This window comes from Myodes glareolus, chromosome 4 (genome assembly GCF_982192425.1).
Source record: "Myodes glareolus chromosome 4, mMyoGla1.1, whole genome shotgun sequence".
Taxonomy (NCBI): Eukaryota; Metazoa; Chordata; class Mammalia; order Rodentia; family Cricetidae; genus Myodes; species Myodes glareolus.
Window position 1 is genome coordinate 55,442,851 of NC_142029.1, and position 144,179 is coordinate 55,587,029.

Sequence of the window (144,179 nt, forward strand, 5' to 3'; positions counted from 1 at the left end):
ACTAAAGGTCCCAGTGGACGATTTAAATTTAAAGTATCTGGGAGGATGTCAGCCAGATCTATGCAAATACTGTACCATTTTGCTTTCAATTAGCATTGATAATTGTACAAAATAACGGGTTTCATGGTGACATCTCCATACATGTATATGATGTACTTGAACACATATATCTCCCTTCCCCTTGCTCTGTCATGTCCTCCCACTGGGCTCCTCCTTTTTCCTAAATAGCCTCTCTTCTATTTCCATTCTGTGTGTGAGGGAAAACACAAAGTGTCTGTCTTTCTGAGCCTAGCCTGTTTTGCTTAACAGGATGACATCCATTTTTGTCAAATAAAGAGGGCAATTAGCTGCTTCACATATGTGTTGCTTGGGTTTTTTGTCATCTTGCTACAAGCTAGAGTCATCTGGGAAGAAGGCGCCCAGTTGTGAAAACGCCTCCATCATGTTGACCTGTAGACACACCTGTGGGATGTAGTCTTGATTAATGTTGGCCTGTAGACGTAGTCTTGGTTAATGTTGGCCTGTAGACGTAGTCTTGATTAATGTTGGCCTGTAGACGTAGTCTTGATTAATGATAGATGTGGGAGTGCCTTTCCACCGCTGTGTAGGTGGCCCTGGGTTGTATAAGAAGGCAGGTGGAGAGGACCATGAGAGCAAGAGCAAGCCAGGTAGCTGTGTTCTTCCGTAGTCTGGGCCTTCACTTCTCCTGACAAAGGATTAGAAGCTGTGAACTGGAATAAACCTGTTCCTCCCCAAGTCACATTTGATTGTGGTGTTCTCTCACAGCAATAGGAAGCAGACTGGCTGCAAACAGACTCCTTCCCTCCACGCCCACTCCAGCCGCTGGCCCCTTAGTGTCCCTTTACACGGTAGGAACACCTAAAGCTTTTGTCTTCTGCTCTAGAAATAGTTAACGGTCTGTGCTTTGAATGTCCTGTACTTTGAACAGGAGCAGCCGGCACAGGTGACATGCTGGTTATGAACATAGTCTTCCCCGCAGAGGCGAGTAGAGATCCCCAGCGGAGGATATGCAGCATGTGTCGTGGGGGCAGAGGAAGTCCTGAGAGAATGTGGCTAGCTGACATGAGTATGGCCATGTCAAGGATCCCAGTGCCTCAGACCCATGGGAACTGGCCAAGCTCAGAGGGCTGGGAAAGCCTCCTGCTGGTCTGAATATTGGCAGTGTGAGCAGAAATGATGAACGGAGCTTTCTCTTCTTGGATGACTGCAATCTGAGATTCCTCCAGAGACCCCCTACTGAGATTAGTTAAGCCCGCCTCCCTCCTACTCCACCATAAACCATAAACCTGCCTCCTCAATTCAGGTGCATACAATAAACCTGCCTCTTTGACTCAGGTGTATAAAAAAAATGAGCTCAGAGTCGGGGCTGCAGTTGGTGCCCTGCATCAGAGCAAGCACAGCGTGCCCAGTCCCAGCATTCCTGTGCCTTGTGTCTGTAGTTCAACCCCTGAAGCTGTGCAGACCGCCAAAATGTATTAGTGTCATTAAGTGTGTGCTGCTTGGAGGGCTGGGAATGTCCCTTACTGAGAGAGCAAGTGTTCAGCACGCTTTAGACCCTCCTAAATGTGTGTGTGTGTGTGTGTGTGTGTGTGTGTGTGTGTGTGTATTATGTGGGTATGCATATGAATACAGGTGACTGTGGAGGTCAGGGGTATTAGATGTGCCAAGAGCTTGACTTATAGGCAGATTACCAAGCTTGAGTTAGAGCCTGATTTTTAATCCCCAACACACACACACACACACACACACAGAGAGAGAGAGAGAGAGAGAGAGAGAGAGAGAGAGAGAGAGAGAGAGAAATAAAACGACACTGGTAGATTTAAGGAGGGGATGGAATAATTGGTTACTTTTCCTGAAGGTATTTTTTTTCCAACCCCTGTCAATCCCTGGCTTGAAGATGAGGACAAAAATCAAGACCTTTGTGTATCTAGCTATACTTTTGAGTACCATGTACTGAGCAGTGTGTTGAGATCTTAATAAAAGCTGGTCTTGCCTTCCAAGAAAAAAGATTCAAAAATCAGACAGTGTGTGAAGAGCAATATCCCAAGCAGGTGGGGTTCACCCATGTTCACTGTTGCATTTTTAGTATTTAGACTAGTCATCTATTGAATGCAATACCAGAGTTAGGCATGATGTCAGGGTTGGGAAGGGCTCCCAATAGAGGAACTAAGGAGGAGGTTTGAAGGATGTCCATGTCAGGCTGCAAGACCTCTGAAGAAGTTGGGGTTGAATATAGGAGACTGAGCAGGAGTGGGTCATGGAAGAAACAAGGAAACGGGGGGGGGGGCTGAGGAGAGCTGGGGAACAGGGCTGGATGAGGAGGTGACAATAGCAACAGATTTAGTGTGTTGGGCTAAGCATCCTAGGTTCATTCCAGGGGTGATCAGGAGTCTGAAGGGTGTCACTACAGGGGACCTTGTTTTGGGGACAGGAGTTCAGTTATGGGGCTTAGGCCAACTCTGTGGGAGAAATGTGATCCCCAGTAACTAAGGTGCAGAAATTGGAGGGGAGGCTCAGATCCGGGAGACACTGAGATACAGAACCTGCATTCTTTGGTAGCGATTTTATAAGATGATTTTGAAGAGTCCAAGGTGAGTCCCTGATTAAGTAGATGGGTGATGGCATCTTTCATTAGAGTAGAAACTTTTTGTAGAACAGAGATTTTTAAAACTCTATTGGGTGGGCTGGAGCGGAATGTCTATGCTGAGCATACATGAAGCCCTAGGTTGGATCTCCAAAGCTCCCCACAAAAGATGATGAGTTCAGCAAGGGTGGCAGTGGGGTTGGGCCCAGCACTGTTCCAGACTTGATTTCCATGTGGGGTCTCCCAGGAGAGATGTCTTTCATCAGGTGGGTGTGTTTATAGATCAGGCAGGTTCTGCAGGTGACAGCGCAACTGTTACATGCAAGGGTATGAATACAGACTTCGATGATGGATTTGTACAGAGTAGTCAAAGAAGGAGCTGAGAAGGTTACCTGGGAGAGAAGGTGTCCTGTTTGGGCTGGGGCGTATGAATGCATGGATATATCAATGAATAAATGAATGAATTAATGAGATGATAGGGTGGAGAATTCTCATATAACCAATATATAGTTTTCCCTACCAGATAAATTCCCTTAATTCCTTTTATTAGGTGAGAAATTTGGTTTACAAGTCAATGCCAATACGTTATTTCTAGACTTAAGTCTGAACTTCATTCTGTGTCCTTAATTTTAAGTCAACCATAGTTTTCAATTCTACAAAAGCATTGTAGTGGTGATGGATACTTAGCGGTCACTCTTCTTCAGGCTCCTCTGGCCTTGTTTAATTTCTCTGCTCTCCTTGTTTTTGATGACCTAGATGAGTGGCTCTCAACCTGTGGGTCAAGACCCCTTTCCTTTGGTCCCCAGGATTCACAATGGTAACTCACAATGATCTGTGACTTCAATTCCAAGGGATCCAACCCTTCTTCTGGCCTCTGTCAGCATCAGGCATGCACATGGTACATAGACATACATGCAGGCAAAACACTCAGAAACGTAAAATTATTATTATTAGTAGTAGTAGTTTATTTTTTATTTTTTGAGACAGAGATTCTCTGTGTAGTTTTCAAGCCTGTCCTGGAACTCACTCTGTAGACCAGGCTGGCCTCGAACTCAGAGAGATCTGCCTGTCTCCACCTCCCGAGTGCTGGGATTAAAGGCATACGGCACTACTGCCCGAATAAAATTACTTTTTTAATATTTAAATGTAGCTCAATGTGCACACCTCTAAAGCACAGTATGGCTAGATCCTGAGAGGCAGGTCAGTTAACTTCACTACTGATCTGGAGTTCCTCTTGAAGCAAGCCTAGACAGATGTCTAGGCTCCCACTTGGTAGAAACTCATGCCTGTCTGTCTCGTGCTTAACCACACAGTCAGGAGGAAGTGGCCTCCACCTCCCCCAAGAGGAAAGTATCAGAGGAAGTATTTGAGAAGTAATGGTGGAGAGATCTTTTCATTATCCAACACAAAGTCCTACCTGTTCCCCAAAGTACATTCCTTCCCACCAACCCAACGTCCTTGTAACACTTTGTCCTTGTGACTCAGTGCGCCCAAACATCACAAGGCTACAGACAGGAGCCAGGCAGAGTTCCACACTACGACAGTGGGCAAAAGGATTACTCATTTGAAAAACCGGAACTCCAACAAGAGCAACTGTCGTGGGAATCATGAAACATAGTACTTGTATTGTTTTGTAATAAAATTTTATAATTTAATAAAAAAAAGTCATTGCGCCCTGATAAGATAAGAACCTGTCCCCCTAACTTCAGTTTCCTTCAGTGGCTGTGTCTCCCCCACCCCCTCTTCCCACAATCCCCTGCCTCTTCACAGATAAACTGTTTTTCTCCCTCACTCTTTTCTCCTTATTGGCTGGACTTTGAAGTCCAGCTCCATGTAAACATTAACTTGCCTCTTAAAACTACAAAGAGCTGTAGCCTGAGCACATAACTTACATTTCCCATGAGCTCGAAGGAGTCTGGCTTCTCTCCCAGGACGTCCCAACTTCAGAGAATTTATTTGGAAACAGTCTTCACTTACTTGTTATTGAAGTGCTTTGCAAAAAAAAAAAATAGTAATAATTACTAGAGATGATTTCTGGTAGTGTCAATCACCATTTCCTCTTAAAGGTAGCTTAGTTCAAAGATTGTTGACTTAAAGAGGAAGAAAACTAAATTAAGAAAGAGAGAGAGAAAAAGGGCAGGGGGAAAGCTGGCCAAAGTGTGAAATTCATGTGTGAACCAGACTAAACACGAGACCCTTAGTTGCCCTTCAACTTCTGGAATAATCCATGCTATCTAAGGTGGCACATGTATCCCTTCCACTGGCCCTGAGCCATCCACTACCCATGTCACCAACAATCATGTGCTTTTTGGTTTTTTTCTTTGTACAGTGTGTTTATCAGGAGTCTGAATTTCCTTGGCAAACTTCAGTTCACCCCGGCACATGCCTGCTTCATCACTGTAATCGGCGGAGAACTGATATCAAAGGGGAACTGTTGGGTTTTTTTTTTCCCCTGTATTTTCTACAGAGATGTTTTTAGACTTTGCCATATCTTGATTGCCCCGGCCCATGAGGTAGTTTGAAATTACCGTGAATTTTCTTAATGTAACTTTAGTACATATTACTATCTGGGATTCTGAGGAAGCAATCTTAGTCTTGAGATTTTAATTGTAACTGTGATACTTTCTTTTTCTTTTTTCTTTTTCTTTTCATTGAGACAGGATTTCTCTGTAGACCAGGCTGGCCTCCAACTCACAGAGATCCATCTGCCTCTGCCTCCCAAGTGCTTAAAGAGATTAAAGGTGTGCACCACGACCATCCACCATGGTAAATTTTCATCACTTCTTTCTGTATTCGCTGTCCATGTTATTCAAAGTTGACTTGCTGGACCTGAATTGTGTATTTGCTTGATTGCAAATATATGAAAGACCTAATACTAAAAAGTAAAAAACACAACAAATTTCCTTTATTCCCCCACTCCCTCCCGCACTGGGTTATATTTCCTTAATACATGATTGAATACACAGAGCATTTGCCAAATTACTGTGTGGTTAATTTCTCTCCAGAGCAGGAAACTCAGTGGATTTCCTCAGCACACCACTGCTGATTAGCTGGCCTTTCCTGAATGCCAAATGGAACGGTTGCAGTCAATGCCATCACCTCCACCATCAGTTCCCACTTATCCCCAAAATACCTGTCTGCTAACCCGAAACCAAATCTTGGTTATCTGATTTCCTTTTGAGAATTGGTATAGACATGGAGCAGACAGCCCTTAAAGTTGGGAAGTTTTGACTGTGTCTTGACATATGATCACATGTGTTTATACATATGCACTAAAAGAGTATGTTTTTGTTGTCGGTCTGCTATTACTTTTATCTTTTATTGTTTTGCAAAGTGTTATTAGAATTAATTACTTTGGGTATTAGTGATAACACACCTGACTGGTTTTGAAACAAGATGGCCATCAACATGTTTTCCTAAACAACGTTAGCATTTTTTCTTTTTGCATCCATCCTTCAATCCTTTCTTTTTTCTCTCCCAAGCATTTATTGAGCACCAGTATGTCAGATAAGTAACACTCCAGACACTGATGAATCGGTGATAAACAAACTCTTGGACTCTATGAAGCTAAGTATATTGATTTAAAGTCTTTCCTTCTCACCTGTTCTAAAACTCATTTAGAGAAAGGACACTATTGGAATTTCTGGAAAAGAAAGTCAGCCCGGACATCTTTTACTGAGCTAGAGGGATGTCACCAACTTCCGCTGTTGTAATACATCTTCAGGGACTCTGGCTATGCCACATTCTTCTTTTCTCCAAGAACTGGATCTGGGGAAGTTACTCTTTCTCCTTGGTATCTATAACCTCAGTTAGGAGCGTTTGGATGGGCATCAATCAGATGAGACCCAGGGAAGCCAGAGAAACTTTCCAGTCCCCAGCTCCAGCAGGAACCACAAATGCACAGGAAATTGGGGAAATCAGACAAAGGCAAACCATTACATGACATATGGACAGCAGGGAAACAGTTAAGAATGAACTCGGATTAATTTAAGGTTATAAGAGCGAATGGCGCAATGGTTTAGTTAATAAGAAGTTGAGCAAGAGAAACAAATGACAAAGTGCTTTCAGGGCTACCAGGGGGCAGGTGGCTAGACAAAGAAACCTGTCATGAAGATAAATAAATCCCTGTGTAAATCAGGGATGCACATAGTATGATGGAGGGATTTGTTTGTATGTCATCTACCCATATGTACACTAGAACGCATACATTTGCTGATCCATTTACCAAATAACTTGCTGAATACTACTGCTCCAGGTGATAGCACTGGGAAAACTGAAGCAAGTGGGAATTGATATAGAGATGACTAATTTGCATTGGTATAAATCTTGCTTTATTGATATAAATTTAAGGTCAATCTTGTTATATGTATATATATATATTTCTGCTCTTTTTTCAAAATATTTATTTATTTATTTATTATGTATACAATATTATGTCTGTGTGTACGCCTGCAGGCCAGAAGAGGAAACCAGACCTCATTACAGATGGTTGCGAGCCACCATGTGGTTGCTGGGAATTGAACTCAGGACCTTTGGAAGAGCAGGCAATGTTCTTAACCACTGAGCCATCTCTCCAGTCCTATTTCTGCTCTTGATTAAGGTATTGTGATTGTGTAGTTCATTTAAAAATGTATAATTAAGAAATATAGGTTAACAGATAGTCATCTATAATAGTCAAGTTTGTAGTCATGTTAGTTGGATTTTCTAGATGTGTATTTCAGATGGATAGGCATTCTTCATAGCTTTCAAAGACTACAGAATACGACATTTAAAATGTTTTAATAACTTAGGACTTTTCATGACAATGAGACACGTCTGTTCCTGACAGCACTAATCTACTTCAAGAGGAAGATGGGCATCAAAGAGACTCCTTATGGAGTTGGGTAGCCATTTTGGCAAGAAACTGCTCTTGCCTGGACTGATGCATAAACTGGACACAAAGAACCCAAAGAGAGAGGACTGCTGAACTTGTCTAAAGGTGAGATGATCCTTCGGGGTTCCTGTTTCATGAAAGAGTCTTTGAGACATTCTGCAGGACATAGAAGAAAATGACTGAACTGTCTTTAAAATTTCCTGCTTCATGGAAAACTCTGCTGGATACTATGTGCCTGTAGGCTGAAGATGGATGCCCCAGTGGTACAGAAGAACTTTGGGTATATGTCCAGGCAGCAAGATTTCTCTGTCATTTCTAGAGTTTTGGAAGTTGCTTACTTCCAGTTGACATAGGTAAATTATATCCTTTTGGAGTCTTTGATGGAGTTGAAGAATGGATAGTTATAGTTTTCTTTTGTTATGATAAAAGATAAAATAGATATAAATATTGTAACTATAATTCTTGCTTGATACCTGCTTTGTTATATGTAATTTTACTATGTTAAAGTTAAAACCCTCCTTTTTGTTTTAACAGAAAAGGGGAAATGGTGTAGGAGGTCATTCTTTCTATGTGTTGCTTTCATTGGTTGAATAAAGAAACTGCCTTGGCCTTTTGATGGGGCAGAATTTAGGTAGGCGAGGAAGACAGAATTGAATTCTGGGAGAAAGAAAGCAGAGTGAGAGAGCTGCCCGCCATGGAACTGCCAGAATCAGACAGGCTGAGTCTTTCCCGGTAAGCCATGACCTTGTAGTGATACACAGATTAAGAGAAATGGGTTAAATTAAGATGTAAGAATTAGCCAATAAGAGGTTAGAACTACTAGGCCAGGCAGTGTTTAAATGAATACAGTTTCTGTGTGATCATTTCAGGCTAAACTAGCCAGGTGGCCTGAACGAAAAGCAGGTCTTCTTTCTCTCAACAACTGGTGCCCGCTCATCCTGTTACAGGGAATGCATGCCTTTATGTAGCTTAAAACTCATCAGCATGCTGGAAGCGTGTTGAAAAGTTAACATAGTCCCGAATTGTATTCCACCTGAGAAGGCAGGGTTGAACCTCAGATCTGATGGCTTTGACCAGCTTCAATGAACTATCAAAGCTGAGTATAATGAGCTGTCACCCATTCCTTCATCTTTTTCCTGATCTGTAAGTGTCCACATTTTAGTTTCATGACAGCATGTTACCCTTGACTGTCTGCACTTGCCTGTGAGCTTCTTTCGTTGTTTGGTTTTGTTTGTTTGTTTTCATTTGAGTTTTTTTTTGTTTTGTTTTTTTGTTTTGTTTTGTTTTGTTTTGTGAGACAGGGTTTCTCTGTAGCTTTGAAGCCTGTCCTGGAACTAGCTCTTGTAGACAAGGCTGGCCTCGAATTCACAGAGATCCACTTCTCTCTGCCTCCTGAGTGCTGGGGTTAAAGGCGTGTTCCACCACTCCCCAGCTGAATGAACTTCTTGAATTGCTGATTTTCTCACTGTTTGAACCTCTGTGAATCCAGTTCATAGCCACAGATTTCTCAACTCAACATTTACTCAATGTTCACTGCCTGATACCCATAAATCCATAAGACCCTCACACTGAAATCCCTAACCTCACACCGGGGAACTGGGCTCACCTGCTAGGCTGTGGTAGCCTATTTAGAGCTTCTAGAGAGTAGTCAATGGACAAAGTGAGCAAATCCAAATCTGAGATGGGTTAAACACCTAGAGATCATGTCAAGGAACAGTATAGTCCAGAAGTGTAAGCAGGAAACCTGCTCTTTAAAAAAATTATTTTTATTGATTTTTATTGAGCTCTACATTTTTCTCTGCTCCCCTCCCTGCCTCGCCCTTCCTCCCTTCAGCCCTCCCACAAGGTCTCCACGCTCCCAATTTACTCAGGAGATCTTATCTTTTTTCTACTTCTCATATAGATTAGATCTATGTAAGTCTCTCTTAGTGTCCTCGTTATTCTCTAAATTCTCTGGGATTATGGTTTGTAGGCTGGTTTTCTTTGCTTTATGTTTAAAAAACCACCTATGAGTGAGTCCATGTAATAACTGTCTTTCTGGGTCTGAGTTACCTCACTCAAAATAATGTTTTCTAGCTCCATTCATTTTCCTGCAAAAATCAAGATGTCAGTTTTTTTCCTGCTGTGTAGTACTCCATTGTGTAATGTACCACATTTTCCTTATATATTCTTTGGTTGAGGGGTATTTAGGTTGTTTTCAGATTCTGGCTATGACAAACAATGCTGCTATGAACATAATTGAGCACATGTCCTTGTGGCACGATTGAGCATCCTTTGGATATATACCCAAAAGTGGCATTACTGGGTCTTGAGGAAGGTTGTTTCTTAATTTTCTGAGAAATTGCCACACTGACATCCAAAGGGACTGTACCAATTTGCACTCCCACCAGCAATGCAGAAGTGTTCCCTTTACCCCACAACCTCTCCAGCATAAGTTGTCATCAGTGTTTTTGATCTTTGCCATTCTTACAGGCATAAGATGGAATCTCAGAGTCGTTTTGATTTGCATTTCTCTGATGACTAAGGATATTGAACATTTCCTTAAGTGTCTTTCAGCCATTTTAGATTCTGCTGTTGAGAGTTCTCTGTTTAGGTCTGTACTCCATTTTTTTTTATTGGATTATGTGTCCTTTTGATGATCAATTTCTTGAGTTCTTTGTATATTTTGGAGATCAGACCTCTGTCTGATGTGGGGTTAGTGAAGATCTTAGGGAACCTGTTCCTTCTGAAAGACTCAGTGAGCAAGGCAGTGGCGCATGCCTTTAATTCCAACACTCTGGAGTCAGAGACAGACAGATCTCTGAGTTCTGGTCTACAGAGTGAGTTTCGAGACAGTGGGGCTACACAGAGAAACCCTGTCTCAACAAACAAACAAACAAACATCAGACTCAGAGAGAAACCAGGCTGGATTTTGGTTTAGAGAGAGTTTTCTGATGAGAGTAAGGGACTCTTTGTAAATAAAAATGGAGAAAAGATCATTTAATTCAGATAAATAGGAATAAAATAGATAACTACTCAGAATAGCTAAGAGGAAGGTTTATTATTATGTATTAGTTAGCTTTCTGTTGCTATGACAAATACTTAAAGGAAATCATTTAGAGAAGGAACGAGTGGCATTGGCTTTTGATCTCAGAGGGTCCAGTCTGTGGCCACTGGACTCCAGTGTTTCTGGGCCTGTCTGGAAGCATCCCATCACAGTAGGGAACACACGTAGAGTAGAGCTACTCCCCCCATGGTAGTCGGGAAGCAGAAGGAGAAAGAGAAGTGGTCAGAATCTTAATACATGCTTAAGGGCATGCCCCTGATAACCAGCTTCTTCCAGTTAGACCTCCGCCTCCTAAAAGCTTCAATAGCTCTGAGACCCAGCCTTCAACACATGAGCCTCTGGGGTACATTTCAAATCCAAACTATAACATCTCCAGTGTTGTGCAGAAGAAATGAAGGACTGGTCTTCTGGCCTGTTTGGGAAGAATGTCCCATGGATTAGACATCTGGTATGATTTCCTTTGCTCCCAGATTTTTGTTTGCCTTTGATCACACACTGTGACCTAGATAGTATTGACGAGAAACTGATAAATGAGACACAAGCCATTTCCTTTTGAGTCTCACAATTACAAGCTTATGAATAACAAATCAAAACACCAGGGAATCCTTGGGACCTCAGAGCAGGGTAAAACCCAGTGTTTTCCAGGAAACTAAGGGAAAACACTACTGATGAAAACAAATACGGAGAACAAGAGTCTTTCCCAGTAGGGAGTGAGTGGGTGAGAGGGCTCTTGGCTCTTCTTAGTGGAAAAAGCCTCAGGCTAGTCTGCCATGAATGTTTCAATCTTGTTGGCAAATATCACTCTCATTGTTAACCAGGGAATTCCCTCCAGCTAGGATTACAGGTGTGGGTCACTGTGCTTGGTTTTGTGTTGGCATTTGTTTGTTTGTTTTTTTTTAAAAGAAGTAGAGAGCCCAGTGGGCACTGGCTTTCTCTGTGGTTCATGTAGTTTCATGGAGTTAGAGAATACCCAGAGAGCAAGATTCTGCAGGGAGGGTTGTTATAGGATGAATAGCTCAGTTCCAAAATTTGTCTGATGGAGCCTCTCATTCTTCCTGAGAAGAAGTACCTGTGCTTGGAACAGAGCCTTCACAGAGATGGTCAACCTAAAATGATACTATTAAGGTAGGTCCTAACACAGTAGGACAGCAGGGCTGGTCTTTTTTATGTATTTATATCCCTATTGTATGAGGACTGAATCCAGGGCTTCAGACATGCTGGGCAAGCTCTCTACTACGGATCTTTATCCCTAGTCCTATTTCCTATTTTCACTTTATCTTTTGTGATCAAGTCTCACTAAGTTGTATATCTGTCTCAAATACTTCAAAATGGTGTCTTTTTTGTTGTTGTTGTTGTTTGTTTGTTTGTTTTGGACAGGGTCTCGCTATGCAGCTACAACTGGCTGGAACTCACCATGTAGACCAGACTGAAACTCACCAAGATCCACCTGCTCTGCATCCCAAGTTCTAGGATCAAAGGTGTGCACCATCATGCCTGGCTAGTTTTGTTTACCAGTGTTCCCTTTCTATTATCTTTAGTTTTATTTTGTTTTATTAGTTGATGTATATGTGTGCGTTTCCTGCATGTATGTCTGCACCACGCTCATGCCTGGTGCTCAAAGAGGCCAGAAGAGGGTTGGATCCCCTGTGACTGGAATTACAATTTTCTGTTGTCACACGGGTCCTGAGAATCAAATCTGGGTCCTCTGCAAGAGCTCTTAACTGCTGAGCCATCTCCCCCAGACTTTCTTTATTTCTTTTTTAATCACACAGACTTCTTAAACTTTCTCCTTGTGACTGATTTTTACCCAATCCCAAGCATATAGGTTTATGAAGCAGTTATATGATCAAACATTTACTGCCATTATAAATTGTTTAAAACAATTATTTGCTTTTTGTATAGTCTTACCATTTATTAAGGACAAAAGCAAGTCTGCATACTAGCAAGACAGATGTACCCATTTGTTTTTACACAAAGCGACAAATCTTGTCTGCACCTCTGATACCGCAGGGCTGGAACATACCTACTCTTTTCCAGGGCTGGGGGGAGGGGCTTATTCTGGTCTTATCACAGTCAAGGCTGAGAATGTAAGTTTCATAAATGCACAGTACAAAATAGCAGAACACGCTTATGGCAAAGTGCACATATCGTGTGTTCAAAACCAAAGCTGGAGTAGTCGCCCAAGCCACAGAGGCAAGCCTGCCAGAAATATGTGGGGTTCCTTATACATTTGATTTTGCATGAACCTTTTGTTGCTATGCCTTCAGAAATCTTCAGCTGTTGCCAAAAGACTCACAATTTAGTTACAAGATATATGGGGTCATGACTCATAGTTTAAGCTGGGATTTAAGGGGTTGGAGATTTAGCTCAATGGGTCCTTAGCTCTGGAAGCTAGGATTTAGATTCTTGTATGATTCCCTAAATGAGTTTAGATTCAGAGTGTGGCTGATGGCAGAATTGCTGAACTGGCTACTCAATGCTTGATGAGAGGTTTAGATGAAGGTCTGACAGATGAGGAGACAGATCGCAGGGGCTGTCTTGCTTGACTCTAAGAGGAAGATGTATTAAGCCGTATATGTAGAACAAGGTGACTTGTTTCTAATGAAGAGAATGTGGTAGAAATTATAGAGAATGATCATAATGAGATCTTTCTTCCTTTCTCTTTGATCACACGATTTGGATAAAACTAGGTTTTTCCCCAAAGCCTGAGTTGAGGCCCCTATGTTAATACCTAAGGTCTTGTGTCAACAGCCATGTAGGCAAAAGTTAGAATCACCTAGGTATTTCCAAAGCCTGGACACACAGAAATTGTCAGATAAAATTATTTGCTGTTTTAAGTCACTGTTTGGGAAAATTAGTTACACAGGAAAAGGTATCGAGGTGCAGATCTTCTAATGGTGCCCATTTTGTTACACAATATTTTTCAAACACCATTTTCCAATCTTTGTTTATGAATACTTCCCACTTTTATATACGTAGACTGTTAAAGGAACATGTCCTTAAGGTTCAAAACTGAGTAAAATAAATACAGCTCATTAAGGAGATTTTTAAGGGAAGTCAGCTTTCTGTATCTCTGTAAGTTCAAAAGAACAACTTCAGACAGAGTTCGGTGCCACTGCCATAATCCATTCATGCCAAGATGCCAACAGTCAAGTTTATCCCCCATTTAAAATGGAAATGCCAATATAATATATGTAACTAAAATTCCTTCTTGGAAAGATGTAAACAAGGTCTGTCCTTCCTCCCAAGGTCCCAGTGACAAACCGAGATAGGATTCTGTCAAAGTCCACTCTGGGGAACCAACGGTTCATAGGCTTTTCAGAGCATGAGTGAGGGGTTCCCCACAGGGGTGTCAGTTTTCCTCCGGTAGAGACCACACCGGGGAAGATCTTGCCCGTCAGGAATGAGGGATTCCCTGAAGCTGCATAGATGGAGCCTCCCCCTTGGTCTTCCCAGGCCACATCCTTTTGTCACTTCTAGAGGCCATGTGTGATCAAGGCAGAGTTGCAGATAACAAGTTGGTAGGAAGCAACTGGATATTCAGGAGAGGGTCATGTGACCATCCCCAAAACCCCCATGAAGGAATGTAAACAATTAACAAGCCCAGTAGGGATAATTCTTTGGTATGGGGGGCCCAACTGAACTTAGCTCAGAAGACAGTCACACACCAAAAACTAGTTTGTTTGTTTGTTTGTTTTTCAATGCAAGCAACATTATTACTGTGAAAATGGTTTTCCCCCTCTTTTTTGTGGGTGGGGATTTGAAACAGGGTTTCATGTGCCCTAGGCTGACATTGAATTTAATATGAAGTTGGGGTTGACCTTGAAAGTTCTGTCCTCCTGCCCTTGAAGCCCACATGCTGGGATTACATCCTGTTCAGAAAAATAGTTTTGACAATGTAGATCCCCTAAAAGGGTCTAAGAGACCTCCACAAGGTTCAAGGAATAGAGCAACATGGGGAAAATGTCAGTATGTTATAGAATTGGTTTACAGAAAATTAGAACGCAAAAGGTACAAATTAGGAGAGACCAGTTGTGGACTCTTAATGACTTTCAAAGATTGTTAGGAGACATTTTCAGTCTACTACTGGCTGTTAGGATAATATATGATCTAATAATTTATTTAAACAAAACTTTAGATGGTGACAAAGACTAATAGTCCCAGAGAATTAACAGCTGAAGTGAAAAGGAATTGATGATTGTCACGGAGAAATTACAGGAGGCACATGTGGATAGGGTGAATCCAAATCTTAACTGCATTCTAGTCATATTGCCTTCTAGAATTTCTCCCACAGAAATTTTAATGCAGAGGGATGATGTTATCTTAGAATGAATCTTTTTTACCACATAAACCAAGTAAAAAATTAAAAACTTATGTGGAAAAAGTCTCTGAATTAATTATAAAAGGTAAACCAATTAGCAGGTATAGACCCAGCAGAGATTATAGTGCCTTTTACTACTGATGAAATAAAAAAAGTTATAGGAAGACAATGAACCATGGCAAAGAGCTTGTGCTAATATTTTGGGAAAAATTAAAACAATTATCCCCAAAGTGAATAGACTTAACCTTATAAAGAGAACTTCTTGGATTCTTGCCTAAATTGTATGTGATGCACCAATAATTGGAGCCCAGACATTTTATACTGATGCAAATAAATCAGGGAAGGCAGGTTATAAATCAGAAGAATTAAGTAAGGTGGAACAAAGCCATTATAATTCTGTCCAAAAGGCAGAATTATATGCTATTCCTATGGTACCAAGGAATTTTTAAAAGTCCCAATACAGTTACTGATTTGTAATATGCAGAAAGAGTTGTCTTGCATATTGAAACCGCTGAATTTATACCAGATGATACAAAATTGACTTCGTTATTCATTCAGGTACAAGACATAATCAAAAATAGGCTTTGTCCTATATACATAACACACATCCGATCCCATATGGGTCTGCCAGGTCCTCTAGCACAAGATAATGCAGAAATCGATCAGTTATTGATTGGAAGTGTGTTGCAAGTCTCAAAATTTCATGAAAAACATCGTGTCAATAGTAAAAGTTTAAAGAGTTTCCTATTACATGGAAACAAGCTACGGAGATTCTAAAGAGATGTCCTACTTGCTCTTCCTATAACCAACCATTGCCTTCAGGGAGCAATCCAAACGGTATTCAAAGGAATGAGATCTGACAGATGGATGTGTTCCACTTTATGGAATTTGGAAAATTAAAATATATACACCACACCATAGACACATATTCAGGTTTTCAATGGGCAACTGCCTTAAGCTCAGAAAAGGCTGACTCAGTAATCATGCATTTATTAGAAGTTATGGCCATCAAGGGTATTCTTGCACAAATAAAGTCAATGGTCCAGCATATGTATCTAAGAAAATGAAATGGTTTTTTGCTTATTATAATATAAAACATATTACAGGTACACCAAAAAATCCTACAGGTCAGGCAATTATAAAAAGGTCAAATCAAACTATAAAGGATATACTAAACAAACATAAAGGGATGGAAAATACCCCCAGAAATAGATTGTATAATGCTTTATTAACCTTTAATTTTCTTAATGCTATGAGAAAGGAACAATGGCAGCAGAGAGACATTGGATAACAGAAAAAAAAACTTCTAAATTAAATCAACCAGTGTATCTCAAGAATGTGTTGACCTCACAATGGAAACCAGGAGATGTGCTATGTTGGGGAAAGGGTTTCACTCTTGTTTCCACAGAAGAAAAAAAAACTATAGATACCATCATAATTAATATTTGCTTTAAAAAAAGAAAAACCTCTTGAGAAGGAAAAATGACAGCTCATCCACAACAGTGACAACCATACAGGTAGTAAGGAAACCATATAGGGTTGGGGCAGGGTTCTGCTCTTGTCTTTACAGGAAAACACACATCTTCAAAAATTCAAGAGACCTAGATGTTTGGATGCTGACAGAAGGAAAAATAACTATACAATAAGGATCATCAAAAAAAGGAATAAGAGGACAGGTGATCAAAATATATGCATATACATACACACATACACATATACACACATATGAATATATAGAGCTGGCTTTGGAGTTGGACAATGACTCTGTCCTTCTCTAAATCCAAGTGTGTTGTTAAAAGAAAAATTCAGAGTTTCTGTCTCATGTCAGGAGCCATCTGGTATGGGACAGAAGGAAGACTTTATAAAAATTTTACTTACTCCATGCCTATTTTATCTATATTGTATTCTTCATTAAATGTATGTCTATATGAATAATGTTTAAGTTTTCCAAAAATGAACAATGGAGTTTCCTTCAGATCCTTTTCCTGCAGTAGTCTTTGAAGTTTCCTGGAAGAAGATGGGGCCCCACAGCAACAACTCCACCTGGTTGAGATGACATCATGATGCTAATAGCGTTACTACAAGACTGATTTTGGGGTACCAATTGCTGAAATGGTGCACCTTCTCATGATATTCTGGACAAAATTCCAAATAAGAACTTTGGGAAAAGTGCTATCAACTGCTCAAAAATCGTTTGAAACTATACTAGACAGTAATCTTGAAACTTAACCAACACCTTACTTTTACAGGATCCCATAAAAAGAACATTGCTTCCACCCCCATGACAGCTGGAAGCAATTCTAGAAGATGACATCCCCTCTCCCAACAAAGTTTGTCCTCAGGGATGGGAACACGTTTAGGGGTTGTTGACTATTACTTGTATAAGGTAGAATGTTGGGGTGGAAACTACGTAGGCTCAAAAAAAAATCTGATGAGATAATATATAATTTAGTGTGAACTTATTCACACTAATAATAATAGTGGGTAGCAGAGTGAATACTTGTGAGCTACTATTTATGGATAATTTACATTGGTATAGTTTTATATATTGATAAAAATTCAAAATATGTTATTTCTGTTTACAATATTTGTACTGTACACCTAAGCAAAGTTATTCTGTCAGATTGTATACATGCATGTTTCCACCTCTGTTTAGGACATTTTGTATATTGACACAATTTTTATGAAATATTTTCATATTGTATTATATATTATTCTTACCTCTGATCAAGATACTTATACATTGTTTACATTTTGAGGTCATTGTCCTCATTTTCTGGACATTTGTTTAAAGATTATTTAATATTCTGACATGAAGTCTTAGTCTTTAAGTTATACAGGTATTAAATATTATAGGTCAGTAGTTGTTCATGTTTTTTATACATATAGTCAGATTAATTAGATATATAGAGATTGTATCTGCCTAGATAGGTAATCTTCAACCACTTCAAGGATCTTTAGAACGTGGCATTTAAATAACTTAGGGTTCTGTTGACATGAGACATGAATGCTCCTGACAGCATCAATCTATTCCCAAGAGAGTGTTGAGCACCAAAGACACTCCACTCAGAGTTTTTTTTTCTTCTTGGCACAATTGGCCTTTGAGCAAGGAACTGCCCATGCCTCAACCACTGACAAAATACATGGTATCCAGACTGGATAAACAGGACACAAGAAAAAGAACTGCCAAACCTTGCCAAGACAGGATAAGATCTTTCTGAAAAATTTCCTGCCTCTGAAAGATGGTCTGTTAGTTATGCTAGGCCTTAGCCAAAGTTGGTTGCTTCAACATTGCAAATGAGACTTTGGGTAATTGCTCAGGTAGCCAATTGTCTCCATTATATACTGCTCACTTTGGAAGCTGCTTGATTTCACTTGCTGCCTACTCAAGTAATATCATCTTCCTTCTCAGGCCTTCAATGGGGTTGAAGATTAGATAGTCATAGTTACCATCCTTTATGGTTTAGCCAAGCCTATTTTCAATGCAAGACTTAGACTCTCTGGAATAAAATGACTATTAAAACATTTATCATATGTTCCTTGCTTAATATTGTTTACGTTGTTGCAATTTTATACTTTATGCCTGTTCCTATTGTATATAATTTTGTATTGGGTTTGGATCGCTCTTATTTAGACAAAAGGGGGAGGTGATGAGGAATCTTTGCCAACCAATTATCTTTAAGAAGTAGGACCAAGTTAGGGTATGGCTTTCTGGGACCTAGAGGAAAACAGCAGTCGGCCTAGGTGCCCTCTCTCTGTGTGGTTCCTTCGCAGGACAGCTGAGCCTGGACTTCTCATTCCTGTTTTGTGAGTTTTCTCCTTATAATAAATAAAAATATAATTGTTTTATCTTTTAGCTAGCCTGGTTATTTCCCGAATTGAGCTAACTTCCACAGAGTCCCACAAACACCCCAGGCTAAACAGCCACAGTTTGTATGAAGAGGACCTAGAGCAGACCCATGCAGGCTCTGTGTTTGTCCCTTTGGACTCTGTGAGTCCCTGTGAGCCCTGCTTAACTGATTCCATAGGCCGTGTGCTCCTGGTCTCCTCAATTCCTCTGGCTCCTACAATTCTTTCTCCCCCTCTTTAGCAGGGTTCTCCGAGCTCAAGTTCTTCCTAAAGTTTGTAAGTCTCTGCAGCTGCTCCCATCAGCTGCTGGAGGAAGCCTCTCTGATTGGGCTAGGCATTGATCTATGAGTATATCAGAATATCATTAGGAATCATTTCATTGACTTTTTTCTCCCTGTCAATCATGTTTATTTCTACTCTAGGTCTCTGAACCACCCAGTTTCCTGTTCCTGGGCATCCCGGCAGTATCTGACATGCTCTCCCTCTCCTTGCTTGGGCTTCAAATTAGACCCGTCTTTGCTTGACCATTCTCACAAGCTCTGAGCAGTCATTGCCCCTGCACATCCAGCAGGCAGGACAGATGTGGGTTGAAGGTTTTGTGGCTAGGCTGGCGTCCCAGTCCTACCACTGGGAGTCTTGCCTGGTTACAGAAGATGGTCGGTTCAGACTCCATATTCTCCGTTACTAGAAGTCCTCTTTCTGAATCACCCTCCTAAGTTCCTGGAAGTTTCCGCTGCAGTTTCCACATCACCCATACCCTAAATGCCTATTCTAGTCATCTCTCCTAGTATTTTCCCCCAAACTCTCGCTCCCCCACCTAACCCCACCTGGCCCAAGTCAACAGGCAAAATCTGTTCTATTTCCCTTCCCAGAGGCTGCCTCATCCAGCTTTGATATGAGGGTTTGTGCCTAGTCTTATTGTATCTTGTTATGCCGAGTACCCTACTCTTCTCTGAAGGGGAACGAAGGAATAGAGGATCTGGGGTTAGGAGAGGTGAGGGTGGGACTGAGAAGAGTGGAGGGAGAGGAGGATTCAGTCCCCGAGTGTTTATTTTATGAGAGAAGAATAAATAAAATGGAAAGGGGGGGCAGTGCGGGGAAGGGGATACACAACCAACTATTCTGGGGGCCCAAATAGGTTGGAGTCTGAGAAAATGACACTGAGTGGAGCGTCTTAGCAGGGAGACCAACGACCTCCAGAATCCAGGTGTTTACCGATATCAGCTGATCGGGCAGGACCTCCGGAAAATTATCCTCTACTTAGAAAACATGGTCAGGAGCCACGGATAATCCCCCACCCCCACTGGAAAACATGGTCAGGAGCCGCGGATAAACCCCCATCCTCCACTGGAAAATGTGGTCAGGAGCCGCGGATAATCAATCCCTCTATCGGCATTGTTCACACTTGTTCCTATAGCCTGCAGTCACGGAGGAAGCTGCAAGAGAACTGTGGAATTCACAGGTGACAGCCTACGGATTCTGCCTGGAGGTTCGAGATTGTCGCATCTTTCAGGAGGGAGCCTGGCTGGATAAGGAGAGCCAAGAACCGTGCACGCATCCACAGGTCTGTTTACTAGAGACGCCTGGAGACCAGTAGGGAATATGGTACCGGCCTGAGCCCTTGGTAGAACCGTGTCAGGCCATCCTAACAAAGCCTGGCTTTCTGTGACTCACAGCCCTCCCCAGAGGCCGACACCCCAAGCACCTCCCCACCCAGAGGAACCTCCCTACTGCACAATTCTACACTCTGCTTTCAACCAAAGGCAGGCCTAGGAGAGGCGGGGTTGGGGCGTGCAAAGCTTTCTGGGAAATTAAGCCCTTGTTAAGAGGCTTCTGGGAGTTGTAGTTCCTATTAGGTTCCTGTACACAGGCATATTTCCGTTTTTTCAGGTTGAGTCTTCTATTGCTCCAGGATAATGGAAAAAGGCATGGGTTCCTGGAGGCATCCAACCTGGTGGATTCATAGCAGAAAATGTACTTATGATATTTGTAATATAATACTACATGTATGTCTTTTAAGGGACATATTATGTGCTACTGTGTACTGTTTGGCTGTATCATGCCTAACTCATGTTCCCACCTATGTATTTTAAAAAATGTCTTCATTTATGACTTTCAAGAAGTCGAATATACAACATAATGGAGAAATGTCCGAAACTTTTTTCTGTTTGTCAGATTTGTTTTCAAATGCAAACACATGTAATTCTTTGTATGACAAAAGTTGGATAAAAGCAATTTGGAGAAAAAAACTTAAAACTTTTTACGGGTTGATAATTTTTAATAGTTATATAATGCTTACATTTATTAGTGACACCTATAACTGTACTGTAGATATGAATTTATATAATTAGAAAATGTCTATGATTGTCACTGAAGCATAATATCAGAATTCTTAACTCAAAACATCTAATTGTATTATCTTTCCTTGTCCTAGGCCAAAAATTTTAAAAAGGAAAATCAGATAATTTAAAGGGTTCTGATGGCATACATACAGTCTTTTACTTTGGACATAACATTTTATAGCAATCTGTGGATTATTTCTTAAAATCTAGGTGAGTTATGGAAGTTTTATACAGTTACAAGTGGCTTTTAAAAATAAATCTTATAGGATTAATATGTAATTAGGTTAGCTATAGTTTAAATGTCATTTATATGATTTCCTATATGCTATATTTATTATGTGCATATGTGGGTGGCTGCATGAATTTATGTGCACTGGGAGCATTGGGAAGCCAGAAGAGGATTCAAACACCTGGGGATGGAGTTGTGAGCCACACCCTGGCCGTGGCCACTCATTTTTGGCTCCAGGATAAACTAACTATCTCTTACTCCCTTGGAAGTGAGAACCATGCTCTGCGGTGACAGTGCAAATGCTTTACCAGGCTGGAGTCACACAAAATTGGTAACGCTGCTCTCCTTGGTGCGTGCGTGCTCCCCTGTGAACCTCATTTCTGGGCAGTGGCATGACTTTGCACTCTATGCAGACCCCCTCTTTATAAAGGGGAAGTAAACACAGATCACACAGCAAGTCCCACTGTTGGGCTGTAGACAGTGGAAATGTCCTGCCAATCAACTTTCTGCAAAATTCTAACTCTAAAATCTTCTCTCGTTGGTTGTGTTTTGTATTTTCCTTGAAATTCTTTATAGCTCTATCTGTTGACTTTCTACTGCCAAAAAAGAAGAGGAAGGAGGAGGAAGGGGAAAAGGAAGAGAAGCAGCAGAACCAAAAACCTCACCACTTTCAATTACAAAATTAGCACATTTAACAGACACCACAGAAGGCTGACCTTAAAGCTGACCTTTAAAGAGAAAGATAAGGAAAAGCTTCCAGCCTACAAAGAGGCAAAAATGGACCTGTGCCCGATACACAAAGAACTGGGAATAGTGCCCAGGTAAACTCAAACTGATCGCTCTTCTCTCTAGACCTCCCAGCTGCTTAAATTTGGCTAGCAAAAGGAACTTTTGACACTGGCTCCCCCTACCTGCCACACCCCCACAAATGGGATCTGACCAATCTGTTTTCAGGAAGAAAAAAAAAAAGCAGTTTCCTGGTGACAGGGACAATCAAAGCCAGGATAATTTATCAGATTATCGTCAGAGAAAATGGTTCTGAGATAATGGGGGGAACTGTCATAGTCAAAATGGAATTATTTAAGCCGATCCTTCCCAAAGTTATGGAATCAATCTCTTTCCTGTTGCAGTTATAAAACACCATGGCCAGAGCAACTTCAGGGAGAGAGAGTTTATTGCAGTTTACGGTTCCAGAGGGACCAGAGTCCATGGCGGCAGAAGGAGGCCTGGTAACGAGAAGCAGGCATTATAGCAGGAGCAGAGAGTTGGGGACTCCCTTCTGGAACCACAAGCAGGAAGCAGAGATCAGTGAACTCAGTGGGAGGAGAATTTTAACTCTCGAAACCCGCCCCTAGTGACACACTTCTTCCAGTAAGACTGTACCTCCTAAACTTCCCCAAACAACTCCAACTGGGAGACACTGGGACATTTCTCATTCAAACCGTCACAGTAAGTAGAGTCAAAACGCAACAGGAGTAAAGATATTCTGAAGAAAGACACGCGCACCCCTCCTGCGGCTGCTGGGTTCCTGACAGGGCGCCGATGTGCTGGGAGAAGGAAAAGGCTGACACCTGCTGTCAGCCAGAGAAAGAGATGCAGGTAGGAATGCAGACTCAGGGTCTATGCTGGTTTGCCGAGACTTCCCTGCAGCGGCTCTCTCCACGGACAAAAACGGACAGCCATCCTGCTGGGACCTTGCAGCCAACACTTCTCACCCAGGAGATGAGTTAACACTCAAGGGCATTGATGCTAGAGGACTGGGGCCACATCCATCCCACTCCCCACCCTCTTCTCTGCCTCCTGCCTGGGAGTCAGAAAGTCTGACTGCAGGCTCTCCTCCGTCTCCAAAGGTGGAAGGAAAGACTCCCTTCTTTGCCAGGTGGGCTCTGATTCTCTTCAGAGACCCCACTGTCTCGTCTGTCTCTAGTGCTAGGGCCTGACTTCTCCTCAGAGCCCCCACCATACTACTGCCCTGTCTGTCCATGGCATTAATAACTTTTCTAACAAACTCCTTAGTTGTCTTAGTTAGGGTTTCTGTTGCTGTGGTGAAACACCGTGACCAAAGCACGTTGGGGAGGAAACGGTTTATTTGCTTTACACTTCCACATTACTGTTGATCACTGAAGGAAATCAGGATGGGAGCTCACACAGGGCAAGAACCTAGAGGCAGGAGCTGATGCGGAGAGCATGGAGGGGTGTGCTTACTAGCTTTCTCAGCTTGCTTTCTTATAGAACCCAGGACCACCAGCCCAGGGATGGCACCACCCACAATAAGCTGGGCCCTCCTGCATTGGTTACTAATTGAGAAAATGCCTTACAGCTGGATCTCATGGAGGGAGCTCCTTAGCTGAGGTTCCTTCCTCTCTGATGACTCTAGCTTGTGGCAAGCTGACACACAAAACCAGCCAGCACACAGTTCATCACTGAAAAAAGTCAGGACAGGAACTCAAACAGCACAGGAACCTGGAGGCAGGAGCTGATGCAGAGGCCATGGAGGTCCGCTGTTTGTTGTCTTACTCACCATGGCTTGTTTAGAACCCAGGACCACCAGCCTAGGGATAATACCACCCACAATGGACTGGGCCCTCCCCCATCAATTGCTAATTAAGAAAACTCCCTATAGCTGGATCTTATGGAGGCATTTTCTGAATTGAGGCTCTCTTTAGATGGGTATACTTTGTATCAAGTTCACATATAATTAACCGGTACATTAATCCCAAGAAATCCATGCCCACCTCATCCAAACCTAATACTTAACTTCTAGAAGTTTCTACTAATGCTGATGTTGGGGTTCATCACCCCAACATGGCTTTAGTAAAGCACCCCGAAATGGCTTTAGTGTTCTTGAACAGGGAACTGAACAGAGACACACGATTGCAGCAGCAGAGGTTTATTAAAATACACTTCCAAAACTGGGTGGTGGTGGTGCATGTCTTTAATTCCAGCATTTGGGAGGCAGAGGCAGGCGGATCTCTGTGAGTTCGAGACCAGCGTGGTCTACAGAGCTAGTTCCCGGACAGCCAATGTTGTCTAACAGAGAAACCCTGTCTTGAAAAACCAAAACAAACAAAACAAAAAACAAAAACCAAACCACTTCCAAGGGAGGAGGCAGACCTGGCCAGAGAAAGAAGGGTTCAGTAGTTCACCAACTCTCTGCTACACAAAGAATTGTGATTCTTACGTCACAAAGCATGGGCTTTGAGGGTTGACTGCACAACACAGGCTTTTCTGCATGCGCTTTTGACGCCATCTAGGGGTGAAGGAACATTTTCATTTTGTCTGTAGATTAAAGAATGAAAAGACAGGGGAGAAAGCTTTGCTGGAAAGCCCTGGTGGAGCCACAATATGATGACAGAGAGGAAATCTGGGTCCCCTCTCCGGGGTCTCAGTCTCATTATTTGAAGAAGTTAGGAATGGACTCAAGCAGATGCCTGAGGGCAGTTTACTGGCGTTTGTAAAGAGAAACCCCAGGGCAGGCCGAATTCTTGCAGCTGCCTAGAGGAACAAAGAGTAGGGAAAAGAAGTCACATTTTTGAGATAAGCCACTGTGGAGGTCAGTCACAGGCAGCCAGGCAGATGGTGCGGAGAAGAGCAATCCAAAGTCCCAGAGAGTTTAAAAGGCTCCGGCCAGCATCTAAAAGAAAAATAGAGAAGAAAAGAAAAAGTGAGACAGGCAGACTGACCTGTTGGTGGATGATAGGGACTGTAGTAGGAGGGGGGAGTCCTGGGAAGCTGAAGTACTGTATTCAGGTGAACCCATCTTCCTAGGGATGGACTCCTAACTGGCTGTTAAGGAATAATCTTTCTGTACAGTGTGAAGATGTATCACTCTAATTGGTTTAATAAAAACTGAACGACCATCAGTTAGGCAGGATTTCCTGGCAGAGAGGATGGACGCTGGGAAGAAGGCAGAGACGCCAGGAGATGCAGAGCAAGTGGGATGGGCACTATGGCGGTGAGGAGGTAATAGCCACGAGGCAGAAAGTAAATTAATAGAAATTAATAAAAAAAATAGTAAATAAGTTATGAGTTAGTTAGAAACAAGTCTCAGCTATCGGCCAAGCTTTCACAATTAATGATAGTTTCTATGTCATTACTGGGAAGTCAACGGTCCTGATGAAGAAGACAAACTACAACCAGGTCCTTAACCTACCTTACTAGGTTAACTAACTAGCTTCCTTCCTTTCGTCCTTCCTTCCTTCCTTCCTTCCTTCCTTCCTTCCTTTCTCTTTTTCTTTTTCATACAGTGTATTTTGATCTTATTCTTTCTCCTCCCCCAAATCCTCCCCTTCCCTACCCACCCAATATCATGTTCTATCTTAAAATACACACACAAAGAGAGAGAGAGAGAGAGAGAGAGAGAGAGAGAGAGAGAGAGAGAGAGAGAGAGAGCACTCTGTGTTGGTCAAGTGCTCCTGAATGAGGCCTGTCTTGGAGTGGTTGACACACCCAGTGCCCAGTGCCACACCATTACAGAAAACTGATGTTTTTCCTCTCGAAGCAGTTATCAACTGCAAATAGCTTCCTGGTTACAGGCGGGACTTTGGGCCCCCTCCCTTTCTCCGTGCTGGGATTTGTCCGGCTGGAACGTGCAGAGGTCTTCTGCAAGCTGCCAAAAATCTCTGTCTCCTTAGAAAACGCTGTTTCCTTAGAGTTGCCCACCACCTCTGGGTCTTATCATCTCTCAGCCTCTTTTTCCATGTAGATTCCTAATCCTTCCTGGAGGAGAAGATGTAATAAAGACATCTCAGTCAAGACCTTTGAGGAACTCTTAAGGGAGAGACAAGAGCATGTCTCCATCTAGGGGTGGTTTCCATCCATTACCGTAACACTGTAATTCTTCCTGCAGCTTCATAATGGCATGTTGTTAATCCCTCTGGGAGAGGATAAGACCACTACGACAATTTTTGAGTCAAATTGAAGAAAGCTTTATTAACTACTAGGCAGGAAGGTGAACACTGGCCAGATCCATCCTGGGGATTCCCAGACAATGGCCGCAAAGTAACGTTAGTCCAGTGCTTATAAATGGAAAACCCACAAGGCTACGTCCCACTTTCATCCAATCAGGGCAAGCATACATCCTGACATACTTCCTGTCTAAGTACCTCCTGCCTCCGTGAGATCAAGCACAACCTGTGCAGTTAGGGCAACCAACCTTTGTGTACAGAAGTGGAAACACCTGGCTTGTTACATTATATGAGCAACAGCCACCAGCATTCCAGGAAGTGATCTGTCCTTGGGCAAGGGGAGCTAACAGATTAGAGGCATTTCTGTTTTATAGATCTCTTTAGCACAGTAATTTAAACTTAAAACATAACTTTAGTCCTCACAATGTCCCACGGATGAGTTTTAGCACGGTAATGATTCATAGGTCACCTTCAAACATTAGAGAGTTTCTGCACCAGGGCCAGCGGCTGGATTTAGTTAACCGCAGTCAGGGAATTTCCGAGCTTTCTTTTTTGCCAGCGGATTTCTCCCCAACTATGGTGGTTCTGGATCCTTTGCACGAAGACTTTCCAGACCACCCTCTGCGCCTTGTTCTCCTGCTTAGATTCCTTCGTGAGCACTGTGGTTGGGGAACTGAAAGATGAGAACCCATCTTCCATAAATGTCTCCACGCTGTGGGGAGGCACAGTCTCTGCCCACGTGGCACCGCAACGCTCTTCACTTTATTTGTTGGTTGTAGAGAAAGATCTGGATCCCGTGTGGCAGACACTGGCTGGAATCCCTGTATTGTGATGAGTTCACTCTGGAACTGCACTCTCCTACAGGGCACAAGAACAGAATTTGCCCTTGAGCATTGGGCAGGTTCCCTCCCCCCTTGTCTAGGGCTCAAGTACAGCTGTCCCATCTTCTAACTTTTGAGTATCAAAATGAGATCCTTCAGGGTATAAAAACATACTGGTGGTTATATACTGACACCGTGGTAAAAACACAACAGTTCCGAGAAGGAATCCAGCGATGGGATAGATTAAAAGAGTGTGAAGTTGTAATCATGGGATATGTATTACACCAACAGGCCAAAAGAACAAATTGCTGGGTGGTGGTGGCACGCTCCTTTAATCCCAGCACTCGGGAGGCACAGGAGGCAGAGGCAGAGGCAGGTGGATCACTGTGCGTTCAAGGCCAGCCTGTCTCAAAAAAACCAAAACCAAAACAAAAATAATGATGTAAACAAAACATAAAGTAAGATTACAACTATGGGTAGATTTATACATCCATAAATCGTCGGCAGCTAAGACATCCTTTTGCCTGGTTTGAAGAGAACTGTTAAATCTCTTAACTGTTTGCAAAGGGAGGTATTCTTGCCTTTAAGATGTTATTCAGACTGTGGAGATTCAGGAGGAACAGGTTTTGTTCTAGAAGAGGGCTCCTTCAGTTCTTTCCATTTGGATGGAGTAGGCCTCTGTCCATTCTGAGAAGGTATCCATAAACATCACAAGATATATCTTTCACTGGGCTCATGTGCCAATGTCCTTTCAGACGTTATTGCCTGTAAATGGCCTGGAGAGCCAGATGGTCCACAGCTGTCTAGAGAAGCTCAGCTGAGGACTCTCCACGTTATGTTTCATTGTTAGACCAAGTCAATTAAACAAAAAAGTAATAGTGAAAAGGCAGAAAAAGGAGTTTTTCAGTACAGTACCCAAGGGAAGAAGAAAAGCCCATGTGATCCCCAGGTCTGTCTTTGGCATCCCAGCATGAGGTTTAGGTTTCAGTGGAGAGCAAGCTGTACCCATAGCTATGCCATCCTGGTCAGGGTGTGGTTCCACCAATAAGCATCATCTGGGTTCCAGTCTTTCCCGTGAGGTGGCCCAACAGGGTGGGAGAGCTGTATGAAGTGACCAGTTCCTCCTTTGGCCAGCGACAGACTTCACCCTTCCCTTCTCTCATTATGAAACTCCCAGGAAAATTCCAATGTCCTGACACCTGTCACTTCAATAGTCTGATAGCCAATGAGAGGGACCCAAGGGATTTCTTCAGACTATCTTCATTCCTGCCAGAACCGTTAGAGATTTCTCTTGACAGCGGGAGCAACAACTTTTCTCGAACCCCACCAAGAGAAGCTCATTGCCAGAGCCTAGGTTTCCACAGCTATGGCAAGTGTTGCCCCTTCAGTTCCACCTCCATGCCTAGGAGGGATTGGCTGGTCTGGGAGAAATGTGTTATCCCTGGGGCTTAAGGTTATTGTGTTTGTAATCACTTCCCCTGAGCTCTTTAGATTGTCTCTATTTTGTCTCTGTCTCATTTGAAACCTCACATGCTAGTTTTCAGCCAATTTGATACAGGCTAGAGAGATTCTGGAAGAGGGAACCTCAATTGAGAAAATACCCTCACCAGACTGTCCTGTGGGCAAGCCCATAGGGCACTTAAAAATTATTATTTATTGAAGATTGATGTGGGAGTGGCCAGTTCACCGTGGATGATGCTAACCCCGGGCTGGTGGTCCTGGGTGCCGTAAGAAAGCAGGCTGAACTAGGCAAGGACATCCTTCCATGGCCTCTGCATCAGCTATTGCCCTCAGGTTCCTGCCCTGCTTGAGTTCCTGTCCTGACTTCCCCCAGTTAGCTGTTAACTGGAATTATAAGCAAAATAAACCCTTTCCTCCCCAAATTGTTTTTGGTCATGATGTTTTATCACAGTCATAGAAACTTTAAGACACCCAAAAGCCAAATTTAAAAGTTAACTTATAGTCTGAGGTCCCACTGTGGCCTAATGAGTATCTAGAGAAATCTTACCTTAGGATAATAACTTTTAATTATAGCAAACAGATATTCTAAGTTTCTTTATCTCTTTTTTACTTGATGATTACTTTCTGTCTCATCTTTAAAAAGCATTTTTTTAGTCGTATTTCAGTCAGGCATGGCAGCACACGCCCTTAATCCCAGCACTCAGGAGGCAGAGGCAGGCAGATCTCTGTGAGTTTGAGGCCAGCCTGGTCTACAGAATGAGTTTCAGAACAGCCAGGGCTATGCAGAGAGACCCTGTCACAAAAAAACAAAACCAACAAGAAAAATATATTTCTTAATAAAACGAGTATGTTCTGATAAAAACACAGGAATTTGTATCTGAAATGCAGAGAAAGCATGTTAACAGTATCTAAGACGTTTCTTTTTCTTCAACCAAAGGCAGGATAAACTGTCTCCACTTCATTTTGTGTTTGTCTCCTTACATGTGTTTTACCTGATTACATGTAAGTTAACATGCTAAAACACAGAGGTAAGCCTGTGTCCCCAGTAATTTGTAAGATGGTAAGCAAGCTAAGCAGGAAACAGTTGTTTGGCTTTAAAATGATGATGATGATGATGATGATAGTTATTATTTTTACCTTTAGTACCAAACTGGCCAAGATAAAATCTTAAAAAACTCATCAAAAGAGGAAGGCACAGCGGACAGACAATAGTTCTACACTCTAACAATAACAATATAGTTGCAAATTGAAAGTCATCCTACTTAACACACACACACACACATACACACCTTAAATTTATAATAGAAATGCCAAGAACGGTCAGTTTAGCATGCAATACATTTTTAAAAATGAAGTTGCTGCAGATTTTGTGGCTCGGTTGTTTTTAGGGAGTTGACAGGGGCAGATCCAGGTTTATCCCTGCTATCTCAAGCACAAAATGACGCCTAAAAAAGTCACATGTGTAGTGATGAGGCAAGCAGGTCTGCTTGCCTCATCATGAGTACACAAGACACAACTACATTAAACCTGGAGCACTCAGTGAGAACAAAGGAGAAAGAAGATGCGAGAGGGGGCCTAGGAGAGCAAAATAAAGGACCAAGTGATGGAGCTTGGTATGTGCTCTAAGGTCAGTGTCTTTCCCCATTTAAACAAGTAACAAGGGAGGGCAATGGAAGTGGCCTTAGTTTTCTAAAGGCCTCTATACCCTGTTGAGACACAGTAGGATCGTGTCCTTTCCTCTGGTAAATGCTCTGATGTTACCATAATTAATTGGTTTCTTAATACTTTTTTTTTTAAAAAAAAAAAAATCCCTGCAACAAGGTTTTCTACCATCATCTGATGTCTGCGGGCCTTTGGTTGGGGTTGTTGAAATCCCAAACACTGGGTTTCTGAATTGGGAGGGTCTCTGCTCTGGGCACCAGTCAGTAGTGTGTGTGTGTGTGTGTGTGTGTGTGTGTGTGTGTGTGTGTGTGTGTGTGTGCGTGCACCAGAGGCATTCCTTTGAAACTCTCCGTCTTATTTTTTGAGGTAGGATGTCTTACTGAATGGAGCTTTCTGTTTGCCTAGGACCCCAGTCCTGGGATTACAGGCATCCACCCCCACATTCAGCTTTTACATGACCGCTGGTGATCTGAACCAACTTTTTAAGCTTACACAGCAAACTCTTTACCCACTGAGCTATTTTCCCAACCGAGCGGATGGGATTTTGAGTCAATAGTTCATCTCACACCTTCTAGCTTCCTTCCAGTCCTGCTGTTTCTCTTCATAGAGTAAGGACCATGTTTGTGTACTTTCATCCCTTGGCCAACCCTCCTAATACCCAGTCTATGTTGAGGACAGGGAATGCTTTAGAGAAATACTAACTTTTTTCTTTAGGATCAAACGACTTTCAGTTCTTGAGGAGGCATTGGCCCTGCATTGGAGAGTCCATGGGAACTACCTAAGGGGGAGAGACGGGAAACAGAGGGTCTCTGGGGTAGGAGGAAGGCATTTCTCAGGCCCATGCGTGACGCCTCACGACCTGAGGGTTGGGGGTGCTACCCCATTCCATCACACCACCATTCATCCCCGGTGAGCCAAGAAGAGCCTATAGGAGGGTTCAGAACACCGGTTTGAGTCCCCAGCTCTTCCATGTTTTATTGCCCCTCCAGCTGGAGTTTGAAACAGCTACTGATGTTGTCTTCCCAGGGACCCTGCCTAGTGATAACCTTCCCAGGACTGAGACACAAGCCCCTGCTTACAGGCATCTGAGGTCATTTGATCCTACTTAGATAGAATGAAGGCTCCCACGAAAGAGCCTTTAGAATGGCCCAGGTATCTAGGTTCAAAGAAGAGACTTACATGAATGGCTCAGATCTTTTTCTAAATTGCCACCTAAGGTAAAATTGCAAATGTGCAGATTTTCCTTCAGGATCTCATATTTAAGAGAGTATGTTCCTACCCAGGAGACACTGCCACAGGAGCATTTGAGACGGAAGAACTGGGCTCTTTCCCACACTTATCCTCCCAGTGTGGTCAGACTATAAAGTCATTTTCCTTTCCCAACTTCTGTTTTTTAATGTTTTGTTTTAAGTGCAGGGAACTAAGCCTCTGCATTTGTGGATGTTAAGTGCATAAATAGATTAAATGGAGGGGATCAGGTAAAGGAAGACGTGGAGAATTGTGGTTTCTGCTAGAGGCACTAGCGTGTCTGCTGAATTCTTGCATCATCAACAACAGAATTAAAGGTCCACAAGAAAGGTCACATGCACAAAGCATGCAGATGCACACACACTCACTCCAAAGCCATCCATGCACAGAGCCACATGAGGCCTACACTTATACTTCACTTGACTGTATTCCCCAAGTTGATGTGTTCGAAACTTAGTCCTTGATACAACAGTGTTGAGAGGAGGGGCATAATTGGAGATGATTAAAGTCACAAGGGTGATGTTCTCATGAATGCATTCATGCCTGGGGTGGGCAGTTAGTGACCTCCGGGGCAGACTTAGTATACAAATGCATTTGGAGGTCCTGTCCATGAAGGTGGTACCACAGCAGTCCAGAGGTTAGAGCGGAGGCGTTGCAGGGTCCGCCCTCGCTGGTGTCAAGGAAGAGTTCATTCAGTGAGATTCAGCAGTGGCCACACAGGCTAGCTCTTGATCAAAGCCCCACATAGCTGAAGGACAGAAAAATAGGCAACAATTCAAAAAAGGAAAGTTCAAACTAAATAGCCTTCGGGTAGAAGCAATGAAACCTGGGAGCCACATCCTAGACAGTGGCTGGACTCATATCACAGCACACACTGGCACCTTACAAAGAGAAGGCTATCTTGACATGGGTTCTGAAGAAAGTCCCCAAGTATTCAAGGACAGAATGAGAAGATAATGCTTTTATCCTCCTGATATGACTTACTTTGAGTTCCAGAAATCACCATCTGTGTCAACAGAGGTGAGAGCAGTGGACCCCGGTGTGCCCACCGACTGATGGCAGGACAGCAGCCTCCTTGCCAGAGCATCATTGTTTGTATCAGCTGCCAGAGCCACGGTGCCATTTACTAGCTTTCTAAAACGCCGCATGGGGAGTGACCTCTGATTGCTCAGCATCCACTCTAGGTTTCCAAAAGTGCAGGACACTAATCTTTGGATTAATCTCCGAGAAAACACACGTAGAATCTCAGTTAAAAAATATCAAAGTCATTTAGAAAATACCCAGTTGGTGAGCTCATTGCAAAGTTTATTCCTGACTTGCTACCAGTATTGGTTCTCTGTATTCCTCGGGCCTGCTTCCCAGCCTTATCCCTCCGGCAAATAAGAGAGAGGCCTTTGCTCCCGGTGAGGGAGTCTCACATATGCACTTTTGCTAATACATTTCCCAGATTTCAAAGAATTGATTGTTTTGCTATGATTCATACCTTAAGATTTATTTCTACTGTTTAGATTTTCAAAACAGAGCTCATTGAGAAACTATACATGTGATGTTATTTCTTTCATTATAGCAATTATTCGTAATTAGAGCAGCATTTAATGCAATTTGCAGTTATTCTCTTTGGAGCCTTGTGTTGATATTGCATGATTTGTTGGGAGATGTGGTGTGTTTTGCTTATCCATGACACAAATAAGCAGGCACAATAAAGGGCTGCTCAGCCATCACACACAGACATATCCCTGCTCTGCCTGAATGTGTAATAAGCAAACATCATACGCACTTTAATTATGATTTCACTGTAAATATATATTATGATTTGATATATATATAAGCATCTGATAATGATACCACATGTTAATTAGTTTTTTTAAAAAACTTTATTTAACTTTATTTCATGTGCATTGGTATAATGATGTCAGATTCTCTTGAACTGGAGCTACAGACAGCTGCAAGCAGCCATGTGGGTGCTGGGAATTGAACCTGGGTCCTCTGGAGGAGCAGTCAGTACTCTTAACCACTGAGCCATCTCTCCAGCCCCTTCTTCTTTTCTTCTTCTTCTTCTTCTTCTTCTTCTTCTTCTTCTTCTTCTTCTTCTTCTTCTTCTTCTTCTTCTTCTTCTTCTTCTTCTTTCGTCCTTCCTTCCTTCCTTCCTTCTTTCTTTTTTTTGATTGAGTTTACACTGTCAGACTTGAATCCAATCAGACAGATAAACAGTAAACAAGGAACATGTCACAATGGTTCCATCAATGCCCTTTCTACAGTGCAGGATGAGGACCCAAGCCACAGTCTCACGCCCCCTCAGGCTAGAGTGTATTTGCACTGTCACCAGGACACTCGGGAGAAGACACTGCCCTCTGCAACACTCATGCCAGAATGTGTAGTCAGAGCTGTCTCATAATAACATTCAAATTACACCAAAACCCTTTAACCGAAAACACATCATAACTTTAATCTTGTCTGCCCTAAGTGCATGAGCATCTATGTTAACTCCAAAGGTTTCGACACTTTGGCTCATTATACATTAATCATCCTTCCATGCCAGTTTCCTAAAACAGCAGTGTGGATTCAGAGGGACACTGATGCTCCAACGGGCAGCACGGACCGCTCAGAGCAACCATTGCACTGGGCCTGAGGATGCGGGCCTGCGTCTCCTGCAGCCCTGGCCTCAGAGATTATGTTCCCAGGAAGTATTTTTCAGGTGCCTGTGATAATGTTGAGAAATACTGGCCTCTGTGTGTTTGGGATTTTTATTCATTTTATCATAACTTATGTTTTGTATTTTTTGTGTTGCAATATGAGTCTATTTGTTTTCTGTGTTCTTTCAAAGTAAGTCACCCCTACTACTGCTTCAGATGTTCCAGAGGGTCCAGCATAGCTCATGCGTCAGCGGGTCCAGGCAACTGATTCCTAAAGAGCCTTCGGTTGGGTGGCTCAGTCCAGGTCCACTGGCATCTTCGTTCTGCAGGTCTGGGGAAGAACATTTAGCTTTTTCTATGTTCCACATAAAAAGCTTCAAGAGGTGCGGTGGTATGGGACAATGGCTTATATTCTGTCAATTATATTTTAAATAAATGCTGATTGGTCAATAGCCAGGCAGGAAGTATAGGCGGGACAACCAGTCAAAAAGTAAAAAATGGTCAATGAGAACAGGAAAATTCTAGGAAGAAAAAAACTCCTGGTTGGCGGTTATGAGCCCACCACAGAAAAAAAAAAAAAAGATATGACTGCCTAGCTAAAAAAGGTACTGAGCCATATGGTTAATATAGATAAGAATAATGGGCTAATATAAGTTGTAAGAGTTAATAAGAAGACTGAGATACTAGGCTAATCAGTTTATAACTAACCTAGACTTCTATGTGATTTCTTTGGGACTTAACGACTGTGGAAACCGGGCAGGACAGAAAACTCAATCAACAGAGAGCAGTTGGTTGCACCCATAATAGTCAGTCACACCACTATTGTCCCAGTGGGCACATCTTATCTGTGGGTTGGTATTGGAATTCATGGAGCTCACAGCTGATACCTTATAGCACAACGAAAGCTAGCCAGCTTTCAACTCCATTCCAGTTTGGTTTCTCGGTACTTCTAAACAGGGCGTATAATGTCTTCAGCAACAGTGTCTTAACATCCAGCTCTTCTGGGGAACCAAGAGCAATGACAAAAGCCTGTGTTTTTTCTTTTTGTTGTTGTGTTTTTGTTTGTTTGCTTTTGTATTTTTGAAACAGGATCTGTGTAGCCCTGGCTGTTCTGAAACTCACTCTACAGACCAGGCTGGAGATTCTCTCTCCTCTGCCTCCCCAAAGGAGTGCTCCACCGGGCCTGGCTAAGCCAGTGTTTTAGTTGTTGTTTGGTTTGTTTGTTTTTGGTTGTCTCTGGGGCCTCTCTAACTAACAAGGTATAAAGAGAGATTCCACACCTAGCACGGGGGGGGGGGGGTTGTTTATCAGCCCTTGGCTTCTAGGAGCAGTGTTATGCAGCTAAGCAAGATGCACCCCTTTGCAGTCTTGTAGGCTTCAATATGGCGTTCTCATGTACCTTTGCTTGTTTACCTCTCCCTCTCTACCCCTGCATCTCCCTGTTTGTCCACTCCCACCCCTGCTTAAACCTCTCTACTCTAAATATTCTCCCCATCCACTTTCTTATTACCTGTGTTTTACCAGGCCCTCCCTGAAGACACCCCTCCCCCTGGTCCCTTTCTGGTTTTCTGGTTCTATGGGTACTCCAAGTTAAACATACAGATCTAAAGATTAGAATCCATGTGACATTTGGCTTTTGTTCTGAGTCTGGGTTACTACAGTTGGTATATTTTCTCTAGTTCCATCCATTTACTACCAAATTTCATAATTTCAATTTTTACAGCTGAATAAAATTCCATTGTGTATATGTACTATATTTTGATTATCTATTTACATGTTAATGGATGCCTAGGTTGATTACACCTTTTAGCTATTGTGAATGGAGCAGCAATAAACTGCTGAGATGATGACAGTATCTTTGTAGTATTATAGAGTCTTTTGTGTGTGTGTGTGTGTGTGTGTGTGTGTGTGTGTGCGTGTGTGTGTATGGATCAAATGGTAGTTCTATTTGTGGTTTTTTGAGAAACTTCCCTACTGATTTCTGCAGGGGTTGCACCAATTTACACCCTCACTAACAGAGCATACCCTGTGAAAATCCCCTTTTCTCACATTCTCCAGTATTTTGTCGTTTCTTTTCTGTGACAGAGTCTGACTGTAGTGAAATAGAATCTCAAAGTAGTTTTGATTTGCATTTACCTGATGTCTAATGGTGATCAACATTTTAAAAAATGTTTACTAGTCATTTGTTTTTCTTCTTTTGAGAACTCACGATGTAGACCAGGCTGGCCTTGAACTCACAGATATTGGCCTGCCTCTACCTCTCAAGTGCTGGGATCAAAGGCGTGTACCACCACCGCCCAGCTATGCTGGTTTTATTATTATGACTCTGTAGTAAAACCTGAGACCAGGTATTGTAATGCCTCCAACATTATTCTTTTTGCTCAGGATTGCTTTGTTTACCTGAAGTCATATGGAGTCTCCATGTGAATTTTAAGGTTACTCATTGTACTTCTGAGAAGTTTGTCACTAGAATTTTAGTTGGGATTGCAATGACTCTCTAAGTTGCTCTCGGCAGGATCACCATTTTCACAACACTAATTCTTGCAGTCTGTGGGCATGTGAGCCTTCCCATCATCAACTGTCTTCTAAAGTTTTCATAGCAGGGGCCCTTCCCCTCCTTGGTTGGGTTTGCTCCTGTTTTGTGTGTTTGTTTTAAAGCTATTATCAATGGGATTGTTTCCTGATTTCTCCTTCAGTGTGTTTGTCATTGGTAAATAGAAAAACTACTGATTCTTTTGTATGTTAATTTTGTATCTTGCTACATTGCTGAAAGCATTTATCAGTTCTAGGGGGTTTTCTGGTAAAATTTTTAGGGTCTCATATACAGAATCATACAAGCTGAAAACAGAGATATTTTGACTTCATTTCTTCACTGTATTCCTGTTAGTCCCTTCTCCTGTCTCATTGCTAAGACTTGGAGCAATATAACGACTAGGAATGGAGGGAGGGGCAGCCTTGCCTTGTTCCTGATTTAAGAGAGTCGCTTTGTGTTTTCTCCATTTAGGATAGTATCAGTCACGGGTTTGCTGTATATTGTGAATTTTAAGGTTACTCATTGTACTTCTGTGAAGTTTGCCTGTCCTGTCCATCCATGTCGCTCTGGGGCTTTTACCACAAAGAGATGTTGGGGCTTGCCAAAGGTCCCTTTCTGCCTCTATTGAGATAACCATGCAGCTTTGGTCTTTAAGCCCATTTATATGAGTTATTACATTTATCAGTTTGCATATGTTGACTCATTCCAGTATCTGTGGAAAAACACAACTTGACCATAGTGATGCACTTTTCCATGTGCTTCTGTATTTGGTTTGCAAGTATTTTGTGGAGAATTTTTGCATCTCTGTTCTTCAGGGATATTGGTTTTCTTTCTTGTGTGTGCCTTCAAAATCATTTTAGTATTAGTGTAGTACTGACCTTAAGAAAGGAAGCTTGATTTCTATTTCTATTTTATAGACAGATTTGAGAAGCATTGTTTGCGGTTCTTGTTTTTTGTTTTGGTTTGGTTTGGTGTTTTTTTTTTTTTCAAGACAGGAATTCTCTGTAGCTTTGGAGCCTGTCTTGGAACTTGCTCTGTAGACCAGGCTGGTCTCGAAGTCACAGAGATCCACCTGCCTCTGCCTCCCGAGTGCTGGGATTAAAGGCATGCACCACCACCACCTGACTGTGGTTCTTGTTTTAAGATCTGGTAGAAGTCTTATGTGAACGCATCTGGACCTGAGGCTTTTGTTGTTGGCAGAGTTCTCACTCCTGTTTTGATCTTGCAGGTCTGTTTAAATCATTGATCTCATCTTGGTTTAACTTTGGTCAGTCAGATGCAGTTAAAAGTTCATCCGTTTGCCACATGGTGATGGTGGGGGCCTTTGATTCCAGTACTCAGGAGGCAGAGGCAGGCGGCTCTCTGTGAGTTTGAGACCAGTCTGGTCTACATAGCGAATTCCAGGACAGCCAGGGTTGTCACACAGAGAAACCTTGTCTCAGAAAACAAAACAAGCAAACAATAAAAAAAGCTCATACATTTCTTTCATGTTTTCCAGCTTGGTAGAATGTAAGCTTTTAAAGTACGCTTTATGATTTCCTAGATTTCTACTATGTCTCTTTGTTCATTTTTAATTAATTTGAATCTTCTCTTTCTTAATTAGTGGTCATTTATTCTGGGAGATAATACAGTCTATGTTATGCATCTAGCCAATGGCAGATATTCAGTAAATGTAAAATCTTGGTATAAGTCTGCCTAAAATTTCCCAGTGCTTAATTGGTATATACAGTCAGGAATCAATATCCATCAGGGATTGGTTGCAAGGCCCTCCATAGCCCAGACTCCACAATGTGGTGATGCTCAAATCTCATAGGAGATGGTGTTACATTTGACTGTCATGTATACACAGCCTTCTCTATACTTAAATCTCTAGATGACTGGATAATACAGCATCAATGATCAGCAGTGGTCACATTAAAGAATAATGACGGAGGGGAGCTATTTATGTTGAGAAGAAATGTGCCCCCCAATGTTTTGTATCCACTGTTGGTGGAACTTGAGTGTGGTGGGCCCTCCTGACATAGAAGGCTGATTACTTAGCTTCCGCAGTAAAACAGTGAACCTCTCCATGATACAGGCATTTGTGATAGATAAATTTTTCCTTTCCTATACGTGACTTCAGTTTTTGGGTCCAGCCGAGCAGAGACTGTGGCACCCAGAACCTGCTTGCCCTCTGCAGACCAGTCCCAGGACTAGCCTCAGAGGGAGGAGGTATGTACGCAGGAAGCTTCTAGAACCTGCTTGCCCTCTGCAGACTAGTCCCGGGACCAGCCTAAGAGAGAGGAGGTATGTACTCAGGAAGCTTCTGGGGCAGTGATGCTGTGGCCGGAGACGATGAAGCAGAAGCTGGGCTGTGATACAATCACAAGGTCTCTGCTGTCCTGTGAGAACTCTGATGTGGGCGTGGCTCCCAGAGTTATTCCCTGGCCATTTCTGACTGGTCAGTGTATGTGGCTGTCCTGGGAAAGAGGTTTGGCTTTGGTCAATGATGTCCTCTTCCAGGGCAAGTCCCTGAAAACCTGATAGACCAGTGTTGCCAGGAGGTGGGGAAAGAAGTCCTAATGTGTGTGTGTGGGGGGTCTGTGTGGCAAAGCACCCCATACAACCTGACTTTGGTGGAGGGAGCTGCGGGGAGGCATTTGCTGTCAGCTCTGTACCCAGCATTCACCCTTCCTTTGTGTGGTGGTTTGAATGAGATGGTTTCCAGAAGCTCATGTGCTTAAATACATGGTCCCCGGCTGATGTAATTGTTTGGAAAGGATTGAGAGGCATGGTCTTATTGAGGAGGTGTGTCTGGGGTGCGGGCTTTGAGCATCAAGAGTCACAGGCCATGCTTACTGTATTCCATGCCCCGTTTGTAGTTTGAGATGTGGTTCTCAACTGTCGTTCTAGCCACCTGCTGCCTGCTCCCTCTACTCCGCCATCGTGGAGTCTTCTCTCTCTGGAACCTTAAGCCTAGAACAAATCCTTCCGTGTATAAGACGCCTTGATCGTTGCGTTTTATTACAGCAACAGAAAAGCGACTGGTGGGCTTAGAAAGTGGCTTTGTTTGGAGCAGCATGGCGATCAATAAAGTCCCTGCCTTCTTGGGGCCCTCAGCATGAGTCCCTGTCCTGGCCATGTGACATCAGTGGGCATCTGGGTTCCTAAGAGCACCCTAGACTCATCCGAAAAGATGGGAGGCTTTATTCGCTCAGGCCACAGTGATCAGGTTTGGGCTGCGTGGAACCTAACCCAGACCCAGACTGTCCAGAGGGGGTCATCAGGTTCCTGCTTAAGAACATGGTCCTTTAAGGAAAGCGGACATGGTTGGCAACCCAGCTAGCTCTGCAACACAATGGATAAGTCACTCAGTTAAACTTTTCTATACTGGGGATGGTCCAATACATTTGTTTTAACCTGTAACTCTAGCGTCGCTGGCTTGATTTAGTTTGTCTTAGGCGTTCTCAGTTGCGGGCACTGAAAAACGTGCCTGTGGAAACTCCTCCATGCCAGCTATAAGGGATATATAAAGTTGGTCAATTTAAAATAATAACTAACCTTTTTTTCTATGCAGATCAAAAGCTTATTAGATGCTGCCCCCTAGTGGCTGAGCATAGTATCGCTGACTGTAAAGAGGTTTTAAGAGAAACCTGGACCAGGAGAGTTGGACTAGTCCCTAACCATCTCAATTTCAATTTGTAACTGTTGTGACCCCATTGTTTTAATTTACTGACATATTTTAACAAATAGGACTTGGGGTAGGACTGCCGCAGAGACCTAGGGAAAGCCCCTTTCCTTGGCATCTCAGCCTTCTCCTGGGTATATTGAGGCCAGTGCTCTCAAAACATGTTGTGCCAACCTGTGATAGACTCAGGACAGACTCGGTTTAGAGAAGCACATCCCCCCCCCACTCCCAGAGAAACAGGGTTTTCCCCAGGATTGCAAAGACTCCTGGAGACTATGTAGGAGGCAGGACTCATTCAGTTGACACACTGGAGGCAGACTTCAAGAGCATCCTCCGCTGAAGGCACTGTAACTCTGAAGGTTCTGTTCCTCTTGGTGACACTTTCCTCACCAAGACCCATCAGTCTCAGCTGACTTAGCCTGAATGATAAAAACCCAGAGGCAGATACTGGGGATCAACCTGAAGATCAGTAAAGCAAAGCAGCCAGTCACTGGCTTTCACCTTCACCTCAGACCGAAAATGGGCGAGATCCTGTCTCCATGAATCCTGAAGACTCCACAGCCCACACACATTGCGTTCCTGTCTCTTCCCCCTTATTTCTCTCTGTGCCCAGCCATATAGCTCCTGTCTCCACCTCCCTAGTGCTGGGATTAAAGGTGCGTAATTCCCAGTGCTGGGATCACCTTTGTGTGTGAGCTCTGATTCTCTTTTAAAAAGATTCAATCTTTTGTAGCCCAGGGTGACCTTGAATTAACAGAGATCCATCTGCCTCTGTCTCCCGAATCCTGGGATTAAAGGTGTGTGCCACCACTGCCTGGCCTGTATGGCTGACTAGTATGGCTGCTTTGCCCCCTGATCTTCAGGCAAGCTTTATTTACTAAAACAAAAATATACCACAATGGCTGGCAGCCGGCTTCAGTGGCCAGGAGGGCCTGATCATACCTATGCACTCAGCAAATTCCTCAGGCAGACTCTTACTGAGCTAGCTCCTGAGTGGGCACTAACACAGGGCGACAGCCCTAATATCCAGTTCACTAGTCCTAAGCAATAGCAATCCAAGCCAGCATCCCACTAGCCACTGTTGCATCCTAACACGCTAGGGCAACCCACACAGCCTAGGATGCTGAACCTGCTCTGGGGGAGTTCCTGAAGATTCAGAGACGCATGTATCCCTACCTTTCCTGCAACAGTTCTTGAGTTCTGGAAAAAGAACTTACCTACATCATCTCCAAGTCTAATTCTGTTGTGCCTACAAAGACCTTCAGATAGGTGGAGCAGTCTGGTAATCTTCTTGGTAGACCATTTTTTATGACTAATTGTTATTGCCAGGCTAACTACTACAGGTCTATACTCAGGAGGCTATGGCAGGAAGACCATAAAATCAGGGCCTGATAGGGGACTAAAGAGAGAGTTCAAGGCTGGTCTGGGCAACTTACTGAGACCCTCCCTTAAAGAGAAACAGGACTGGGGATGTAGCTCAGTGGTAGAGTGCTTGCCTAGCATAGGTCGTGTCCTGAGTTCAATTCCTGGCACTGAAACGAACACACTCTAATAGCCTGTAAGTATTCTGTTCAAAGTGGAGCTCAACAAAGAATGCTTAGCTCACTATGTGTGGTAATGTTCGCTCGCAAACACCAACACTGAGGCAGGAGGATTACAAGTTTGACAGCAGCCTGGCAAATACATTGAGGCTCAACGAGAGAAGGTGGGGAAGAAGGTGGAGGGAAGAGAGGCAGTAGAGGGGGTAGAGAGACAGAGACAGGGAGAAGGGTGACCATACACATAATACAGCCCACAAAGTTGAAGTTGGGTGGGTAGGAAGGTGAGAACAGATCTGGGAGGAGGTGGAAGACGGGCTGCTTAGGATCAAAATGTGTTATATGAAATTCTCAAGTAAGAACATTTTTTCAAAGGCTAAAAAAACGCCTGTGTCATGACACTCTGGAATCTGTAGTCACACAAATGTACACGTGTGCGCACACACACATACACACCACACACAAGAGATAAAATGAATTCTTAAAGAGAACATCTATGTTCTATAAAATTTTATATTCTTTATATAAAATATCCTAGTCTAACCTGTATTCTATAAAAAGCTGTCAGGCTCTGGCTACACACTTGGAGATATCTCCAAGACACGCACTGTTGAAGAAGTTAAAGAAAAACTTCCGAGTTGTTGCTAAAAGAAGCAAGCAATTAAAGGTATTTATATTCTTTAAAATTAATTAGATTTATCAATTTTAGTGTTTTGTCAGTGTGTATGCGCACCGTTTGTGTGCCTGCTGCCCATGGATGTCCCGAGTTCGATCCCCAGAACCAGAACTGTGACCCACCACGTGGGTGCTTGGAATTGAATCTAGGTCTTCTGGAACAGCAGCAAGTGCTCTTAGCCTCTGAACAATCTGCCTGCCCCCTAAAACTGTACCCTTATAAGCAAGTTCTGGGACAATAGAGCTTGTTTCTAGTTTTAAATTATCCATATTTGTGAATTCCTGTAGAAAATTTCAGAGAGATAATTGTCCAGTGGCTCACAGTGGTGTCTCCAGAGGATGTGATATTGTGACATCTGATGCTTGTCCATTTCCCTATAAAATCCTTAGGATTTCAAAATGATTTCTTTTGCAAGCCTCAGGTAACCTCAGGAAGTCCCAAGATGGAGGCTGTCCAGTAGAGAGACCAAGGCATAATCAGGGTGGAGCTTTCAGCCCCATCCCCCAACCTTCAGAGATGGGAAGGGCCAAAAGTCATATTGATCACCAAAGGCCAAAGACATAATCAATTACGTTTATGCAATTAAATCATCATAAAAACCCAAAGGACAGGGTTTGGAGAGCTAGGCAGGAAGTTAACGGAACGTGGCTCAGCAGGACAGTATTGGGAGCTCTGTGGTCTCCCCACACTGCATGCATTTCCTCAACGCTTTCCCTGGTAATAAACTGGTGTTTCCCTGAGGCTCTGTGAGGGCTCAAGCAAATTAAGCCCAAGGGATGGGTGGGTAGACCTAAGTTCACGGCTAGTTGGTCAGAGAGAGGCACAGGGAAATCCTAGCAACTGGAGTACAGTTACGCAGCTGAGTGTTGGGTACTGAGAGGTCTGACATGATAGGTACATAGCTCAGGACAGACCCGGATGGAAGCCAGCTGCAGAATCGGCTGCTCTGACATGCGGTGGGAAAGTCTACACACACCAACTGTCTGAAGTACGTGGAGAGAGTGCCATGGGGGAAACTGAGGCTGAAGCTGTAGCTGAGACTCCTTCCCGATAGGGAAACTTCACTTTGGAGGTTGTTGCTCAGGATTATTTTCCAGAATGTATTCATTTTACTATAAAAATACAAAGCTAAGCACATCCATGGGCAGTTCCAGACCTGTCGTGAGTGATGCTATGAAATCACTTCCAAGAATCCGTGGTCTGGGATGCACTTGTATATATTTAGCCTCATATTTTGTATTAAAATTAATCTGCTGGGGAATGAGGGGTTTCAGAACTCTGTGCTCTGGGTTGCCAATGTCTTAGAAGGTAAAACCTTCTCCTATACATTTTGCTGTCGGCTCTTACCCAAAACACTCTCACCAACACATCCCATGAATTGGTATTTTTAAAATTCCCTCTTTTATTTTTAAACCTTCAGGCTATGTTTAGCAGATCTAAATCCAACAATTTGCGAGTGGGTGAGAGAAACCCGAATAGGCTTTAATAAGACATAGAGGGGGAAATATGAGCTTAGAATTTTCAGCACTATGGGGCTGGAGAGATGGCTCAGAGGTTAAGAGCATTGCCTGCTCTTCCAAAGGTCCTGAGTTCAATTCCCAGCAACCACATGGTGGCTCACAACCATCTGTAATGGGGTCCGGTGCCCTCTTCTGGCCTGCAGGCATACACACAGACAGAATATTGTATACATAATAAATAATAAATAAATATTTAAAATTTTTTTTCAGCACTAAATAAAGCAGTTAAAGTCGAATTAAAAAACACCGTTTCTCCCTTGCAAAGAACTTGAACGACTCAGATACACAACATGAGTTGTACAGGCTAAGAATTCTTCAAAATCTTTATTTCTACAAACAAAACGTGTTCAAATGCAACACCAGACAAGAAGGAAGAGAAAGGGCTGGAATGCTAGATGCTGGAGAATCCCACGTGCACGGGCCAGGTCTTCGAAACAAACTAGCACCATTGTCCTAGAAATCAAGGAGTTAGTTGTAATTGTGCCTGATATAGAAAATATTTTAGAAAGATTATTTAACTATCGAGTAACAAAGCTGTTTTTTTTTCTAGAAACCTCTTTAAAAATCAATTGGAATTCGGCATTCGAAACTGATGAAAATGGTTCAAAAATGGACCCAATTTTCCAGCTTGTCAAAGGGAATGAGTCATTAGTGATTTATTTTTGGAAGGGGGAAAAAGCGCCCCAATTTGGCTTTTGGCCTCCTTCCAACCACTAAGCAGGTGCAGCAAATCGAACATTCCTACAGGGATAAGAACACATCTAAAACTGGTCTCAGAAAATATTCTCCTAGACTATAAAAATACTAAATGGAATACAAAAATTCCAGCATATGGAGCCAACAGACTATAGCGGACAAGATCTGAAACACACTTAAAGCTATGTTGTGCCACAATCATCATGAGCATCAAGTATTGTATCATTTCCTATGAGCCCTCTGACCCAACCTTTATTTCCCCTTGAGTTTGTTACCATGTCAGATAGAGACCCAATTCTGTGTTTCTAGCAGAAGCTACGGAAGGACCTGCTAAACAACTTGGCATTCAGCTGGTTCCCAAAGTGCCGGAAGTGCAACTGTAACGGGCTGGGTTTTGTTTTGTTTTTTTACAGATCAGGGGTCAGCAAACACGGTCTGTGAGCCACAGCTGGCTGCCACCTATTCTGTTTGGCCCGTGGAACACAAACACAGTCACACACACACACCCATTTATGTCTCGTCATGTCACCAGAGCACAGCTGAGAGGTGACGGAGCCCCTGTGCGACCTTTAGGTCTACAGAGTCTGCGATACCAATCTTCTAGTTCCTTCATAAAAAGGCTGTCACCCCACTTGGAACGCATAACTTTGGGAACATTTTCCGCTCAACAAGGTTAAGGTAAGTGTTCAAGAACAAGAAGATTTTGGCAGAGGTTTGCTGGTTCCATGGCAGGCCAAAACATATATAAGCTTGGGTTGGCAGCTTTGAGTACTGAATCTGATGCTAGCGCTCTAGGCCGCACACAGCTATAATGGACCCTTGTTCCTCTGTGAACCGGTAATTTTGTACCATAGGAACATACTGTTATGTGCTTCCTGTTTGTCCGAAACCACAGGCATGATCACCCAACCTAATCCGCATCCATTAGAACTCCAACCATGATTTAGCAACAGACAGAACCAGCAAGAAAACAGAGCTGTGCTAAGTACCTTTTAGGCCCCCTCCCCATGACATGCATCATAATAATTAGTACTACTGCCATCCAGGGCGACAAACATATCCCTTTTGACAAAGCGAACCAAGTTCTCAAGAGGACACATGGGCTTGGGAGAACGCTTGTGGAAATCGTGGCAGAAAGAGGTGTGGAAGGTGACATCAGCCCCATTATAAAGAATCCGGACGGAATGTTCACTGGGCTTTTGACGGTCTTGCCAGAGCTCAAAGATCAGCCTGGCGGCGAACCTTGGGAACCTGGCTTCCAAAAGACCCAAGGCACTGAGGACTGGTGACAAGGTGACATCATGAGCAGAATAGAGGGTGAACAGCTCGTGGGGCCAGCCCGCGGCGGCGCGCTGCATCCGGTTGACCGTCTGATTCAGGATGGGGTGGGCCCCGAGGAGCGAATACCCGAAGTACAGGGGCTTCTCGTGCCGCTCTCGCTCATCCTCTAGCTGGTGCGTCTTCATCACCTTGAAGTGCTCCATGCCAAGGCAGCCACTCCTGCTGCAGGGGAAGCTGACGTTGTGGCAAAAGTGGCAGAGCATGGAGTCAATGGGGTTGGCCGCCCGCAGCTGCTTGGTGGGGATGTCCACGATCTTGGCCATCTCCCCGTAGGTCCGCTCTAGGTCGTTGTTCTTCAGGCGCAGGAGGTACTGCCGGCGCTGTTCCTTCTCTAGATACTGGTTTCTCAGTGGGCAGTAGCAGCTTCCAGAACAGAACAGGGCGCTTGGCTGGTGTTTGAAATAAATTTTCTTCCAGTCAAAATCCGGGAGGAAGCCGTAGAGTAAGGCCAGCCCGCTCTGCAGGGTGCGGCTCTTCCCAGTGGTCTCTAGGTGAAGCTGCTCTGAGGACCAGTTGTTTGGCAGAAGTTTGTGTTTCCTCAGATAGATGTCCCTCAGCAACTGGCCGTTCTGCAGATGCTGCACGACTCCTGCCAACACCAGGGGACACAGAATCCTTCTTACTAAAGTTTAACAAAAGGGCCACGAAGGACAAGCACCCATTTTGGTGTGTTTGAGAGCAGCAGAAGTTAACAGAAGCAGAAATTATGAGAAGGGTTTTCCAGAGGGATGGGGTGTGGATCCCTGCCTTTGTCACAGCCTCCCTACAAACTGACTCTAATTTGCATATACCTGAGGGCAGGTGTAGGCACAGTGCCCAGGGACACAACAGTCCTCAGGCAGGGAAGGCTACAAGGAAATCTGTCTACCAGTCTACTTACTGTTGGGACATTCCCTCCTTGACTCTGTTTCCATTATATTGCCCAACCGAAGGCCCTCTGTCAACCTCTGGGGCATTCTGTCTGGCCTCGCAGGGGCTTTCCAGGCTCAGCCAACTAGCTCATACTCCGCAACTCCAGATATCCAGACGGTATTTAAGGAGCAAAAGGAAAACAGTGCATTTGTCATGCTCCTTTTAAATGAGAAAGAAGGAAGGGCACAAGCACGTGTTCGCAGTCTCCTGCGTTTTGCATAAAGAAGCTTCTGCCAGATCCATGAGAAGCCAGTGGGGACTGCGTCTGGAGAAGGAGGGCAGAGAAGAGAGATGGGCGGGAAGTGGGTAGAAACAAGACTTCCGGTTCCCTTCAACACTGTCTTGGCTTTGGACCACTGGAGGACAGCAAGGAATGAACTTTTTAAAGAAATGAGAAAGCTTTATCTACAAGCAGGGGAGAAAGAAATCAGCAGGCTTGCCCTCAGACCTGCAGAAGGTGAGGGACGCCACCGCAATAATGGGTGAAAACTCTGAGAATATGAACTACACACAGGCAGTGTGACCAGTTACGTCACTTATGTCCAGGTGTCCAAATGGTTTGGAGAGTTCCATCCCCAAATGAGGCAGGCACCCACCTTGACCTGGTGAGCCATCTTGTCTACCTCCCGATATATTCCTACGTAATAAGATGGGATAGGGAAGGGCGGGTTCACTAAGATGCCACTGCATGTGCACAGGAAGAAAGGTTAGCATTAAGGGTCTTGTGTTTTTAAAATCATTTTTCCTAAAATTTATTCTGATTTTTATGCACATATTTGCCTGCATGTATGTATGTGCACCAGTTGTGTGCCCGATGTCCAAGGAAGTCAGAAGAAGGTGTCGGATGCCCTGGAACTGGAGTCATAGATGGTTGCGAGCCTACGTATGGGTGCTGGAAACCAAATCGAACCTGGGTCCTCTGCAAGAGCAGCCAGTGCTCGTAACCACCGAGTCACCCCCCATCTCCTAGTCTGTGTGGTGCTTTCTTCTGATTTGTAGTCTTTTGTAACTTATGCTCATGAGCAGTGATGCTTCTGTAGCCAGAAAGGTTACTCTTCCTTTTCAGCTCGTGTGCACATATGTGCACACATGCACTACAGTGTGCACAGGGAGGTCAGAGGGCAGCAGGAGCTGGTTCTCCTCTCCCACCCCATGGGACCCAGGGATTACCCATGACAGCCATCTAGCCTGTCAAGTTAATTTTAGTTTTAAGAAAGCATATGTTTCATTAGATTCCCTGGGACTTCTGAGTTCCTTGAGGTACCAGTCCATATGAGACAGATCAGAGGACCAACCTAGGAGAGTCCTAGGGCAGTGAGGCAGGAATGTAAGCACTATCGTGCAATGTTAAACACCATCAGATGCTATTAAATCGTTTAGTTCCGTGCTGTGCTTTTGTTGAGTCTTTATTAAGTTTATTCCAAACATTCCTTTAATGTCCTCTGTGACTGACTAAAAACCAGGGGCAGGCTGTCTGATAGGCTCGTCCTCTGCCTGGCAGCCTGGAGCAGGGTACTGCCAGCCACACACACCCTTCCTGGTGACTGGCCCCCATGGTAGTCTGGCTGCTTTGGACCCATCACAGTCACCCCGAGGACACTCGAGCAGCTTCTGGGGACCACTACAAACACAGCTGAGTGCAGTCTGCTCCCGCCTTGGAAGGCAGCCTTTGAGGCTAGGCGAGCTTTGGTAAACTCTAACTAGCCCCGTAGCCATTTTCTCAGGACAGAGCGCTTTTCCTGGTGCAAATAGTCCATCAGTGTGTGTGTGTGTGTGTGTGTGTGTGTGTGTGTGTGTGTGTGTGTGTGTGTGAACATGTTTGCCATATCCCTTTGCTGGCTTTAGCTTGATTTTTCTAGTCAGCTGGAAGGCACCTCCCACACGGCTCCCTGGTGCTGCAGCATAAAGCACCAATCAAAGGTCTCTGACCGGTCTTCCTCTGTCTGTGCTCACTCTTCATCACTGCAGAAGGAGCAGCAGCAGTGGCCAAGGAGGCAGCACAGCCCCCAGGCTGTGGCAACTGCAGTGGGGACACAGTTGAGGAGCCAAGAGCAGGTAAGAGAGGGTGGAGAGTGGAAGAAACAGACTGTAAGAGTCACGGGCTAGAAACTGGGGGCCGAGGTTGCTGGAAAGTTTCAGGGAGCTGCTAGGGCATAAGGGTCTGGGGATTTCAGACACCCTAGGCATGACCGCTGTAACACGGTCACTGTAGGGCGGGAGTCCTAGCACCCCAAGTGGCTGATGAGTTCTAACCCTCGAAGGCATCATTTGCAGCTGCACTGGCTTTGCTGCTGCTGACCACTACAGCTGGAAGCCGAGGACTCCAGTGCCTGCAAAGTGTTGGGACTGCTGGGGATCAAGCCCAGAGCGGTAAGTTCATAGTTTTTCAGGCTTTGGGAGAAAAACATCTGTGTTTGCCATACCAGTTCCTGGGTTCTGCGCACTTAGGGCCCAGGACTACCCATCCGGAAAAAGCTTCCCGCCTACTCACAATGTCTATTTGGTTATGGCCAGGACCCCACACAGCCAACTGGTAACGTGTACGGCCTCTCAGTGTCCCACAGACCTTTACATATCATCCGCTAATGCACAGGAACCGAGGCGCGTGTGTGAGGGACGTGATCAGGTGACCATACATACCTGTCTGTGTGAGCTCTCCCATCTCACAAAGAGGATGGTTAGGGTAAAGAGGCAGGGAATTTAAGGGGCTTTCAAAAGAGGCTCCTGGTCCTTTCAACATGTGACTAACGAAAGCTTCTAGTTTAGGGTGATATGGCTTCCTAAAGGGGCAACACAGAGAAGCAGTGGTTAGAACACTCCAAAGTGGTCACGCGTCAGCACATCCAACCCCGTGTGTGTCACAGCCTCCACCGCCTCCCAGAACAGGTTCTGGGGCTCAGCAATTTTATAGTTTCAGTTTCTGGGCCAGACAGATGACTCTGAAGTTAACTCTCCCAGAGGACATGGGTTCGATTCCCAGCACCCATGTGGCAGTTCACAATCATCTGTAACTCTAGTCCCAGGGCGTCCAATGCCCTCTTCTGGCTCCATAGTGCATAGGCATACATGAAGGCAGAAACCAAACATAAACAACAATAAAGGGAAAACATCTCTTTATAAAGGTTACAATTTCATTCCGACTTGATGGGTACCTATCGACACAACGGAGGTCACTGAGTACCCAACCTCTGCTGAATACAATACTCTGGGATTTGGCATTGCCCTCCGCCGGCATGCCCCATACCCTGTTGCTTCTGGGTCACGTGGAGGCAGCAAGCTGTCCTGATTGTCCTCCTTTCCTACCCTGACACTTGTCCAGTCCTGTAGATTCTCCCACCTACTGTTTCTTCATCTTTCCTCCATCCTCACACAGCCACTCCCCGGGTTCTGACCTTAGACAGCCTGGCCTGCATGGCTGCAGGACCCTTGCTTACTAGCCTTCCTCAGTCTACCCTGCCCTTCTCCCCTTGCTTTCTCCTCTCTCATCGCTCACTGTCTGTTCACACTGCTACCTTCTGGCAAGGGGTGTGCACAGCTGTCCCTGTGCTTTAGGGCCCCTCGCAGAGACCTCCTTCCTTCTGACACCATGTTCTGGGCACACAGAGCGGGCCATCTTCCTTTACCCAGCATACAGCACGCTCCTCTTTTCCCATCTCCACCCTTTTATATGTCTGCATGGGAGATCTGCCAAATCCTTACTGTTCCTGATCTCTGGAAACATGTCTCTTTAGGGAATCATTAACTGAATAAGATAACAATGTCTATCTCTACAACCCTTTACAGACCATTATACATCTTGCATGTAAAATATCTCACTTAATGCTAGGTGGTAATGAATGCTAAGAAAAGCTTGTGAGAGCTGAGATTATCTGCTTCTGTCACAGAGTATATAAGGTAAGGACAAGCACACTGTATTTATTCCATCACTAATACACAATTTTCCTAGATAATGATAGGACCTATGAGTAGCACACTTTTTCTCTGCATCACTAAACAACCTGTGAATGCACACACCTTTTCTCTGAATAGTGAGATGGCCCACAAGTGTGTCCACGAGTTTTCCAACTGAAGCGATGTGGACAGATAGGGCCATTGGCAAGAAAACTGCATGCAAATTCACATGAAAGCAGCAGATAAACGGCTCTAATGGCAAACCCCACTGTCCCAATTAACTTTGGAAATATTTTCAAAACTGATGCCAAATAGATTTACATCTCTCAAAAGTAGAAAGCTGAAAAATTCCATCTTTTAAAAACAATGTTTTAAAATTAGAGTTTGCTAATCTAGACATGCAGTAGAGTCTAATAGCGCCCCTAGGATAGCTGCAGGGAACTATGTCTCATAAAAACAGAGCGCAATTTATTCTGCCTGAGGCTGAGCACATACATAAATGTTTTATAAACTAGGAAATAAAATGTCCAGGCCCACACACACGGCTGTCAACATGAATTCACATCAACAAAGGCTATCCATCAATGCAATTCAAATCTCCTGTTCTGGACCATTATTTCAGGTTGGTGACTTCTGAGGCGCTGAAAACACGTGCTGCCAATTTTAGAAATGAATTTTCACTACTGAATGTGTTTGCTGAGATGTTCCAGGTTCTCGGGGCATCTGTCTAATGATGCTGTGCTATCTAATGGTATTCATTACTACTTTCTTTTCTTTTTTTCCTATATTCGAACATTGGAGATTGAACCCTGAGCCTTGACTATGCTAAGCATGTCACACATGCTCTACCACCAAATCACACCCCAGTCCCTGCATTACAACATTTTGCCACAGATTAGAAATATGAAGATTCATGGAAGAGAAAGATTCACAGGGCGGATAACTAATGACTTATCTTTTCCATGGTAGGAGCACTAGGGAGCTGAGTCTTTAGAATCTGACCTGAATCCCACTGCCCAGGCCTGCACCCCTCATCCCTAGCTTTAACCCCCATATCTTGGAGTATATTGGGTAGATGCTCCATCCCTGTGTCCCAGAGCATTTATGGTAGATGCTCCATCCCTATATTCCGGAACATATCTGGTAGATGCTCCATCCCTGTATCCTGGAGCATATATGGTAGATGTTCCAAAACATGTGGGAATGAATTCAACTGTGACATGTCCCATTCTTAGATGTATTGTGAAAATACTATGTCCATTATCTTCCTTGACCCAGAATATTGAATATTATATCACCACAGCAGTTATTAAAATATGTAGATTTTAATGGGAATATTAAAAACAAAGGTGTGAGGTGAGGCTAGAATTGTATACCAAATTCTATTATTTCTTCTTGGTAACTTGTTTAGAACCCGCTGTTTCAACTGTGATCTGGGTTCTGCAGGCATGGTTACCCGAACCACGACAGCAAGGCTACTACTAGGAAGCACAATTTTAAAAGCTCACCTGGCTGGAAACCAGAAGGGATTCATACCACACCTAAAAACCTAGCAGACTAAAGAATGGCTGACTGCCTATGTCAACAAAACAAGCTTATAAAAAGACAACCCTGATGTACTTTCTTCAGGGTGCGCTTATCTGGGACTTTCTGTGTAACTCGATATGACCACTTGTCTGCTTTCCTCTCACCACAGGTTCAGCTTGAGAACATTCTAGTCTCATCTGATGCCATATGCTAAAGATGCTCAAATAAACCAGCATGTCAATGCCCCTAAGCCCAAACCAGACAACCCCCAGAGTTTGGAGAAAGCGCAGAGGCAATGCTGGAGCTGGACCATAACCTCTCTCCTTGGGTCCTGGGAGCAACAGCACTATCAGCAATGTACCTCCTCTTTCTCAGCCCACCCAACCCCTCCTGCAGCTCACCCCTCCCACATGACCAAGGTCACCCCTCAGTCTCTGAGGCCATTCTCTGTCAATCTCTCAAGTAATAACAAATATCTGTACTAGGTACTTGTGTGGTAAGAGCAATGGACAAGAGTAAGAGAAATGTCTGAATCAGGGAGGGAGCTTCCATTTCAGCCTGGGGAAACAACCGGCCAAGAATAGTAAGTGTGCATGTATAGGAGACAGAGACAGACAGAGAGAATGAATGAGAATAACAGAGGCTACGGCAAAAGAAGGAAGGAGAGGAGACTGCAGTAGGGGGGGCACCCTGTTATTTTAAGTGTTCTAAGTAGGTAATGACTGAGCCAAGGAAATAAGAAATGGCCATAAAGCTGTCTGTGTAAGTATTTCCTGGAGAGAGGAGACCGTTGGGCAACAGTGTGCCTGGAGAGTAAGCTAGAAGTAGCACACCCAAGGGTGACCTGAAGTGATCTGAATGAAAATGGCCCCCATAGACCGACAGGGAATGGCACTATTAAGAGGTGTGGCCCTGTTGGAGGAAGTGTGTCACTGGAGGGCTTTGAGGTTTCAGAAGCTCAAGCCAGACTAACGGTTCTCTTTCTTCCTGCTGCCTGCTGATCCAGATGTAGAACTCTTGGCTCCTCCAGCACCATGTCTGAAACCGCTGAACTATAAGCCAGCCCCAATTAAATGTTTGTCTTTTTAAGAGTTGCTGTGGTCATGGTATCTCTTTCACAGCAATAAAACCCTAACTAAGTCACTACCCTGAGCTGGGTTGAGTTGCTGGCTCAGGCCCAAGTGCGCTACCAAAGTCTTTTCCATTCTAGTTTTTCCTCCATTTCCTTCTCTTCTTTCTCTGCTAAAATGGTCACCTGGGCTGGCTTCCACTTGCTGAGGACCAGGGAGAATCAGACCTGGCATGTAAGTGGCTCCCCAGGGTGGGAGAGCCTGCTGCTGCAAGGCCTCAGATGCTGACTCACCCTGTTACCCCAGGCCAGCCACCCTGGTCCTAGTGTCACTCAAGCAGGCCCAGCTTTGCAAGCTGCAGGCCCTTTGCACCTTCTGGTCCCTCTATCTAGAACATTCTCTCCTCAGGTCCTCACAGGACTAGCTCCTCCACTACATTTACACGACTGCGGGTGTGCTACCCTGTGACCTGGCCCAGGAAAGGAGCATGAATCTAAAATTTGTCATGTGAATGCTTGGAAGAGTTGTTTTTCTTCTTGGATATAGAAAAGCATGTTCATCTTTACGAATGCAAAAAGGGCATTTAAAAACACAGTACTCACATGGCTAATACTGTTTGGTCAAAAGTGAGACCCCAGCCCTTAACACCCCTATTTCCAAAGAGTCTGGAATGTAATATTGAGTTGGAAGCATCACCCCAGCCCCTGGCCTGGAACTTGTCAAGCACTTGGACTTCAATTCCCAGCCTGCCAAGTGCTGACCCCTCCTCAGGGAGGGTCAGGATCACTCCCACAGGGTATTTAGGCTCATGCTGGAAGAAGGAACACATGGTTTTTGGGTTTTGCATGTGCTCTCCTCGGTCTTCCCCCTGCCATGCTCCTGGCCATCAGAGAGCGCGGCATTCATTAAATGTGGGCATTTTTGATTTGATCTAATCTGGTCTGATTGGAGTTCTTTGCTCCGGTGGAGAGGCTCAGTTAGGATATATTCCTAACAAGTACCGTTAATGCTGACTAACTGCAATGCCAGCAGAATTCAAACAGACCTCTCATAGTACAGCACACAGCACTCATGGAGAGTCAGCTTCCACTACAAAGACTATGGGGCACAGCACTGTGCATAGGCACTCTGAGGCAACAGACTTATATGGGCACATCTAGCTCCCACCACTGGACAAGACACTCCCTATGATGGACCAGAGTAATGGGCACCTTCCAGGCCTCGCTGCGAAGTAGGAAACCACAAAATTACTAATTTATGAACCAAAACAGGAGCTGGGAAGGCAGCAGGCACTGCTGGGGGACCAGAGCAGGTTCACACACCGAGTGCCTACTCACTCCTCCTTTAAGTACATGTTTGCCCTGATAAGCCAACTCTTACTGTGTTTAAAGATGGGATTAGTTAAACTATGTTAAGTACAGTAGCGACTCCTTTATCTGGGGGTGGGGGGGAGTTGCTGGAAGCCACAGATAGCCCAAACCCCTGCCTCTGTGGTGCTCTTTCCTGTGTAAACAATACCCACGATAAGACTTCATTTCTAATTCTGGTATGGTGACAGATTACAGGACCAGTGAGAAGACAGCAGGCTCCACAACACACTGCAAACGTGTGAATGGAGTTTTCTATTTGATGTGGCTAATACCAGAAACAACTGAAATGGAGGAAAAGTCAGATGGAGGAAGAGGGCTGCTCCAGTTAAACATCTGCATTGTGCTCTCTCTCACAAAGGGTTTAGGACAGCTCCTGCAAACACAAAATAAACACTGAAGTAAGGAATGAGGTTGATTGGGGGGCAGCTTGTAGGGACTGAACCGGCTCTGGAAATGACACCACCAGAGGGAAAGAGCCAAGGCCTAGGTGGCCTCAAGGCTGCTGTAGGCAATGCTATGTCACCGCAGATGAAGCTTCTGTGTGAACAAGACCATACACTTGCTCCCTCCTTTATTTAGATAGGTAGGATGGATATAAGGAAGGCAAGACTGTCCCTTGTTCCAGGATGGAGTATAGTGAGTGGTCCTCTGAGAGGGGAAGCAATCTGCCCAGCGTCAAACAGGCTGCACAGGATACAATGGCCAAGACTCAAATCTATCAGGAGGAGGATGGTGACAGGAACATAAAACTGGCATAGTCTGGGCTGGCAAGCAGGAAGTACCGCATATACCATAGTAATGACACAACTTAAGTTTTAAGAAGTGGTTAGCATTTTATAAAGCACTCCTGAATAGTAAAGAATTATAGATAAGCAATAAAGACAAACCCAGATGAGTCATAGTGTTGGATAAATGTAGGCTTGGAAGAGAGAAGAAAAAGAGTATAGAGAGTCATAAAATAACATTAATGCTATTTTAAAAAGGGGTAGTCATATTAGATTTTCTAGATGTATAGAGATATATTTCAATTAGATAGGTATTCTTCAAATCTTTCAGAGGCCTTCAGAATACGGCATCTGCTCCTGGCAGCACAAGCTACTTCAAGAGGAAGATGGGCATCAAAGAGTCTCCTTATGGAGTTGGTTAGCTATTTGGGCAAGAAACTGCTCTTGCCTGGACTTCTTGATAAACTGAACATGCAGGACCCACAGAAAATTGACTGCTGAGCTTGTCTAAAGGTGAAACCATTCTTTGGGGTTCCTGCTACATGAAAGAATCTGCTAGACATTCTGTAGGACATAGATATAGGTGGAACTGTCTTTGAAATTTTCTGCTTCATGGAAAAGTCTGCTGGATACTATGGGCCTGTGGGCTGAAGATGGATGTCCCAACAATACAGAAGAACTTTGGGTTACTGTTCAGGTGACAAGATGTCTCTGTCAATTCTAGAGTTTTGGAAGTTTGCTTGCAATGCACTTCCTGTTTACTTAGGTAATATTATATCCTTCTGGAGTCTTTGATAGAGTTGAAGAATTTATAGTTACAGTTTTCCTTGGTTATGATAAAAGATAAAGTAAATATAAATGTTGTAACTGTAATTCTTGCTTAATACCTGTTTTGTTATATGTAATTTTACTATGTTAAAGCTAAAATACCTTTCTTTTTCTTTTAAACAAAAAAGGGGAGGTGATGTGGGATTTTTCTCTGTATACTGTGATTACCATTAATAAATAAAGAAACCTCTTTGGGCCTATATATAGCAGGGCAGAATTTAGCTAGGTGGGGAAAATCAAACTGAATGCTGGAAGAAAGAAGGGTGGAGTCAGGGAGAAGTCATGGAACCCAACAGGAGACAGGAGTGCTGAAACTTTGCTGGTAGGCCATGACACATGGGATGGGGGCTGCTTCCTGGAAGAGGGATGTCTTAGTTAGGGTTTCTATTGCTATGAAGAGACACCATGACCATGGTAACTCTTATAAAGGAAATATTTAATTGAGGTGGCGGCTTACAGTTTCAGAGGTTTAGTCTATTATCATCATGGTGGGACATGGTAGCATGCAGGCAGACATGGTGCTGGAGCTAAGAATCCTATATCTTGGTTGTTAAGCAACAGAAAGCAAACTGAGGTGATGGGTGGTATCTTGAGCATATATGAGACCTCAAAGCGTGTCCCCATAGTGACACACTTCCTCCAACAAGTCCACACCTACTTTAACAAGGCCACACCTCCTAGTAGTGCCACTCCCTTGTGGAGGTCATTTTCTTTCAAACCACCACAAGGGAACCTCTAATGAGGTCTTGAAGACACTGTGCAAGAGGGATGACAGGGAGGGATAACTCCAGTGGGAGGCGACAGCGGGCACAAGCTACGACGGTGTTACAGGAAGCAGGGTGCTGGGGAGACGGGAGTCTTAGTGGAAAGTCTGGACACCAGGCTGGAGTGAGGGCTCAGCCTGGAGGGGGAGAGCCAGTGTCCCCACAGTCCCCTAGCAGGAGACCCTACCTACACACCTTGTTTACTCAATGTAGCAAAGATGACACAGGTACCCAGGCTACCAGCACTGCAGTCTCTGGCATGAGAGAAGAATGAACAAACCCCACGGTCTTTCTACCTAAAATGCTTCACTTACTATTCCCCAAACTTCAGCCCATGAAGAGTTATCTGAAATCCAGATTTGTGTCTTCAAACAACAGCCCTGGCTGCAGACAGGCTCCACCGGGCTGGTCCTGCCTAGGCCGGCTGGCACCCCAGGACCATTCCATCAAAATAACGTCCCCACTGGGCACTTCCCTACGTCTCCTGGTCCCATTCAGTAAGGATAGATGCTACGTACCCCCAGACACACTGGCTACGGCCAAGCCATCGTTTATTGCTAACTGTGCTTCTAATTTCCATACACGCAATTTCCATTCTCTGTTCAATTATTTTTCATCCTGAGGGCTTTCAACTAAGACAGCGCTGTCTCTAATGCTGTGAAAAATTAAATGGCTGAAATACTGCCCTATACGCATCATCTTCACAGCTGTCATGTGAACACTCCTTCCTCCTGTGAATCGTTCAGCTCCTCACCCCAGCCCTGCCTGCTGAGCTTGGCCATTTCCACCTCAGAGGCGGGAAGCTGAGCTCCGAGAGACTAGCGGACTTGCCTGCTGCCTCCACGGAACAGCTCCTCGGTGGGTGACTCCTAACCCAGGGCTCACTGTATCTCATCTTCCTTAAAATGAAGAACAGAACAAGGGAATGGGCCTCAGACTGAACTAGGTTCAGGCCTCAGTGTATTTTTTGGGTTGCCTGAGATGCCCTCTCTGCTCTGGGCCTGTCTCAATTCAGACATTCCCTCCTGCAGGAAGGTGCGCGGCCGAGAAGAGTCAGGAAGCCAGATGAAATGGAAAATGCATACAAAACTTAAGACTTGGCAGATCTGAAAGTTACATGACTCACAGGCCTTGTCCTGAAGTTTTAACAGTAGTGAATACCCACTAAGGGGGAAGAAGGGGTGATGGAGCTGCCTGCACACTGTTCAGGAGGCCACAGGAAACAACTTTTCAAAGTCATCACCCAAGCTGGGGTGGGCTTTTCAGTGAAGCAGCTGCCTTTGACTAACCCATGATCCCCAATAAAATCACTGGCTCACCAAGCTGGATTTGGGCAGATTTTTGCTCTGTCGTCAGTGCCCTATCTGGGTGGAATAGATGTTTGTTTGTATGTACCAAAGGAGTCAGACAGCAGCATGCCATGCAAGACAGTGAATACGTTGAACAGTTCACAGTCACCAAACCATAGTTAACTCCTCCTTCCCATGATGCTCTGCTGTACAGAACCCAGCAGAGGGCATGAAAACGGCTCTTATAAAAAGTGCAATTTACCTGCTAGCCACTAGAGTGCAGTCAATTTCTGGTCGCTTGGTTTTGGGAATGGCATATAGTGGGTACCTGTCTCCATGGCGAATGAACACATGAACCGAGACCAGCTTATAATGATGCGGGGCGTGACCTGTGAGAGACACATCTTCCAGTCACCACACAACAAACAGTGTTTTAGCATGGGTGGCGCATGCCCGGGCTGGGGGACCAGGGAGCTAGTAACCAGGGCAATCCAGAAATAGCAGAGCTGCTACTGAGGGGCCTGAACTGGAGGAAGGGCCACTGTGCTGGGTGGGAGGGTGATGCTAAAGAACCCTAAAGGTGGGACAAAGGGGCGTGAGAGGGTTTGGCATGTCCCAGGATTCCCAAGGTAACTGTGAGATGACCAAAGGTTGGTGAGACATACACATGACGAGCAATGTCTCATGTACACATGACGACCAATGTCTCACACGCAGAGACTGGGGGAGGCCCACAAAAATCCTAGCAACAGACTTCTGCTTTAAATCCTCCAAGGAACACAGCAGAACACCAATACATGCATCCCAGAGCACCCGTTGATACACTGGGCCAATACATGCATCCCAGAGCACCCGTTGATACACTGGGGAAACTGAAACTTGATGGGGACACTATTTCATACTCCTTTACAGCAAGACTCCAGGTCCTGTGGACACGTTAAGTATACTGTAGATTTACACTGAGAGCTGAGTAGCCAAGGGGGCGGCCACCTTCAACGCCCTGTCTGCCTTGCCCACACCTCACCAGGGACCAGCGACTTCCCCCTATACTCAGTAGAGTATGCTAAAACCCAGGAGCCCCTCTTTGGGCACGGGGTAGTGGCTCTGAAGAATCTGAGCCCAAGCTGGCCACTTCTTATGCCAGCATGATGCTGCTTAGAGAACTTGGTCCCCGGGGTGTCTACTTGCGTACTGAGCTCCAGGTCCTACCTTCCATGCTGTGCTCGGCTACACTCGGAATGTTGCAGTAGAGAAGCGCTTCATACACCGGGTCTACGGTGGGCGGCTCTGTCACCGGGTCCGGCATGATCCTCTTCCGACTCTTGCCGCCTCCTCCGTCCTTTGCTGTGGACACCGGGATGAGGTGGACTGCAAGGAGAACGGACAGATGAAGAGGCTGCTGGATCCGCTGCTGCGGCCTGAGGAGGCCCGAATGTCACTGGAAGGAGTCCCTTCTTCAGTCAGGGCAGACCTTAGCGGATTAAGAAGTCAGTCTCCAGAAGTGTACCTGGGACTTCCTGAGTAATGGCACTCCCTTCCGCGCCCCGCCAACAGAGGCGAGAACTTATTCCACACTCTCAAGTTCCCGGACTCAACCCCTCTTCTCAATAAGCTTTTAGCTCCTGTAACTGTATGAAGGAAATCATTGTCTACTGGCGCCTGCTAAGTGCTAAGTGTGTGTGTGTGTGTGTGTGTGTGTGTGAGAGAGAGAGAGAGAGAGAGAGAGAGAGAGAAAGAGAGAGAGAGACACCTGGATGAATAGCATCCGACCACACTCTGCGGTCCCTAGGGCCCTATCTTGGCAATCTGCTCACTAGTCCTCAGGAAGGAGCCTGACCGAGGCACACATGTGCAGTGAATGGACTCGGTCCATGAGTCTGCCTAGGCCGGCTCCCCCACCATGTGTCTGCCTAGGTTGGCTCCCCCACCATGTGTGGCTCATGCAATATGCAATGGTTTGTCTATCTGGCATCCATCGTTCTATCAGTGAGCGCAAGGCCCCACGGGAGGCCGGCCGAGCTGACATATGAACTAGTGAAGGTGGTGACAGGGCACCCATAATCCTTTCCTTGTGGGCTAGGAGCGGCTCGTCACGCTCTTCGAGGGGCAGGCTGGGGCTACCCAGCCATCTGTCTGTCTTTCCACGGATAGCCTGTCTTAGCAGTTCCCAGTCCTTGCATGGTAGAGCAACGGTTTTGCAGTTTCACGGTTTCTAGAGATCCCCGCACAGTGGCAGTCATAGTTCCAGCATTTACTAGTGGAGGACATGCTTGTAAACAGGCGAGCCTGCAAACCTAGCTAACCTCGAAGAGGTTTACCAACCACCACAATAATAATAAAAACCTATTTACTTATTTACTTTTATATATACACATGTACCCACACAATAGCTGAAACAGAGACTAATCACTAGTCTACATCAGCTTACATTCTCCAATTTCTTCTACATAACTATCTAAAAGTTCCCCTTGCCAAATATGTTACAGACAAAGATGAAAGAGAGTGAATACATAAAGAGAAAACATTCGCAACATACATAACAGACAAGTGACTGATATCCCGAGTACAGAGGAACGCTACAGCTAAAGAGCCAGGGAAGGAGACAAACAGAGCCAATCCCAACAGCCAACTTCAGAAGTCCCCAGAATCCTTAACAGTTCCAACACTGAAAGTTCAAAGTCCAAGTATCACCTGGAATTCAAGGCAATCTCTTAGCTGTGAGCTCCTATAAAATAAAAAGTAAGTTACACATTACAATATACAATGGCACAGCACAGCCAAGGTCCACGGGCAGCTAGGGATGGAGCCTGGCTCTAGGGATGGAGCCTGGCTCCGCTGGACCACAGCTGCATCAGGTTCTCAGTACTGACCCTAAGGCAACATTTTCCAAGGCAGCTGCTTTGAGAAGCAGGGAACCCCTCAGGATCTCCTCAGTGGAGGATCTCTCCTTTCAAGATGGAGCCTACAATGGACTTGCCCTCGGGACACCTTCCCTGCAGTCTCAGGGCACAGCAAGAGGTAACTCTTCATGGGTGATAATCCTCTTAGCAATTATAGCTGCTTCTCACCACCTGTCTTGTCTACAGCCTTAAACTCCCTCCCTCCCCTGCCCAACGGCACATTTTCCACCTTTTCTCCACTTGCCGCTTCCCTCACAACAGAGCTGAATAAAAGCAATGTGCGGTAACCACAACACAGCCGGACTGCTGCACCATCTTGAAACTTCCTCTGCCAAACAAGTCACTTTTAAATTCAACTCTACCAGAGTTCTCAGGACAGGAGCAGACGGCAGCCAGATTCTCTGACAGAACAGAACATGAATAGTTTGTGGTGGTTTGAATAAAAATGGCCCCATAGGCTCATAGGGACTGGCACTATTGGGAAGTGTGACCTTGGAGGAGGAAGGGTGTCACTGGGGGAGAGCTTTGAGGTCGCAGATGCTTAAGCCTGGCCAGTGGTCCACTGACACTTCCTGCTGTCTGAGAATCCAGATGTAGAACCCTGCTTCGCCAGCACCACATCTGTTTGCATGCCACTACACTTCCTGCCATAACAATAATAGACTAAACCTCGGAAACTGTAAGCCAGTCTCAATTAAATGCTTTACTTTGTAGGAGTTGCCGAAGTCATGGTGTCTCTTCACAGTAAGAGAACCGGTAACTAAGACAGTCGTTTCCCCCCCACCTCCGCTGCCCCCAATCCCAGCAAAAGACACTCCCTAACTCAGTTTCTCACAGAATCCTTGTTCCCCTCTGAAACCACATGAACCGGCCACCTCTCTCAGCATCCTGAAGCTCTCTCCAGAATCACACATTAAGAACTCTTAAGAGTATTCAAGGACTTTTCTAACCCAAACTCTTCCACAAAGCAGTTCCTAAGGCTATAGAATCAGATTTATCCCCGCAATACCCCACTTCACGGCTATGACATAATATCTCAAAGAAGCAATTTACGGAAGGAATAATTTCTTTTGGCTTACAAAGGAGATACATTCCACCACGGCAGAGAAGGCGCTGTGGCAAGAGCAGCAGGCCGGCGGGTCCACAGTCAGGAAACAGAGAACAACAAAGACTTGAACCCATCACCCTCTCTCCTTTTTATTCAGCCAGGATCCCAGATCCCAGAATTAGGTACCACCTACTCAACCTACTCTAGAAAGTAGCCCCTCACAGACATGTCCAGAGATTTGATCCTATGATGATTTCAAATCCTATCAAGTTGACAAGATTAACCATCACACAGAGTATTCAGGCATTTGTTCCCTGTGCAAGATCCCAGCAACGTATTAGGACATGCACCACGATGCCATGGTGCTTTCATCTGGGGGATGGAAGGAACAAGTGAACAAGTACTTTGTTTTCCTATAAATATCTGTATCAATTTAACATAGATACATTTACAGTAGTCACATATTACATGCATTCTATATGCATAAACACACATTTATTACTAGTTCTTAATATACATAAATATATTTACGGGCTTTACTAAAACAACAATAAAAACTTTTGGAGTTGGCCATTCCCCAGTTCAGGATTTGGCTGTAGCTAGAACCTATGTCTTCCCATGGCTGGGAGATGTTAGAGAGGCCAAGGCACTGTTCGGTTGCCTGGAGCTAATTTACTGTGGGGAGACTGGTAACAAAGCAGATGTCCCACGGTGGCATCTCAATGGTTGGCCCTTCTGACTGTGTAGTACCTTCTGATCTTTGCTTTGTAAGGAAATCTTTTGAAATCCAGCTCCATGATAGCTTGTAGCTCGCTTGCTTTGTGGAGGTCAACTGGGGACCCTGGTGGTTGGATCCAAGTGACCCACACATGACTCAAAGAAGCAGTGGTTTGAAAACCACAGATGACTAGGCCATGATCTAGAAAGATCTTTGCTGCTTCCTCTGGCACTGGGGCTCCGTCTTGTCCATTATTCCACTTGCTGAGATGGCCCTATGCTGTTTGCGACTCTGAATCATCCACAAGGAACTCTCTGAAGAATCCTCCAGACACCCAGTAAGCATGGGGCTCTCATGCATGGGGTGCATGTGTGTGACATCCCCTCAACTCTTTCTTCACCCCATTGGCATGCGTGCTGCTGAGAGCCCACCCCCTAGGATGTCTCATTCATGGTCCTGTTTGCTTATAATTCTGCCCACCCCAATTCCTGTTGCTTGAATCTGCAGGAGCTGGCTCTTCCAGGAAGTCCCCCCTGAGTTTGTAAGGGGTTTCCACATCCCTCTCCCATATGAAGTCTATCTAGCTTCTGCTATTAGGGCTGCTTATACCAGGGGTGCCCCAGTATGCTATTCCACCACCCCCAAAGCCTCTCCCATGTCTATGCACCCTAACGGCAGGCAGAGGACAGCCCTTTCAGAAAAGCTTGCTGAGCTGAGGTCTGCTCTGAGCCACACACTGCATTTTGATTTGTGTGTCCATGAGTCTTCTGGACTCACTGAGCAGCCTAGAGAGGGAAGGCTGGAGACCGGCTTTCCTGGTTCTGAGAGGCTGCTGTGTAGCCGACTGCTGTGGTCAGCAACCTGGCTCAGGACTTACCTCAGACCTCTGAGATACCTGGTCCAATTGATCCATACGGGGTGACACACAGGGGCCCTCTTTAATGAATGCTGGTTGGGGAGGAGGCTTGGAGGGGCAGGTCCTTTTGAGGCTGGAGGATGCTGCCATCCTTGCATTGTGCCACTTGCCACATGAGCTCTTGGGGGCCAGCTCTTCTGTCCTGGGCACAGTGAGTAGAGGGGTGGGCTCAGAGGTTGGGCACACAGAAGCTATCTGGAGCCTGGGATCTGAGGCAGCATTAGTCCCATCAGCCCTTGCCGCGTCTCACCACCCCCTTCCCAGGACAATTAGAAAGGTTGCTGTCCCAAAATCAGGCAGTGGTGGTGCACACCTTTAATCCCAGCACTCAGGAGGCAGAGGCAGGCGGGTCTCTATTAGTTCAAGGCCACTCTGGTCTATAGGACAGCCAGGACGGTTACACAGAAAAACTGTCTCAAAAACAAAACAAAACGAAACCAAAACCCCACTGCTGTCCCAAAGCAGAGGATGAAAAGGAGAGAGGTACAGTGGGGGGTGGCATCTGGACTCAGAGTGGGCAGATAGATGGAAAAGGATCAGGAGCTCTGCTGTGTAGGTGGAAACATCCTTGCGGGTGAGCATGCGCCCTGAGGCTACAGGGTCACTGTAAGGAACACGCGTGACAGAGAACGTGCTGCCTGACTGCTCACGACGTGCACGTTCCCTGCAGTGTGATCAATTAGCCACCTCGCCTCCTCCATCACTATTCATCCTGTCCACACCCCATACTGCTTGAAAAAAGATGCCAACAGGCTCTCAAACAAATGACAGAGAAGATTTCCTTTCAGGCTTCTGCTCCAGTCCCTGTGGTGGTCTGATTAGGAATGGCCCCCACAGGCTCATATATTTGAATGCTTGACCATTAGAGAGTGGCACTACTTAACAGGGATTAGGAGGTGTGGCCTGGTTGGAGTGGGTGTGGCCTGGTTGGAGTAGGTGTGGCCTGGTTGGAGGAAGTGTGTCACTGGAGGTGGGCTTTGGTGTTTCAAATGCTAAAGCCAGGCCCAGGGTCTCTGTCTTCCTGCTGCCTGCCAATCCGGATTCCAGATGTAGAGTTCTCAGCTGCCTCTCCAGCACCGTGTCTACCTGCGTGCCACCATGCTTTGCACCATGCAAATAGTGGACTAAACCTCTGAAGCTGTTAAGCCAGCACCAATTAAATGCTTTTGAGGAGTTGCCGTGGCCATGGTGTCTCTTCACAGCAACAGAAACCCTAACTAAGACAGTCCCCCACTCTCAGAAGCAAACAGCAAACTTCTTAGAAGCAGGATGACAAAATGAACCCCTTCCACATTCTCTCTCTCCACCCAGGCCTCCAGTGGCTGGTGCTGTGACGTGGCTCAACTGGCCCTAATCCTGGGCACAGTACCATCAGCCAGGAAGTGCACCATTGGTGGCAGTGGGGTGGGAGTCAAAGAGATTCCTGAAGGCCACAAGCCCAGCTCTAACTCCTCAGGCTGATGCCTATGCCTCTTATTAGTAAATAAGAAACGGGAGTGAAAAACACTTCTATCTTAAGGGAAGGGGCGGGACTTCCCAGAATGGCACCTTCTGTGCCCCCTGGTCACTGGCTTCACTGGTTTGGGAGCACAGGAAAGGTAGAGTAGAGACCTGCTAGGGAGGAAATGCTGAGATGGTCCATGAGTGGTCACCACCATCTTCAGACAAATGCTAGTTAACAGGAACTTGGCCCAGTTGCCAGAGCTATGAACTTCTTTGAAGCAAAACCTGCATCCGATGATTACATTTTGACTTTTGTTGATGCTATTTCTGGACCCATAGGATGGAAGAAATGGCCCGGAGTCAGAGCTATTAGAACTTCCCAGACAGTCCCTTTGCCAACAGCTCCTGGCTGGCCCTCAGTCATAAATGGCTCAGCAGGTATGCTTCAGCCAAGTGTCTGGGGCCTGCTCACTATTGGGAACATCTCTCTGCCTTGCACAGACTCAAGTCAGGGTCCTTCCTCCAAACTGCCACGCCAGTGTCTTATGGTGTCAGCTCATCTCCCCACATCAAGGTCTTGACCCCGAGAGGAAGACAAAACTCTACTGATCCCTAGCTGCTATGGTTCGCATCTGAAATGTCCCCACAGGCTCACATTTTGAGTATTTGGCTGATGACAATGTTTCAGGAAGGGACCTGACTCTAAGCAGGCCTAACACGACCCCTATCCAGAAAAGACAGGCTGCCCTGAAAGGAAGACAGTGAGGCAGTGGAAGCTGGTGGCTTTCGGGGCCCAGTTCCCTATCATCCCCTTAGCATGTGTGATCTGCCTGCTCTCCCTCCACTGTACAGACAGCTGGCAGACTAATGCTCCCTGCTGGGAACCACAGGTATCCGTCCCAGCGACTGTAAACACAGCAGCATACAGTGTCACTTCGACTTTATGTCTGGGCTCAGCTGCTCCCCAAGCCACTCTGTGACACTACCAACAAAGAATCCATTGAGGCCAAGGTCTGGCTTGCCACCTGCATTTTACCTTCCTACCTCCAGGCCTGCCTTGCCCTTGCTGGGACCTCAACTTGGGCTGGTCACCTCCTCGGGGACCATAGGCAGGTGGGACTCCACTTAAGTATGTCCATGGTTCTTACTGCCGAGAAGCAGTCTGGGGTGGGGAGAGGAAGGGTCCAGAGAGCAAGGAGCCGGATCCAGTCCTGGCTCTGGGCAGATATGGCTACCTTTATTTGTAAAACGATGTTGGCAATACTGACATTAGGATGGTGGTGAGGGACTTGAGGTGATGCGCAAAGAATATGGTAAAGAATCAAGACATGCCATTTCCACATCTGTCCTATGTTCATTCCCACTCCCTGTACGTTCTTTGAAAAAGACTTATTATTTTGTTTATGTCTAAGTGTATGTGATTGCATGAGTTAATGCCCACCCCATGTGCACAGTGCTCGTGGAGGCCAGAAGGTGTCGGATCCCATGAAACTGGGGGTGCCAGGTGATTGTGAGCCACTTGATGCGGGTGAACTTGGGTCCTCAGCAAGAACACTGAGCCTTCTTTCCAGATACCCCTTACCCCCTGCCTTATGATTTTGTAACAGGTGTTCTCTTCAGTGTGGGATCAGGAGGAGACACTGAGTCTGGTGGGCCACACTACCCTGGGAGCACAGTGAGCCAGTCCCCCCACCCCCGTCTCAGCCACCTCAACGACAGCAGCTCTTGTAACTCTTGCAAGCATTCAGTTCATTTGAGTCAGTGCTCCTGTCCTGCTTCTGTAACATGGAGGGAGTCAGCTTGTTCATCCCAGCCGCCCAGCTAGCTTAGCTTAGCATCTGTTCTCTGGCGGGTCCATGGCGTCTCTCTGACTCTGCTTTCTTCCTCCCAGAATTCAGTTCTGTCTTCCCTGTCTACCTAAGTTCTGCCCTGTCAGGCCAAGGCAGTTTCTTTATTCACTAACCAATACAAGCAACACACAGAGGGGACTCCCACACCATGCTTCCACACTGCTCCAGCTCTCTATTGCCTCAAGCACTCTGGAGTTCTCTCTTCCTGCCATCCACCTGCCAAGGAGTAATGATTTGCTCTAACAGTCAGTTACCATAATTCCCTCAGCACTCCTTAATCCTCAAAACTATCTTAAATGTCCACCCTGTCTCTCATGCTGTACTGGAAAAAAAAAGGGGGGGGGGACTGCTGCAACTGCCCCTGGAAACCAGAACCACAAGGAAGAGCTGTAGTTCTGTCATCTGCCTTTGGTCACTTGGGTTCATGCTGGTCTGGGTCTTGTTCTGTAGGAGAGCTGGGGAAGGCTAAACCCCCACATGAAGACTCGGGTGCTCGATTTTATACAGACAAGACTGATCAAACAGTTGAACTCAAGTTCCTTTGGGAGCTTACTGAGCCCCACATACTGCCTTTCATGTTCCCCCCATTTTAATGTTGCCTCATCATGAGCCAACCGATGAAGCAATTCAGTAAGAGTCTCTGCTGAGCTGGCTGCTTGCATGAGCCAGTGAACCATGGCAGAGTACAGCTCACCGGGCTGGGGAGGCAGCAAGTCCTATCAGGCTTGAGGCCATTTATAAGCTATCTGCCTTGACCTCTTCCCCCAGCATTTGCCACAAGAACCTAAGTGTCTCAAATGCTAGAGTGTGAGGGATCCCTCAGTGGACCTAGATTGAGTCCCACTTGAAGCCTTGGGGACAGGTCCAGAAACTACATTCCTGAGGGGAACACAGGCTCCTACCCATTGTGATGTGACCCCAAGTCACAATGGAGGCTAGTAATTACAGAGAGGGCCAGCTGGGCGTGGAAAGAACTATGAAAAGGAACTGGCTCCCTCACTTCTTGTGTCCTGGGTGCCCAAGTCTGAGCACCCAAGGATAACCTGTGGAGCTGGTTGTCTCCTTCCACTGTGCGGGTTCTGGGAATCAAACTCAGGTTGTCTTGGTAACAAGACCTTTATCTACTGAGCCACCCTGCCCGCTGGACTCCTTGCTCTCCGAAGGCGTCCACCTCTAACCCTTGGCCATGGAAACACACAAAGGTCTTCCAAACACCCCCGTTCACATACACTGCTATAGTTCATGCCTTCCTTCATAAAATGCACACCAGACAAAGAGCAGAGGGTGGTCTAGTCCCAGGCTGGGTACAGGCTCCAGGCTGTTCGGTAGCCAAGGGGTTTACTCTCAGCTACCTTTATCCTAGACCTACTATTACTGTGGTCAGTAAGATTACATATGTCATAAAGAACAGGCCTTCAGAGATCGCCATAGAATTGATGCTGCACACACCAATAGCTGTCTCTAAAGAGCACACGAGGCTGAGGGAGCAAGAATCTAACAACCAAGGCTATGTCACGGCTCCTTCCTCAGTTCCTCTGTGCAGAGGCCGCTTGAGGTCACCCAATGTTGTTATTCTCTTTCCCAGCTGACAGGGGATCCAAGGCACTCCAGGGCAGGGGCAGAGTATGGGATCTGGAGACTATAGGAAGAATGCTGGCTTCGCTGAATTAAGGTGCCAACAGAACCTTGCCATACACACACTCTACCTGCTTCATGGAGCTGCTGAAGCTTGGGACTCCTAGTGTGCCCACCTGAGACCTCCAGAAGGCTACCTCCTTTCCTGGCTTCTCAACAGCTCCTGTCTAAGCCCCCCCACCTCCCTCCCCTACCTCCTTTCCTGGCTTCTCAACAGCTCCTGTCTAAGCCCCCCCACCTCCCTCCCCAGGTGGAGCTGTCTTGTCACCATTCTCTCTTCCCAACTCTGCAGGATCTTGTCATTTTTCTTTGAGGGAGGAGCATCCTCCTTTCTTTTCCCAGGGAAAAACATAGCTGTAGCGGAGACTGAGTAGGACGGAGCCAGAGGTCTCAGATGCCAGGGAAAATGACTTTTCAAACAAGAGCTGAAAGTTTATGTGAAACTGGTAAATAATTTTTAAAACCTGGAAACACTGGCTTGGCCAAAGCAAACAAGTTCACAGCCTCTACACAACACGATCAGGTTCCTCCCAGCCCAGACTGCATGATGGTGAACACCAAGCCACAAACAGTGGCTGCAGACTCGGTCTTTCCTAGGCCTTCCAACCAAGATCCACTTTGGGCTGGGCACTGCAACCATGCAGCCCTCATGCGCTTCTAGGCACCCTGTACACCACACTCACCCCACTTCCCTTTCCTGAGCTCTACACTTCTTGTCCTGAGCAATCTTCCTCGCCCCTCCCTGTGTCTGGATATTTCATTTCCCTCAGCTGGTATCTTCCTCTGGAATGGAGTCCTGCAGGAGATCTCTGAATGAACATGTGGATGAACAGAGTATCTAGTGACTACCCCAGCAGACTCCTGGGTTTCAAGGTAGGGTCACTCTGCCCCATTCTACCTCCCAAGTAGTCATAAAGTCCCACGCACACGGTGACACTCCAGGTTTTGCTTCTTGCTTTCAGGGCTAATGCCTGCCTCTGAGCCCTCCCCCTCCCCCCCCCCCCCGTCTTTGACTGCATAAGTCAAACAGCCTCGGAGCTGCATCACCCAGTGTCACCCTCCCACCAGTTCACACTGTACGTGAGACACACCCGGGTGCTGGCTCTTAACACAGATCCTGGGCTCTGCTCCCATCGAAAGTCAGTTTCTGTAGGGAGGGCTGCAGACATTTCTGTTTGCTTGTTTGGGAACGTGTGTTTTAAACACGATTTAAGTGCTGACCGTAGCACTTGGATGTCCACATTCTGGAGAAAACAGAAGTGGGCTCTGCCCTCTCCAATATGCTAATTGCATGGTGGCGTCTCTGCCGCTGGGGCTCCCCTCTGTTCTGCTTCTTCCATCTGCCAGGGACACTCTTCTCTAGTGTCCTCCCCAGACAACTCCTATTCTCCCTCAAGCATGACCTCAGATGTCCCCTGACTCCCCAGACTGGACAGGGTTCCTCTCTTCTATCCTGTCATACCACTCTGCCATACATACATGATCTTAATTCATTGAACACACGCCGGGATTACTATGTGCCAAGCATTGTACCATGTGCTGCAGAGTCCTCACCAATTCTATCCATCACGATCTCCACTTCACTGAGGGGAAACTGAGGCACGGAGACAGCGCGCAGCTTCTCTGAGTGTGGAAAGCTGGTTGGTGGCAGGCCAGGTTTGGTCTGCAGTCAGGTTCCAGCGTCCATGTTCCACCCACTCCACCACACGCCCCACCCCTTGCTTGCCCAGCACTTCGAGTCTCTGCTCCTGATACTCCTCTACTGGTCGGAGGGGCCTGTGGCTCCCGAGGGACTCAACTCCCAGGCCAGTGACAAAGCAGGAGTATTAGCTAAAGAACAAACTGCACATACTCCCAGCACTGGATCAACAAGGAAAGATAAAATTAATAAAACTTTAGAGTTTAAAGATACAAAATGTGATTGGGCCCAATGACTTGCCTGACTCTGTCCTCTTTAGAGAGTGACCTTCAGAGTGTGCCAACTCCTGGGGGGAGAACACACACCTTGACATAACCCTGAATCTTCAGCAGCTCTGCTTCCAGCCCAATGCAAATGGAACTCTGTGTCCATTGGGTCACACAGAACAGGCCAACGCCTCCTGCAGGAAGGAGGCGTCAGACCCTGAAGACAACACTAGCTTTCACCACTGCAGATGAACTCTGCTGTGGCCAACTGAGGTTCCGCCCAAGAGGATGCCTCCCTGAAATGAGTGCCACAAGCACCACATAGATTTACTGTCAGCCAAGGGACTCTGATTAAAAGCAAATCAATGGATGGTAAATCTCAAGCTTTCTTTCACTAAATAGCTGAAGTAATAAGCTCTGCCTACCTTCTGGGATGCTAGTATACCATGAGAGTACACTCCGGCAGGGCTCTGGTTTGCGTACAGACTTACGGTCAGTCAGACTTCTGTGGGCCAAGGGCTTTCCCAAAAGCTCTCAGCTCTCAATCAATCTTGCAAAACCATAATAATCAGCTCCATTTTACAGAAGAAACAGCAGCTGCCATGAGCCAGGGCTTTCCCAAAATTTACAGTCTCGTACCAACTTTGCAAAGGAGCGGTTGGTAACGAAGAGGCTTGCACCAGCCAAGAAGTTTCCACAAGTGTCTATTCTCACGCCAACCTTGCAAAATTATGGTGATTAATTCTCGTATGAAGGAAGGTGCAGAGTAGCCAGCTGCTTAATGAGGAAGCTACCATTCGAATCAAGGCCACAGTTTCAGAGTCTGTGTGTGCCTGTCACACCACCATTTGGGGAAGGAGAAGATTGAGAGTGAGCACAAAACACAGACTGAAGAAATGCTGCAGAGGGGAAATGGGAGATTATAAACGGGCAGAAAAAGCAGAAATGACTCAGATGTCTTCAGATCCTAACAGTCTTTCCATGTTGTAACAAAGGATCCTTGAATTCGAGAAGTTATTTTCTCACTGTACACATTTCAAAACTAAGGGACTGAAATATGTTTATGTATGTATATATATGAAATAATTTCACTAAGGACCTTCAGCGCACACAAGCCATTCGTGTTATCACCGATGGACGTGCTGAGAAGCTATGAACGGTACGGTTCTCTATGCCGTCCGGGTCCTTCCCCTCTCACTCTGTCTCCACAACACTGAGCACAGCAAACACTTCACAGACACATACGACTTGACTTCTCATGTCCTCTGCCTACGGGGAGACATGCTTGTTTAAACAATCCCATGTCTCACTCCTGACCTGCACCAAATTGTTTCCATATCCAAAATATCAACAGGAATATTGATCTACCAGCAAGATATAACAAGATACACAGTAGTTTTAGAAAATGAAACCATACTTTTTACATAAAGCGCACACACACACACACACACACACACACACACACACAACTATATTGTTTCAAACAATAACATTGCCAGCATGGTATTCAAGAAATTTGTCAAAAGGAACAATAAAGAAAAGCATGTATATTTTAGGGTAAGAACAAAGCATGAGTCCATGTTTGTTTAGTGACTCAAAGTTTCTTACACTATAATAATAAGCAATTAATAAGGCAATCAAATAAATGAAGCAACCAAGTGTCGTTTCTATGCAGACAGGCAGGTTCTGAAGCTGCAGATTACCTAGGAGGAGGAGGGCAGCGCAGACGTCCATCTCTCAGGCTTTCTGAACTGCAAGGTACTCCAGAGTGAAGCGCTCGGGTCCAGCCAGGCCAATTTAGTCTGCAAAATTTTCCTTAAAAAAGTGTGGCTGAAAAGCGGCCCTCCTAACACAGACGAACATTCACAAGTGTGGTACAAGCAAGACACACAGGGCCATTCAGTGCCACACAGGCCAGCTCATGCAAGAGATGCCTGAGGAACACAAGGGAGCCACATTTACCTCTCAGAGCCCGCCCAGGGCTCAGGCTAGAACTCCAGGCTGACTGCAGGTCCCTCCTCCTCCACTGAACTGTGGAAAATTTCCAATGAAAAACTACAAACAACGAAACCACTGAAAGCCAGACCCCACTTATTGGAAGGTTTCTATTTTTGCAGGTCATTAGCCATCTGGAGTACTTCTACACATCTCTGGTCACCTTCTCTTGACCACTTCCAATATTGGAAGGATGAAATAAGTATTTTTGGGCCTCTTTACTGTTAGAGCGGCCTGTCACGTGCACAGGGGTGAGCCTATACCACCCTGTGGTAAATCAGGCAAGCCTTAAAGCTTTCTTTCTTCAAACCACCCACTCCTGATGCCAAGTCTCCCACATTCCTCTGCACTCCCCACATCCCACTCACTGAGCCACCTGTTCCTATTTCTGTCACTCAAAGTGAAACAGAAATGCCACCTCCCCACAGAGCTCCCACCCATCAGCGTGAGGTGGGAAAACAGAGAAGCCAGGTGACAGCAAACACAGTTCTCAGCATTGTACCAGCGCCTCCTCAGTTTCCAGCACACAGAGCCCAAAGGAAGAGGAGATGCTTCCAGAATAGTCACAGACTCATTCATTCAATAGACGTTCAAGAGACACCCACTCTGCTCCGGGCATGTGGGTTCCTGAGACATACAGGGGAAGGGCACAGTGAGGCTTCGTGACTAGGGAAAGAGAGCTGACTCGAGGAATCCCAATGTACATCACAAAAGCATCAAACCCATGCAGCAACACCTAGAGGAAAGAAAGCAAGGGCTAAAAGGATGGAAGGAGATGGGGGAAGAGCTGGTCCATGCAGGGTGGCAGGGGTGAGCTCAGGGAAAGGCTGGTTCCTTGGAGAAAGCCAAGCAGAGTGAGGACACAGGAGACAGTAGGCCACTTCTGAAGGGCTGCAATCAATGAGAAACTGAAGCAGGATTTGAGTTCCAGGATAGCCCTTCTCATGGCAAGTGTGGGGTACACAGATTTGGGGTACAGTGTGAGCATAAGGATTCAGTGGAAGACGATGAATCGGGGAGGCTCACAGATGAACTTCACCAGAGAGTCCTTACCTTGCTGCTTGGGACCTCCGTGAGCAGCCTCTGCCACCCAGGGACCAAATTTCATACCAGCAACCTAATTTCCCCACCCTGTCTGAGCTACCCAAGGCCCATCAACGACTGAACATAAAACGGCCACGCAGTCTTCAAGGAACCAAAGGTCAAATTGCCTTTGCCCAGCATGAGAAATCAAGATGAATCCTCTGGACCTTGGGGATGGATGTCAATGAAAATAAGCAGGCAGTTTAGGAACATATATGTAAGTTCAAAGAATGTACGGCGAGGCTGGCTGTGAGTGTGGCGGCACAGGCCTAGGAGGCTAAGGAAGGAGGATCATTAAATTGAGGCTAGTTTGGGCTACAGAGTGAGATCTGGACTCAAAGAAAGAAAAGACGTCAGTTTAGGATTCTTGCTACCAGCCATTCACCATGAGTACCGATAATGAAAAAGCCCCGGGGTTTCCTTGCTGCCTACAAACCCAGGCCCTTAGTCTCCCAGCAAAGTCGTCTACCCTCCTGCAGCCCACAGGTCCCCTCTGTACTCACAGAACTGCAGGCTGAGGCTCAGGAAGGCCAGCAGCCCAGCCAGGGCCAGCAGCACCAAGAAGCGATTACGGTAAAGCATTATTGTCTGTTCTACTTGCTCTTCATGGCTTCACCTCCAACCCGGAACCTGTCCTGTGGAGAAAACAAAAGCAAGGAACAATGTTCAAGGAGAAAGAGAAGTCCGTCCCCTGGTAAGGAGGCCTGGATCCCAACTGGAGAACAACCACTTGCTCTGGAAGTCACTGTCCCCAGAGGAGCCCAAGTGAGAACGCGAGAGTCCGCTAGTATGCCCCTCACCTGCCGTCGACTGGCGAGGAGACTATTTAGAGACAACGGTCCAGAGAAGCACAAAGAACGTTCATGGAGTATGCACAACGCCGCAGACAGCAAACCCTGCACAAGGACCAGCTATCCCATCATCACCTCAAACCTTTCAATCTTCAGCTTTTTGGTGAACCATCTGCCAAGATGACCTTGACATTGCATCAAAATCTGGACATCAGCCACTGCAATGTGTCCCATGATACTGCTTTCTGGGATGCTGACTGCTTCTGTACAAACAGCCCCACCAGTCAGTCAGAGGAATGGCCCACTCCAAGCCACCAAGTCTCTCAGCTATGGCGTGGTCTTCCTGCAGCTCCCCCTCCCCACTCTAATTTCTTCAAACACCAGAACTGTGCAACAGAACTTTTACTTTCTTAGTATTAAGTAAGACCCTTAATTTTCCATCCATGAGGGAAAAAAAAGGGTACTGTAATTTTATTCTATCAGCCTCACATGAGAGTTTTGTTTATTATTTGTATGTGTGTGTGGTGGGAGGGTAATGCATGTACCATACTGCACTTGTGCAGGTCAAAGGTCAACTTTGTGAGTTCAGTTCTTTCCTTCCACATGGATCCTGAGAACTGAACTTGGGCCACCAGGCTTGCCTTTACCTGCTGAGCCATCTCACCGCCATATTGGATTTATTTTCTGGTTCTCACTGGGGTTTTAAGTGAAACTTGGAAAACATATTTTCCTTAGAAAACATTCTTAAGATGATAACAAATATGTCAAGTGGTGGTGACAGTGGTGCACGCCTTTAATTCCGGCACTCAGGAGTCAGAGCAGGCAGATCTCTGTGAGTTCGAGAACAGCCAGAGCTACACAGAGAAACCCTGTCTTGAAAAACAAAAAACAAATAAAAAAGATTATAACAATAAGACTGTAATAGCTGTTACAAGCCCAAGTCTTTACCCACTTCAAATTCAATCTCCCACAGAGCCTGGATAGATGGTCAGGCAGTAGTGCACTTGGTAATGTGAAGAAGGGATGACTGAATCTACCAGTCTGTACTGACGCACTGAAGAGCCGCCAGCTTCTCGCTGGGGCGAGGGAGGTGTGTGGCAAGTGGACTGTTAAATAAACTACTTTATGAAGAAAAGGATCCGCTGGGAGCGAGGCAGGAGCCAGAGCGTGCAGTCCTTGCTCTGGATCCTCTCCCCGCACGTGGTCCTGCACCCCTTGCTGCCAATCCTCTCCCCAAAGTCCTGCACCTCTCCTTTAGGAAGGAACCTGTCGGAATTTTGTTTACCAAGGGGGTTCTTTTTTCTAAAAGACAAATGAAGACACTCCACCTTCTCACAGCAGAGTGGACCACCAGCACTCCTCCTGGGTGGCAACCTCCCCAGTGGCCCCCTGCTGGGCAGCAGTCAACCTTCATGCATTCTTCCAGCTAGGGACTCCTATCTGCTCACAACCATCCATCTCCAGAGGCTTTGATTCAGCCAGCACCGGGCAAGCCGGTGTCACGTGTGTCCCAACCGTGACCTCCTTCACACTCATTTCTGCTGCACAGAAACTGAAGCTGTGAGTGAGAAGTTACTAAGTGGTGGTGTCAGGTTGTGAGGGGAGGTGTCCGCGGCTCTTGTGTTCTCTCTTGTGGGTTGCAGAGTCTCCTTCAACATTACATACTGACTTCAGTCAAAGTCTACTGAGAGCACAGGCCAAACTCACTCTTGGTAGGTCAGAACTTCTACAGCTGCCTTCCTTCTGTGGCCACGGGTCTCAGAGCCCCTTAGTGCCCAGTCTTTCCTGATTGGTTTTATTCTGTCAATAACCTAATAAAATGATTCTGAGGGGGTTTGTTTGGTTTTTTTTTTTTTTTTTGGAAAACAAATATCACCATGTAGCCCAGGCTAACCTCAAACTTACACTCCACTTCCTTTATTCTCCTGGGTAATAGGATGACTCCACTCAAGCCTTGGGGATCCTTTCAATTTAGGGAAGAGAGGCAACTAAAGACTGTGGAATGGGAAGTAAGGTTTAGAGAAAATTTTGGCATCTTTGTACTCTCAAGTGAACTGAGTCTTTTCTTCATGGGTTCCTCCATCTTCTTTGGTGGCTGATGCCATCTCTGTGCATTCTCCTCTATGAGGCCGTCTCCTAGAGCTTCTGCTGGGGAGGCAGCACCGGAGTCTTCCCAAGCTTTACTGTCAGAAGGGTCCTACAGGTCTGGCTGCCTAATGATGCCGACAGCAGCCTGCTGCAGAGAAAGGGCTCGGTGCTGTGGGGTTAGACACGTAACAAGCTTGGTGACTGATGCCAATTACTCAACCTTCCTGAGGCAGTTTCGCCTCTGGAAACTAACTGCCTTAGGGGATTGTGTGGACCGAAATCAAGGCTAAGTACGATCCCTGGGGTGCAGGAGACCTTCTAGAGAACACGGCTGTTGTGGTCCGTGGTCGTCTCACCTGCTCTGCGACTGACTCCTTCCTCTAGGGCAATTCCGTTTAGAGTGGAGTTTCTTGACTCAGTTTTTTGGTTCCTTTTGGATAGGTGAATATGGTCTTCTCGTCAGCTCTGCTTCGAATCTGGTCTTGGGTCTCTCGCTCCGGGCCTGTGCTGGCCCAGGGAAACTGTCCTTGATTCTTGGGCCCAGGTGGTCCCTCTCGCTCCAGCCCCTCCCAGCCTAGACCTGCCTTTTGGTTGCCCTGTGTTCACACACAGGACGCGATGGCTTTTTCCGGATTCTGGGCTCCATCTGGCCCTTCACTAACTTTCTGCCTCTAGTCCCTTGGTGGATTTCCCAGAGGAGGCTAAGAGAACGGCTGCATAGATGGTACAGCTTTCCTTGACACGGACTCTTCCTAAGGAGTTCACCACAGTGTGGCTCAGAGCGGTCTTCAGGTGGGCGGCAGGTAGCGGCAATCACTACCTGCTGAGCTAACCACAGGTTTGCTGCATGAAGCGTTTCTGACAGTAAAGGCTTCCAATTCACACTTTTTCTGTGTCCACAGAGTAATGTAACAAGCTCCTAAAGTGACTCCCAATTTAACCAAGAGATCTGTTTCGGCTAATGGAGAAATAGCAGATGGCTGCATGTAGGGGCCCCAAATGCATGGGGGCTGAACTATGAGAGGACTGAGAGGCTTGTTAGCCAGAGGACGAGAAACCACGCGGATCCAGTGAAAACAGACCCTACTGGGGCTTTCTCCAAACAATCTGTCTGCCAATAACGACACACAAGTGAGGGTACCCTAGACCACCCAGCTCCCCAAGCCCGGACACTTCTCAGCGGAGTTGGTCCAGACCAGAGGAAACTCAGCCAAACCACACACTCACACGCGAGTACCACGACTGCGGCTTTCAGGCAGTAGATGTTGAGAATCTGATACAAAGCAAACCTTAACTGACAGAAAAGAGAAAAAAAAGTCTCGCATCTTTACCAGAAAACACAAACCAGGATCTGCACTCTACAATGCCGTTCCGTCTTGTCCATATTCCTCGACTTGCTCAATGCTTTTGGAGAAAGGGGCGTGTTTAGGCTCAGATGTAAAACAGAGGGTATGCTGTGTTAGCCAGGCTGAGCTCACGGAACCGCCCCGCAGCTTCCAATCTCCGGGCTGCTGTCATTTCTGCCTATCCTGGCTTTTCAGTGGGAACACGTCCTGTTTCTCTTCCATCCCCTCGGTGTCTGTGTCCTACCCGACTCTCTAGCGAGCCTCGATTTCCACCTGTGCTGGGCCACATCCTCAAGCTCCGCACACAGCTCAGCTCAACGGTGTCTAAACCATGAAGCAGACACATGGTGTCACTTGAGCAGAAGACACGGGGATGGAGACCACGCTTTGTTCTTACTTTAAAAACAGTTAAATAATGTTGACAGAAGCCAAAATCTGCAGGGATTTAGACACTGGTTAACAATGAAGCTAAGATGCCAAAGGGTCAATGTGTGCTTGCTGATAGGAAATAGGAAATGGCAGCAGCACAGTCTGCCACTGCAGGCATTCCCTGCTGGGACACTCCTTCAGTGGACAGGAAGACTAATCACGTGGACAGGATGAGGCTCCAGAGGGCATAGATCTAGGCGCCATCCCCAGCTTGGCTGTTCATTTTCTACAAACTCTCAAGACAAGAGACCAACTTTGTTTCTAGGAGTCATGAGAACATGACTTCAGTAAGCCTGGGGATAAGATCATGAGCGAGGAGATGTGGCCCTCTGCAGAAGTCAGAGCGGTTGGTGCACAGCAGAGAAGAGCTACATCTGACTCTTCGGCTCCGGTGCAGTCACACCGACACCGTGCCTACCCAGACCCAGAGACTCCGGGACAGTCACACCGACACCGTGCCTAACCAGACCCAGAGACTCCGGTGCAGTCACACTGACACCGTGCCTACCCAGACCCAGAGACTCCGGGACAGTCACACTGACACTGTGCCTACCTAGACCCAGAGATTCACTCTTTCTCCAGAACTGTCGCTCCTGCTTCATGCTGTGTATCTTCCCCAAATCTTGGCCACTCCTCTATTCACAGGCCCAGGGTAGGCAGCCAAATCTGGCTCCTCTTCCATGGTGAGACTTCGGCTCAACTGCTGTGTCCAGCCTCACCCAAGGATTTCCATCCTGGAACATACACCTCAGCTAGTAAGTTCCCATAGCAGAAATCCAAAGATTACCAGGTATGGTCATGGTCCAGCTCTGTAGTCCAGGATGCAACCTTGATTATCCAGAGTTCTCTTCCCCCTTTGCTATGCCAGCCAAGAGGTTAAGCACTTAGTAAGTCATGCTGTCCTTGGGTTTCCTTCCTGCCATTTTCATGTGTGTGCCTCCACGGGAGCCCTGTGCCTGCTGCTGCGGCTACAGCAGCTCCTCAGACACCCCAGCACACTCACACAGGTCACACATAGGTCCCCTCGCTTTCCATGGAAAAATGCTCTTGGTCCAACATGCATCATAACCAAACCCAACTCCCTAAAATATTCCTGTGGACACAATCATTCCATGTTCCGACTGAATAGAAGATGGCGTTACCTGCTAGAAGGTGTCCACTAGACACAGCTCTAGTCCCTGGTTAGAAACACCTCAAACCCAGAATTATTACATTGGATTTCTGATCACATGAACAGGAAAGTCCCGCTAATTTCCTCTGCCTTAACCATAAATCTGAACAGCATAAGAAAAACACAGAGTTGAAACGGCACAAGATAATGAGCAGATCCCCTTCCATTACAGTAACTACCGCTCCTGAATTAAAGGGAAAGAAACACGGCAAAGGCATCTTTCCAAGCTACTATTCCATCAACAGAGGCTTCCAGAACCGAGCCCTCAACTATTTTTAACCTTGTAAAAACCAAGAAGGCCACATCAGGCAACAGGCTCTGGTTTCCCCTTCAAAACATGCAGAATTTAGGATTTTAAATGTGACCATGGCTACTCGAAAGAAAGTATGCATTCAATTATCTTCCATGTGTGCAGCTAAAAGTACTACCAGCAGGAATAGAAAGATAGAATTAAATCAAGAAAATACTTGGGATAGATCCTATACTCTGAGTTGTTTCCATTATAATCATTTTGACCTAAGTAAAGATTTAAAAAAAAAATCATGTAACTGCAAAGTAAACATGAACCAGGCACAGGCTGAGGCAGCATCTGAGGAGCCCTCTTTCTGAGGTTGCTTCAGAAAGGAGTTTAATTGTAGAATCAAAGCTGCCTGCCTGGGAATAAACCAACCGTGGAGACTGATGAAGATGGATGAATCCTCGAGCCGCCAGGAAAGCCCAGGAGAACAGACTGGAATGCGGTGCTGGAATGGGGTGCCCCGTGCTCAGAGCAGTCAGTCTGGGACCAGGGATCTCCAGCTCTAATCTGTGAGCTGGCTTCCAAAGCAGCAGCCAGCTCGTTCATTCACTCACTCACATACGTACGTATTCCTGCTGTCCACGGGTGCCCCTCTAAAGGAAAAGGACCTCAGGCATAGGACAAAGAACACTTCTAGGGGGTGGAAGGAGGCATCTTGAAACTCAAAGCTGAAATGCACTACAGATTTACAGAGGAAAGGATATGAGACCAGGAACCGCTGTAAAAACAGAGGGTGGGGCCCGAGAGACAGCTCAGCACTGCTGTTCCAAAGGACCTGAGTTCAATTCCCAACACCCACATGGCAGCTCGCAACCATAAGTAACTCCAGTTCCAGGAGATCTAACGCCCTCTTCTGGTCTCTGCAGGCACTGTCTGGATGTAGTGCACATATCAAAACATCCACACAAATGAAAGAAATAAAAATAAATAAATCTCAAAAATAAACAAACAACAACCCCTGTAGTTTGAGGGTGGGTAAGGAGGCTGGCAAAACGCTGCTGAATCTGGTGCTGGACCCTCAAGGACCATCTGACTCTCTGCTCCCATGATGTACAACATTAAAAGTGGAAAAGGAAAGCCAGCTTTTTTTTTTTTTTTTTTATAAAAAAGGAGCTGGAATGCAGGCAAAAGGACAGATGACTCATGAAAAAGTATATAAAGCTAGCTGCTTTTCTAGTTTCGATTCTGCCATAGTTTTTCTTTGTGCTGAGTAAGTACATAAAAAATGTAACTGATAATCAGAGTTTAAAACACTAAGTGAAGTCCAGGACTTTAGGAGAGCCATTCTAATTATACGGAGGTTCACGAGTGCGGGGCTGGGTATGGGTTTGTTCAAGTGCCTACTTTAAAATGGCTATGTGATGTTTTTACTAGTGAGTTCAGCACAATAAAGTGAGCTTACTAATAATCTTAAAAGTAAGCCTACAGTCGAATTAGTCAGGTCATGAGTAGCCAAACATTAGGCTGCAGGAAACCAGAGCCTCCAAGGAAGGAGAGGGAGGGCACAGACTAAGACAGCGGGTCCGCTCCCTGGAACAGGCAATTCTGAGAGCACCCTGGAGAGTGGCCTGGAGTTGGTGCATCTGCAATTGCAATCTACAAAAATATGCCACCAACAGAGCGTTTGCATGCCCAGGCTCGCTGCGTGAGTTGGTCCTTGTTTTCCAGGTTTAGGTCCCATCTCTTGCCACCATGTGTTCTCCTCCAGGAGCAAGCTCAGCGCGCCCCCTGCCCTCTGTGCAGCAGAACCCTCTCACATGCCACCCAGGAGCACCGAGGTGTGACCGCCCTGAATGCCTATGCTCTACCCTAAGCTTTCCCAGACACCTTTCTCATGTTGGGTACCTGGAAAGGTGACGTGTACCGTGCATGACAATACCATGTCCAGATGTGGCAGCTGTTATGGGGCAGTCAGCAGTGGAGGAAAGACACTGATCAATATCGTAGATTAGTCCCCAAGCACGTCCTGGCCACACCGGGCCCAGTGATCTTTACCCCATATTTTAGAACCGCAACAATCTGACAATATCTCAAATTCCACCTCATTTAGTCTCTTCCACACAGCCGGGACTCGGGGTCAGTGTGTAAGTCTGGAGCACCGTTTCAAGTCTTTGCGAGCCATGCTTTTCTTCCTGAGGAAACGGAGCCCTGGGCTGTTAAGAGCATAACAGACAGCACAGCAGAGAGTGGCCGATAAGCGCCAGCCTGTGACTCTCAGATGGACTGGTGCCCAGCAGCTCACTCGAGGGACTTATTCTGCTCCTTCCTTGCCTCTGCTCACTCTTTCCCCATCCCAAGCAAGAGACTGCCTGCTGGGAACAGCAAGGAAAGTCAGACTCTGAAAAGGTTTGGAATGCCACCTGGCTCAAGGTCAGGGCAGAGCAAAACTGGCACAAGGCCCCAGAGCGTTCAAAGAACTTGACCAATGCGGCTCCTCCCATCCTGCTTCACATTCAGAGTGGTACCCAACACTCCGCCCTTGTGTCCTTCCTATACACCACCGCAGGCACACTGTGACTGGTGCCTCTAACTGTACCCCTTACGATCAGACTTCTCTGGGCTTAATGGGACACACAGATAGAATATTTTCCAAACTCCTTTGCAACTAGCTGTAAGCAGGTACTTCATCCACTTCTGGTCAGTGACCTCTGAGTGAGTGGAGTCCGGTAATTCCAAGTCAAAAGGAGGTTGTCCACCCCAGCCCAGCCTGAACCGTCTTCCCCGGGCTCCAAATCCCAGGATGGTGATGAGCCGTTTTCACATGTGGATAAGAAACAGCTTCCTAGTAGAGGAAGAGAACCCTAGGTGACCCCAGGGGCAAAGCTACCCATTTCCTTGATTGCTTATCAGCTCAAATTGTTTCCAAAGTCTCCCTGTCTCTTCCCAACTCCCTCAATTTCACAACCTCTTAAAGCCATCATTATTTTACTTCTGTTAAAGCAGGCAAACAAAAATCCCACCACTGATACTACGAAACACTGAGCCCGTGCAAGGGACTCCTTCTCTGAGGACATAAAGGGAGATGTGATCATGATATAACCGTGGTTGTTGTTTTGTTTTAACCCTGGATTATCTGTGTATCCAAGAAGATGGGTTAGCTGCAGGCAACAGAAAACCCTAGCTAAACCAACAAGACCCACCTACACGGCCACCAACCAGGCACAGCACTAGGACAATAGGTAAAAAAGCACCTACCACTGGGAGCCAAGATCTTCCTAACCTTGTTGCTCTTAGCAACCGTCCGTGTTTGTCCTCTCCCAAGGTTGCCTTCTCTTAGTGTCAGAAGCATCAGAGCCATATCTGGTAGTAGGCAGAGAGGGTAAGACAATCCTGTGTATCTCTCTGTTATCAGAGCAGTTCAGCATCTTCTAGCCCCTCCCCTCCCTAGAAGCGAGTCACATGTCCAAGCCCAAAGCAATGACATAAGAATGGATTATGACAACTGGGTGAGACCAAGCAGGACTCACTTTTTAGCAAAGGTCCAAGCAGGAAGGACAGGGGTATCGACCTGAGCAGAAGGAGAGAGCCAGAGGATTCTGTTAGAACTCACACCTGGAAAAGGTTTGACAGCACACACAATTATCCCAAGCAGTGATTCCAAAGCTCAGTCAGCTGATGACAGCACCCATACTTTTCAGATCTAGCCATCAAAGCACATCCCGTCATAATTACAGGTTTTCAGAACTTCAGTGTGGGCTCGCTCAGGTGTAATTCAGCAGTAACAAAGAGCACAGTGTCTCTTGCAGCCTGCAGCGTCCTACCAAGACCTTTTATTCCAAAATCTGTGTTTCTAAAATATGCAGCATGAATTATTTATCTATCATTTCTTTCCAAGAAGTTTCTAAAGTTGGTGACTTACAGAGTTGGTATTTTTAAAGGCATAAACTATATTAAGATTTTTCCCCCTTTTTATAAGATTTTGTGTGTGTGTGTATCTGCGTGAGTGCATGCCACGCATGTGTGGGTGATTGTGGAGGCCACGAGCATCAGATCCTCTGCAGCTGGAGTAACAGATGGTCGTGAGCGGTCTAATATGGGTGTTAGGAACCATAACTGGGTCTCTGGAAGAACAAGCAGCTCGTGGTATGGGAGAATGGTCTATATTTTGTCAATTATATTTTAAATAAACGCTGATTGGCCAGTAGCTAGGCAGGAAGTATAGGTAGGACAACCAGACAGGAAGTAGAGGCGGGTCAATGAGAACAGGAGAATTCTGAGAAGAGGGAAGTCCATTCTTCTGCAATTATGAGCTCGCCAAAGAAGCAAGATGTGACTGCCTCATTGAAAAAGGTACCAAGCCATGTGGCTAGCATAGACAAGAATAATGGGCTAATATAACTTGTAAGAGTTAATAAGAAGCCTGAGCTAATGAGCCAATCATTAGCTTATAGTTAATGTAGACCTCTGTGTGATTTCTTTGGGACTTAACGATAGCAGGAATCAGGCAGGACAGAAACCTCAGTCAACAGCTGAGCCATGGCTCTAAGCCCAAGATTTTTTTTTTTTCTAAATTTGTCAACTGCAAGGTCCAGTGACTCTCTCTTAAAAATCCACCCACCCATGCCTCCAGCTAAACTATTCAGGTGGCTGATCATTTCTCAAGACTGAAACAAGGAATCCAGCAAGAGAGGGTTTCACTTTTTATGTATGCTTCAGCCATCTTTCTGACGTTCTGGGAGAAGTCTGCTTCACCCAACAGTACCAACTCCTCATTTGCTGAAGTTTTGGAAGCAGTTGCCTCTGGAACCAGCATGCTTGTTTTAGACCTCTCTCTCTCTCTCTCTCTCTCTCTCTCTCTCTCTCTCTCTCTCTCTCTCCCTCCCTCCCTCTCTCTCTCTCTTTTTCCCCTTCAAGACAGGGTTTCTCTGTGGCCTCGAACTCACAGAGATCCACCTGCCTCTGCCTCCAGAGTGCTGGGATTAAAGGCATGTGCCACCACTGCTAGACTTAGCATGCTTGTTTTAGAATGCCAGCCATACCTCAAGAAAAAGGACAACATGCACAAGGCATGGCTAACTCACCAAAGCTGTTTCAAAAATATAACTACTTTTTTATATTTTATATTTTGCAAGTAAACCGTGCCAATTAAAAGTCTCTTAAAAAGTCAAGAGACGCTGAAGAGGGCAGAATGGGCAGGCTGTGGTACACAAAGAAGATCTAAGTGACAAAAAATCACGTTTTCTGAGCAATGAATAAACAAAACAAAACCTTCCCAAATCTTAAGAATCACAGATGTATACACTGAATCAGGCACACAGGAAAGTGGGCTGCCAAGTGAACTAGTGTTTCTTGAAACTTGCATTTTTCAGGGTTTTGTTCTGCTTGGGTGCACAAAACAGAGCATGTAAGCTAGCCACTAGATATATGATGGGATAGAAGGGTAGATTATTGAATCTACTCAGACAGAAAAAAGGGAGGATATGATATGATAAGATAAAAAGGTAGATTATTGAATCTACTTTTAAAAAGTAACTACTAGTTTTAACTATTTTACATTGAATTAGACTTTTGTGTATTACATACAAATTTGGTCTTTCGATACAAATTTGAGAATAAATTTGTTAAAACATACTGTACATATATTTCTACACTTGCTCAAGGTATTGTACCTATACAACTCATTTAGCAATGTAATGCAAACTTCTAGCCCCTGAAAATTATTATTACTAATTGTTTAGGATAATAAATAAATGCAGGTTAGTAACTGGTCACCTATTATAATTAAACTTGTAGTCACATTAGGTACGTTTTCAAAGTCAAACAAAGATATATTTTAGATAGGTCATCTTCAGACAGCAGAATGCCATATTTAAGACATTTTAATAGCATAGGTTCTTCTTTTTAAAAAAAAAATGATAATGAGACATGTCTGCTCCTGGCAGCACCAATCCATTTCAGAGAAGATAATGAGCATCAAAAAAGCTCCATATGGAGCTCACTTTCTTTGTGGCAAAAGCAAACCACTAGGCAAGAAAGTTCCCTTGCCTTGACTGCTGACAATATGCTGTACAAACTGGACAAGCAGGACACAAAAGAGAGTGAACGCCAAACCTTGCCAAGACAAGGTAGGACATCCTTTATAAAATTCCTGCTTTATAGAAAAGTCTGTCGAATATTCTAGGCCTTTAGGCCAAAAACGGATGCCCCAACGTTGCAGAGGAACTTTGGGTGACTGTCCAGGAAGCCACTTGTTTCTGTTATTTCTCACATTTTTTGGAAATCACTTGCTTGCACTTCCTGCTTACTTAGTTAATATTATTTCCTTTTGGGTCTCTGAGGGAGTTGATGACGAGATAGTTATAGTTTTCCTTGCTTACGAGACTCAGAAAAGAAACTCACTAAAGAAGTATAAAGTGTATAAGGTTGAGAGACATCAGAAGATAGTTTTGGGTAGTAATGCAAGTTGTGATAGAAAGTAAAATAGGTATAAAACTTTGGACTCACCAAGATAGGATAGATATGAAGTCTTTTCTTTGAATTTGTCAAATGCAAATGGACTAGACATTGTTGATGTATTTATTGCCTGTAACAGTTATTGTGATTATTGTATATAGTTTTTTATATTAGTTACAGTCTTCTATTTATTTTAGACAAAAGGGGAAATACAGTGATATTTTACTTATGTTTTAATAAATAAAGTTTGCCTGAAAATTAGAGGGCAAAACTAAACCCTAGAGGCCCGGCAGTGGTGGCACACACCAAATTCAATCCCAGAATTTGGGAGACAGAGGTAGATAGATCTCTGTGAGTTCAAGGACCCCCTGGGCTACATAAGGTCAAAGCAGAAACAGATCCAGGTGGCGGTGGCTCACACCTTTAATCCCAGTATTAGGCAGTCACACACCTTTAATCCCAGCACTACAGGGGAATATAAAATGGGAGGAGACAGAGGCTCAGGGCTCAGTCTGCAGTTGCCCAGCCTTGGTAGAGGTGAGACTTCTCTAGCGGTTTGGCTGCTTTGCTTTTCTGCTCTTCAGCTTGAACCCCAATACCTGTCTCTAGGTTTCTATTATTCATGCTACAGGCCACAGTAAGGTTTTTGTCTCATGAGGCCTTTTTCAGGCTGAAAACTGCTCTCAAGAGTTCTGGCCAACTCTCACGTCACTGCCGGACCATCTGTACCCTAATCAGCACATGGACGAGACACCAGGTACTCCATGGATGACCGCTAGCCCTTGTGGGCAGTACACTATGCTTCGGGAAGCTGCAGCCTCATCGCGTGGGCACTGGCAGTGACTGTGGTGGCACAGAATGAGCCTTCTAGTTCATGAATCTGGCCAAGTGTGGAGAGACACTCCTGTTTGCCCTCTGTAGGGACCTCAAAGTCGGCTAGGGAATAAGAAACAAAGACAGGAGATTGAGGACAAGGGAGAAGAGGAAAGGGATAAGGAATATTTGTCCCAGAGGGACAAAGAGCTGCCTCTGGACAGAGGAGACAGACATGGCTCATAAGCAAATGGCAGTTTATGAAGGTAAAAGGGGAAACCCTGTGCTAGGGTGAGTTGGTTAATTTTGATTGGGCATGTTGATTAAGGTGGCAAAAAGGGGGCTTTTGATTGATGGACTTCAATACGTTGATAGCCGGACCCTGGTGGTCAGCTCCAATAGGATGAAGTGGCCAAATAAGAGAATGGAACTTACGGGCTAGCGTTAGGAATGTAATCTAATGGTTTTTTAGCAAGGCAGAGGGAATAGGGGAAGGCAAGGCTTGCCAAAGCCATGCTTGCCATGCTGGGGCTGGCTAGAGTCCCTTTCCCTCTACGTATCACGACTCAAGCATTCCTTGATTCAGAACTCTAAAACAGGTTCTCTTTTCAAATCATTCCTTGTGTCCTTTACATTTCAAACTGTGCTAAAGCACTGTGACCCAAACTCACAAGTGGCAAGTTTGGGAAGGAACGCAAACTGTGGTCTCAGCCCCCAGCCAAGAAAGTAGCAACTAGCACTATGTGCACCCCAGTCCTTCATCCATCAGCATCTCAATCACTTTCTGCTGCTGTGACAAAATCCCAGGACCAAAAGCAACTTAAAGAGGAGAGCATTTACTTCAGCTTCCAATTCCAGAGGGATGGGCTCCATCATGGTGGGAAGAGCACAGAAAGTTGGCAGATTACACTTTGGCTTCACACACAGGAAGCACAGAAAGACTGAGATACAGACAGACAGACAGACAGAACCAGAAATGGGGCAAGGCTCGAAATCCTCAAAGCCCTCCCCAAATGATGTATGTCCTCCAGCAAGACTCCATCTCCTGAGGGGTTCGTAAGCTCTCCAAATAACACCAAAGCTAGGGATCACATGTTCAAATACATGAGCCTATGGGGGGCATTTTTTATTCAAACCATCGCAATCAACCTAGCTTAACACTGTGGATGCGATCAAGCCTTGAGATCAATGACACGAACCTTGGGGGAAGAGGCTGTTGGCATAAGTAGTTTAGAGAATGTAAAGCACCGTGATTAATCTGCGCTAATCACTGAAGTTGAATTTTGAGATATGCACATTAAACGGGCAAAGAAGGCTTCTGCAGTAGGTCGAGGAAACCTTGCTTCCAAGCTCTGCTGAGTTAAGACCTCTGCGTGTGGTGGACTGGCAGGAGGAGTATGTTAGACAGTGTTTAGTCATTTACTCTCTGAGCACATTTCATCACAGAAAGCTGGCCCTGCTCACTATCTCTGTGAAAACTGACCACAGAATGCCCTATCGCCGACCTTGGTGTCAATGATTCAGTCAGGATAAAAATCTATGCTGCTTGAAATCTATCTCTGACCTCAGAGTACAATGAAAGCCTCCTTTTGTAAGACAAATTATTTGAACACACTGATCTAAAACTCAACACAAAATCTTTTTCTTCCAAGAACTATCCCCCCTTCCCCCCAGGGCCTCTAGCTATTTCCTATGATGCTGTAGGACGACCAGCCAACCACTGTCCGTGAACTACAAAGTCCCACCCTCTGACCCAGCCCCACACCAAGTCCCTCCCATTCTCTATATCTTTTACTTCACAAAAGAGCCTTGTTTCTTGGCGACTCTGTCCATGTAAACCCAGTCAGGGTGACTAGGAGGTATCTAGGATGCCAAACCCACTGGGACATCCTCCCCAGCTCCAAGGAATGTGAGATAGGGGAGCCATGTCTCTCTGGAACTTCCTGGGAAGAGTGAAACTGTCCAAACACATTCTGGACTTACCACCCAAGGTCTTGCAATTACTTTCTTGGAAAGTTCTGAAAAGTTGTGACAGGTAGCACAGTCCATTACTTTGTGTTTACTGTTGTAAAAGAAAAACTTATTTGGGCTCATGGTTTCAGAGAGTTTGCCCTGTGGCTCAGCCCCATGAACTTAGGCAGAACAGCTCAGAGTTGGCATGGTATGGCAGAGCAAGGTCCTACCATATAGTGGACAGGAAGCAGGGAGAATAAGATGGGGAGCAGAGAAAGCATGAAAGAGGACCCAAGACAAGATATAGTTCACGGACTCACCCCAGAGGGCCCAAGACAAGATATAGTCCACGGACTTACCCCAGAGGGCCCAAGACAAGATATAGTCCACGGACTCACCCCAGAGTGATGGAGGAAGATTAACTGTCTATGTGTTACTTTCATTGGTTAATAAAGAAACTGCCTTGGCTTTTGATAGGACAGCAGCTTAGATAGGTGGAGTAGACAGAGCAGAATGATGGGAGGAAGAAGGCAATGAGGCAGTCGCCATGACTCTCCTCTCCGACACAGCTGCAGGTTAGAATCCTCCTGGTAAGCCACCACCTCGTGGTGCTGCACAGATTATTAGAAATGGGTTAGATCAATATGTAAGAGTTAGCTAATAAGAGGCTACAGATAATGGACCAAGCAGTGATTAAAAGAATACAGTTTCCGTGTAATTATTTCAGGGGTAAGCTAGTGGCGCTCTAACGTGGCAACTAACTCCACGTAAAACCTAAGAGGGCTTTAAAAGGAATTCTAGACACAAATATAGAATTTAACCCAGTTTTTTGCTGTTTGCTAGGACATGCCATAGAGAGATTTCCTGTTTCAGCCATAGCGGCAGAAAAAAAGCTGTGCCATTTTAAAACACGGCTTCCTGGGCCCTAATAATGTAGATGGTAACTACAACCATCTAAGCTGCTGTCCTATCAAAAGCCAAGGCAGTTTCTTTATTAACCAATGAAAGTAACACATAGACAGTTAACCCTCCTCCATCACCAGAGGGCCCAAGACAAGATATAGTCCACAGACTCACCCCAGTGACCTGGTGTCTCTGGCTAGACTCTGACTCCTCAAGTTTTCAGAACCCTGACCCAAGACCAAGCAAGTATTCACCACAAGTGCCAGAGGAGGCATTTGGTGTCCAAACTGTAACGAGTAGCGAGGTTTAAAGCCAAGGCTGGAATGGCCAGAGAGAGAAAGTGTAGTGGTTTCAAACCTTATCTACAAACTGTCATAACACCCAGGAGAAAACAAGGCAAGAGAGAGCCTCTAGGGGCGCTGTCATTTCTGTTGTAGAGGAGGATGGATTTCTCTGAGCTTACTTACATACATTATGATATATATGTTGTGAATATAATATATATAACATAATTCACAACTTCTATAACCATTGTCAATAATTAACAAAACTACCATTAATAGGAAAATGTTATTGTTAAGCCAAAAAGTAAGACTACAAGGTAAGCTACAGCGTGATGTGCCAATTTGATCCCGAGAACATCATAAAAATAAAGACTGCATTATGAAAGCTGGGGTGTTTTGTTCTCTTATTTTTTTTGAGGCAAAGACAGGGGTAGGGCTTTTTATTTGAATACTATATAGAATTGAGAACCTAGTGCTACTTTAAAAGATGTATTTGCAGGGCTGTAGTAGTGGCACACACCTTTAATCCCAGCACTTGGGAGGCAGAGGCAGGTGGATTTCTGTGAGTCTGAGGTCAGCCTGATCTAAAGAGTGAGTTCCAGGACCGCTATGGCTACATAAAGAAATCCTGTCTCAAAAAACGAAACCAAACCAAATCAAGACAAAACAAAACAAAAAATATGAATTTAGGGTTGGACAGATGGCTCAGTGTTTAAGAGTACTGGCTGCTCTTCCAGAGGATCCAGGTTTGAATCCCAGAATCTTCATGGCACCTCACATCCATAACTCAAGTTCCAGAAAATCCGCCGATCTTCTTGACCTTCCTAGGCACCAGGCGCTCATGTGGTATATAGACATACATGCAGACAATCTGCCGATCTTCTTGACCTTCCTAGGCACCAGGCGCTCATGTGGTATATAGACATACATGCAGACAAAACACCCACGCAAATGAAATAAATCAATCTGTGTGCAGTTAAAGATGGATTTTACATAATTGCTACTGTGAGAAACGGTCTACTTTTCTATCAAAAGTAGTCAGCCCAGCAAGAGTGTGTGTGCCCTGAATCTCCTTCACACCCATCAGCCGATCAGATCAGGTTGTGAACTCAAATTTCCACCGATGGGATGAGACAGTCACCATCTGAATCTGGGATAAAAGCCAGGAGACATCTTGGCCACAGAGGTAGTCTGGGTTCTAGTGCACCCTTTTTGCAAAAAGAAACCGTGGGCGGGAGCGGAGGCTCAGCAGTCCAGAGCGCTTGCTCCGCACAGCACTCTATGTTCAATTCCCAGCACCCACACGGCAGCGAAGAATTGCCGTAACTCCAGCTCCAGAAGCGCCAACACCCTCTTCTGACCTCCAAGGCACTGGATGCATGAATGGCACAGATGATAAATGCAAACAAAACATTCATGTGCATAAATTTAAAATAAATTTTAGTTAATTACTTTGCTGCATTACTTTCGATTTGTGTGCTCCTCCACGCAACACCAAGCTTATTCTTTCCCAACAAGGTCTCCTTTTGGCTTTCAGATCCATTTGGTAGAGTGCTCAGATGCCCACCCTTGGGAGAAATGCGCTTCCGGTGTCTTAGGTGACCTTTTGGGTCGGTACTGATCCCAGAATAGAAAGTTTCTCAGCAATGCAGGGAGGGCCCAGGGAAATGTCTCAGTGGTCAAGTAACCCGTGTGCACCAGACAGAGCTAACAAACATCAAGAACAGTAAAACACTCCTTGGTGGGCAGGGCATCCTGGAATTTGGCTAGGAGAGTGGCAGAGATGTGTTCCCAACGTGAAGTGAATATGGGACCCTGATCCACAGCTTCAAGGATCCATGTGTCCTTGGTGACCTCTGCTAAGCCTGTTGCTAAGCTAAGGACACCTAACACAGGATACCCCTCTGTGAGGGAAGCAGTCAGAGACTAAGGAAGCACTGCAAACTGGGGTGCAAGAAACTTCTGTTAGGTTGAGGCTCTGAGGGGTTAACTCTCATGGAACCAGGATGGGAGATAATTTAGGTAAAAAGAGCTCTAGGAAAACAGATTCCCCAAGACAGGAGTGAACCAACTCCTGTGGAGGACCTAGAGACTCCCCAACCCTGTTCACCATACCTTAACCTGACTAAGAGGAATACTGAACACCGTGAAAGAGACCACCACAAGGCCACTCACGTATTAAATCAGGATTAGCTGTTTTTAACAAGCTGGATCTTAAATTCCAACCAACACAGAGGACCACAGAACAATCAAACCTCAGCCCATGCCATGTTTGGGTGGGGCAAAAGACAGCACCGTGGTCATTTTCTTTGTCCGAGTTTCTCCACGTGCTTCCGAGAGCAACAGCGCCACCTATAGGCACAGGGCACACCTTCCATTCAGAGCTCTCCTTCCAGGGGTTCCCTTCTAAACAACAGTTTGTATCCAGGGACCACGGGGAAGTCAGATGGCATCCAGAGGGCATTGCTAGGCGTTCACAGTTACGATCTGTGGTAAGACACATGGACGCCCTTTACTTGGGTTGAATGGTGGTTTGAATAAGATATGGGGTATTTGAACACCTGGTCCCAGGTGCTGGTGCTGTTTAGGGAGACTAGCAGATTGGATGGAGGAGAGAGAAAGCCCCACTCTCCTTTGAGTTCACTCTCTCTGGTTGAGTATGTGATCTCTCTCAGCTTCCTGCTACCATGCATCCTGCCATGATGGAGCCCACCTGGAGGCGGAGCCCAAATAAACACTCCTTTCTATAAATTGCTTTCGGTCATGGTGTTATTAATCGCAGCAACAGAAAGGTAACAGAATATAGGTTAAGACCATGGAATTTCTTCCTGTGTCTTTGCTTTGCTCTTTTGGGGAGCCTACATATATAGGCCACATATACTGTCTCCTCCTTGTATTCATGCTATTCGAGATCAGATATTCTTTTTCTTTAAAAAAAAAAAAAGTGACTATTCACATTTAATCTGTGATATCCATGTATCCCCACAGGGATCTGTGCTGTGGTGCGGGCAGGTGGGCTTATTTAACATGGGTCTGTGCTCACCACAAACACACAGCAACTATATTGCTACATTGCTGTCTTGGGCAGTGAGGTCTTCATAAGGCCAGCTGTACCTGCTTATGAAGCATCATCACAGCTGGCCGTGTGGCTTACTGACAAAGAGTATGATGCCTGAACTTTTTTTTTCTTTCAGAATGGAAAAAAGTTGGAAAATTTGAAGCGAGCTACAAAGGTCTAAGCAAATGACATAAAGGTATATAAAAGATGAGACTTTAAGATATTAAAATGTCCAAGGTCAAAGTTCAACACATTGCTGTCAAAACTCTGCTTAAATATGTATCTAATCAATGTTTATTTAGAAGTCTTTGTTTTTACCGCAGCTTTATCTAAGTATATGAAAGTACCAGGCTGCTATAGCTGACCTTCTGTGTGTTCAGTAGGCATATGTGGTGCTCTGAATAAGAATGACCCTACTAGGCTCATATATTTGAATGCTTAGTAATCAGGGAGTGGCACTACTTGAGAGGAATTGGGTGTGGGCCTGCTGAAGGAAGTGTCACTGGCGGTGGCGCTGAGGTGTCTTTCTCTCTCTTCCTGCAGTCTGCAGATCCAGATGCAGAACTCTCAGCTCCTTCTCCAGCACCACGTCTGCCTGCATGCTGCCATGCTCCCCGCCATGATGATAAAGGACTGAACCTCTGAAACTGTAAGCCAGACCCAGTTAAATAGTTTCTTTCATGAGAGTTGCTGCAGTCAGTCGGGCAGTGGTGGTGCACACCTTTAATCCTAGCACTTGGGAGGCAGAGACAAGCAGATCTCTGTGAGTTCAAGGCCAGCCTGGTCTACAGAGCGAGCTCCAAGACAAGCTCCAAAGCTACAGAGAAACCCTGTCTCGGGGGGGGGGGGGGGGAGGGAGGGGGGAGCCAAATGACAACAACAGCAACAAAAAGTTGCCGTGTTCACGGTGTCTCAGAGCATGGTGTCAACAGAACACTGACTAAGACGCTCGGAGGCCTGTACTGCGGAGGGTATTTTTCCCTTGTCCTCCCAAGACAACTAGGTCCCAGGGGACTGCAGGGCACCTCTAAAATGCCCTGTATGCTGTGGGCAGTCACCTGTTCTCTTGTTCAAGAGGGTTAGGAAGGACTTACCTGGTGAAATCTAACCATGTCCAATCTACAAAGAGGAGGGTCAATACACAGAAAACTTCCCTCCATGCCTCCAAGGAAGCTGTGGTCAAGCAGGGACTTTAATTTATCGTCACATAGATGGAACAGCTGGTCAGAGAAGGGCTGGAGGAGCCAGAGGGTCCCCTAATGCCCAGGTGCTTAGTCCTGAGGACCAGATCTTAACTGACCATTAGTTTTTTTTTTAAAGGTGATTAATTTTGGCCACCTGTGTGGTCCTAAGCCTCCAGCAGAGAAGTACACCGAAAGACTAAAATGGTTGGTGTGTTCCCTGCACACTGCAAGGGATCACATTCCTCAAACATTAGGCTTAAATCCATATGGGATGTTGTTTTGACAACTATTTCTGTATAATTTCCTTCTCGATAAGAAAAATGCTGCCCAGATGTGACTTCAGACCTCGGCTCACTGCAGCAGCTGCCCACAGGCGGGAGAGACAGCCCCACTGTTGTCTTAACCTTTTCAGAGTAAATGAGAGCTAGTACGTTTGTTGTTCCCCCTCTCCCTACCTTCAGTCCATCTGAGAGTGAACTCATGCTGATTCTAGCCACTCCAACAGCTATCAAAGGGCCTGACAGCAGATCCTGGGACCATCACCCTGGAGACAGCCCTGGGGGCCGTAGGGGGGTAAATGAAGAGGAACCGTTCAACAGATGGATGCTCCTGTAAGCCCATCAAGAGACTCTGATTTGGACTTTAAAAAAATATCCTGTGTTGTGGCGTCTCCTGTTTCCCCAGTCTAACCTTCTGGGCACCAGCGGAGGACTTCCTTTCCTACCTATACCTGGCTGTTACACAAATGAAACCAATGCACTTCGGGAGCCTTTTAGATAGGTCACTGGAGGGGTACTCTGACTGTCATGCCTGACACCACCTCAGCAGGAAGAAGACAGATCCATCATCACCTCATTTCCACAATGGTACTTACGATTTCCTTTTTTTGAGGGGAGGGGGGAAGTAGATGGTTTATGGTAAAGACTCCAAAGAAATATAACTATTTTCTCTGTTGCTTAAAGCCAAAACTATTCCTAGGGCCTCTTGGCAGCCTCCTCCTTGTCATAGGTCAGAGATGGCGAATGTATTTTGTGAGCCCTGATCTCTGACCTGTCCCCTAAGAAATGCCAGGGTCACCTCTTCAGAGGGGAGGCTAGGAAAACAGCAGCAAGGCCTGCTGAGAGAAGACTCTGGTGACAAGGGCAGACTCTGTGGCCAGGGTGAAAACCTAACATTCCAGTTGGACCAGATCAGTTGCCCAGGCAAAGGGAACGTCAGGGCAAGCAGGAACGTCAGGGCGCACCTGAGCCCTCACTTATCACAACAGTAATTTATTGTTACCAGTCACAAAGTCAGCGCAGGCTGGCTAAGCTTGAAGAAAAACGTGAGCGTGCGTGCGTGTGTGCGTGCGTGTGTGTGTGTGCGTGCGTGTGTGTGTGCGTGTGTGTGATAAAGAGGAGGGAATTATGAAAGTTGGTTGCTGTGGTTTTTTTTTTTTCTTTTCTATTAGAGGTGGTTAGCCTGACCAGGGTCCATATTTTTTAACTTCCCTCTTCCTCTTCATGTTTACTGGCCAGTCATGTCAGATTGTTGACAGTGAACGCCCGCCGTGAGTTGGGAACACACCCGTGTTAGAGATAAAGCCAGCTCAGAGGTCCTTGGCCATGCTTCTGCCAGGGTCTGGTCCTCTCACGCCCTTTTTGTTGAGCTACTTTTGCTTTTTGTCCCTTTGTGCCACACTGTCACTGTTCTTCTCCAACACTACTTTAAACATAACAATCTGAAAAATAAAAACCCTTCGAAAGAGCTGAGAGAGGTCCTGAATGTTATGAATAGTCATGTCTGTAATTACTGAAAAGTCTCTGCACCCCGATAAGCCTCTCCGCCGACGCAGCAATCCAAATCAGACCAACAAACTGAACTAGAAAAAGCCCAGGTTTAATGGATAAAACTCTCCTGGATGATTTTCCAGCCCTCCAGAGAAGAGACAGAAAAGGAAGACTAGAAAACCACGTCTGTTTTCTAGGGGCAGTTTAAATACCCTGTGGGAGTGGTCTTGAGCATCTCTGGGAGAGGGGTCATCATTTGGCAGCCTTTCTGAGATGTGGCAGGGTTTGGAGAGAAATGGGGGGAGGGACTTGGGGTGGAACTTCCACCAGAACATTCCAGACTTTGGATATATGGATGCCAGGGGCTGGGGTGACGCTTCCACCAGAACATCTACAGGTAATTTCAATTTTCTTTGACGACACATTGCAAATGGAAGCCTGGCTGCAGACTCCTGGAGAAGACGGCAGCCATCTTAGAAAACATTCTCCTCTTGCCTGGTCCAGTTTCTCTTCCTCTCTCTCACTGGGTTTCAAATTTGCAATCCACCTGCCTTAGCCTCCCAAGTGCTGGGATTACAGGCATATGTTACATGCCTACCTTACAAAAAAAAAAAAAAGTAAAATAACAATAATCATTTAAAACTCAAGGGTGAATTGCTGTAAATTTACTTAAATTTTTTGCCTATTTTTTAAACAATGCAGTCAAGCAAGATCTCAAAGACAGGCACACCACAAATGACGAAAAGACCAGTGGTCTGGAAACAGTGCTATGGGCTACCGGGAACAAGGAGCAGGGAATGGGGATCACCGTGGGGTGGGATTGTTGAGAGAGACAGGCACTGTGTGAAACTCAGCAGTGGGGCAGGACAGGGGGCCTTCCATGGGACACTGACAGGCACAGTGGTACAAAGGGGTGTGACGCTCACCCCTTTGCCGCTGAGCTTTAGGCAGTGGCCCATCGGGGAACAGAGGACAGGACAATGGGCCCAGAAGACACTTCTGAGCACACACCTGACAGGAAGGAAGGGAACCTACAGGGAAGTCACCCTGAAGCAGCTGAGGGACACACTTGAAGACACTAGCAGACAGAAGGCATTCTTCGGTCTTCTGAGCCTTCTGTCTTCCAGTAGTTCGAGACACAGGGACAGTGAGCTTCGGTCACCAAGCCACAGCTCCAGACTTTTCCTCCACTTCCCAACTGCGTCTCTCTGTGCTGCAGTGGGCTCTCCCGACGGTGGGCATCTCACTTAGCCATGCAATGCCTCCTGACGGAGCACTTGTCCCATGCCGATTCAAGGTGCAGAAATGGAGATTAGTGAGCCAAATCAGTGCAAATGCCTGCCCTGGTGGAGCTCCAGTTCTCTAGAATGAGCACTATGTGTCCCTTGGGGCAGGGCAGACGCCGCTACCATGCGCCCGAGGACAGTGACCACCTCTTCCTTGTTATCATGTTCTCTGAAGCACACGGACCACTGGCCAGAGACTCCATCAGTGGAGGCACAGCAACCTCCCTTGAGGCAAAGGGACCGAGCTGTTCATTCAACTGTGTGAAGGTTGCACTCTACCCCGCCCCCATCCAGTCCACTGCAATAAACAAGGCTGGGATGGAGAATGAAGGAAACTGCCCTTGGGGCCATTCATCACAATGAGGACGCTTGACAGCTCTCAGATCAGCCCTCAGCTCCCTAAGGAGAAGCAGTGCAAAGCTATGTGCCGACGTGGAGGGTCAAACCTCCTCAGGCTGGGGTGACCACACACCGGCTTGGCTGGCCAGGGTCCAGCACCTGAAAGAATGCAGGGTGGCATCTGATGGTCCTGCGGAGAAGCCTTGACTTCTCGGACCACGCCAGCAGGATGAAGCCGATTTGGGAGGTTTTGGAGGCAGTGTGTGGATGGGAGCCTGAGGTTGGGGTAGGCATTAACCACAACCAGATCACACCTGAGTAAGGGGCACGGAGAACTGGTAGCAATCCAAAGCTAAAGCAAACTGTGTAAGCCAGTGTTAGAACCTCACGCCCCGAGCTCTACAAAAGCCCTGCATCAAACTCTCCCAGGTTAAGTGTCCTGACAGGTGATGACAACCCCAGCTTTCCTCACAACGTCTCACTGGCGCTCTGGTGCCAGACTCTATTTTTACAACCTGAGTAATGCCTGGGCAAAGGACCAGCCGAGAACCGGAGACAGAAGGATAGGGCACAGGAGGTAACAGCGCAAGCGATGAGGCCCATATCCTCAGAGCCCAGTTCAGAATGGCAGCCTAGTCCTGCTGCAACTCTGACCTGAACACTCCAGCCCCACCACGTCACCGCCAGGTCTTGTGTGCCACCAGGGCTGGACCCTCACCTGCCTTACGCACTGGCTCCCACCACCTCAGGGCCCAACAGTGCCCAGGTAGTGGAGGGCCGTGCTGTCCCACCCCCACTTTGGCACACTGGACTACAAGAATCCCAGGTAGCCATTTTTGTAACTTAAACTCAACCCAGACGTCACCTTCCTCAGACGGCTTCCCTGAGTCCAAGGCTGGGTGACGTTCTTCAATACTGGACAACCTCAGTGCCCAGAATCAACCCTCCTACGATGACCATCAATGTTAAGGGCTCATGTCAGATTCCTCCATGGCCTACTTCAGGGTTGGGGAGGAGGGTCTCAGAGCTAAACTGCAGTACTCAGCACATGTGGGGGAAAGAAGGGAGATGGGAGGGCACCAGGCAGGGAACCGTGGCCAGAAAAGCACCTGTCACAGTGACCTACAACTAACTGAAGAAATCACTAAAACCCAAGAAACCAGTGACTTCTCACCAAGGGTTTGCTTCCTGACAAACACGAGCCGGCAACAGTGGGAGACCATTTCTCAGTAAACAGGAGTGGGAATCGACGGTCACTCTTTGCTGTGTCCAGGTGGGGGCGACAGGTGGGCTGTAGAGGCAGGTAACTTTGGAATGTCGAGTGGGCTCAAGGGCAAGGAGCGTTCCCAGGCTCCTCTGGTTTGGGGGAACTTAAGGTCATTCCTCGAGCTACTGAGATCAACCAACCAGGAGCTATTCCACCAGGCTGAGAACATGGCATGGGCCAAGGAACAGGGGTAACAAGGACCCTCCATCCACCTACTGAGTCACCTGGCAATTCTCAATGGCAACAAAGAAGCGGTGATTGAAACCAGACATCTCCTAAGACAGACACCACTTTCAGCTGAAGCCTTCCTGGCACCTTTCCTTCCGTGGAAAGATCACACTCACACACACACACACACACACACACACACACACAAACACACACACACACACACACACACACACACTGCCCCTCAATATCCAATCCTTCTTCCTTGCTATCAGGGTTCCGACTTTGGAGAAACCAGAATAGCAGAGACTGTGGCTAACCATAAACCATTTCCTCCTCCTACGTATGCAACGGAAAACCCTTACCAGCCTTCCTTGCCGCTGACTGGTGCAAATGAGTATGGCTGCCTACAGAACACGTGTCAGTAAGCCACCTCTTCGCGGAGAGTTACCTCACCATCAGGAACAGCCAGCGTTGGACTCGTGTGTGCAAAAAGTATATTCTTAAGCCAGGCGGTGGCGGTGAATACACCACTCACACCTACTCCCTCAGTTTGTATTGAGCCCTGATTCATGCCAGCCTGAGGAGTGGAAGCCTCTGAGATGTGCTGGGTGAGAGCCTCTCCCCAGACACCCTGGGGAGGCGGGCCCCTGAGCAGTCAGTACATGTATATGAGTGGCAGATACTGAGAGTGCACACGGTGTCCTGGGGGCTTGTACGCACCGGGAAGTGGACCAGGACCGGGGGAGGAGGGCTCAACTCCTCACAGGCAACTGGAGTTGAGGGTCCATGAGGAAGACGGATCCAGGGTAGGACTAGAGACATTTCTTTAGGGCCCCGAGTAGCAAGACGGAAGCTAAAACAGAGTTAAGATACTGAAAGTCTTTGCCAATTCATGCAGAAGTCTATGGCATCGGGCACCCAACTTAAGACTTCCCAAGCTGAGAGAAAGAAAAAAGACCGTGCTATCCTTAGCTGAGCCGACAGCAATTACCCACTGGAAGCAGAGTCATTAAATACCATCAATTAATGCAGCTGCTCCGGGATAATCAACGGTCATTAGATCAAGACTGCACAAGGGGAGAAAATCAAAACGCAAATGCCGTGAACTCAGAAACGCCGGAGACAGCGGGGAAGCCAGCTCCCTTCTGCCTGCTGCGTTAGTCAGCTTCTAAAATATACTTTCTCTAGAAGTCAGTAATTTTTCAGCTTGAAGACAAAGCCAAAAAAATGAACCATCTAGGCCATGACCTTAGATCATTAATGTCCAAGCTTTGATTTTCTTTCAGGTCTGAGTTTCCATTAAGAACTGGGAGAGAGACAGACAGAATGGCGGCAAGAGGACCGGGCTGGGGGATCAGGAGGAAAAGCAGAGAAGTCAGAGCTCCAAGGCAGAGAGGTGCCCCCTTTTAACTCAATTCTTTGGACATGAATGAAATCATTTGCCATTTCTGCTGTCCAAGTATGAGGAAAGATTTTTTTTCTTTTTCTGTTTTTTTTTTTTTAAAAAACCCACAAAACCTCATTCATTCCAAGTTTAAAAATGAACAGAGGGGCTGGAGAGATGGCTCAGCACTTAAGAACATTGACTGCTCTTCCAGAGGATCTGGGTTCAATTCCCAGCACCCACATGGGAGCTTACAACTGTAACTTCAAGATCTGACACCCTCACACAGATGGACATGCAGGCAAAAACCAATGCACATAAAAATTTAAAAAGTGAACAGAAACGAACAGGCTGCTCAACAAGAGAAAGGGTTGCCAGTTTCCCCGCACAGAAGGTGTGCTATCCACACTCAGAGCAATCTAGGAAGCAGAGAGTCCTAAAGGGCATCCCAGAGGAATCCCAGGGCACTGCCCACAACCGTAGGCCCGTGTCAGCTCTCCCAAGGCACAGGGTAGACACACCAGCTGCAGCCTGAGCAGGATGGACCAGTCAGTAAACTCAAACCTCTCAACAATTTCTCAGGTAAGAAGACTGGCTACGGCAGATATGAGAGCCAGTGGCCTGCCTCCCTGTCTCTGCCTAGTCTGCTACCTGTCTCCAGAGCAGCCACTCGCTCTGAGTGAGAAGTGGGTCTCCAATGGTGTGGCGGCTCCTGGGGTAGTGGAAGAGGCAATCTGAAACAGGAATGGGGATAGCATCCTGCAGCTGGGAGCAGGAGTAATGCTGGAAATACCAGCTGGTGAGCAAATACTGGGCTTATGGCCTCTTATCTCACTTCTCACTAATGACATGCATCCAAGAATGAGTTAAAATATTAACCACAAGCCCGAGTCAGACACCGAGCAATCCAAATGAGTTTCTAGTTTATTTAAACAGCTGGCAGCTGTGTACCAGCTAAAGATCACCAGCCTCTCCCTTTTCTAGTCTAACCCCTCAGCCGCTCATAGCCATGACAGGTGGCCGGAAGCCAGGTGAGAGTCTGAGACAGTTCTTCACTGCCACGCCAGGTCTCAGTTGTGAACACAGCCTTAGAACCCTTTGTTCCATTAGGACAGACACATTTTGTCCATTATCCTGTATCTATCCTCTTGGGTGAGGGGTATAGTGCAGTGCAAGAATGCTTACCTAGCATGCATGAGGCCGGAGTTCAATCCCCAGCACCCACCTAAATATTTTAAAGGCTATTTCTCTATCCATCATCTGAACATAGTCAGCTGGCACCCAAACCAGCGAGTGAACACAGCAGCAGTTAACACTCGTTAAGAACCATGTACTGGATACAGCTCTAAACCCTTGCCACACATAGTAGAGCTCCATAATACAACAAAGGAAGCATTCTCGTCATCTCAGTTTTACGAATAGGGAAACCGAGGCACAGAAGTTAAGTAACTTATCCAAGGATACAAGGTTAGTGAGGACACACCCAGGATTCCCAGAGCCTCCACTCCTACCTACTGCACTGTGCTGAATTCCACAACCGAACCCAGGTCCTCAAGGGGAAGGCAGTCATCCACAGAGAACCTGACAGCCACGAATGAGGGAAATCTTCCCAGAAAGTCCACAGTACATAGGCTGCTCTGTTTGACTTGCGCAATGGTCTAAGGAAAGTCAAAACCCACTTATACCTGACCTAAGAGGCCACCTGCAAACTCCAAATGGCTGTGGAGTCACAGCTGATGATCCAGCAACTGTAACAAGATTATTCAAATTCAAATTATTCAAATCAATAAAGTATTCTCTGCTAGAGAGAGCTGGCTTCTAAGGGAAGACGTGTGCGTGCGTGCGTGCGTGCGTGCGTGTGTGTGTGCGCGCGCGCGTGCGTGCATGTGTTTGCCACCACACTCAGTTCTAAGGGAAGGAAGCCTTTGAACTCCCTGAAATCCCATTCCTCCTACATTTATTACTTCCCTTGCTATGACCAAGTCCTTCACAAGAAGCAGTTTAAGGGAGGGAGGGTTCATTTGGGTTTATTGGGCCAAGGGATGCCGCCTATCTGTGGTGTCAGAAGCAGAGTATGCGAACATTAGTGTTCACCTTGCTCTCCGCCATTCATTCAATCCAGGACCCCAGCCTATACAGCCGTACTGCACACAGTTAAAGTGGGTCTTCCCAGCTCAATTAAGACCATCTCAATAACCCCACACTGGCCTGCCCGGACGCTTGTGTTTTAGGCACTTCTGGATCCTGTCAACTTGGCAATCAAAACTAATTATCACACCGCATTTCAACACAGAGCAGAATTTATGGAGGGTTCCAGTGTTTGTATGGTACTATTTTTTTTTTGGCCTATATTTTTAAGGCAGTTCAAATTTAAATCTCTCTACATTTTAGTAGTAACATTTAAAAACATACAGGTTTACTTCTAACCTTTTAAACAATTCTGCTGCAACTTTAACGACTTTTGTGCAGCTCACCTGATTTTATAAGCAAAGACTTAACAGTACTTTATTCCATCTTCAGACTCTTCTTCATTTGCAAATAATAAAATTAGCAAGATATTTTATTTTCTAGTTAAAATGCTCAAAACAATATCATTTTATCTCTACAGGTCAGTATTGGATCCAAGAATGAGACCACCTTAGGGAGGCAAGCTGCTGCTTGTTAGTTGGAAAGGGAGGTCTCTAAAAATCAAAGGGAGGTTTGTATAAATTTAGTATAAATGGTGGCTTTTCCCCACAAGCAAAAGTGAAGGGGAGGGAAGTGGGGAAGGGAGGTCAAAACCAAGCATAGTAATTCTGACCTTGATCTGTGCTTTGAAGGTCTGGTCTCCATGCTACTGGCCTCGGCTCTCCCTAAGGAAGGTGTTCATACATAATTACACAGAAGGGGACAGGGAGAAGGCAAAAAGATGCCTTACAACCAGAAATGTGTGTGTGCTGGAAAAGTGAGTATTAAAGTATTAAATGAATTTGTAAGTTCCTGTGGTTCCCTACTAACGAGAGGGTGCCGAAGAGACAACAGGACACTATTCCAAGTCCTAAAAAAGTCCAGAAGTGGGGATGGGGGGGGATTCACCCCAGGAACTGAAGATTGTCTTGTTCCACTTTAGGAGTACTCCCAGTTCCCACCTATTATTAGATATCTGAGTTCCCCAAACTCTCCTCCAACTCAGAGCTCCCAACTGTACAGGGGCCACCGACATCCAATGGGGAAAGAGATGGAGGGACCCACCCATGGGTGAAATGCTGGGGAGGACGTCCTAGCTGAAAGACAGCAGCAGAGACTGCCCCTTTGCTGCCGGAACTGCTCCACTAGGCTCATCCAAGCCTGCGGGTATGAGGGAGGGGGTGTGTGTGGCGCAAGCGCGCGCGCTCGCGCATGATCTTTAATGTTAAATCCTTCCATACTCCTGGGCTTGTCCCTCCCTTCATAAGAATCAGAGTCAGTGGCTTCCCTACCTGAGACGGGTTAGAGACAAATGCAGACTCTAAGGATGAAGAGACACTGGAGAGATTCTGGCTTGGGGAGAGGGGCTCTCTTGTCTTCTGGACCCCAGCAGACCCTGCAGTGCATCCTGGGTGCACAGGTGCCGTCTGAAGGCTGACTTGTGGGAGTTCCAGGCTGGCTGGCACCACTGGGTCCTGTGTGCTAGTCAGGTCCAAGGCTCCTAGCAGGTCCAAGATGGGTGTCTGGGAGTCTGCCTCCCTCTCCTACGAGAAGACCATTCTTTCCTTCGCTCACTGAACACAGGTTCGCAGCTGCACTTCTAGACAATTCCCACAGCATCTCTGGAGTGAGGTGCCTCCCCCAGGCCAGACCCCAGACCAACCTGGCTCAGTGGACCACATCCCCAGGGGCACCCTCCTGACACAAAGTTTACAACAGCCAACTGTCTTCCCATCTGGTCATGGCCATCTCTTAGATGGCTTCCCGGGTCTTCTAAGAAGCGGAAGAGTAAGCCCAACACACCTTTCTTCAGATCAATGGCTCATCTTGTTTCTGTCTCAGTGACTTTGCTTGTAATGGTAACAACTACAGCTGAAAGCAGGCACACCTCTTACCTACCAACCAGAGTACTGTCTGGGACATCCCTTTCCTGGACTGCCAGGACTCCGCTCTTCTCCTGCCGTCTCCCCTGTCCCTTCCATAGAGCGGCGTCTCTCTCCCTCTCCCGTCCTCACTCACTAAACCTCTTCTAGAGAACAGATTCCTACCAGCTGCAGGAATTCTGGGAAAGAGCCAAACCTGAAGACAGAGGCAGTCTGGGTGAGAAAGATAAGCTAATGACAACCAGGGAAGAACAAGTTCCCGTGACCAACTAGCACTCTGAATTCCTGCTGTCCCCAGCTTCCCAAGCAGAGTAGAGAGAGGCCCTGCATTCTGGGTCCTAGGTGTGCTCTTCCTCAAAACGGCCTTTAACGCAGACGGAAGTGCTGAACTTTGCTTTCTCTGCTTAGGGCAAAGTCACCCCTTACAGACCATCCCTCAGCACTGGTGCCTCTCCCCCCAGGAGAGCCATAAAACACACAGGCAGCAATGTGCACAAAGGGACACTCCTAGGCTGCCACGGGAACCAGTTCTGGAGTGGGCAGCACCCTCTAGAGCGAGAACAGCACAACCTGAAGAGGCTGGGGGAGCTCGGCAAGAGACCCTAGCTCCCTAGCGGCTTCCTCCATCAGCAGGCAGGAGTAGGGTATGTCCACGAAGCCAGGCCCACCAGGCATGATGACGCAGGTCTTTAATCCCAGCACTTGGAACACAGAGGCAGGTGGATCTGTATGAGTTAGAGGCCAGTCTAGTCTACACAGTTTCAGACCATGTAGAATCAATCAATCAACAAACAAATAAGAATAACATATGAAGCCAGGCTCACAGCCCAGGGCCTGCAGGGTAAGTCTGGTATACTTACTTCTCAGTAGGCAGCCTCCGGGTATCCCCAGAGTGCCCATTGCCCCCCCCCACCTCTGGGGTACAATCATTTCCTTTCTTAAATCACCAGTCTTCACTGAGAGGTGGGACCAGCTGTCAGACCTAACCTAGAGACTGGACTTTCTATTCCTTCTCTGTCCCCTCACACCTCTGGTCCCACCAATACATGGTGAATCTGTGCCTAGCAAGAAAGACTATTGTTTACATACACACACATTCAAACCTGTGGAGTTGAGAGACTTCTGAAAGCAATGCAGCGCAGTGGAGAGCAAGGGTTGTGGACTCAAGACTGGTGCAAGAAAGGATTTTTTTTTTTTTTTGAGACAGGGTTTCTCTGTGTAGCCCTGGCTGTCCGCGAAACTCACTCTGTAGACCAGGCTGACCTTGAACTCACAGAGATCCACCTGCCTCTGTCTCCCGAGTGCTGGGCTTAAAGAAAGGCATGCACCTGGGCTCTTTTTAAAAAAACAAAACAAAACAAAAAATACTGAGTACCAGGCAGGAGCCATCTGGCCAGGTCCTAAGGTTACAAAGATATGTGCACACCAATCCTGCAGGTATTCCTGGTCAGAGGAACTCCTGACATCCTGACAACAACCTGTCACTGTAAGGACAAGGAGAAGTTGTGAACATTCAGAAGGGCCCTACTGAGCCCCGCTGTGTCTTTGGCCAGTTATCTATTCAATGGCAGAAGAATATTGAACTAATAATGGAGCCATCAAAGAACAAACAGAGCTACATCTAGGGCAGGTCACAGTTCAGAGTGCTCGGCCCCAGGTGGTCTGCCCTGCCTCTGGTGCTCATTTAAGCCTTCCAAGGTATCTGTGAGGGTGGACTGGCCAAGAGCCAATCCTAAAAGAGAAATATCCTTTACTTGTTCTTTTTCTGAATAGGCAATTAATTTAATCCAAGATTTAATGAAAGACCCCAGAAGGGAATGAGTGAATGCACACACTGGCTTTCAGGCTGCCACCATGCCATCTCCACCTCTCTCCAGGGACCAGGCGGCTTTCCAAGCCATCTGCTTTAAATCCTCTTCCCACAAGTGTCCCCGACAGGGCACCAATACCTCTGAGGAGGGGGCTGCTGCCAAGCCCGACCGACAGTTCTAGAGGGTAGGCTGGGCTCAGCACTGTCTACTCCACAGTTGGGGTTCACGCTGAGGCCTGCTGCAAAGAGCAACAAATGCCCCTAAGTGGTGGAACTTTTCCAGGGTGGTCGTTCTTGGTCATTCACCGCCTCCCCCCACCCCCGTCCCTATCCACACCAGATCTGATTCCAAAGTCTTAACTGGTTTTACTTGTTGAATGTTTAGAAAGCATCCTTGCCTTTCCACAAAGACACTGGCCAGGAGAGGCCAGTCATATTCCCCTGTGCTTCCGAGGTGGGTGGGAGTTGGGATGTGGCTCTTTTCCCTCTGCATCGCTAATCCTTTCTCATCCACAGGTACAACTGAAAGCCAGATGCAGCAGCCAAGAAAACCTGCTCCATATTTGTGTGTGACAAAGCCGGCTTCCTTTTAGAAATAGCAACGTATCCAAGTTCACCAAGCAAAAGCAAGCAAAGAAGTAACCACACAGTCCTGAGTAGAGCATTAAGCAAGCTTAACCTACACGCGCGGAGTGGCCCTCGGCTGGGCCCAGGATTCCGGAGCCGGAGGCGGCAGGTAGCTAGAGAAGAACCAGCCTCACCCCCGGGGCAGGCCGCGAAGTTGCAGTCGCCTTTACCTGGACACCGCAGGTTCGGGACAGCTGGGAGAAGGGGGATCCCAGAGCTCCGATTCCGGCTGCAATCGCGCGGTACGAGCACGCGGGCAGAATGGGAGCCCGCAAGGGTGGCGGCGGGGACGGTAGGAGCAAAGCTGGAAGGGAGAGAGGCAGGCAGCTGGCACCCAGGAGGAGGTAGGCGTGGGAGGGCTTGAGGGAGAAAGGGAGTGTGCAGACAGGCTTCTAGGGTGCGGGGTTGTGAAAGGGGACACAGGTCGGAGGGCGGGGACCCCGGCGCGGGGAGGGGTACAAGGAGAGGTGGAAACTGGGGAGCGCATAGATAAGGAAAAGAGCTTGGTGGTGGGGTTCACACCCGCTGCTTGGAAGCCCGTCCCTGCCTCCCGATGCCGGCATCAAAGACACCCCTCCGGGGTCGTCACCCGAGACCCTAGACACAAGCCCGCTCAGCCGGGAGCCTCGGAACCGCTCGGAACCGCTCGGAACCCGGCGCGCGCCGCACTCACCGCCTAAGGTCCCGGCCTCCGTTGCTGAGCGTAGGGTTCTCCACCGCAGCCAGCTCCTCCTGGCGGGAGTGCAGGCGACAGTGTCGCGCGCAGGCCTCCGGGGCGCCCGGACCCGCAGCGCCCCCTGCCGGGCTCGCCACGCCCCTACCGGGCCGGACGTTCTCAGTGCGCCCTGGAGCTCCGCCCCGCAGGCGGCCGTGCGGGACCGCCAGGCTGCGGCGCCCCGTGCCCAGGGCCTTGGAAGCGGACACGGCCTCGAATTGTCCAAACGACCCTCAGGACAGGCTCGGGCCACGCAGCTTGGGGCGGAAATCACGCGCACTCGGAGCGCACAGGGCCTGTGGCCTCCCTACGCCGGACTTAGGAAAGGAGCGAGGGCCCCGGACACGGCCGCACACCCGCCCCGGCCATGGCATGGGTGCTTTGGGTCTGCGTGCCTAACCCCGCACGAAAGATCTAGTCGCCGACGTGGGTCCCCTGGTGTCGAGTGTGTCAAACTGTCAAGATCCTAGCCACCGTACCTCCTCCACCCTCGCGCCTGTCCTGCGCTTCTCTTCCGGCGCGGGCCACATCCGGCTTGTCTCTACTCTAGACCTCCTGTAGTTTTGTCCCTAAAGGCCTTGCAGGCACCCTGGAGAGGACGCGACCGGTGCGAGCCCGGGAGGGCAGTTCCTGCATGGCCAGGGGCCTCCCGTTGAAGATCTGAGCAGCGCTAGTTCTGTGAAGCTGTTAAAATCTAAAGACAACACCGTTGTTTTATTTGATCTGGTGTTTGTGGGTCATTTTTCGCAAATGTTGGAGAGAGGGATCTCACCAACGGCAACCGCCAAGCTTTTGTTGGCAGTTCCAGGTCTACTGTGACACCCCTGTGTGTCTCTCTCAACTGACCCTGAGCAAAACAGGTGCAATGAGCCACTATTTCCCATGAGGTGGTTCGGAGGGAGTTCATCGCTTGACTTTCCCTAACTCATTCGATAATAACTAAACCCAAACACTTTATATCTTACCCCTATTTCTATCTACCTCCGATTTTCCACCTCAAATCAGCAGGTCTCACGAGATTCTGCTTCCCTGGCTTCAACTCCATTTACCCCTGTGGTCCAGTCATCTGGAATGCCTTTTTCATCGGGGAAACCTTGATGGCCAGCTGGCACTTGCCCGAGGACGCTAGCTACTAGCTAATGCTATCCCTCTTACCTTATTACCCCCCATGCAAATGTAACACCACCCTTTGCTTAAATCCCTACCTGGAGTGGCCCTCAAGGACCTCCACAGTCCAAGCATCCAACCCAACATTCTCTTCCTTCCCCCCACAGACTCTGACAGTACTGCACTAACTCCAAATCCCACTCCTTCACAAGTCACACAGGGCACTTTCTGCCCCAGATGACAGAGAGCCCTGTCTGCACTAGCTCAAACTAACAACAACAACAAAAATCAGAAACAAAAAGCTTGGGGAATGTCAGCTTCAGGTCTGGAACTTGACCCCAGACTCTTTAAGGGATTGTAGGTCCCAGCTTTGCTTTATTTCAAGACTGCTGCCCTTTCAGGACCACGGGAGGCTCTAGCAGACCCAGGCTCCCAACTCTGTTTCCAGAACAAACCTAGCCTCTCTCTGCCAACTACTCAGGCAAGCCTCAGGCCTGGCTTCCTTCCTCCTGGCTCTTTGTCAGTCCTAACCACTCTAACCCATAGGGGCTGGCTCCCTCTCTTGGCTACTTTCTCACCTTTCACAGGGTGGGCACTCCTAGGTCCAATACCCTCACAAGGGATGAAAGGTGACCCGGGCACCATTTCTCTATAAAATTTGCTGCTATCCCACGTGTCTGTGGCATTCTTTTGGAAGTACACAGACGAGCAAGCATAGGCCTCCTCTGCTTGTATTTTCCTCCATAAAGCTCTTGGGATTTCCATCTTTGCACCAGCCTGCATCCCAGGTTAAGACTTGATACCATGGTTGCCTTGGCATCACAGGTCGCTGGTGTCACAGGATGGCCAGCCTCTTTCCTTCATCCTCTAGTCTCTGAAGACTTCAATGTCCTCCCCATTCTGGAGGAAGCATCCCACCTTCTTTCCTGAGGACTTTTGAGGGTGGAAGGGTTTCTAGGGAGGGGAAAAGGGAAGGTACCTGTGGGGGAGTTACATACAGGGGAGCATGTCAAGCCCACTAATCACATTAAACCTCCTCCCTCTGTGGTGACAGAATAGGGGTACCATCTGAAGCAGCTGGAGCTCCTTGGCCAACAGCTGGGGAGGCTGTGCCAAGAACTCAGGCAGAATGGAGGAGCAGATCTTCCTCGTGCTAGACACCAACGTAACACTGTTTATCCAAGCACATGCTCCAAACATCCCCTAACTCCCTCCAAGTGAAGTAAAAACGGTTCCCCTGGCCCTGGCAACCAAGAGAGTCCTGACTAGGACACGCCACCAGCGCAGTGTCGCACGTGCCCCTGTAAAACAGTAACTGCCATCGTCATAACTCATCCGCTGTCAAGCAGGGTACCATTGACTCCCAACCTCTCCCCTCTGCCGGCGGCTGCCTACTCCTTTGTCCTTGCCACACTCAGGATCTACGGAAAGCGGAGCCTGCCTGTCTTTTGAAAACAGCTCCAAGTCATGAATATTCCGCTAGGCAGCATGTCCTTGCCACTCTGCCCCAACCACCCCTGCCTGGATCATCAGCCAGCAGCAGATGATCACCTTGTCACTCTCAGCTCCGGAGCAAAAAGCCTGCAAATGTTTGCACAGCCTCCTTTGTCCGTGAACTTACAGAGACTGTTTTCTGTGGGTTTGTGCCCCCCCCCCTTACAGAGACACTGCTATGGGGGGGCCTCATCTAGGGCAGGGCCTGAGCTAACAAATGACCTTGCAGGGGGTGAGGATGTCTTCCTTAGGGAGAGGGACAGGCTGCTTTATTTGAGTCGGTTTCGACCTTGCAAAATGTTGGATGGCCCACAATTCTGCCTTACAGTCAAATTTTTCCACCCTACAAGATATTTCTGTACTGCCCACCAAAATGTTCAGATGAGCAGAATTATTTCAAAATTCTCCTCACCGTGGGTTTTGTTTTTCTGGTTAGAACAAGAATGTCCATCTCCTACAGGAATTTGGAGAAATAAAAGTGCTGAAAAACAAAGGTTAAGATAGAGATTATTCAGGATAGATTGCTGTCGATTCATATAGCAGAGAGCATCAGACTGACTGACATTTATATTAAAACGGAAATTGTCCTGTCTCCCCCAACATCGACAATCCCAGCACGTTGGAGACAGAAACATCTTGGGAAAGGTTAAAGGTCCTTTCTTAGGTGCCTGCAGCGCTGCCCTGCTCACACAGGCTCGTGTTGTAGACAGGCAGTCCTCTCCCTGCTCTGGGGTGGTCTGCTCTCATTTATGCATGCATGACTCTTCTTCCTTACCACCAGCTGTGATCCCTTCCCCCACCCCAACAGGCTTATAAAAAACCCCTTCCCACTCCTGAGAGCAGCTAAGGAGGGTGAACTCATTTTCCCATCTATCTGGGTGAAATTTAATTAGAAAGTCAAATCTGCAAGAACAGAGCACAAAATAACCACATTAAATAAAAATAAAAAGAGAGCTCTGAATCTGACCTTGAGCCAAAAGAAAGAAAAAAATCATAAAAAAATTAGAGTAATTCAATGAATCATAGATCTAAATATTCATTTTTGTCCTCTAAACTCTCGGCCCAACAGAATGATGTTTCTAAGGACAAAAGAAACAAGCATTAGAGGAACTCACACAAATCACAGAAATCCTAAAAGGACAAGGGCTGTGCAATCCTTTTATCTAAAACAGTGCCTAGAACATAGTAAGCCATTTCTAAACGCTGGGTGAGTGGCCAGATGAACCAAGAGTCCAGCCTTCTCAGTTTGCAATAAGAAGTAAACCAGAAAAGAGAGGCGATGAGGGACCCCGTTGATGGTGGCATGAACTACAGCCACTGGAGTTGAGGGGCCATGGGAAAGAAGGGTCTGGAGAAGAACTACAGTCTTTCCTTTAGGACCCAGAGTAGAAAGATGGAAGCTAAAATGTTGTGATCTAGCTGCCCTCACTCCCCAAGACTGCTGGCGGAACTTCCTTGTGTTCCTGTAATTGACAAGAATGTTTGTGTTCTTTCTGGCTGGAGGCTTTCCACAGAAGCAGTAGAGGTATAAAAGACTTAAGCTCAGGGCAAAATAAAGCTTGCTGTTCTTCCACTTGGAAAGAAGCCTCCGTGTCTCAATCTCGGTACCCCCAGCCAGTCTTGTCTATCCAGGCCCCGCTGGCCACCGCAAGTGGAGGTCCCACAGAGATCTGGAAAGTGGGATGGCTCTGACTGCCGGCTAAATCAAGGAGCATATTGGGGAAGGTAATGTGTTTTTATTTTTCATCCCCAGAGATACTCTGAGGGACATCCTCCAAAAGATAAGCAAGCATAAAGAAGAGGCAGGAGGGTGAATTGAAGGCCTCAAAAAGTAACTGAAACTCTTAAAACAACAAGGCACGGAAGTAACGAGGAAGACAGCTGAAGATTTTGTACAAACAACAGCTCTAAGTTAGCCCCTGGTTTATTATGGGAGGGAGTTTAAATGTTCCAGACTGGGAACAAGCCAAGTCAGATTAAAAGGCGTATATGTGTTTTCGTCCCTAGAGACGCTCTGAGGGATTCCCTCTGGAAGATTGGCCAGTAGGGAAGTAATAAAGAGGAGACAGGAGGGTGAATTGAGGGCCTCAAAAAGATAGAATGTGTACAGATGTATGTTACTATGTTGATTGTATTGTTTTTGTGTTCGGGACTGGAGAAAGACATTTGATTCTGGGAACTGCTAAGAAAGGTATTTTGACTTTAAAATATGGACCTAAGAATTTGATGCTTTGGAAAAGAGGTTCTGCTTTTATCTCCAAGAATGAGAACCTGTGGATTCATTGCAAATTTATGTGGTTTGAATCACCGAGACCCCCTGAAATGTTGATGTGAAATACCTCCAAGAATGCAGCATCTCCACTCAGCAGGAAATAGCCAGACAGGTTGACGATGTACAAATTCCCTAAAAGATTGTCAAAGTGGGGCCCCTTCAATGGTTTCGGAGCAGGATCAGCGAGCCTGCTTCCCTGAGTGTGTTCCTCTGCTCCCAGCAGTTTGGACCCAGACAGAGTGTGTCTGGGGCCAGAAGGCAGCTGGGACAGAGCTTTGCCACCACAGCTACTGCTGCCGAAGTTGCTGTCTCCCAGACTGTACAGATGGCTGAGACTGTCAGCCAGCTGGCTGAAAAAGTCAGCAATGCTTTGGACATTCAAAATGATCTTAATGGACATATTCAATTGGGCATATTGACCTTAAACCAACAAGTGGCTCTGGTTCAGGAGTAAGTGGACTGACTATCTTTGGACTTTTCAACAGCTAATCATGTTATGTGTGTTACTCATGGCACTGTATTGCATGCTTCTGCTATTGTTATGAAACTCCACGGTCATATGAGAGGGATTTGGAATACTGCTTTTGTTAATTTTACCACCCAGTTAGTGCATGAATGGGCCTGGGTGGATAAAGTAGAGGGATGTTTGCAGCGCTGGTCTGTCTCGTTGGTGCTATCAGTCCTGGCGATACTTGGTTTAGGGCTATGTATCTGGGTAGCCATGGACAGGTGATACTTTCGGGGCAGGATGCCACCTAAGACAGGGAATATTAGAGGACTATTCCCCACGGCAGGCAAGATATTCACCCAAAGTAACAAGACAGGCACTGTTTACTTTATAAAATAAAATGGGGGGGGGGAGTTGTTGTGATCTAGCTGCCCTCGCTCCCCCAGGTGGACAGCAGAACTTCCTTGTGGTCTGTAATTGACAAGGATGTTTGTGTCCTTTCTGGCCTGAGGTTTTCCACAGAAGCAGTAGAGGTATAAAAGGCTTTAGGTCAGGGCAAAATAAAGCTTGCTGTTCTTCAACCTGAAAAGAAGCCTCTGTGTCTCAATCCTGGCACCCTCGGGTGCCAGTCTCGGCAAGTCCAGGCTGCGCTGGCGTGGCACTAAAACAGAATTAAAATGCTGAGAGTCTTTGTCAATTCATGCAAAAGTCTCTGGCCAAAGAAGAGCTGAGACCAAGAAAAATCAAACTACCCCACAGTGAGAGACTAAGATAGCGAGGGCTAGAATCCAGGTCCTCTAGACATTCCAAGGCCCTTTCAGGGAGCCACCTGGGCTTCTAGAATGAAAGAGGAGCAGAACAATACAGCAGCTCTACAGAGGAACCAAGCAAATTTGAGCTGAAATGATTAAAAACCTGCATTCCAAGTCACTGTTTGTCCAGGCCATTATATTCATGAGCACTGGCTGAGTTGGGGTCTGACATCCTTTGACGCCAGCCCAGGCTTCTCTGTTGAGCAGTAGTCTAGAATGTGCAATTGCCTATAAAGTGATTGCACCAGATTTGCAAAGCATCACAGACCATCATGTCCAGAGCTGCACTGGTGTCCCCTGAAGGGAGAGCATTCCTGTCACCTTCCTTGGTCTATATACTAGAAATACATGCATCATGGTTTGAATATGAAGTATTGCCCCAGGGGTTCACATGCTGAAGTTTGGTCCCCAGTTGGTTGGAGCTACTGATGGGTGATCAGATCATTTGAGTCTCGTCTTATCAGTGATTAACCCACTGATGAGTTCATAATTGAATGGGCTATTAGAAAGCAGGGTCTGGCTGGATGAAATATGTCACTGAGGTGTGACTTTGAAAGATACATTTTTCCTCAGACTGTTCTTGCCCTCTTTGCTTACTGGCCACTATGAAGTGAGCATCTTGGTTCTGCTCTGTCCTTCCACTCTGATCTTCATCTCCTGTTTCTTCGTGGCCCAAAAACAATGACCAGCCAACCATGGGCTGAAACCGCTAAACCTGTGAGCATAAATGATTTCTTTCCCTAAGGTTTTTAAAATTCCCTCTTCCCAGGAACAGCCCCACATACACAAAAAAAGCTTAATGGTTAATTCTAGTAGCATCAGCGTCATTAGACAAGTAAGAAACCTTTTCCCCCCTCCCTCATCAAAAGCAGTAACCCAACAAGGGTCCATATTCCCTAAGCCTCCCCTGTTCTGTCACATGACTCTTTGCCCAACCCCTAGACAATCCTGAGCTCTATTGGCCAATCACATGGCATGGTGAGCTCCCACAAATAGGATGAGGAAGTTACTACCTGTGCTAGGATTAAAAGATAGAGGCCATCTTGGTCAAGCACACTTGCTAACTCAGTTTGGGTTCTAACATGCCCTTTTTGCGAAAAGAAATTGCCTTGCTTGAGGTTCTTTCAATTGGCGCGTTCCTTTGTGCCATACCGAAGTTACTCTTTCCAACAATATGAGGGCTTGTCCTGGATTTCAGATTCTCTGGGAGTGTTTGGACCCTGCCCCTTAGTGTCCCATGCCATGTTATGGGGGCTCCCATGTGAACTACACTCTTTGAGATCAGTAACAATCCCAGGATTGAAAGTTTCTCTACAACAACCACAAAACAGGACCACAAGAAAATACCAAAGATACCAGGTAACTGTTTTGCACAAGGCCAAAACAGTGAAGTCCTCCTTGGTTGTCTAGTCACCCTGGAGGTTAGAAGAGAGGGAATGAGACATGTCACTTACAGAAAGCAAATGTAGAATTCTGACCTAGCTCTGTCCGTGTCTTTGGTGACTTCCGGTAAGTTTGATGCTAAGAAGTACCTAACACACAACTCTACTCCACAGAGGGATTCATCAGAGACTGACTAAGCATTGGAAGGCAACGTCAGAGAGACCTTCTCTATGGGGATTGAGACTCTCTTATTGGTTAACACTCACGAAACGAGGATGAGGAACAATTTAGTGTAAAAGAGAAACAGGTTCTTTGGGATAAAGGGGAACCCATTCCTCTGGCTGGCCCAGAGGCTCCCCGACCCTGTTGACTATACACCTCCCCCACTCTTAAGGAAAGACTGAGCAAGGTGGAAGAGACCTCCCAAACCCTGTCTATCTCAACACCACTCTCAGGACACTGATTCTCTCTTCTTGCCTTCTCTGTGCTGTTCCCTTAGAGAACCTGGGACACTTACAGTAGGCTTAGAGGGAGAACAAACATGCCCTTGCTATGGTTAGGACCTACGCTGGGGTAGGCCGTATGTGCCCAGGCAGTTAACTTTCTAATTATGCAAAAGCACCACACAAGGCTACACAACGTTTTAAATCAAGATTAACTACTTTTAACAAGTTGGTTTATAAGGGTCTAAAATTCCAGCCAACACAGAAGGTCACAGATTTGTCTGTTCTCAGCACAGGCCACGGTTGGGTGGGACAAAATGATACCAAGGTCACTTCTCCGGCGTCTTACCGTGTTCCCAGAGCAACAGCGCCACCTATGGGCGTTGGGCTCGCTTTCATCCCTTTCATTTCTTTGATGGACTCCCTTTCCTAGCTACTGCCTTTATGAACAGAGAAGAGATCAAAACCAGATCCAGACAACATCACTTGGCATTCACTAGTTACAATGTGTGGTGTAAAAAAAAAAATGTCCCTTTGTGGAGGTTGAAACCCTGGAAATCCTTCTTCTGTTTATTTTCTTTGTTCTTGTTCAAATCAAAATGCCCAAGCCACAGAGACTATCTTCTTCTATTTCTATGCTAACCTAACCCAGGTATTTGTTTTAAGGAAAAGAGAGTAAGTGTCCATATTTAATCTGTGAGATGGGTGGATCCCATAGGAACTTGTTTCCTGATGGGGGTGGGTTCTTTTAGCATGGATCTGAGTTTATTGCAATCAACAAATAACCATGTTGCTTTGTCACCATCTTGACTGGGGACCTGGTCAAGGTAGAGACAGCCATGTGGCTTGGCTGCCATCTTGGTGAGTGATGTCATCGAGATGGCAATAACCAAGTCATTTGACCATGTCATTTGACCTCCACCTGGATAGTAGCATTGTCAAGATGGGGATGAACAAAGACTTCGTCACCCACAAAACTCCCTGCTACCCACAAAACTCCTTGCTACCACTGAGCCCTCAGGCAATCATCTCCATCCCCAGAATTTCTTGTCCTATGTCCCAGCCATCTTCTCCCAATTTTTTCCTTTTTGTTTTTCACCTTCCTGGGTGTCTAATGGAATCATGGGACTAGGAGACCCAAAGGCGATGCCAGCAGGGACTCACTTGCGGGTGGCAACGTCAGTGCATTTTTATGCCAGACTAGGGAGACAACACTAGACTTCCATAGTGAGTTGTTTTGGTCTTTTCCAATTTTGACACATTATTGTGCATTGATACACTCTGGTTTTCAGAGGGGACTTAAGAGTTTCCCGGCTATATGCCTCCACCAGCTAGCTACCAAGGGAGCTGACCCGGAAATGACTGGCCTTAAAAAGCTCTTGTGGATTTGTGTCAGCCCAGGAAGAACATGGAAAAGCACCAATCCCGACTGGCACCCAAAGGGTAGATCACCAGGTGCTGGACCAGCTGCTGCACACGGGCAGACCACAGCTGGAGAAGCAGAGAATTCAGCCTTTTGGCTGGGGGGAGGCTGGAGATGCGGATGGACTGTGGTGGGTACTAACGCCTGCTCTTCCTGTCTGCCATCCCCAAGCCTATATTCCTGTGGAAAATGGATAGTCTCTTCCTAGAGACACCTGTGCTCCATGTTTCTTGTCTGCTCTGTTTCTCCACACTAAGCCCTGAGCACCTCGCTTTTGTTTGGCCTTTCCACTTCCAATGATATGGACAGGCTACGGAAAACGCTGACGCCATCCCTTGCCGAGAACTGTCGTGTCCCTGTTTTAACAGGGCCTCATTAGCTGAGCTCTGCTGGAGGTTGCCAACGTCAACTTGATGAGGTTTTATTGGATATTTCTGCTTTTTCCCTGTCTTCTACTTGCACTCATTCAAAACCAAAAGTGCATCATTCTCTGAACTGTGCAAGGCACAGAGATTTTTTTTAACTCTCCTGTTTTGAGGTAGTATTGCACCCTCTAAGCTCTAAGCCAGTGGTTCTCAACCTTCCTAGTGCTGCAACTCTTTAATACAGTTTCTCATGTTGTGGTGACACCCAACCATCAAATCATTTTATTGCTACTTTGTAACTGTAATTTTACTACTGTTATGAATCATAATATAAATGTTTTTGGAAATAGAAGGTTGCCGAAGGGGTCGTGACCTATAGATTGAGAACCACTGCAAAAGCCAACCAATTACCACCTTCATATGGCCAGCTGTGTCTGCTTATAAAACATTATTACAGCTGGCCTTGTTGATTATTAATAAAGATTATGGTGCCTGAAATATTTTTCCCAGAATGGAAAAAGAAGAGAGCTGCAAAGGTCTGAGAAAGTGACATGAAGGAATATAAAAGATAAGACTCATATATGATATCAAATCATCAAAGATTGCCAGCAAAACTCTGCTTAAATGTATGTCTAATCAACATTTATTTTAAAGTGCTTGGATTTTGGTTCAGCTTTACCTAAGTATTACATAGTAATTAAAAGTACCAGGCTGGTGTAACTGACCTTTTGGTGTTCAGTAGTCACATTTGGAGGCCTATACTGATGTGGTCAGAGGGATTGAGAGGGGAGAATATTTTCCATTTGTCTTCCAAGGTCAACTAGGGAACAGTGAAACATCTATAAAACGTCCTGTAAATATTCAAGAAGTCCACGAGGACCCCATGTTGTAAGAGGCCACTTGTTTGTTCACGGCTGCTCAGCCCTGAAATAACCATACAGAAACTGTATTAATTAAAACACTGCTTGGCCCATTAGCTCTAGCTTATTGGCTAGCTCTTACATCTTAATTTAACCCATTTCTATTAATCTGTGTATCACCACGTGGCTGTGGCTTACAGGCAAGGTTCTGGCTCGTGTGTTCCCAGTGGCAGCTACATGGCATCTCCTGACTCTGCCTTCTTTCTCCCAGCATTCGGTTTAGTTTTCCCCGCCTACCTCTAGTCTGCCCTGTGCAGGCCCAAGACAGTCCTTTATTAACCGATGGTATTCATGGCATACAAAGGGGAATCTCACATCAACCCCATCTCTAGCCAAGTCTATAAAGTAAAGGATCAACACAGAAGAAAATTTCCCTCCATGCCTTCAAGTGAAGCCACAGTCAGGCAAAGTCTCTGACTCATCCTCATGTAGATAGAATAACTGGTTAAAGGAAGGCTGGAGAAGTCAGAGGTTCCTCTAAAGCCCAAGTGAGTCCTGAGGACCAGATCCTCAACTGGCCTTAACAGCAAAAAGAAATAAATTTATTTTGGCCACCTGCAGGGTCCTAAACACTCAGCAGGAAAGTATATCCAATAACTGAAATGACTGGTATGTTTTCCCCACACTCCAAGGGCTCACATCCCTCAAACATTAGGCTTAAAGGCATATGAAGTGTTAGTTAAACAACTCTTCCTCACTAATGATTTCCTTCTGAATAAGAAAAATGCTGCCCAGCTGTGACTTCAGACCTCGGCTCACTGCAGCAGCTGCCCACAGGCGGGAGAGACAGGCCCGCTATTGTTTTAACCTAAGAAGTAAATGGGACCTAAGATTCTTTTCTCTTTCTATCTAGAATCCATCTGGGAGGGAACTCAAGGGATTTCTAGTCACTTCAAAAGCTACCTAAGGGCCTCAAAGCAGATCTGGGGCCCTCACTCTGGAGACCAGCCTTGGAGGTCAAAGGTGGGTGAACAAGGAGGAACTAGTAAGTGGAGGCTCGTGTGAACCCAACAGGAAATTCAAATGGGCTTTGAGGTAGACCTTTAAAAGTATATAGCTCTTTTTCTTGAAAATAGTTCTTGAAAAGTATTCTTGACAATAGATCGTATATTATGAAAGAAAGCATATTTCAACAAGTGAAAGAACACTGAGACAGTTTCTCAAATATTATCAGATAATAATGGACTAAAACTAGAAATCAACAGTAAGGAGAATGATATAAGCTATATAAACACACAGACACAAGGAGACTGAGAAACGTGCCAGGCTTTCTCTTTTTGGGCCACCAATCACCTCCCAAATCACGGTATGGAGTCTCCCCATTAGTTATGAACGATTGCCCTTAGCTCATGCTCATTTCAGGCTAGCACTTTTCTTCTTTAACTTAAACTAACCTGTTTTGTTTTGTGGTTTCCATCTATGTTTTGCCTCAAGGTTTTTTACCTTTCTGACTTTCTGTCTGTATGTCTTACTTTCACTGCTTTCGTGTCTGTCTGGATAGAGGCTGCCTGACTTCTTGCCTCAGGTATGTCCCCTCTTTCTCCTCGTTCTCTTCTTTCCTCTTCTTTCTTCTTCTTCTTTTCCTCGTATTTATTCTCTCTGCCCATCAGCCCTGCCCATCCCTCTCCTTCCTAGCTATTGGCCATTCACCCTTTTTATTAGACCAGTCAGGTGCCTTAGGTAGCCAAGGTGAAACAAATAAAATACATCTTTACATAATTAAACATACATCCTTATATCATTAAACAAATGCAGTGAAACAAATGTAATACATCTTTGCCCAGTTAAAATAGTATTCCACAACAGAGCAATTCATTTTAAAAATGCATTTATTATTATTATTATTATTATTATTATTATTATTATTATTATTATTATTATTATTATCGTGGTGTGTGTGTGTGTGTGTGTGTGTGTGTGTGTGTGTGTGTAGGCCAGAGGACAATTTTGTGGAGTCAGTTCTTTCCACCTTTTTGTGGATTCAAAGGGTTTGAACTTGGGTCATTAGGATTGCTCAGCAAGCATCTTACCACTGAGCTATCTTGGTGGCTCAATATTGTTTTAAACATTCAATGAATTATTGAAGAAATCAATGGGGATTTTTTTAAATCCTAGAATAAAAGGAAAATGGAAATTCAACATTTCAAAAAAAAATCATTGAAATGCAAATTTTTTCTTTAGAACATGGTAGAATAAAGTTAAAATGGAAGCCTCAGGCTTGAAGAATATATTTTATATTCGACAGACATGTATGATAGAGAACATACAAGGACTACTCAGAACTCATTAGCATAGCAAATAACCCAGTGAAATAGAAAGCACGGTTGAGCAGATACTTCATCAAGGAAGATAAACAGATGGCAGAGAAGCACATGAAAAGACACTTCCCTCATTAAACATTGATGAAATGCAAATTAAAACAATAATGAGATATTGCTGTCTATCTACCAGAACGACTAAAATTAAAAATGCCATTCATGCCAGTGCCAGTGAGATTATAAGTAAAGGGAATTCCCGCCCACTGATAATGGGATCTTAAAATGGGACAAGCAGCCGGGAAAAGAGCCAGTTTCTTAGAAGGATAAACAAACGGCGAGGGTGATTGTTAATCTGTATTGTCAACATGACTCAATCTCACATCTCCTAGGAGATATCAGTGTCACCAACTAGGGACTAATCTTCAACATATATGCTTTATCATGTTCTTTCATGGATCCAGGGTGAACCTGACTGGGGCACTGAGGGAATGAAAAAAGATGCTTGTGCGCGCGCGCGCACACACACACACACACACACACACACACACACACACACACACACTGAAATACTGTGATCAGAGGTCTGGGATCTTGGGATGGAGAAAGCACAGCACTCCAGAAGTTCAGTGCATTTATCATAACTAAGTTGAACAGCAGGGTGGGGTTATTACATACAGCTGAACAAGGAGGGGGCTGTGGCATACAAAAAAACAAGGAGGCAGGATTTATGGTACACAGGTGGACCAGGACATAGGCTTAGCTACTCTTGGTAGGTGCTGTCTCTTTCAGGGTGGGCAGTCTTCAGGGTGTCAACATCCTTACTTACTTTGCTCCTGTGCTAGCCTTTCCATCACTGTGATCCAAAAAATGTCATTTTTAATTATTTACTGGTTTTTCAAGAGGGGGCACTGCTAATTGGACTTCGTGAATTTAAATAAATAGACAAAATTATAAAAGGATATTAGGTTGGAAGCAGATGTGGAGAGTAGTGGGTATGAAGATACACTGTACACATGTATGATATTTTCAAAGAATAAGGAAACTGTAAAACAAACAAAAACTACATTGAGATTCCTAATCTTACCACCATTGAAATGGGTCTTGATTAGGGAATTTATTGCTGTAAAGAGATACCATGACCCCGGCAACTCTTCTAAATGAAAACATTTAATTGGGTGGCTTACAGTTTCAGAGGTTCAGTCCATTATCGTCATGGCAGGGAACATGGCTGCATGCAGGGACACATGGTGCTGGAGAAGGAGCTGAGAGTCCTATACCTTGCAGGCAAAAGGAAGTCAACTGAGACTCTGGAAACCTGAGTATAAGATACCTCAAAACCTGCCCCACTGTAGTGAGGAGAGCGGTGGGCTTAGCCCTAAAATATTACACAGAAACTGTATTCATTTAAACACTGCCTGGCCCATTATATCTACCCTCTTATTGGATAATCTTGATTCAACCCATTTCTAATAATCTGTATAGAACCACGAGGTCGTAGCTTACCAGGAAAGATTCAGCATGTCCGACTCTGGCGACTCCATGGTGGCTCTCTCTGCCTGCCTTCTTTCTCCCAGCATTCTGTTCTGTCTACTCCGCCCACCTAAGGGCTGCCCTATCAAAAGGCCAAGGCAGTCTCTTTATTCAACCAATGAAAGCAACACATCCTACACCACCCCACAATGACACACTTCCTCTAACAAGGCCGTACCCACTCCAACAAAGCTGTACCTCTTGAAAGTCCCTGTCGGATGATGGGGATCAATTACATTCAAACTACCCCAGAATGGTTACTCAGAAAACAAACAACAGATGTTAGTGAGGACCTGAAGATGAGAGAACCCTTATTCACTGTGGGAATGTAAATCAGTCCAGCCACTGTGGCAGTCCATATGGAGGTTTCCCAGAACTCTAAAAACAGAACTACCATTTGATCCAGTTCTACTATATACCCAAAGAATTCTAAACTACCATATCACAGAGACACTTACATATCTCATTATGGCAAAGTCCTACTGTGCTTTCTGTTGCTGTGATTTAAAAAAAAAATTACTAAAACCAGTTTGAGCAGGAAAGGGTTAATTTCAGTTATAGTCCATCATAAAGGGAAGTCAGGGCAGGAACCAATGAAGAAAATGGCTCACTGACTCACCATGGTTTGCTCGGCTTGCTTTTTTAATACAACTCAGGACTACTCGACCATGAGTGCCATTGCCCACAGTAGGGTGAACCCTCCCATATCAATCATCAATCAAGAAATGACTTCGTCTACAGGCCAATCTGATGGAAGCATTTTCTCAATTGATGTTTCCTCTTCAGATACTCTAGCTTGTGTCAAATGGTTGAAAACAAACACGAATACACACACACACACACACACACACACACACACACACACACACACACAAACCCTAAGTGGCACAGGTAATATTCACACTAGCTGGATTATGGGATAGTCTACATGCCCATGAAGGAAATGTGGTAGATACACCCAGAGTTTTATCTGAAAATAAGAATGAAATTATGTCATTTCCAGGGAAATGAATGGAACTGGAGATCATCAGATTAAATGAAATAACCCAGACTCAGAAAGACAAATATATGTGTGTTCTCTCATTGCAAAGGATGGATTTAAAAACCAAGACATGCAAGCAGAACGGGGACTGACTTCTGGGAAGAGGAGGAGGCCGGGGGATGAGGCAGCAAGATGGAGTCATGGGGATCTGGACAAAGCACATGATACTCAAGTATATGCTAATCAATAGAAAAGAAAAGAAAACAAATAGAAAAGGAACTTCAGAGAGTTTTCTTGTTTTTTCTGTTAGGGAAGGACACGGCGAGAACACATATGAGCCGTAAGTATGAAATTTCCAAAGAGTAAAAGTTTAAAAACAAACAAACTGTATTGAGACTCCTGACCTCACCCCAGTGAGGATGACTACCATCTAGAAAACACACGGTAGATACTGGTGAGGGCGTGGGGACAAGAAAACCCGTTGTATGCTGTGGGAATGTAAATTAGTCCAGCCACCACAACGAACCTGCTAGCCACTTGATATTGGACTGCCCGGATTACAAAACTGAAATAAATTGACTACAAGCCAACCAAGACATATATTTGGTATTCTTACACCCTTATGCAGATCTGAATTTCCATCTTGTATCATTTTCTTCCACCTAAGGGACTCTACTGAATGTTTCTTGTATTGATTGGTTAAAAGAATGACAGCGTGGGGTCCCTCAGTGCTGATAGCCCCTGCTTCCCCTCTCTCCTGCTTTAGACTTCCTCAGTGCAGGACAGTGGGTCACAAATTCTCCTTGTGTGCTCGCGGGGCTAGGCTGGGAAGGCCTTAAGCTTCCTTTTACTGCCCAGCCCAGGGACCCACCTCCATGTCCACCCTCTTTGGCATTGTGAAAGAAACCTTGTCCTCCCCCAGCTCATTGCTTCAGTTTCTGGTTTGGGGTTCACTCTTCAGGGTTCAGCAGTGGTGTTATGTAGCAGTTTCCTCCAGATTAAAAAACCCCATCCTGCAGGGAAGCCCCTAAAAACAGAAGTCAAAATCTTAAAACAGTTCCAGGAAGTCCCTGAAACTCACCACATTCACTAGGCCCCTCCCTTCCGAGAGTAAACAGGGAAGACTGCTGAGAGTCACTCTCTGAGAGGACACACTGCCAAGACAGAAGAGTCCAGCTGCCTGGAAGGAGCAGAGACCAGCTGTGCTTCCTGGAGGAGCCTTAGACCCACTGAGTCACCTGCAAAGGACACACTCCAACCCGTTGAGCTGCCTGCAGGCTGTGCAGTGCGCTCCAGGTTCCCGGATTTTGTGAGCTGTTATTTGTGCTGAGGTGGGCTTTGGTGATGAAGCTGTTTTTGAGTCCTTTCTGTCCTGTAAGTAACTCCAGTAAAACTCGTTGGTTCACCACGTTGGTCTTTGTTGGTATCTGTGCTTTGGTCTGTTGTGGGCTCTCTATCTGGGATGAGCAGATGTTTATGTTGTGTCTGCCCAGGAAAAGCCCTGTCACACGAGGGGAAACCTTCCTCTCATTTCACAGAGAGAGAATATGAAAGGCTAAGCCGGGCAGTGGTGGTGCACACTTTTAATCCCAGCACTCGAGATGCGGAGGCAGGTGGATCTCTGAGTTTGAGAACAGCCTGGTCTACAAAGGGAGTTCCAGAACAATCAGAGTTACACATAGAAATTCTGTCTTGAAAAAAAAAATAGTGAAGACCAAAGAAATTAAGTGACATGTCCAAGGTGACCCAGCAATTTGTTGATTGAATTTATGTAAAATTGAAACCAACTGTAGTTTTCTGATCCCATTTGAGGCGATTTGCCGGTACAGCCATCAGAAATCAAATTCATGAAGTCTATGAACTATGTGTCATGATTCTTTACCAGGGAGCTTTGTGTGGGTCTCAGGTCCCCGGTGCAGGCTAACTCTGTGTGACTCTTGCTGCCCGGAGTGGCTATGACTCATCATGGTATTGGGCTTGTTAGCTTCCCAGACAGTATTGCCCAGGTGCCCAGCACATGCTGAGGATCAGTGCCTGTCTTCACATCGAGTTTCTGCTAATGAATGGCGACAGCACCATCATGAATATTGATGGATTGAGACTCCAGCTCAGTCTGCACACGAAGCCAGGACTTCTGCCAAGGAAGGCAAAGAAGAATTCCCAATAAGCTGGATGCATTTGAACCCCTATGTAGACAAATATGTGATTGATTCAGGGCATGGGGTACCTCTCTGTTGTCATGGTGACTCTTGGACGGGGGAAGATTGTTCTTTAACAGCATCCCCAGACACTGGGACTCTGAAGTAATAGCCCTTTTAAAATTGAATCATATTAATAAGCTCTACCCAAATGCACATTGCCTCTTTTAGCTTAGATGCATTATTAACTTGGCTAGCAATAAGACTTCATAAATGCAAAGTGTCTGTCTATCCAGTAAGAACACCGCTTCCAGAGTGGGGTAGTAGAGATACGTGCCACTCACCAGCTCGGCGGTCCTTGTGTGTAAAGGGAAACCAAGCAAAGCAGATGTGCATGAACGCCCCCCCCCCCCTTACAGGCATCTTTTGAGGTTTCAAAGAGACCTCCCCTCTCCCTGAGGTGCTGTGGGATATTCACCAGAGAAGACTGCTCAGACATGGGCTTAAGCCAATAGAAAATCTTTATTAGCCGGCTGGTGACTACACTGGGTGTGCAGGATCCCAGGGTAAGCCCTGAGCCTTCTCGGGGTGAGCTTTTAAGCACAAAAGCCATGTTCTGGGCTGACATACTTCAGGAGACAAGAATAGTTTGATAGTCACAAGCAGAACAGAACTACAGAAGCCAAAGAGCAACATTACTACAGTTAGAGACTTCTCCCAGAACTATGAATTTTGGTAGTTCAGGTCTTTATTTTAGTTTTGGCAGGTGGTGCTGTCTACATGCTGGGTTTTATAGCCTGAATGGCGCTTCCATCATGGAGTCAGTCATGGGCTAAGTAATGGGCCTAGGTCTGGGACCCAGTTACAGAGGGGCTATCAGCAGCTGAGGCTTGCTTGGGGGAAGGGTTACCATACTTTGGTAGTATAACCACTGAGAAGTTGCCTATACTCCAGGAAATCAGGCTAGCAGGCCTAACTAAACTCAGTGTACCACACACACACACACACACACACACACACACACACACAGAGAAGTGAGGAAGCATGAGGAGCGGTGTTTGGAGGAAGAGGAGGGAAGGTGAGAGGGTAATGGGATTTGATGTAAAGATGACAGAAATTTATTACATATGTATAATTTTATACAACAAGCAAAACAATCACAAAAAGAAAATTTATCCAGCTTTCCATCTATCTCCTCACCTATCCATTCATCTGTTTATTCTTTTGCCTATTCATCACACAATCCATTGTAGTATGAAGAGGAGCAGGCTGCATCCCGCCACCCGGCTAGCTTATACCCGAAATAATTACACAGAAACTCTATTTATTTTAACACTGCCTGGCCCATATCTCTAGCCTCTTCTTGGCTAACTCTCACATCTTGCTTTAACCCATATCTAGTAATCTGTGTATCTCCACGGGGGGGGGGGGAGGTCGTGACTTACGGGGGGGGGGGGGGGTCGTGACTTACCGGGAAAGATTTAGCATGTCTGACCTGGCAGCTGGTTCCATGGCAGCTCTCCCTGACCCTGCTTTCTTCCTCCCAGCATTCAGTTCTGTCTCCCTGCCTATCTAGGTTTTGCCCTATCAAAAGGCTAAGGCAGTTTTTCTATTTAACCAATGAAAGCAACAGAAATATAGAAGGACCTCCTATACCATTTCCCCTTTTCTATTTAAACAAAAAAGAAAGGCTTTTACTTTAACAATCCATATTTACTGGGTATCAAGCACAACCAAATACTGCACTAGAAAACCGTAGGCCATTTGGATGCAGCCTCTGTCATCATATAGTCTAATCTTTGTTCTTCATGCAGAGTTTGCTTCCTGTATTAGTCAGGGTTTTCTAGTGAAACAAGTTATAGCATATGTGTGTGTGTGTGTGTGTGTGTGTGTGTTATTAGAATGGCTTCCAGGCTGTGCTGTGGTCCAGCTGGTCCAACAATGGCTGTCTTGGACCAAAAGAAGGTCCAAGAATCTAGTAGCAGTTCGGTCCTCGATGCTGATGTTTCAGCTGGTCTTTTCTTCAAAACCCCGAAGAAGAAGGCTCTAATGCCAGTGAAGAAATGGACTTGCCAGCGAGAGCAAGAACCAGCAGGTAACAAGAGTGGCCAGCTTCCTTCTTCCATGTCCTTTATATAGTTCGCCAGCAGGAGCTGCGGCCCAGATTAAAGGTGGGTTTTCCTACCTCAGAAGATCCGGATTAAAAGCGGGCTGTCCTACTTCAAATGATTTAATTAAGAAAAAAATCCCTCACTGGTGTATCCAGCTGCTTGAGATTTAATTAATCGTAGATGTAGTCACGTTGGTTAAGACAACCACACACAGAGATGGGATGTCCAGATAGAGAGCCTGTTCTTCATTCTTGAGCAGAATTCCAAAAACTTCCTCAAAAGAGGCCCCCTTTACAGGACCTGCCTTTGTGTCTCTGAGATGGATAGCATTGGAGCTGATAAGCCAAAATCTCGATGTTTGATCTAAAGTCTCCCACAGCGGAGCCAAAGTTTAGCACATACTTCACAGGGAACTCTTGGAGACACAAGGCTTTTGGAGCAAACTTCATATGCTGAATAGTTACTACATATTACAAGGATCCATGAGCCGGCCATGGTGGTGCATGCCTTTAATCCCAGCGCTCAGGAGGCAGAGGCAGGTGGATCTCTGTGAGTTCAAGGCCAACCTGGTCTACAAGAGCTAGTTCCAGGACAGGCTCCAAAGCTACAGAGAAACCTTTTCTCAGAAAAACCAAAAAAGAAAAAGAAAGAAAGAAAAAAGGATTCATGAATACGTTGTTTTCAGAACTACGTGGTTGGGTCTTGGGAGGCAGGTCAGTTAGTAAAATGCTTAACATGAGGATGAAAATTTGACCCCTAGAATCCATGCAAAGAGGTGGGTACCAAACTGGGCGGCAGTGGTGCACCCCTTTAATTCCAGCACTGAGGAGGCAGAGGCAGGTGGATCTCTGAGCTCAAGGCCAGCCTGGTCTACAAAGTGAGTTCCAGGACAGTTAGGGCTGTTACACAGAGAAACTCTCAAAAAGCCAGAAAAGAAAAAAAAAAGATGAAAAGGATGGATATGATGGCATGTGCTTGAAATCTGAGTGCTGGGGAGGCACAGACAGGAACATCCTGGGCTCATTGGCCAGTTGTCTACTGTGCTTGGTCAGCTGCAGGCCAGTGAGAGACCATGGTCCAAAATTTAAAAAGAAAAGGAAGAATTGTGAATGGCACTTGAGAACCAACATCTAAGGTTGTCTGCTGGCCTTCTACATGAACATGCACATACATGTACCTGCGTGCTCATGAACACACACACACATGTACACACATACACACATGTGCGTGTGCATACACACATGTTCTTTCTAGATTTCGTTCCTCCACTTCTGTCCCAAACTGTGATGTTGCCCAAGTAAGACTCCACACCCCCACCCAGTGAGTGCATCTCTTCTGCTACCACACTGCTCCTGATCCAAATGGATTGCCTCTGAACGTCACCTCTGCTTTCCTTTTCCTGCTGGACTTCCAGGTCCAAGAGGGAGCGGGGATGGGAGTAGGTGGGGGTAGGGGAGTGGAGGGGCTGCTGTGCACTGAACATTTGTATCCTCCCCAAGCCTGCCACTGGGAACTGATCAGCCAGTGAGTCTAGAGCCCACATGAATGAATTAGAAGCCTGACTGGAGCTAAAGAAGAGAGTGAAGACACAAGAGGAAGAGGACTACCATCAGGAAAGAGGCATTCCCAGACATCCAGTCCTCTGAAGCCTGATGCTGGACTTTCTGGTTTCCAAACTGTGAGAAACACACTTAGTCCTCGTTGTTTATAAGCCAGGCAGTATGTGACCATGTGTCATAGCAGCTCGAGGGACCAACATTATGTAAAGAAACTCAATTTAGCTAACTCTTAGGTTTGGGCGACGTCCCCAGAACTCTACGCTCCAATGGAGGAGAGTCTCGAAGGATGGCTCCTGATGTGGCTGGAGCTGTGCAAAGCCTGTGGCTGATTCAGGGACATGAGCCCAGACCAATTGACACACAGAAGAGGAAAAGCAGGCAGTGAGCACCTGGGCTTCAGAGAGATGCTGCAGTGTGAGGAAGAATGACCCTGGTCTGAGGTCTTTCTGCTATGGGTAGGAAGTCATTTCAGGACTACCCAGTTTTAGGCCAGGCTTCCTAAGCAGCTGGAGGAGCAAGGCTTCTGCTTCCTCCCCTATTGTCACTAGGGAAGGGGCTATTTGAGAAGGACAAGACTTTCTGGCCGTGAGTCAGGCCCCACTGATGTGACTGTGGGTACAAAGAGCCAGCCGCGAAAATGCATTGTTCTGAGTCAGAGGACAAGAGACTTGACACTGAACGTGGACTGAGAAGGGACATTCAAGAAGCATCCTGAGGCTGGAGACAGCCTGTGCCATGATCCGCACGGCAACCACATAAAGACGGCCATGTGATTGACAGCTTGTTTATCCAGTGCTTGGGGACTGAATCCAGAGCCTGGTACATGCCAAGTGTTTATCTGTGAGCTGTATCCTCAGTCCAAAGGTTCACAATTAATGTTAGTGCACGTTCATATTTTTGCAGTTCACTGCAAGTTACACTTTTTCAGCGTTGAAAGAAAAATTAAAATAGGAAAGAACTTAAGATGCATTTGACCCTGACCGGGAAATTACTCTAATCTGGGAGATCAAGCATCTTTAATTTTTCATACAACCTCACACAGATGGATTGAACACAAAAGACCATTACCCAGTGGAAGCCCAGCGGAACCTGCTGAGAAGCATGGATGCCAGGAGATGCTGTGCCCTTTACTGTCCCTGCTCAGCACTGACTTCCCGGACCACCGCCTGAACTCCTTTGTGCGTCTGACCAAACTGAGTTCAGAGAGGCCATATTAGCTGCTGTGCATGGCATCTGCTCCACAGCAGTCCCTGCTCAAAGGTGTCCACGGGCTCCTTCCATTTTAAGCAGAAACCCCATGCTGCCTTTGCTTTGGCCAAGTGGTTCTGAACCTGTGGGTTGCGACCCCTATAAGGGTTGAACGACCCTTCTCTCTGATATCCTGCATATCAGATATTTACAATATGATTCATGACAGCAAAATTGCAGTTATGAAGTAGTGACAAAGATAACTTCATGGTTGGGTGGGGGAGGCACCACAGCGTGGGAAACTGTATCAAAGGGTCGAGGAGTGGGAAGGTTGAGAACCACCGCTCTCGCTGGTCTCCAACAAAGTCTTCATTCTTCAGATCCCAGCCTACTTGATTCCGTCCTTCCTCCATGGAACTCTGATTAGAGCATCCAACCCATAGTCCTTCCTGGTACTGCTGTATTTGCCACTCTCCATCTACCCACCCACTTGCTCGTCTATCCAATCCCCCCCCCACACTTACCTGTCCCTTCATCCACCCCCTCGCCCATCCATCTACCCAACCAGCCATCCACCCGTTCATTCAACCATCTGCCTACCCACTGTTCCTTCGTATGCCCACCAACTGTTCCTTCGTACGCCCACCCACTGACTCACCTGGTCCTTCATATGCTCACCCACCCACCCACCTGGTTGTTCATCTACCCACCCACTCTTCTGTTGATTCATCCACCCACTTACTCACCCATCCATCTACCCAACCATTCACTCACCTGTTCATTCAGCCATCCACCTACACATCCGCTCTCCTGTTCATTCCTGCACCCACCCATCCACTCACCCATCCCTTTACCCACCCACTTATTAGCACGTCCATCTCCAGTCTGCTGTATCTTAACTAGGGGAGCAGAGGTCACTCCTGAAGGTCAAGATCAGCTTGACCTCACTGCACTAGGAATAGCTTAACAATTCCTTTGGCCGTTCTCCACGCCCTGTGCCCTAAGCCATCAAGACCTTTTATTTTGTCAAAAACTTAGAAATCCAGTTTGTAATAACTTAATCATGTTCAGTGAATCCCGTTTGTGATCATCGAATCGTGTTCAGTGTGATTTCTATGTGAGGAGGAGAGGAGAGCATCTACTCTGTTCGAAGTGCTTTAGATCGGTTATCTTAAGCATTGTAAGTCATCTCTGAGATGGATATATCCCCATTAGAAAACTGGCATTTGAGGAAGTTAAGCAGTATGCCCAGAGTCACACAGTTAGTGAACGCTGGCCTAGGGAGTGAGGTCCAGCCTTGACAGTTTCAGTCATTTCCTAAACATACGCTCCTTTTCTGCTCTGCAAAATGCTAGCAAAAGTCACTAGATGGCATTGTGAAGTAACCACGGGCCTGGCTTCCTTTCAGGGATGCTAGTGGGACGCTACAAATCCCATATTCACCACCAGGGGGCAGGCGAGGGAAACAAATGGCTCAGTGCCACCAAAGACCGGAAAAGAGCTTCAGTCTCCTGAGGCTGAGAAAGACGGCACCCACTTTCTGATTCTGAACCCTATAGATTCCAGAAAAGGTTACTGAATTCTTCATTGCATATACCGAAGACACTGAACCTCAACCATAACTTTGGATCTTTCCTATGACTTGAGAATTCCCGTGATCAAGAATATCTGCATAGTTGGTAGAAAACAGAGTTCCTTTCCAGATTGAGCAACAAAGGTCACCACGATCCAGTAGGTCCCGCTGGCCAGGTGCTCTACATGCATTGCCTCATTCCACCCTCAGGTTCTTCAGAGCTTCAGACCATGAAGTAACTCTTGCTCACATTTACAGACAGAGCTAGGAAGTTGGTGCAATCTGCCTGACCTCAAACGAGCTTAACTTCTCTACTGTCAAATGGGCTTAGTCAAGACAACCTGTCCCAGGTTGACCTTGTACAAGGCTTGGAGAGTGGAGTGTTCACGGTGTTGGCTCCCTGAGCTCTCTCTCACATACCGACTCAAGCTGGATTGGCTGCAGTGAACTGCAACGCAGGTCCCCACACAGTGTCTCTTCTGCAGCACTGACAACATCTTCATGGTGGGCTGCGTTTTCATGTCTATTTTCTACAGGGAAACAATAAGATCCATAAAGCATAAATGGATTGGGCTGAGCTCTCCAAACTGCCTAATGCATGAACTAACCAAATTCATTTGCTGCCCGTGATCACGGATCAGCCCGTGCTAGGCACCAGAACACAGGTAACACAAGAATCACAAGAATCATCACGCTACCTTGAGGTACTTGCCGATTAGGGAAAGGATAGTGCTCTCATTGACCAGTGTCATCTACCCACGCATTCACTCACCCATGAATCCCTATCCATCCAATCACCCGCCCACCTGCTGCACATCTATCCATGGGTTGTGAGGCCCCCCTTCCTGTAGGGAGGTCTTTTCTTAGGGTTTCCATGGTCATTTCTACTTTCCTAGATCACACTGCTGATCATGCTGGTTACAGTGTTGAGTCCTCTTTTCCATATCCCCTTCTCAACAGGAGATCCTGTCATGTGACAAAACGTTCCTTGGGGAGATGCAATACGCACATCTATTCACCTCAGATAGGGACCCCATGACAGACATATCCAAGTACAGATCCCACCGAAGTCCAACGTGGTGAAGCAATGAGTTTTACTGGGGTTACTGACAGGTATGGGTGAAGGAGCAGAAATAACTCAAAGACAGCTTCATCGCCAAGGCCCACCCCAGCATGGGTGACAACTCACAGAGGCTGGGAACCTGGAGCACACTGGACAGCCTGCAGGTGGCTCAGCTGGTTGGAGATTGTCCTTTCTAAGTGACTGCATCGGTCTAAATCTCTTCTAGGCAGCTCTGTAAGTTTTTGCTTCTTCAAGGCAACTGGTCTGGTCTCAGAGTCCCCTTCCCAGCTCAGCTTCCCTCAGTCAGAGGGGAGCTCTCAGCTTTTATTCCTTACTCTGTCAGGTTGGGGCCTAGTGAATCTAGTCAGTTTCAGGGACTTCCTGAAGCTGGTTTGAGCTGATTACCTTCCCTCTTGAAGAACTTCCCTGAAGGACCGAATGTTTACATCGCTGAGGGTGCAGTTATGCAAGAGCTCCCTGTGGGAAGGAGACCACTGCATGGGACATACTTACTAAGCGTTTCTCAGATGACGCAGCAAAGCCCAAAGTAGGTGCTGTGTGCTTTGGTATTCTGTAAAACAAGTCACCAGGATGCCAGGGGATGCTTTCAGAGCTTTCCTGGCACTGAATTTTTAACTGTAGAACAAGCACATAATTTTCCTCTCTCGCTATTAGATATTCAGAATGGTGATGGCAGAGTTCATTGTAAATTCTGCATTAGCCTGGCCCCCAAGGGGTCATGAGGAAAGGGTGGTGCTCTCGGCTGTGGAGGGACTAACCTGGCCCCCGTTCTTGTCTGCCGACTTCTAATATCAACTGCAGAATGTCACTGATGTCAATTTTACAAAAATAAGGTTTTCAAGCATCAGAATCTTTGTGTAACCTTGTTAGCAGATACCCAACGATAAACGTTGTTACCTAATTGACAGTGACACATGCTTGCTTAATACCATCCTCTGAACCGAATACCAAATGACACAAGTGAGTATTCTACTTAGCAAAACAAGAGGGACAAAGCACAGAAGAAGGCAAGGGGCTTCAGATCTGGGGTACCTGGTCACCCTTCAGGCCTGGAGGCTGCTGGGCGTCAGGTCCAGAGGCAGCTAGTGCAGACGGGCTGATGGAGAGAGGGCTGGGGTGGGGTGACCCGTTAGCAGTCCTGACTAGTCGGAATGCAGCTGTCAAAGCCCTTCAGAATCAGTTGGCATGGTGATTTGAATGTGGCTGGCCTTAAAGACTCTTGCTTAAATACTTGGTTCCCAACTGGCAGAGCTGTTTGGGAAGGGTTAGGAGGTGTGGCCTTGTTGGAGGAGGTGTGCCACTAGGGGAAGGCTCTGAGGTTCCAAAAGCTACAGCATTCCCAGATAGCTCTCTCTTCGCTGCCTGCCACTTCTGGATCAGGATGTGAGCTCCCAGCTACCGCTCCAGGGCCGCGCCTCCCTGCCTGCTCTCGGGCTCCTCATTGTGATTGCTGGAGACTTGCCTTCTGAAACAGTATGCCCCAGTCACTTTCTCCTCTAAGTTGCCTTGGTCATGGTGTTGGGGGCACAGCGGTAGAAGAGCAATTGAGAAAGTCGCTAAGCAGTGGCAAACATGAGCCGCCTTTCCCGTGGACTTTGTTTTGATTCAGATTTTGACAAGCTGACAGTCTGACAAGTTGATGGTTGGCTTTGAGCACGACAGTGCCTTGTTGACGCTAATTGTTAGCTTCTGCAGCTCAGTCTCGCGTACTGACTCAAGCGGGATTTCGTCTGATCGTCCGCCCTTGGGTTGCTGTTTCTTCCAAACTGAGACATTTCCTCCTGGAGGAAGGTGAGATGCTCACAAAACTCAAGAAGCTCACAAAGTTTGCAAAACTTGGGAGCCCCTCCCTGAGGTTAGACAAGCAGAAAACAACTGCCGGAGGGGACTCTTCGAGTTATGCAGACAACTCCAGTTCTGTGACATTTGTGAGGGTCACCCATGCTGTGGTAGGCTTTTATAATTATTTATTTATTTATCTATCAATCTATTTATTTATTTTTGAGACAGGATTTCTCTGTGTAACAGCCCTGGCTGTCCTGGAATTCTCTTTGTAGACAGGCTGATCTTGAACTCACAGAGATTCTCTGTGAGGATCTCACAGAGCTTGCCTCTGCCTCCCAAGTACTGGGATCAAATGTTGTGCCACCGCCGGTTAAGGTACGCTATTGGTTAAAGCTGCTTAAGGAGTCACCCACACTCCTGTGAGTAACCCCAATAAACTCGATTGGAGTCTAGTTTAACTCCATTGGTCTGTTGTCGTCAGTCTTTTCCCTGTCTGGTGTGAAAAGGCAGGTGCCTGTTCCCCTCTCTGCAGGAAAAGCAAGCAGCACCTGTTTGGTTCGGCTGTCTGGTACTATGAAGAGCTAGAAATCAAAATGGCTATATGACGTAAGTAAATAGAACAAAGCGGGTGGGGGGAGGCAAGCAGGAACTTCAGGAGGGACAGAAAGCTTGCAAGAGAAGCACGCGTCACAACACATCACAGTAGCTGGCTCAGCGGCCGCCAGCGTCTGTCAGAACCACTGCATACTGCTTCTTTTCTGTTTTTGAATTTATTCTTCTCTCATATATTACATCCTGACAGAAGTTTTTTCTCCTTCTTCTCCTCTCAGTCCCTTCCCACACTTTCCCTCTCCCCCAGATCCACTCCTCCATTTCCCTTCAGAAAAGAGCAGGCCTCCCAGGGCGATCCACTGATTATGGCATAACAAGTTACAATACGGCTAGACCCAAACCCTTATACCAAGGCAGGAGGAGGCAAAAGAGCCAGAGACACCTCTGCTCCCACTGTTAGGAGTCCCACAAGAACCTCCCAGGCCTGCCATCCTTCCATAGTGTCTCTTGACTCTCTTAGTCAAAATATGCTTTCTTTCTCTCTTCTTCCAAATGCTAGTTAGCTTTACTTTATATTTTCAAAACAATGACTGGACCACAGCATCAATTTGTGAATCTTGTTTACAGACTGGGCATAGCAACTAAGGGTCAAGATTTAGTTGACTTCCCTGGGAAGGCTTCACCCTCTCTGAGAAGTGAAGGGGGAGGAGGGGAGGGAGAACTTTGATTGGAATGTAAAATGAAATTTTAAAAAAAATGTTTAAAAAGGAGGTGAAAGGGTTACATTTACATTTCTGAAGATACATGTTAAGGTGTATAATTATCTGAATTTAGACTAAGCAGGAAACAACATAAAAATCACCAAGTCTAAGACACGTTAAACTCCTGTTGTCTGGAGCAATGACCAGAGGAACAGAGGACATTGATCCAGAGTGACCCTGCTGGGTCTGTTGGGAGGGGTAGCCGGACCTTGTTCCATCATTAGCTGTTCTTTGCCCAGATTTTCTCATTAGCCATGGGAATGTGCTTAAACCTCAAAACCCAGAACGGTGCGGTGGAGAATGTCTGACAGCGCTCCACCTGCCGGCCACTCCTGGAGTCTGGTTCATCAAGACTTCTGGAAACTCAGAGGGACAGACGGGTAGGTGGATGAACCATACAGCCTAGGGCAGCCTGCAAAGCCCAGAGGTCCAGGGGAGCGGGAGGGGAGATGGTTTAGGCTGTGGGAGAAATCCTTCTCTAGAGAAGATGCTGCCTAACCCGAACTCTGAAGAGGTCAGGCCGATGAAGCGTTTGTTCTAGTTGAAGCTAAGGACATGTAGCGGTGAAGCTAAGGGCCTGTAGCAGAGGCAGGAACAGAAGGCGGAGCCTGCACACCCGAGGCTGCAGGAGCAAGGAGAGGACTGGCTTCTGCAGCACAACGGTGGCCAGAGCATTGACTGGAGGGCAGATGGGCGGTTTTCCTGTTCCCGCCGGGCAGCTTCCTCGTGGCTGTTTCCTCAAATCGCATCTCGGGTGGTTATCAGGTGTTCTGACTTCTGCCCCATCCCTCTCCACCGCAGGGTTCGGAGACCCAGTTCGGATGGTGATGCCTCAGATCCTCCTGGTTCTTCTTCCTAGCTTCCTTTTTATATCTGACTCTGAGCTTGGGAACAGGGACGGCCTCAGCCCGTGAGGTGGCTTCATGCTTTCTCTCCAGGCAGACGACCCCTGCCAGAACTCAGATAAGTAAGTGTTGGCTGGCCTCCGCGGTGGTCTTTGCCCAGTGCTCAGCCTGTACTGGTGGCCCTGATGATTTGCTCTGCATGGAGGAGGGTTCTTAAGAACAGGGAGGCCACCGTATGCATCCATAACAGGATTGGTCACTCAGTGGGATGGGCAGATCCCTCACAATCATACACATCCACTCCAATTGACAAAGAGAGAGGGACCCAGGAGTTGCAAGCTTGGCTTGTCCTAATGTACCAGGGACTCAGGCTGTTTTGGATCTGCGCACTCCCCAGCCCTGGCTCAGGCCACAGGGACCACCCATCTCTGCCCTCGGGTGAGCCCCAGCACGGTTCAGTCTCTGAGGATAGAGAGGGAGTCGATCCTTCTAGGCAAAGGAAGAGCAAGTTATGTGTGTTGGTGTGGGGGCGGCTTAATTGGGATTAGACTTCCTAAGGGAACAAATAATGAATAATTCAAACACATAGATGACTTCGGGGCCAGACTGCACAGTCGGGCTTCCCAAACCCACCATGAGCGTGCCCACCAAGCTTCTCCTGAGGCCCCTGGGAGTCTTGGGGAGCCCCAGATGCCTGCGACAAGCTTCAGGGCTCTTTGAAATTACCTGCTTCAACTTAAAAATTCATGGCAACTCTACACTGTATTTCTGGCCTCCTTTCAAAGTAACATTGGTGTGTTAAATTGCTTTCTGCTGAGACGCCTGGGTTTGCCTGGCTTCTGCATCCTGCTACTAGGGGTGGAGGCAGGAAGATGCTGCTGTATTGTTTTTCCTTGCCCTACCACCATCCCCCTTCTGGTTCCTGGCCTCAGTTTCCCTTTGGAGGAACTGGCTCTCTCCACTCTGTCCTCACCGGTACTCGTAATTTAGGTTCTTCTTCTCCGAGCACAGTGATCCTTCTAGGAATGGGCACAAGGTCCAGGAAGAGACCGCGAGCATCAACTGGGACTTCTATTGCTCCCGAAGAAAGAGAAGACCTTTTCAGCTATGGCACTGGGAACTCCAAGGCCTTCTGGTTGAGAAAAGCTGCCTGAGAATGAACTGACCCAGAGGAAGCTGAGCTGGAAGACAGAAAGAGGCAAAAGCCCATGGCACCAGCTTTCCCTGGGTTTCACTACACCTGGGGTCATAGCACTAAAAACAAAACCAGACACGGGACTGTGTACGGCTCATCCTCCTGGGGACTGATAGTATCCTGATAACTCACTAATGGACACAGGCCCAGCTTGGAGCACACACTTAGTGGAAGGGGTCTGGGTGTTGCCCTGGGAGTTGGCGGGCTGGATTGGGGTGCTCCCCATCTCACTGTGTGATTTTAAGGTTTGGGTTAGGTGACCTTCAGGGTCTCTTTCAGCTTTAAGACTCTCCGCCTGCAAGTTTTATAGTGACGTAAGGAAGGTTACGTTTCCTGTTGATGGGGAGCGAGATTTCAAGCTGCCAGTCTGAAGAGATCCCCTACGGCAGATGGGGGACTCTGTATTTTGAGCACAGCAGCATGGTGACTTTGATACACAGTCAGGTTTGGGTATGTCTATCCTCCAGTTCGCCTTACTATGTCAGCCACTCAACGAGTCACGACGGGAATTTACTGATCACCTACTATGAGTCAGTGACACCTACCTCTGACAAAAACCTCCTTGTAGGATAGAGAGAGTGACCCCCAGCCCATGCCAGACTTCCTGTCAAGTCCCAACTGCCAGCTCTGAGGAAAAACACACATTCCTGCAACTTCCTCTCAGCAGCCAATGGCCCCATAAGCGGTGTTTCAAACTTTTATTGATGAATAAGCTATTCACCGTCCAGTCGGTTCCCTTATAAACAGCACGTAGATGAACGCCAGCCTTTATGTGGCGGCTGCTGTTGATGTCTCATTTAAAACCTTAACAAGGCCGTGCCATGGCAACCGTAACACACACATTGCTAGAATTCAAATGGCTTATTATCAAGATAAACATTTATGATATTAAGGTATGTGATATTAGTGTCATATTTTCTATGTGCTTACTTGTAGCATAGTTCAGCTTGGGGCCAACACCATATTGAATTATTTAAAGCCATCTCTCCCAGGCTTATTAAAAAGTTCAGTAAAATATATATTAGTATATAAAAGTTTAATACAGAGTTCACATTGCAGTGTTTGCAGGCTCTTGGCCTTTGGAAGGGAAAGCCAGGGCAGTGTAGCTGCAAACAGACAATGTCTTGGAAAAGGCAAATGTGTAGAGGAAGACACCAAATGTCCTTTCTCGGGACCTCAGCAGTAACATCACACATTCTATTTGTTATCGAATAAGAAGACCCGCAGGTCCTTCCACCCAGTAATTGGGCTACGGAGCACAGGGACAGTGTAGGACAGTTGCCTTTGCTCTCTAGGACCCTGCGTGGGTTACTGCATCAGTTCCTGTTCTCATTTCAGTGGCAGAATACTAATAGGAACAATGCAAGGGAGAAAAAGCTTAGTTTGGCTTTGTCTTTCAGAGACTGAAGTCCTTTGTGGAGGGGACTCTTCTACCATTAGATACCAAGACTGTGTGAAGCCATGTAACGGAGAATCAGAAGGCAGCAAGAGCTAGTTGAGGAGTCTCCATCATGGCGGGCCAGGGATAGGAGAGCTCTAGCTAGAATCAAGTCCTGACCTTAATGACCTACTTCCACAAGCCAGGCCCCACCTCCTAGGAGCTACACAGCCTCCCTAGCACCAACAGCTTGGGCAGAAACACTCAAACACGACCTTGGGGAGGGGGTTCAGATCCAACTCAGGAAAGTTCATCCAATGTATCTCAGACTGCTATCAACTCATTTCTCTTTTCTAAACAAAAATATTTAATTATTTTTTTTAATATGTAAGGGTTTTTGCCTGCATGTCTGTGTGTGTGTACCATGTGTGTGCAGTGCCTTTGGAGGCCAGAAGAGGGCATTGGCTCTCCTAGAATTGAAATTACAAATGACTGGGAGCTGCTGTGTGGGTGATAGGAATTGAACTCAGGTCCTCTAAAAAGAGCAGCCTGTGCTCTTAAACACTGAGCCATCTCTCCAGCCCCTCAATCCATTTCTTGAATGTTTATCTTTCTTCTCCAGATTGTATTTCCCCTGGAGGGCCTGGGTATAGCAGCAGTACACTTTTGTTGTTGTTTTGTTTTGTTTTTTTTTTTTCGAGACAGGGTTTCTCTGTGTAACAGCCCTAGCTGTCCTGGAACTAGCTCTGTAGACCCGGCTGGCCTTGAACTCACTTGAACTTGCCTTGGCCTCTGGAGTGCTGGATTTAAAGGCATGCACCACCACCACCAGGCAAACATTCTAGTCAAGTTAAGGACACCTTGCTTCAGTCCTCCCAGATGTGAGCTATAGCCAAGTCCAAGTTACCTCCCAGATGCCCAGAGCTCCCACAGCGGGGCATTAGACCTTGGTGGCTGGTGATTGGTCACACAAAAGTTGCACTGTGACCATGATCTGGAACAAGTTGCTACATTCCTATTTCCCCCACCAAGTACCTGAGGCTGTGAATGAGATGTGTGACCCCAGCTAGGTTCCCCAAGGACTCATTCCCAAACCCTGGATGCTGACTTCATCTTCTGGGGTCCAGATCAGCAGCAGCTCCCTAACCCGCAACCCCTGCTTCATCCCCTCAAAGGTTAGATCAGGCTGGACTCAGGGAAGTATAGATGGAGGGAGGTCTCATCTTGCTTGGTTCTCTTCTCCTTGTGAGGAGACTCTGAGGAGGAAAGGGTCATTTATTTCTGGGTCTGGACTCCTTGGTCTCTGGAAATAGTGATAGTTTGGGGTTCTCAGCACCTAGGAATGAATGCCTCTAGGAATCTTTCTGCATCACGGTCCTCAGAGCAGACAATAGGTTGAACACTTGGGTCTTCTGAGATGTCACCCAGAAGGCTCAGGTAGGGGAGAGAAGTGAGATCAGAAGGGAGGAATTTCAAGTGGATAATATGGGCAATGAAAGTCTCAATGATAAGTTGAAGACTAGAGCTGCTCTTCCAAGTTCTCAAGGCCGCAGGTTGCACTGGCTGCGGGAATGCCCTAGGGAAGTGAGTGTGGCTTCAACTATGAGTCAGACTGAGTATTGCCTTGGTACTGAACTTGCCTGGGGGAGAAAGCAATGCCAGTTTCTTGTGCTTCAGTGCTGTGGAGCAAATGCTAACCCATTTCTGTGGGTGGAGATCACAGTGCAGTTCTGAGTCATCAGAAGGGGAACCCAAAGTGCAGTACAACCCTGAAAGTGAGTTGCCCTCTGGAAGTCTGAGGAGCTGGTCCAGGCATCCAAAAAAGCAAGAATCATCTGTGCAGTAAGGGGAGAGGGGAGCATGGAAGGGGGCGAGGGCATGGGTGCATCAGAGGGCATTTTGTTGTTGTTGTTCTTAGGGTTTTTTTTGTGTGGGTTTTTTGTTTTGTTTTGTTTTGTTTGATACAAAAAAACCTGTCTCAGTGTAGCCCTGGCTGTCTTGGGACTCACTCTGTAGACCAGGCTGGCCTTGAACTCAGAGATCTGCCTGCCTCTGTGTTGGTGGAGATAGGGTCCTTTGTTTGTCCCGGCCACCCAGCTAGCTTACACCCGAAATAACCACACAGAAACTGTATTAATTAAATTACTGCTTGGCCATTAGCTCTAGCCTCTTATTGGCTAACTCTCACATCTTGATTTAACCCATTTCTATTAATCTGTGTATCACCACGAGGTCGTGGTTTACCGGCAAATATTCAGCATATCTGACCCAGCAGCTCCATGGCAGCTCTCTCCCTCTGCTTTCTTTCTCCCAGAATTCAGTTCTGTCTTCTCTGCCTACCTAAGTTCCGCCCTATCAACTAGGCCAAGGCAGTTTATTTATTCATTAACCAGTGAAAGCAACACACAAACAAAAGGAACTCCTACACCACCTCTGCCTCTCAAGTGCTGGGATTAAAGGTGTGCACCACAACCACTACCTGGCCAGAGAGCAGTTTGTAAAGTCACAGTAACAGATAGAAAACAAAAGATTCCTCTTCCACCCTCAAGGACATGGGGTGTGTGCAACCATGGGAAGATGGAAAGTCAGGCTGGGATCCTGTGACAGACAGGGCTGGGACACATACAGCAACCCCTAGACACGGAGCCAGAAAACCCCATTCCTCCAGGGCACCTGTCACTTAGTGCACAAGGCTGGGAACGCAGACATACAAAAGGCCTTCACAGATAGTAACGGCAACATGTCTATTCGGGGACGCAGATTGAGGAGTCCGTCTTTGATGGAGGAAGTCATTGCACTCACAGTGTGAACGGGAGGTCACTGGGTCCTGGGTATCCAGAACTAAGTACTGCCGAATGCACAGAAGGCAATTCAGAACACATGCTGCCAGTTAACCCGATGTCTGCCCTGTGCCTCGGACACGTGGCACACCTGCCGCCTTTTCGCTCAGACACACCATCCACGGGGCACATGAGGATATTCCTGGAGTGTGTCCTCCTGGTATGAAAGAACAAATTTGTCAGTCTGATGGGGGCTCTCTGATTTATTAGCTTGTCAGACACAAGTCTGCACCTCAGCTAGCTTTGAACTAACACGTTAACTCTTGTGTGGCAGAGGGGGTCTGGTGCCTCTTTATGGGATAAGACTCGAGGCATCCGTCTGTAGAGACTGTGACTGTGTATTTAGTGCCCAGCTCCTGGTGGACACCCATCACACAAAGGAGATTCTCACGGGAGTAGTGGGAGAATATTAGGTTTGTGGGGTGGTGAGGAATACCAGGTGGGGGTGAGGGACTACAGGTCTGAGCCCTCCTTCCTGATGGTCTCCTTTGGTGTCAATGGGGCACACCATCTGGACATAGAAGTTCCCTCCTGCCCATTTTCAGCTTGGTTTCCATAGCTGAAGAGGGTCTGTGGACACCTTGATCCGGGTGCCTACAGCAGTGAGGTTATTTCGGAAGCTTGGGTTGCAGTGGGTCTTGGTTCATTATTAAATCATGAAGTGCTGGCTGGCTCCTAGCATTTCCTCAAAGGCTGCAACAATCCAAAGGACTCTAAATAAGCAGGAATCATTAAAACCAAACCTGATTGCTAAGTTTTAAAGAGAGCTACTATCATTTTTCTCCTATCTGTTCATCTGTATTCAAAGAAACAGGCTTCTAACCTATGGCAGAAGAAGAAGGTTCAGGAAGTCTGGGAGCATAGTATCAAGAAACAGCTGGGACAGCCGTCTACACAAATGTTGAGACTTCACCTCCTTCCATGATGGGGAGGCTGGGCCTATCTTGGTGAGAGCAGAGTCTCCGTAAAATGCAAACTTGAAAAACACTCGGGCATCCTGCAGAACCCTGGCTCTGGCCCGGAACCTGTGCACTCCATCCCTTCTCCATCCCTTGCTTCATATTGCAGCCACTCTCAAAGGGCAAAGAGGCACAGTGGCTAAAACAAATCTCAACTCCTGCTTACTCACTGCGCATGCTCTTGGGCAAGCTCTCTGATCTCCCAAGGTCTCTACTTCCTCATCTTCAAAATGGGGATGGAAACGGTATCTGTTTCGTGGGGCAACATTTAGAATCGCACTTGGAGTATAGCAAGTCCTCTCAAATATCAACCATCACCGCCACCACCACCACTGCCATCATCGGTGCTGCTTCTGCCACCGCCACCATCACCACTGCTACTACCGCCACCATCACCGCCGCCATCAGCACCACTGCTGCCACTAACGCCACCATTATCACCAGCACGGCCATCACCATTGCCACCACTGCCATCAATCACCATCACCTTCACCATCATCGTCACCTTCCCTCGATACCAGGGAATATGACTACACCATCAATGCTGTTGACCCTGAATGGCAGAGGTGAAGCACTTCTATCATTCATCCATTTTGTTCTTCGGCATTTTTGTAGCCCTCCTGTCTTTTGGCTCTGTCTGAGATGATGTATTCCAGGAAGTTCCTAAGGGAAAAGAAAGAAAGGAAACTTTTAGGGACAGGTGAATTATAGAGCTGTCTACACTTTTATCCTGCATTTGTTGAGGCATTGGTTAGACATTTGCAGTTTTGGCTGCCCATCACCAGAACCCTCTTCCTGTCTATAGAGAA

General features: G+C 46.3%; 1 protein-coding gene and 1 long non-coding RNA gene across 7 annotated transcripts; one reads left to right on the forward strand and one right to left on the reverse strand.

Moving 5' to 3' along the window:
- Positions 1-44,226: 44,226 nt before the first annotated feature.
- Positions 44,227-108,060, reverse strand: Pxylp1 (2-phosphoxylose phosphatase 1). 6 transcript variants are annotated; one of them, XM_048452564.3, is made up of 6 exons: positions 107,924-108,060; positions 74,341-74,472; positions 59,554-59,712; positions 58,607-58,733; positions 49,521-49,660; positions 44,227-46,557 (listed from the first exon to the last, which is right to left on the reverse strand). In XM_048452564.3, the coding sequence occupies exons 2-6, from the start codon at positions 74,417-74,419 to the stop codon at positions 45,620-45,622; spliced, it is 1,443 nt and encodes a 480-aa protein (XP_048308521.1). In that variant the 5' UTR covers positions 74,420-74,472; positions 107,924-108,060; the 3' UTR covers positions 44,227-45,619. The 6 variants fall into 6 exon arrangements, with proteins under 6 accessions (XP_048308521.1, XP_048308519.1, XP_048308520.1 ...); XM_048452562.3 differs by lacking the exon at positions 107,924-108,060 and adding an exon at positions 107,421-107,554; XM_048452563.3 differs by lacking the exon at positions 107,924-108,060 and adding an exon at positions 104,826-104,957.
- Positions 83,427-96,638, forward strand: LOC125412021 (uncharacterized). Its single transcript, XR_007235452.3, has 4 exons — positions 83,427-83,521; positions 93,501-93,560; positions 93,908-94,013; positions 95,054-96,638. It is a non-coding gene; the product is annotated as an uncharacterized LOC125412021 (long non-coding RNA).
- Positions 108,061-144,179: the final 36,119 nt, after the last annotated feature.

What these genes read in the sequence shown, in the direction of transcription:
- Pxylp1 (XM_048452564.3), bottom strand. Translation starts at nt 74,419, where the DNA reads ATGCTTTACCGTAATCGCTTCTTGGTGCTGCTGGCCCTGGCTGGGCTG. An exon ending in AGCCGAGCACAGCATGGAAG is followed by an intron (nt 58,734 to 59,553) that starts GTAGGACCTGGA and finishes TGTCTCTCACAG; the next exon opens with GTCACGCCCCGCATCATTAT. An exon ending in GGGAGAGCTCACACAGACAG is followed by an intron (nt 46,558 to 49,520) that starts GTATGTATGGTC and finishes TGGTGTTGGCAG; the next exon opens with GAGTCGTGCAGCATCTGCAG.